General features: G+C 37.5%; 1 long non-coding RNA gene and 1 other non-coding gene across 3 annotated transcripts; one reads left to right on the forward strand and one right to left on the reverse strand.

The window, feature by feature from the left end:
• Positions 1–24,082: 24,082 nt before the first annotated feature.
• On the reverse strand, positions 24,083–111,617 carry LOC143676613 (uncharacterized). 2 transcript variants are annotated; one of them, XR_013172220.1, is made up of 5 exons: positions 111,468–111,617; positions 77,283–77,415; positions 73,513–73,587; positions 47,106–47,216; positions 24,083–24,164 (listed from the first exon to the last, which is right to left on the reverse strand). It is a non-coding gene; the product is annotated as an uncharacterized LOC143676613 (long non-coding RNA). The 2 variants fall into 2 exon arrangements; XR_013172221.1 differs by lacking the exon at positions 77,283–77,415.
• A 15,100-nt stretch (positions 111,618–126,717) lies between these two features.
• LOC143678453 (U6 spliceosomal RNA) lies at positions 126,718–126,824 on the forward strand. Its single transcript, XR_013173263.1, has one exon. It is a non-coding gene; the product is annotated as a U6 spliceosomal RNA (small nuclear RNA).
• The last annotated feature ends 17,355 nt before the right edge of the window (positions 126,825–144,179 follow it).

A 144,179-nucleotide genomic window follows, 5' to 3' on the forward strand; every position in this document is an offset into this window, starting at 1 on the left:
TTAAGAATAGCATCTTCCTCGTAAATCCTGAAGAATTTAAGATACTCCTAAATCTTATAGGAATTATTAAGTGGGTTAATATGGATGAAGTTCTTAGATTAGTGCCTGGCATATCATAAGTACTTTTCTTAAATAAACTTTCTCTTATGAATCTCCTATCCATGTTTCTTACCCACTTTTATTAATTCTTTCCAATTTTCACTGTAAACAAAGCCCGTATTTCTTCTATTTTCTGAAAAGTGTTTTTCCATGGTTTTGCTCTTACTGAAGCCAATCTTTTCCTGGCTAGCAAACTTCCAACCCATGCCCTGGAAAGGTTTACTGACATTAACTTATATTAGACAACTCCAAGACTTCTAGTGCTGTTATAAAAATTTGATCATGAATGCCTTAAAGTTGGATATGGACTGTCTAGTGTGCCATTATCCCTATCATTACGTTGGAGTCAGATATTAACGGGGGACCATGGAGTTCCAGGTGGTGAAATTTCTGGGTGACACTCTTGCTCACATGCCTTCTGGTTCTCTCAGAGTGAAGGTCATTATCTAAGTGGTTTCCATTAAATCTTAGGCAGCATCCCTTCTTCACCCTTGCCCACAAGGATCTTTAGGAATTGGAGTTGCACCTTCATTGATGGTGTACTTTTTCAGTCTACCCTTTTTTAGCTCAGCACTGGGGAACGGGACAAAAATCCCAACATGGCATAGCTTATTTTTTGAAGAGTCCAGACATTCTGCAATGCTTAATAAGTAGAAATATTGATAGATAGAATGACCTGATTTATCAACTTGAGGTAAAAATAGTTTCTGTCTTTCATATTCCAATTAATGTCTTAAGCCACTATCTGTTCATGTTAACAAGCTTTCCAACATTTCTATTGGGGACTCCAAGAATTAATCACGAATCCTAGATGCTTACCAAATCCTTTGGGGCTTTTACTTCTCTTGTGTTGGTGCACATATTTCAGAACTCAGTGGTACTTTCATTGAGTTTGGAAACTCCATGATTGCCTCTGTAAGCCTTTGCTTTAGAACTGGCTGCTGGTATTGGGGTTACCAGAAGGGAAGTCTTTCAGTGGCTCTTTTCAAGGTAGTAGCTATTGTAGAAGTGTGATCTCTTCATGAAAGTAGTTAAACAACTTATGTGACCAGAACAAAATCTTCTGCCTTCTTTCCACCAGCACTGGTGTAAATATCAACCTATTCTCTCAATTTAATGTTCAATCAAAGTCTTCAGCTTCAGATTATACTTATATACTCTTGATTTTGTATCTGAAACCCATTCTCAGTCTCACATATTTGGGTATGTGTCCTCTTTAGGCACACAATGAACTGGCCGCAGTCAATCCTCCACCAACATTGACCCAGAGCTCCTTTGCAGATGGTGAGGAAATATCTGGATTGTTTCTTAAATTATGCCAGCCATGTTACCACTCCAGTCAGTTGCTTTCACATGTGAAGACATATTAGGGTGCTTCATAAGTTTTAATTGGAAACAATGAACATTCTTACATATTTGCATATTTATCAAATTTAATTTAATTTATTCATTTATTAAAATTAAATTATTTATTTAATATTTTGAATGAACTTTAGAATTTCTATTATGGAAGCAAAGACTAGATAGTTTCTAAGACTTTGGTACATATTTCCAGAGGGGCTTTTAGGTATTTTTTTACATAGCACCCTGCTATCAAATTGTTGAATCCATACCAAATCATTAATTGCATTATAAAACATATTGTAGCTTTCAAACAAAGTATTTTCACATATGATAATCTTCAGTACCAATCTTGTGAGTAATCCTGTGAAACTGGCAATATATTTCTATTTACAAATTATAACAATGAAACTTAAAAGATTTACCTACTATGATTATGTATTAGGGTTCTCTAGAGAAACAGAATTAACAGGAAATATCCATATATATAAAATTCATAAAAGTGTCTCATGTAACCATGGGAACGTAGAGTCCAAAATCTGTAGGGCAGGCTGTGAAGCTGATGACTCTGATGGAGGGTCTGGATGAACTCCACAGGACAGGCTCACCAGCTGTGCAGGAAGAGAACAGAGCCTGTCTCTTCTGAATCCTCTTTAAAAGGCTTTCAGTGATTAGATTAAGCATCACTGCAGAAGACACTCCCCTTGGCTGATTACAAATGGAATTAGCTCTGGATGCAGCCAACACGATCATGATTTAATTCTATAAAATGTTCTCGTAGCAAAAGACAGGCGAGCACTTGCCCAACTAGACAAACAGGTACCACCACCTGGCCAAGTAGACATGTGAACCTGACCATGACAGTCCACTCCTTGTCAACTTTGGCAGCTATACTCATCACCATAAACCATACTTAATTTCTAAATAGAAAACAATAAAAGACACATTTTTACCCTCACCTAGCAATACTCAACTGTCCTGCATATAGTGGAAACACATTAAATCTCCCCAGAATAGGGTACAAGTCCTTGGGTAATATTCATTCTTAAACTTGATATCTTACAACTTAAATAGTATAACATGAACAAAACAGCATTACAGTCCTTGTTTCTGTAACTGATCACATGGCTGTAGTTAATATTTATCACTACCTTTTCCCACTGCACATTCCATATTTCCTTTCTCCTCAGCAAGCACTTCAGCTGGCCATGGTTCTTTGCCTAGTGTGGTTACCCAACCTTCCTTCCTGAATTTTCAGAGCCATTGGTAGTCCTGCCTGGATTGGGTTGTTGCAGTTTTCCATTGATTTTAATCACAGGGCATGATAATACTAAAAGACGCCCTAGGGGATCGCCTATATTCCAGAAAAACTCTTCTTTACCTCCATTGTGTAGTTACAGCCCTACTTCTGCCTGTAGTCAGGGTCAATTACTCCAGCCAGTAATGTAATGCCCTTCTTGGCTTGTTGATACAGGGGCATGAGTAACCCAAAGTGACCAGGTGGCAGTCTTAGATTCCAGTTCAATGGAATCGTTGTTTCTCCTGGTGGAAGCATTCCCCCTTTTGGAACTAAAACCTGTAGACCAGCAGAGCTCAGGGTTGCAGGGACAGGAAACAAAAATTTTCCTAGTGGATCACTAGGGGTAATAGTGAGCGGTGCCACTCCCATTTCAACCCCTTGGTTCCTGCACCCATGGATCCTGGCTATGGGAGACACAGCACCATATAGTGGATGCTGATTCAGAGCTTACACAGCTTCCTGGAGAACATTACCCCAGCCCTTCAAGGTATTCCCACTTTGTTGGCACCATAATTGAGTTTTCAAAAGGCCATTCCACCATTCTATTAATCCAGCTGCTTCTGGATGATGCGGGACATGGTATAACCAGAGAATTCCATGAGCATGTACCCATTCCCACACTTCATTTGATGTGAATTGTGTTCCTTGATCAGAAACAATGCTGTGTAGAATACCGTGATGATGGATAAGGCATTCTGTAAGCCCACAGATGGTAGTTTTGGCAGAAGTAGTACTTGCAGGGAAAGCAAACCTATATCCAGAATATGTGTCTATTTCAGATAGAACAAATCACTGCCCCTTCCATGAAGGGAGTGATGCAATGTAATCAACCTGCCACCAAGTAGCTGGCTGGTCACCTTGGGGAATGGTGTCATATCAGGGCAGAGTGTGGTTTTCTGCTGCCAGCAGATGGGGCACTCAACAGTGGCTGTAGGCAGGTCAGCCTTGGTAAGTGGAAGTCCATGTTGCTGAGCCCATACATAACCTCCATCCTTACTACCATTACCACTTTGTTCATGTGCCCTATGGGCAATGACAGGAGTTGCTGGGGAAAGAGGCTGACTGGTATCCACAGAAGGTGTCATCTTATCCACTTGATTATTAAAACCCTCCTCTGCTGAAGTCAACCTCTGCTGCACATTCACATGGGATACAATTCTTCATGTTTTTAGCCCACTCAGAAAGGTCTATCCACATACTTCTTCCCCAGACCTCTTTGTCACCAATTTTCCAATTATGGTCCTTCCAAGTCCCTGACCATCCAGCCAAACCATTAGCAACAGCCCATGAGTCAGTATGCAAATGCACCTCTGGCCAGTTTTCCTTCCAAGCAAAATGGGAAACCAGGTGCACTGCTCATAGTTCTGCCCACTGAGAGGATTTCTCCTCATGACTGTCCTTCAAGGGCACCCCAGAAAGGGGTTGTAGTGCTACAGCTGTCCACTTTCGTGTGGTACCTGCATATCATGCTGAATCATCTGTAAACCAGGCCCGAGTTTTCTCTTCCTCAGTCAATTCACTGTAAGGAGCTCCCCAAGAGGCCATAGCTCTGGTCTGGGAAAGAGAAGGTAATGTGGCAGCAGGAGTGGAAACCATGGGCATTTTGGCCACTTCCTCATGTAACTTACTTGTGCCTTCAGGACCTGCTCTGGCTCTATCTCGTATATCCATTTCCATTTTATGATGGAGTGCTGCTGCACACACTTAACCTTATGGCTTGGTGGGTCAGACAACATCCAGCTCATGACAGGCAACAAAGGTCTCATGGTAACTTGGTGGCCCATGGTTAAGCATTCAGTTTCTACTAAGGCCCAGTAGCAGGCCAAAAGCTGTTTCTCAAAAGAAGAGTAGTTATTTGCAGCAGATGGTAAGGCTTTGTTCCAAAATCCTTAGGATTTACATTGTGATTCTCCTATAGGGGCCTGCCAAAGGCTCCAAACAGCTTTTCTATTTGCCACTGACACTTCCAGCACCATTGGATCTGCTGGATCATATGGTCCAAGTGACAGAGCAGCTTGAACAGCAGCCTGGGCCTGTCGCAGAGCCTCCTCTTGTTCAGGTCCCCAGTTGAAATTAGCAACTTTTCTGGTCACTCAATAAATGGGCTGGAGTAGCACACCCAAATGAGGAATATGTTGTCACCAAAATCCAGAGAGACCAACTAGGCACTGGGCCTTTTTTTGGTCATAGGAGGGGCCAGATGCAGCAATTTATCCTTCACCTTATGTTTTAGATTGCTAGCTATCAGAATGTAATATACCAGAAATGGAATGGCTTTTAAAAAGGGGAATTTAATAAGTTGCAAGTTTAAATAAGTTGCAGTTCTAAGGCCGAGATAATGCCCCAGTTACAACAAGTCTATAGAAATGTTCAATTTAAGACATCAGGGGAAAGATACCTTGGTTCAAGAAGACTGATGAAGTTCAACGTTTCTCTCTGAGCTGCAAGGGTACATGCGAACATGGCGGCATCTGCTGGCTTTCTCGTGGCTCTACCAAAAGGGACTCTCTCCAAAATGTTTTCTCTTTAAAGACTCCAGTAAGCAACTCCACCTTCAATGGGTCTCCACCCATGGACACATCTCCATGGAAATTACCTAATCAAAAGTTACCACCACAATTGGGTGGGTTACATCTGCATGGGAACAATCAAAATGCTCCCACCCAGCAATATTGAATGAGGATTAAAAGACATGGTTTTTCTGGGGTCTACCACAGATTCAAACCAACACACCTTCCAAGGAATATCTTGACATGCCCCACACCACTAGACACCTAGAAATTTCACTGAGGTAGAAGGCCCCTGTATTTTTGTTGGATTTATCTCCCATCCTCTGACAAGCAAGTGCCTTACCAGTAAGTCTAGAATAGTTGCTATTTCTTGCTCACTAGGTCTAATCATTATGATATTATCAATATAATGGGCCAGTGTGATATCTTGTGTAGGGAGAAATGATCAAGGTCCCTGCAGACAAGATTATGACATAGGGCTGCAGAGTTTATATACCCCCGAGGTAGGACAGTGAAAGTATATTGCTGACCTTGCCAGCTGAAAGAAAACTGTTTCTGGTGGTCCCTACTAACAGCTATTGAGAAAAAAGCATTTGCCAGATTAATAGCTGCATACCAGGTGCCAGGGGATGTATTGGCTTATTCAAGCAATGATACTACATCTGGAGCAGCAGCTGCAATTGGAGTTATCACCTAGTTGAGCTTACAATAATCCACTGTCATCCTCCAAGACCCATCTGTTTTCTGCACAGGCCAAATAGGAGAGTTGAATGAGGATGTGGTGGGAATCACCACCCCTGCCTCCTTCAAGTCCTTCAGAGTGGCAGTAATCTCTGCAATCCCTCCAGGAATCCAGGACTGCTTCTGATTTACTATTTTGCTCCATGGGGGCAGTTCTAGTGGCTTCCACTTGGCATTTCCCACCATAATAGCCCTCTCTGCATGACTTAGACAGCCAATGTGGGGATTCTGGCAGTTTTTCAGTATGTCTATTCCAATTATGCACTCTGGAACTAGGGAAAAACAACAGAATGTGTCCAGGGGCCCACTGGACCCACTGTAAGACCAACCTGAACTAAAACTCCATTGATCACATGGCCTCCATAAGCCCTCACTCTGACTGGTTGACCAGCATGAGTTTTGGGTCCCCTGGGATTAATGTCACTTCTGAACCAGTGTCTAATAATTCCCAAAATATCTGATCATTTCCTTTTCCCCAGTGCACAGTTACCCTGGTAAAAGGTCATCGGTCTCTTTGGGGAAGGCTTGGAGGAAGATTAGCAGTATAAGTTTGTGGCAGTGTAACAGGGTTCTCCCCCAAAGGGACCTGGCTTCCCCTTCATTCAAGGGACTTTGGGTCTGTAAACTGTCTCAAGTCTGGAAATTGATCAAGGGGCCGTGACTCTGTGTTTTTGTAATTCAAGTTAGACTTCTGTTCACTTGGCCTAGAACTTTTTTGTTTATACAGCTCAAACAAGAATTTAGTACACTGCTCATCTATTGTATTTCTAGGTACTCCATGATTTACTAGCCAATGCCACAAATGTCCACAAGTCAGATTATTTTGACTCCTGTTTTGAGTTTGCTGTCTATTATGATAGCCACATCTACCCTGTCTTTGGTGATTAAGTACTGCCACCTGGCTTCTGCCAACTCAGGATCCTGTCATCCCCATTGTGTTTAAGGATTCTAGCTCAGTAACAGCAGTTCCCACAGTAATATCTGACCTACAGAGAAGTGCAACTACAGAGCTCTTCAAGGATGGTGGCACTAGTCTCACAAATTTATTTCTCACTTTTCTGGTAAAAGGTGCATCTTCCAGGCATTCCTGGGGTGTAAGAGCAGGCTTTGCATAATAAATCCACTCTAACATTCCAGTCTCTCTAAGCCTCTGGATCCCCTCATCTACATTATACCAGGGCAGTTCTAGCCTTTCAACCTCAGGTAATGTTGGCCACCTTTTGATCCATGTTTCAGCCAATCATCCAAATGAACTGTTAAAGCCTTTTCTATCCCCTCGAGCTGTAACATTGAATTCAGAATTTCTGCTTAGTGGGCCCATATCAATAAAATCAGCCTGATCCAGCCTTATATTCCTTCCACCATTATCCCACACCCTTAAAATCCATTGCCACACATATTCCCCTGATTTCTGTCTGTATAAATTGGAAGACTCACACAGTTCTTTTGGAGTATAACATACCTCCTCATGTGTGATACTTTGTACCTCACCTTTAGGGACCTGTTGGGACTTTAGTCTGGTTATAGGTCTGGAAGAGATGAGGGGTGGTGGGGGTGGGTCATGGAAAAAATTAGAAGTATCTTCCAAGCCATTTGCTTCAGGGCTTTCATTTGCAGTTTCATCTGGTGAAACAAGATTAATCACTCTAGGGTTAATCCCTTTAGGTTGAGATTGGGTGGCCAACTCCTCAAGGCAGGCTGGATGTGGGGCAGCTATGTCCTCAGGGCAGACTATTACAGGGTTATCTAGAGAAGACTCAGCATGACCTAGGGTTTCAATCTCGCCACCGACATCATTATCAATCCGTATGTCCCCATCCCATTTTTCAGGGTCCTACTCCTTTCCAATCAATGCCCTCACTTTAACGGCAGACACCATACAAGATTCAGATTTCAGTTTATGTTGTGAAGTTGCTACTCTAACAATAAGATTCTGAGTCTGATTTTCAGAGATCTCAAGTTATATCTACCTGAAATAAGATTTTCCTTCAGGACACTTGTAGAAACATTTACATCTGTCAGACAGTGCTTAAGCTTCTCATTTGAAGACTTAAGCCCATCCTTTCACTCATTAATGTATACAGTGCATCTAATAACAATCAGCCAACATCTGTATACCTCCTATTTCCACAAAACTCTGTAAAGGTGTCAAAAGCATCATCTCCCCAGAGCCTGACTTCATGCAAGTGAAGCATTAGAAGAATCAAATGGTGATATTTTGATTATCTCTTTTGCCAACTCACCCCATGGATTGGCAGTATCATTCTGATTATGGGAATCAGAGTCCTTAGTGCCTTTGAGCCCAATCAGAGTAGAAAACCATTCATAAAATCCCATTTTTTAGGACTCTGTTTCTTAAGAACCACTCCTGGTACCAAGCTGTATTAGTTGGGGTTCTCTAGAGAAAAAGAATCAACAGGAAATATCCATAAATATAAAATTCTTAAAAGTGTCTCACATAACCATGGGAACATAGAGTCCAAAATCTGTAGGGCAGGTTGTGAAGCTGATGATTCTGATGGAGGGTCTGGACAAACTCCATAGGAGAGGCTCACCAGCCAAAGCAGGAAGAGAAGAGAGCCTGTCTCTTCTGAATCCTCTTTAAAAGGTGTACAGTGATTAGATTAAACATCACTCATTGCTGAAGACACTCCCCTTGGCTTATTACAAATGTAATCAGCTGTGGATATAGCTGACGTGATCATGATTTAATTCTATGAAATGTCCTCATAGCAACAGACAGGCCAGCACTTGCCCAATCAGACAAACAGGTACCACCACCTGGCCAAGTAGACACATGAACCTGACCATGGCAGATTATAATGGGTTGAGGTGTGATTTGAACCCACAACATAATTATTCATTCTTTCTTTCTTTCACTCAATATGCATTCACTGAGAACCCATTTTGGGTCAGGCACCGTGCATGAAGCCAGCTTATTTCCATTAGCTGGAAGATAAGGTCTCTGCTGACATTGAGCTTACATTTTAGGAGGAAAGCAGACATTTATTTTCTAAACCAATAATATTTAAATTAAAAAAAGACATATTGAGACAGTAGTAGGTACATATTGGGAGCATACCGTGCAATGAGAAAATATAATGGGGAAATTGTAATCTAGTGAGGGGCATCAGCATGGCATAAGGCATATGACATGTAGATGGACTGCGAGAAGGCCATGATGCTTAAGTCTAGGGAATGAGAGGCTGTGTGGCATGAGATGAAGTTGGGAAGGTAAAGACCCAACCGTGCCGAACCCTCCAGGCCAGTGCTTCTCCAATAGTCAGTGGTGAAACACTAGTTTTTGTTTTGTTCTGTTTTTGTTCGAATTTTCAGTGTTTGTGGTCCAATACTGTTAAACAATAAAAGAAGGAGTTATGAAAAATATGAAATTTAAAAAAGGTTATACACAAAATTACAAGCCCTAATTTACTTTTAGTTTCATCAGACCTAAAATTCCTCTGCAAAGTTGCTTTGAAAGTACCTAGATGCTTTGTTCACAGTGTCTGCACTCAGCTATCTCCCTGCAGAGCACTTATCATCCCAGGTATTGGAAACAGCAAATTGAGCAGCTGTGCCTTAGGCTCAGCTTACAGCCACTCAGTGGTTGATGGGTTTTAAGCAATTGGGTAACATAACCAGGAGTGTGTTTTGAAAAGATTATTCTGGCTGCAGAATGAACAGGTTAGATTGGGGGAAAGTGGATTCGGGTGGATGAAAAAGGAAGTAATTTCATAATGCAGAGTAATGACAACTGGTGGGACTGGAGTGTAGAAAGAATTTCTGAAATCCCCCACCCACAAGATGTTCCACCGTACTCCCCAGAACCGTGTATGTCCTTGCTGGTATCCAGGGCTCTAAACGCTACCTCTATACAGATAACCATTATATTTATAATGCTAATCCATATCTTTTGTTGAGTTCCAGGTCTATAAATGCAACTGCTTGCCTGAAAGCTCTTCTCAGTCACTTCAGAATAACCATGGCCAAAAAAATGAAATCATGACCTTTTTCTCAAAGCCTGATCCTCTTCCAACATTTTCTATCTCAGGAATGGAGCCACCTTCATCTAGTTATACAAGCCAGACACTTCCATTGCTACATTACAAATTAACACAAGCTTAGCAGCTTAGAAGTGTGCAGTTCTGTAGGTCAGGAGAGTGGCATGGAATGGCTGGATTTTCATGCTGAAATCACATGTCAGTCAGGTGCATTGTCAAGGGCCCCTTCCCAATTTATTCCTGGTAGTGGAAGAATTTAGTTCCCTGCATGGCAGTGGTGAAGTCCCCAATTCCCTGGTGGGTGGCATCTGAGAGTTGCTCTCAGCTTCTGGAGACCATCCACATGCCTTATTATAGAGCCTGCTCCATCCTCAAGCCAGCAATGGTGTCTCACATCTTTTTTCTTCAAACCTCTTTGACATTTCCTTCTAAACCAGCTGAAGAAAGTTCCCTGCTTTTAAGGGACCATGACATTTTATCAGATCCATTTGGATAATCTAAGGAGATTTTGTTTCCAATAAAAACATTAAAAAAACCCACTAAATCTTAATAAGGTTATCGGTACGATACAATATAACACAATAACAACAAGTATACTGGTCCTCTCTCATTTACTTTCAAGGACCCTTGTATATAACATTAGGCACCAGATAATCCAGGTTATTCTCCTCATGTTGAGGTCACCTTAATTCCCCTTTGCCATATAACATAACGTATTCACATGTCCTGAGGAATAGGATATGGACATTTTTGGGGGACCATTATTCTACCTCACACAGCACTTAAGGATTTGTCTACAGGATGCGAGAGCTGGTTGGAAAAAGGCTAGAGGTGAAAGTAATATTTCAGTGGGTGTGGAAGTGAGAAATAGACTGACTTTGGAAAACTTGAGAAGGTAGGCTGTGAAGGAAGAAAAGGAAATAGAGAGTAGCTGAGGGTAGTTTTGGATCTAGGAAGAGTTTATTGTATGGGACATTCTGAAAATGTTTAATGGCCATTGCAAAAGATTCAATTGAAAAGAGAAGTTGCCTACAGCACAAAGAGAATGACTATTCTTTAGCTTAATATTTCTGTAAAGACTCATAGGAGGCTAAGCTTCCACACCAGATTTCCTCTATGATAAATAGAAGAAATCAGAGTGATAGGTACACGTGCAGATACATTTAGATGTTTATTAGCAGAAATCTGAACTGTTCACATTTTATGACTCCCTTCTTCCACCGCAAATGCCTATCAGAAAATGAAAATTGAGTTTGCAAACTGGGAACACAATAATTAAAAATAAACATTATGTAAAGCAATCACAATTCCCTAGTGCTGGAAAAGCTCTATCTGCTAAGTAAAAACTTCTATCTAAGTCCGCACATAAACCAGTTAGCTCCCTGGTGTGGCCATGTTTTATGTCCCATCTAAGTTTATTGGGTACTTTGTAATATTTGGGAAATATAAACCATTTCCCACTAATGCTCTTATTTTAAAACATGTTGGACTTTTGACTGAAGAACTGACTAGAGAGCACTTTGCAAAATGAATGATGCAACCAAGTTATTTTTTAATGGAACTTCAGAAGATTTTGAGAAAAAGAAAATTGCCCAAAGCAATCAGTGAATCTGTTCTTTTGCATTCGGGGAGTCTAAGGGAGCAAGAAATGTAGACTGACCTCCTGTGCTTTTTAAACAGGTTAGGCATTCTGATGTGCCAACTAGAAGAGACACTACTAGTAGCAGAGGCTGTACTCCTATGTTTGCCCAAAATATGAGACTTCAAGTTACATTTGAATTTCAGATAATCAATGAATAATTTTTAGCATAAGTATATACCAAATATTTCATGGAACATACTTACACTAACAATTATTTGTTATTTATCTGAAGTTCAATTGCAAATTTACTTTGACTGTCCCTTATTTTTATTTTCCAAATGTGGCAAAGATAGTCCTAGTAAAAATCCATGTATCTGCTACTAGATAAGATAAACATATTTTGTAGGATGACACACCTGTATTCACAGACTGAAAAAATAGTATTTCAGCCACTTTCAGACAAGAGAGGCAGTATCAGCATATCCTTTAAAATCCAAACTACCAGTTTTTCAAAGATATTTCACGGATTTATAGGGGACAATCAGTAGTTCGTTCATAATTTAAATATGACTGGAACAGTTATTCTGGGAAATATTTATGTTTGCTACATGCATGTGGGTCACGGGCATCCTGATGTCTTTTCTAATAAGATTTCAGGACTAATTTTCTATGTTTTTGTTTTGTTTTGTTTTGGTATAATAAGTATTTCTTTAGAGAAATTGGTTACATATTTTGTATGTTCATTGGTCCATCAGTGAATCAGCCAAATACAAATGTACTTATCATAATCCAAATATTTTCAAACAGGCTACTTCCCAAGTGATTTTTAAGAAAGCAATAGCAACTTAGTCGAGTCAACACCAAGGATTGTAGTCAGTTTGAATGCCAATTCCTTGAGATCTACCAATTTACTTATGCATTCATAACTTCAATTAATATTACTAATAACTACACTGTACTGAGCAGATAAATTAGTGAATGAGAGAGGTAAAATTTCTATTGCAGGCACTAATAACATGGTGTTTGAGAGACACCAACACAAAGTAAGTGCCAGCGGACATCCACAAGGCAGAGAAACTAAATAGGTTGACATGATGGAAAGATTGTGGGGGGCAACTGGCCAGGGACAGCTGATCCCTGCAGAGTGGAAGGGATGGTTTTTTAAGCTGAAGTTCTGAATGTGATATTGCAAAGGCTAGGAGGAAGGTGTTTGGTGAGAATGAAACAGAGGAGGCCAGTGCAGCTGAGCAGAGCAGGGAATGGGGAGCTGATGAGGTGAAAGAGATCATGCCGGATTCTGTAAGTTGGTGTGATGAGCTCAAGGTTATTCTCATTTATCTCGGGGTTCTTGGGCTTGGGGGTGCTTTAAGCAGGGTTTTAACGTGAGTGTGCCGATGGGAAGAAACCAGAGCGAAAACGTGAAACTTTTCTATAATGTGAATTATCATGGTTTTTTACGAACTACTCTATGTGTCAAAACAAGATGATTCTGACCTGACAATGTGCCAAAACAATAAAATACACCAAAATAAAATTAATAGACAAGCTATCAGTCAGAGGAAAGAGGAGAAATGTGTCAAAGAAGTTACAACAAACATTAGTTATCATGATAAATGAGAAAGGAAAAAAACCTTTTTAACAAAAATACTTATGCTATCATATTGGTCAACAACAAAGAAATCCAATAAAACAATTGCAGAATGGCTAACGCATAAAGAGACGTACTGTGTTGCTACTGAGTTGTTTTAAAACAGTTTCATTTCTAATTTACTTGCTAAATAAATAATACTAATATATGTTGTGTAAAGTTTTGAATTTTAATATAAAATAATACTGATTTTAAGATATTATATAAGAATTAAAATCTTCATTTTCACATATTTGGAGAAAAATAATGGTTATTTTCACAGTCATCTTAGAAGGTATCCAAATGTTCAACTTTTGGGCTCTTGCTAAGCAACACTTTCTTCCTAAAGGAAGGATTTTTTAGATTGTTAATGAGAAAGTGAAAATAGACATTTGTAAGGAAAATCTATATATAACTCACATGGTTATACAGAATTGAAATCCTAAAATATACCTGAGTCTGCTAGAATACTGAAAGCTAAGCCACGGTGAGAAAAACAGACTTAAATAGCAGTGACTTTGGCATCTCTTCACAGTTACTGCAGATGCTGGACTGTGTGTGTGTGTGTGTGTGTGTGTGTGTATGTGTTATATGTCAGTGGGAGAGCTATAAGTAAAAACCACAAAATGATGATTATTTCAAACCCTATAATTTCCTGTAGTAGTGAGATGATTGCCTTTTAAAAATTGCAATTTTATTAAGATATATTCACATACCATATAAACATCCATATACAATCAGTAGCTCACAGTATGATCATATAGTTATGCATTCATCACCACAGCCAATTTTAGAACATTTTCATTACTCCAAAAATAAAATAAGAAAGAACACCCACAACATCCCATATCCCTTATACCCCATATTATTTATTTATTGTTTGCCTTTTGTTTTCTCACTCATCTGGCAGTACATTGGATAAAGAGAGTGCCGTCTCAGTGTCACACTGTAAAAGCTCTATCAAGGCTACTGGATTACAGTTCAACAGTCTCAGGTATTTCCTTCTAGCTAATCTAAGACACGAGAAATTAAAAGGGAATATCTATATAATGCATAAGCATAACCTCCAGAATGACCTCTCGACACTATTTGAAATCTCTTAGCCGCCGAAACTTTATTTTGCTCCGTTTCTTTTCCCCATTTTGGTCGAAAATGCTTTCTCATTCCTATGACTCCTGGGAGTCATGTCCTACATTGTCAGGGAGCTTTACTTCCCTGGAGTCATGCCCCATGAAAGGAGCAGAGATGATTGCCTTTTAAATTGTTGCTCAATGTACTCAGAAAACAACTTATAAATGAGAGATGTGAGATCCAGGGAAAGGGCATGCACTTTTAATGACTTTGAAAGTCATTTTTTGGAAATATTGTATTTTAAATTAATTGAAGGCAATGGTTAATTCCTTTATTGGAAGATATTTGATGGTCTCAAACATAGAAGTTAAATATGTGACAGGATATATCCCTACTATTTTTATGGTGAAATAATTTAATAATAATTAAATATTTAATAATTTAATATTTCATTACATAGCATTCTATGTAATGAAAGCTATTACATAGAAATTACAGTTCAGGATTACAGTGGTGCCAGGAGTGGTTCTTAAGAAACAGAACCTTAAAAATGGGAGTGGTACCACTCACTATTACCCCTAGTGATCCACTGAAAAAACGAAATGTCTTTTTAAAAAAATGATTTGAGATTTTGGAAAGGGAGAATTTTGAAGCAGCCTAACACTCCTCCTATCTTATGTCACATTTGCAAACCATTCCCTAAAGAATACCTATGAAATGAATTTGCTCTTCTGTTTTATTGTTAAAGAACAAAAAATCTTACACAAATGTCGGAAGGTTTATTGTAATGTGCAGACGTTGGAAAGTTTATTGTAACAAACATTTAGCACCCAGAAATTTCTGCCTAAATTTCATAAATTGAAGTTACAAGTGCCTGACTGTCGATCTTGATATTCAAGTAAGAATGCCCCTAAACTGGAAAACTGATCGTTTGATTTCAACTTGTCCTATCTTGCCATAAGTGATATTTGAAATAACTTAAAATATATTCCATTTCATAACAGAATCTTTTTCCTCTCATACCATGTGAATAGTCTTTAACAGTTCTTACAGTTTTTCAAAGAGAACAGTTTCCCAAAAAATGTAAGAAAGAAATTCACTCTTCGTCAATATTTGCTAAGTAAAAGAGAAACAATGAACTGTGAATTTTGTTGAGTTCTTGATCATCTGGCAAATCAAGACAAAGCACAAAGGATATGTGAGTTACTGAACAAACGAACTAATTTATCTGTGTACAAAAAGCAGATTATTGTCAAGGAGGGCAAGTCTTTTACGGTTACAATCATGCAAAAAGGACACCATAATTGCAATGCAACTTTCCTCAATCAGATCAGATCATTGTTCAGGAACGCCGGAGGTTGCTTCTGAGACTCTAATGACTTTCTTCCTTATCAACTGTGAATCATGCCTTTCATTTCTGTAATTAAGGCCTCTGATATGCACGGCAGTCAATAGAGTTGAGATAATGAAACAAATCAGAGCAAATATCCTGCTGTCGAAGTTAGGGAAACTACAACAAATGATCTCTTTTTCCCTCAATTTGTGCATATGAAAATATATGGCCTTCTAGAAGTACTCAGATTTAGATGTGAAAGTATTGGCAAAGTCAAAATATTGTCCATTTTTTGGAAATATTGTATTTTAAATTAATCGAAGGTAATGGTTAATTCCTTTATTTGAAGATATGTGATGGTCTCAAACATAGAAGTTAAATATGTGACAGGATATATTCCTACTATTTTTATGGTGAAATAATTTAACATTTGGACAGTTTTCTATATTTAACAGATTTCTTTAGATGAAAACTATTACATAGAAATTACAGTTCAGGATTACAGTGGTACCAGGAGTGGTTCTTAAGAAACAGAACCTTAAAAATGAGAGTGGTACCACTAACTATTACCCTTAGTGATCCACTAGGAAAATTTTTGTTTCCTGTCCCTGCAACCCTGAGCTCTGCTGGTCTACAGGTTTCAGTTCCAAAACTAAACCTGTTTTGGGAGTGCTTCCTCCAGGAGAAACAACAATGATTCCACTGAACTGGAAGTTAAGACTGCCACCTGGTCACTTTGGGGTACTTATGTCACTGGAGCAACAAGCCAAGAAGGGGATTACATTATAGTCTAGGGTGATTGACCCTGACTATCAAGAGGAAGTAGGACTGCAACTACACAATGGAGGTAAAGAAGAGTTTTCCTGGAATATAGGAGACCCCGTAGGGCGTCTTTTAGTACTACCATGCCCTGTGATTAAAATCAATCGAAAACTGCAACAACCCAAACCAGGCAGGACTACCAATGGCTCTGAAACTTCAGGAATGAAGGTTTGGGTCACCCCACCAGGAAAAGAACTGTGGCCAGCTGAAGTGCTTGCTGTGGGTAAAGGGAACATGGAATGGGTAGTGGAAGAAGGTAGTCATAAATATGAAGTTCGACCATGTGATCAGCTACAGAAACAAGGACTGTAATGCTGTTTTGTTCATGTTGTACTATTTAAGTTGTAAGATATCAAGTTGAAGAGTGAATGTTGCCCAAGGATTTGCACCCTATTCTGGAGATATTTAATGTGTTTCCAGTTATATGCAGGACAGTTGAGTATTGTTAAGTATAAGAAAAAATGTGTGTTTTATTGTTTTTATTTGGAAATTGGGTATGGTTGAAGGTGATGTATATAGCTGCCAAGTTGACAAGGAGTGGACTGTCATGGTCAGGTTCATGTGTCAACTTGGCCAAGTGGTGGTACCTGTTTGTTCGGTTGGGCAAGTGCTGGCCTGTCTGTTGCAATGAGGACATTTCATAGAATTAGATCATGATCACGTCAGCTGTATCCACAGCTGATTCCATTTGTAATCAGCTAAAGGGGAGTGTCTTCTGCAATGAGTGATGCTTAATCTAATCCTGGGAAGCCTTTTAAGGAGGATTCAGAAGAGACAGGCTCTATTCCTGCTTCGGCTGGCAAGCCTCTCCTGTGGAATTTGTCCAGACCCTCCATTGGAGTCGTCAGCTTCACAGCCTGCCCTGCATATTTTGGAATCTGCATTCCTGCAGTCACATGAGACACTTTTATAAATTTTATATTTGCGAGTGTTCCCTGTTGATTCTGTTTCTCTAAAGAACCCTAACTAATACACCCTCCATCTGAATCATCAGCTTCACCGCCTGCCCTACAGATTTTTGACTCTATATTCCCACAGTTACATGAGACACTTTTATAAATTTTGTGTTTACAAATATTTCCTGTTGATTCTGTTTCTCTAGAGAACCCTAACTAATACACATACCCGTCTCCTCATTCTATGTGCCAGAGACTGTGATGGACACGTTATATGTGATTTCTAATCCTCAAAATAACGTTGTAAGGTAGGTAAACTTTATTATTCCTATCTACATATGAAGAAATTTAAGCTTAGGCAAAACAAATGTCTCCCCAAAGTGAAACAGGAGGTACATAGCAGAACTGATCTTCAAATGAGAAGTATAGAAGGGGAAGTTGCCTGTAGGATAATGTTTTGTTGGCATTGATATTGTTAAGACAATGATGAAGGACGATTTAAAGAAACATAGGGAAAGAGGCAAGTGAAACATTAGAGGTCAGGCCATAAGTCCTCTAAAGAGGGAAATTGTGCTGGTTTGAAACTATGTACCCCAGAAAAGCCATGTTCTTTTTCCTAATGCAATCTTGTAGAGGCAAACCTATTGTTTAGGGTGGGACATTTTGATTAGGTTGTTTCCATGGAGATGTGAGCAACCTAATTTTGGGTAGGATCTTATTACTAAGTGGTTTCAGTGGAGATAGTATCTGCCCATTCAAAGTGGGTCTTAATCTGCTTACTGGAATCTTTCAGAGGATTCTGGAGATGCAGAAAGAAAATGCCCCCAGGAATTCTGTTTGAAACCAAAAGCCAAAGAACCAGCAGACACCAGCCATGTGTCTTTCCAGCTGACAGAAGTGTTGTGGACCCATCTGCCTTTCTTGAATCAAGGTATCTTTCTCTGGATGCCTTAGTTGGACATTTTTAAGGCCTTAGAACTGTAAACCTGAAACTTAATAAATTCTCTTTATAAAAACCAACCCATTTCTGGTATTTTGCATTTCTAGCAGCTTCACAACTAAAACAGTAGTCAACAGGTAATCCTTTTTAGGGGTAACTGTCCTCTACCATCCAAACCCACACTCCTCAATCCCACCTTCCCAGAAATGGCTATGTTTCTATTTCAGTTTAAGCATGTTTAAGCAAGAGGCCACTCATTTTTTCCCCCTTCAATCACACATCATTGGGTCCATAGAGTCCTCCTAATCTTAGTTTTAGTTTTAAGTATTTATTTTATGTATTGATGGTGCTTACATCCACCATTCTGCCTGAATTCATGTTTGTCAACCATTCTAAGATATCAATGAAATTTATACCTAATGAAATGATTAGTTTCTCGTTTGAAGATTTTCAGGGAAAACATGAATATTTTCAGCACATGGAACTTATGACATGTACTTCATTCATTCAGAAATTTTAAGAAATTGCTTCCTAGTATTTCAACCATGTTCTGAATAAATGAAGTTTCCAGAGAGTTGAGTTTCATGGCAGTTCCACAGAGTATGGTGCTGACAAGAGGCCATTGTCATGACTTCAGCTGTCATATACGTGGGGTGGCCATCTAAGCAAACGCTTGGAGCCAGAATCATAGATTATAGTCCTAGTGCTGGATTATTGCATATTAAATGAGCTCAGTGTATTTACTCAGGGACTTTTACATAGTAGTTTATCACATGATTTTTCCATTGCTGGGTTACTGGTCTTTCTCTTTCAATTATATATAAGCTTCTTGAGGCCAGTGATAGTGTCCCATTCATGTCTGTGTCCCCCAAACCAGCATGAGTCCCGGAACCCAGGGGATGCCAAATGAATGTTCACTCAATTAGACAAAGAACAAAGAATCTATATAAGGGATGCTCTTGTCTATGAGGGCAGGAATGGTTCAGAGTAAACTTTCGTGGAACTTATTGCAATATAACCTTCACATAAAACAGATCTTAAGCACATTTTATGATATTATTTAGCTATTTCAGTTGGGACAATTAGAATAGTCAGCCATTGTCATATTTGCACTGCGTAGCAAACTACCACAAAACTCCTTGGCATACAAAAATATTTATTTCTCACTTTGGCATTTGTGGGTCTTCTAGGATTTGATTGAACTAGGTTAGGCTCAGATGGGTTTGGTTCCAAGCTGTGGTTTAGGTATTCTAAGCCAGCCCTATGTCTGTCATCTTTCATGGATCAGAGGCTACACATGACATGTACTTCTTGTGGCAAGAATTAGGAGAGAGCAGGTAACCAGACAAACACATCTCAGGTCTCTGCAATATCACATCCACTGTGAAATTCCAAGAAAATGGAATCACAATCATATGGCCAAGCCCAAACCCAAAGGGTTAGGAAGCACATTCTATCCACAATGAAGGTATTATTACATGGTTATAGGTAAATAATTCTATTATAGAGAGGAGAATAATTGGGACCAATAATTAAAGCTCCTGCAGCCACTTTCAATTATACATAACTAAAGAGACATGCTGCTGCACACCTCCAGGAAATATCCTTAACAGATGTTTTCTATTATAGAGGTTTCCATTGGCATTTTATTCTATGTGATGAAGTCTCCTGGAGTTGTGTACTTCATGGTTTGATTACCTAATGGATTTAGAGCTGGACAACTATGTATTTTGCCTGTGGTTCATTTTATCCAAATTACTAGAGATATACACATAGAAATAAAATCTATTTATAAAATAATCCAATTAAAATTTTATTTAGAAGTAATATATTCTGACAAAACAAAAGAAATGCTTGTAATTATCCCAAGAATAGAATTTAATATAGGGCAACTTCATAAATTTCTTCTTAAGACAGTTTCAGCTATGATAAAAAACTAATACAATTTTCATAAAGGTATTAGTTAGCAGTGATACAAAGAGAGTATATATATTTTTTCCTGCAAAAGCATGGAGGGAAACTGATAGTTTTGATGAAGTTATCAAAATCCCATTAATTACAGTGAAATTAATGGTGAGGTGAGATGCCTAAATTTTTATGGGTTATCAATTTCAAATTACAAGGTTACAGAGAAGGTTCATAGAAAGACGTTATTTGAGCTAAGACATGCAGGAGGAGAGCAAGTGAGATATGTGGACTTCTTGGGGAAGGGTGTGTCAGGAAAAAAGTAAAGGAAGAGGAAGTCTAGTTGCTCTTCAGCAGAAGGGTATCCACTATTTTTTAAGAACACCACAGAGCTATAGAAGCTACAGCCAAGTGGGTGAGGAGGGGTTTCAGAGGCATTGGAGTCAGAGAAGTAATGATGGGCCACTTTTGTAATTGTGAAGCCATGTAGGACGTTGTAAGGCCTGTGACTTTCACTCTGAATGAGATGGAGAGGTTGGGGGCACTGAATTGCATTGAGCAGAGGAGTGTTAAAAAGAACCACTTGGCCACTGTGTTGAGGGTAGGCTGTAGAGAGGAAGGATGAAAGTTGGAGGCCTTTTCCAGTGCTATTATAATATTCCAGGTAGAGTTGATTGTGGTGTGGTTGCATGCGTGTGTGTGTGTGTGTGTGTGTGTGTGTGTGTGTGTGTGTTGTGCATGTGGAGAGAGGGGGAAATAAACATGGCTGGATCTGGTTCTACCTTGAAGATGAGCCTACAGGATTTGCAGATGGGTTGCACATGGGGGTACATGACAGAAAAATCAAAGACGAGTCTAAGATGTTTGGCTTCAGAAATGGAAAACATTGGATTTCCATTAACTGAGATAGGGAAGACTATAGATAGAGCAAGTCAAGATAGTTGTTTTTCACATGTTAGATTTAAGATGTTAATTAGGTGGTAAAGTGGAATTTGGGCCAGCCATTGGTTATATGAATCTTGAGTTCAGATGTGAGGTCCAGTTTGGAGATATAAATATAGGAGTTATCATCACATCATAAGAATGTTATGATTTCCCTTATATAATAGAGGCATAACATTTATAATTGTGCATTTTTCTAAATAGGTAGCTTTAACCTATCTTATATATATGTTAATATCTATTTTTATGGCATTGTGTCAGAAAATATCTTTTCTGTTATTCTGAACTTTCAAGTTTTATGTCATGGTCAATCTGAATTTTCCACATGTGATTGAAAAGAAGTTTCAGGATATAAACTGTTTTAGTTTTCCAGGCTGCCCAAAGTGAATACTTTGAAATAGGTTGGGTTAAACAATGGGAATTTATTTATGCACAATTTTTTTTGGAGGGGTGTATGGTCCAGGAATTGAATCCGGGTCTCCTGCATGAAAGGCGAGCATTCTGCCACTGAACCACCCATGCACCCTCACTCACAGTTTTGAGGCTAGGAAAATGTCCATATCAAGGTATCATCAAGATAATGCTTTCTTCCTAAAGATGAGCTGCTGGCAATCAGCTCTTCTGTCACATGTCAAGGCACATGGTGATGTCTTTTAGTTTCTTCCTTCCCTACTGGATTACGGGCAATTAAAAAACTGCAGTATATCTCCTTAAACACATAAGCCCAAGCAATGAGAGGATCTCTCTGGAGGGAAGATTTAAGTGCAAAATGCAGAAGGGAATGTTCCCTTGGCCATATGCTTTGTGGGTGTGCCACTGGTAAAGTACACTGTTGGAAAGAAGCTGAACTTCAGTGTGACACATGTTTTGTTGTCATTGTACTGCATGGAAAGCAATAAATGAGAGTGATTCTTAAATTATATCATAGAATATGGGATATTTGTTATCAGAGGCAGGTTTTCTAAAGAGTTTGGGATAATTATTTTAATATTTCTTGCCCTATGGACATTTTACAATAAATTATTTTATAATAAATTGTACTCTGAAGTATGTCATCAGCAAGCATTTCCCTTCACTCGCATCCCCTTACCTTATTAATTCAACTATAGTAATAATAACTGACATTAAGAAATTACATGTGCCTGGCAGGATGCTCAATTTCTTATGTGCATAATATCATTTAATCATCAACACAGCCAAATGGTTCAGTACTGGTAATTTACTGACAAGTAAAGGCTTAGAGAAGATATGCAACATGCTGAGGCTCACATGACCAGGTTGCAGAGCTAGATGTTGAACTGTCCAAATCCAGATCATAACCAGTAACTGCTAATCTCCATTAAAAGTTCAGAATCCAATCAACAGTTGAGCGAGACCTACGACAACATATAATTAGAAAGATGTCCTAGTTGTGTTCTCCAAAATTATATGTTCAAATTCTAACCTTCAGCACCTGTGAGTGTGAATTGTGTCCTCTGAAAATATAGGCTCAAATCCAACCTTCAATACCTGTGAGTGTGGACTTTTTTGGAAATCGGATTATTGCAGATGAAATTTAGTCAAGTTAAAATGAGGTCATATTGGAGTAGAGTGGGCCCTTAATGCAATATGCCTGTTGTCCTTCTGGTATGTTTCTCTGCAATTTGTCTTGTACGAGGAAACCTCAAAATCCTGATGGAAAAAGCAGCTCACAAAATATCAGATAAGTATTGCACAGTTTCATTTCCTTTTTCCTCCAGATCTTCCAGTGTCTTCAATTAGAAAGCGTTTGTGTTTTCTTTATATTTTCTAGTTGTTCTTGGCCAAAGCTTTTGTCTGTGACAATCTACTTATTCATGGCTGGTTATGGATTCCGAAATTTATTTTTAATGCCTAAATAATTATATATTGCAACAATTATGATAGGGATATAGTGAAATAACTTTTTCCATTTATTTGATTTCTAGATAGATGAAACAGCTTTTTGTGTATGTAATAACTATTTTCTTCCTATATTTTATTTGTTGTTGTCCTTTCCTATTTTAGTTTTGGTAAATTTGTAATTTTTATTTAAAAGAGCTATTTAAATTTAAATTTTGGTCTTATATCCTTTATATATGATAATATTACTTTCTCAATTTTTCAATCCAATGGTGGGATTGTCACTCATAATCTTGTATAAATTTAAGTGGCCTCTATCATTCTTTTTCTATATGGTTTTTACTGTTAATTTTTTTAGAAAGATGGCCTCTATCACAAAAATTATTATATTCATATGTATTTTATGGATAGTATGGTTTCATATTTTATATTCGAGCATTTGATCCATTTGGAATTTATTTTTGTGTGGATTGATGTAGGAACACATAAATCATTTTTTAATCCTTTCTATTTTTTATAGAAATGGCTAGCCATTCATTTCAGAACCACTTAGTGAATTATTTATTCTTTTCACATTTGTTTGTAATATCACCATTGTTTTATATTTGCATATTAATATGTGCAAAATTCCCATATACCTTTAAATTTATTATTTTTAGTTTAATTTATTTTCTATATTATTTTATTTATGTGTATAAGCTTGTTTTATGCATTGTGAATTTTCTTTATTCTTTTCTCGGATTACTTCTGGCCAAATTTGCATGTATATACTCCTCTGCTTTTCATATTTAAAAGTGCTATTTAGCACTATTTGCATTAATAAGTTATTTTGTACATTAATCCATTATCATTCTGGATTTAAAAATCCATTTCATAAGGTTGTTCAGTATGAGACCACTATGAATTATGAATTCAATTTCTGAAACTGCTGAAGAATATTAGCTTCCCAAGCATAGACAAAGTAGGTCAATCAAGTTTAATATTATCCTTTGGAATATTTGTTTGTAGAGTAAGAAAACCTAACCAATAATAATAATGATAATAAACAATAACAACATAATAATAACAGCAACTACAATATAGTATCATAAAAGCTCGGGACCTTATCACCCTACCTCTTTTACCTCCACTTCTCAATTGTTAATCACCTGACATGGAGAAATTACTTACTTCTCTGTGCTTCAATTCACTGACCTGTAAAATAAAGTTATTGCATTTTACGATATTTCATATTAGATTTACAATGTGTAAAGTATTTATAATATTTTACAATACATTATTGAAAAGATAATACAAGTAAAGTTCATACAAGAAGTGCTTAGGCCATAATAAAAACTTGTAACTGGTGTTCATTTCTGTTGTTAGTCTTTGTTTTTATACATTTTCCTATTGATTACTGAGCATCTATTAGATACCAGACACTTTCTTCACAAATTCATATGAATTTTAGGAAACAATTTATATACCTTACTCAGCCATCTGTGATGTTAAGATTTTATCACTCATGTATACACTTAGATTTCTTCTAAGAATTATTCTAAGAAAAATCAACTATGAGCACTTATCTTTTCAACAAATTTACCTAAGTCTGGATTCTGGGTGTCAATAACCTGAGTTGGTAAGACATTGAAAGTGGAGTGAAAGCACAATGTCAGCTTGCATTGAACAAGTCCCTGAAAATGAAGTTTAAATCTGGAAAGACAACTAATTGGTAAAGCTAAATTTCTCTACTTTGCTTTATGAGGCCTGGGATTCAGTTTGTTGCTCTTTTCCTAGTATCCATAACAAATTTCCAGGCATATTGCTTAAAGACAGGTATTGACTTTTTGATTGAAAATGGGAAAAAAAAAAAAAAAAAACATGGTAGGAACAGTAATATTCAGCACCAGAGATGAAAATCACTATTAGAGCCACTGGAAACTGTTTATGTTTAAATACCAAGTTTTGCCATTTAGTACTTTGGGAAATTAGTACTTTGGGAAAAGTACATCAATCAGTTCCTTTTTACATTAATCCATGTGATAGGTTGTCAGCTGAAAAGGCATATGGTGAACATGGTGGTGTCTACTAGCTTTCTCTCCATGCTTTCTGTTTCATGGAGCTCCCTCAGGAGGATTTTCCTTCTTCATCTCCAAAGGCGTTTAGCTTCATGGGCTCTGGTAGTTCCTGTGCCTATCTCGTCACTCTGAAACTGTCTCCAAAATGCTTTCTCTTTTAAAAGATTCCAGTAAACTAATCAAGACCCACCTGAAATAGGTAGAGTCACATCTTCCTCTAATGAAAGGCTAATACCCACAAATTGGGTGAGTCACATCTCTGTGGAGATAACCTAAATCAAGTTTCTACCTATAGTACTGAATAGGGATTAAAAGAAAAAGTTGCTCCTACAAGATTTCAAGATTAAAATATGATTTTTCTAGGGAACATAATCCTTTCAAACTGGCACATTCCATCCTCTCAACCCTAAAAAAAGACATGTTTTTCCCATATACAAAATACATTCATTCCATCACAATATCAAAATTCCTTAAACCATTCCAGTAACAATACAAATACAACACAAGGTTAAAATCAGTACAAACTTTCATCAAAGTCTGTTACAGGCATGATCTGTTCTAAGGCAAAATTCTCCTCTGGCTCTGGACCTCTAAAAACTCAGAACAAGTTGTTTGCTGCCAACATACAAAGGAGGAAAAGTCATAGGATAAATATCCTTATTTCAATAGGGAGAACTTGTTAGGAACACAGGGGTTACCAAGCAGTTTCAAAAACCTGCAGGGTAACCTTCATTAGATTTCAAAGTTTGAGAGTTGTTTACCTTTGGAGCTTTAGAAAGTGGCAGTCCCTCCTTTTCTAAGGGCCTACATAGTATCTCAGCTCTCTTTGAATGCAAACTTAGGGGACATTGGGGAGTCCTCCTTTTCATCAGCTCCACCCTCTCCAAACTCTCCAGAGAGTCACACCCAAGGTCTCTGCCGTCTTTGGGTACACACTCAGCCCCTCCATGTGGTGGCAGCCAGGCTCTCCCCAATCCCCAAGGAATGTGCTCCACCCCACTCTTGGTACCAAGCTGTATTAGCTAGGGTTCTCTAGAAAAACAAAAGCAGCAGGAGATATCTGTAAATATAAAATATATAAAAATGTCTAACATAACTGTGGGAATGTAGAGCCCAAGGTCTGTAGGGCAGGTGACAAGATGGCAGCTCCAATGAAGGTCCTCAATGGACTCTCAGGAGAAGGTGGCTGGCTGAAGCAGAAAGAGTGATTGTCTCTTCTGAGTCCTCCTTAAAAACCTTCCAGTGATTAGAGTAAGCATCACTCATTGCAGAAGACACTCCCCTTAGCCGATTGCAATCAGCGGTGGATGCCACCAATGTAGTAATGATTTAAGTCCATGAAATGTCCTCATAGCAACAAACAGGCCAGCACTTGCCTGACCAGACCACCCAGCCAAATTGTCACCACCACCCAGCCAAATGGACACTTGAACCTGAGCATGACAAGTGCCTTCTGCAATGAGTGATGTTAATTTAATTAGCTGGAGGCTTAAAAAAGAGAGATTAGAAGAGAGTTCAGTACCTTAGCATACCTCATCTCAGCACAGGGAACTCAGACCCAGATGTTTGGAGAGGCAGAAAGGAACCAACCCAGGGAAAGCCATTTGAACCAGAGACTGGGAGGGAAGCCCAGCAGATGTCAACCATATGTCTTCCCATGTAACAGAGAATTTCAGATGCAAGCTAGCTGCCTTTACTCTGAAGAACTATAAATTTGTAACTAAATAAATCCCCTTATCAAAAGCCAATCCATCTCTGGTATGTTGCATTCTGGCAGCTTTAGCAAACTAAAACAATCCATTATGATTTTGAATTTAAAACCTTTCTTGCCTCTTACTCTAGCTTCCCTGTAGTGACAAACAGGTGTCAGTATCTCTAATTTGCACCTCAGTAAATCGTGACTTGGAGTTTTAGAGCCTGTCTTAAGTGACATAGCTAATGAGCATTGGGAATGAAAACTGAACTCAAAGTCCATGCTTTTGTTAGACAGCACCACCTATAGTTATAATATACAATAATTTAATGCACACTAGAAATGTGGTAATCTTGTCTCATTCTCTGTACTTTCCCTATTTCTATATGCAAGCAAGATAGGACTATTAACATGGAAAAGTTGGCTAACTCTCCACTCACAAAGAAGTTTCGCAAAATGACATTACTTTGTTACCTTTTCATGGCCTTAGGTCAGTCTTCGTAGGTCCTCTCAGTCTACAGTGCCAAGAAGTTAAATCTGTTAAAGCATCCAAGTTGATTGGACCTAGAGATTCTGATTGGCACTAAACAATCCCACAGGAGATTTATTAAAACAAGATGCACTTGGGAGGCAAATAAGGAACCCAGTATTCTCTCCATAAATTAAAACCTAGACCTGAGGTTTTCTTAGTACATGTGAAATCACGTCAAAGAGGGATAGTTGGTTTACTCAAACCCATTAAGTTTTCCAGTGTATACCTTTTAGGCACAGACCAATCTTTGTCCAGGAGTCCCTCATCTTCTGAAACTTTCCTTACTACTCTTTGCTGCCTCATTATTCTATGGCCCACTGATGATAACCATTGTTTATCAGATTACCATTATATATATGTATGGATACATATGTGAATATATGTATATATTTATGTGATTGACTAGTTTAGGACATGGGCAAGATGGTTTCTTTTTCTTTTAGGTTTGAGGAAATACTCTGATAGTCCCCTTTATGGTGCATGTAAACATTGTCCCTTAAAGTGTGTCCTGCATTAATCTGATGTACAACATTTGTATTTAGAAGTTTGATTCTCAGATTTTTTATAGTGTCTTCTTTTTTTATCTGTTTGCAGGCATGTAGTATGTGATTCCTGCAGTAATTCAGGGTATTTATGTGATGAACAATTCTGAGCACCTTCCATGCACAATGCCCTACCTTCAAGAAGACACAATATCTGTCCTTGAGGAGCTTTATGGTGGGAAAGGACATTTAAGCAAGTATTAGCAAAAAAAATAAGAAATTTAATGTTTAGGTGGCTCAATATGCTAGAAAAGTTGTAGCTACTACAGCTTAAGACTAAAGGTAGGAATGTCAATTATCTTACATAATTTGCATATTTAAAGTATATTGATTTCAGCAAAGTGGATTGAAGTAAAATAGGCAAGTATATACAATACTTCAAGTTTCAAAGAAACACACATTTCAAATAAAAAGATAACTCAGGGTCTCAAGGACAAAACAGCACTAAAGAATGGGGTCTGGGACAATGTGGTTGATTTTGTGGTTTGGCTTCTGTCCTTTATTCCTTGCTCTAGGGGATGCTTTCCATAATTTCCAAGTTGGGGCTGCACCATCCACAATTGAAGATGTTGAGAAAGCAGCCTGGCATTCCCACGTCTGGCCCATAGAAGTATTTCCCTCTAAGGTGTCTTCGGTAAGAATCTGATCTCAGTCATTTTGTATTGACTGTAGCATTTAACATTGTGTTTCAGTGTTTTGGGATTTCTCACAATAGTCTAGTTTTACTTCTGTCTTTAATATTTTTAAATAAATGGCTTTTTTTATTAAGTACCTACTACTATGCTAATATTCTAAATAAATTGATATATAATCATCACAATAAGAATATACGCTTAGGCATCATTACTACATCACATTTTCAAAAGATAAAACAAATTCAGTGAAGTAACTAGACCCAATTGCAGTTAGAAAGTGGAAGGACTGGGATTCTACCTCAAGATTATGGAGCCCTGAGCTTTTCACTACTGCAGGAAACTGTCACTTACTAGTAAGGACAGGGTGGTGAATGGAAATAGCTTAGGTACTAAAATAATCAGTTTTTTATTTAATTCTCAACTCTTCTATTTAGCTAACCATGCAACTTTGGTTATTTGACTTGGAAAAGTTAAGGCTATCTCCCTCAACCATAAAATGAAAATGTCCATGTGAAAGATGAGATATAATTATATATATATAATTCCTGAAGCATAGTGGGTTTTCAATGAATGTGGCCTCTTCCTTCCCCTTGCTTATCATGGTCAATATATGTAGATGCCCATATTTAGATTAGACACATTCTACACAGGAACAAATTCATTTGGAAGACAAACTATGCAAATGAAGTTTGGGATAATTATAAAGCTCCAGTGACATTGTCTGGATTGTCTATCTCCCATTCTCTGGGTTTATTACTGTAGATACAGTTTCATGAAATTTCAATCACCATTTCTTAGTTCCACATCTTCTCTTCTATACCACTCCCTTTGCCATCAGCTCAGTTGGATGCTGAAGATAATTGGGAAGCAAAAGGATTTAGTCTCCAAATGGGGGAATATGTGGCAGGAACAGATGGAACATTTTAGAAACAGAAATTGTGATTTTATGGGCCTCTCCAAAGCCACATAAACTAAAGGAGGCTAAGGATAAGGGAAATTATTTCCCAGTGGCTTGTTTTCCTGTTTGTTATAACTGCATAAAGACAAATCAGAAGTTATTCCACATCCTCTTTCTTTCAAATGTGTACATTCTGTAAGCTAATTCAACTCTATTTTTGTTTCCTTACTTAGAGATATGTTAGCTTTTTTCAAAGTTTTTGGGTAAACTTGGAAGAAAGAAGGAAGCATGGAACTTAGAGATATGTGATCTTCATCTGTCCTCAGGGATGGGATGAGGGATGGTTGATCTACCACAGTGTGTTGCATAGATGGTGAGATACTGCTGTGGCTACTATGATCATGGATCAATTCTTCTTGCTTTAGAAACTTGATTTTGCTAGTGTATCTTGAAGTATTTAGATTCCCTAATCAATGGGACAATAGAAGGATACAGAAGCCACATAGCCACTTTGGTAATCTGTAGAGAAGACTATAGCTTCAAGGAAACTTAACCCTATGGCCTAACCAGTCAATACAATTTCCCTCTAGAGATTAGCTTGCATGAGATGTCATTTGACATTTGGGAAGTTGTTTGGTGATGGTGGAGAGTTCATTGATCATATCATCCAGCCTGATAACCTTTCATATCATTTTCACCAAGGCCATATCCTTTGCCTTGGAATGTGTGATTTTTAAAAATCGGGCATTTCAAATATTAATGATTTCATAATGAACTCTTATACTAACCTGTTATGGAAGAACCCACCATTTGTCCCCTTAATTATACTGAGGATTCTAAAAATATGAGTTTTCTTGCATCATCTTTTTTTTTCCTCATTGCTACTAACATTATAACAAAGCTTGCACCAACTGGATAAAATTTTTCATAGCACTGCACAACAGGATGCACCCTGAGCTCTTGCAAACTCATGCCAGACATTATCTCGGATCCAGCATGGAATTGGATCAGTGAGGAACTGAAACTGAGGAAAATTAAATAGCTGGTCTAGAATAACAAACTCAGTGGTTGCACTAAGGTAAAATTATGTATTAAAATGAATAGATCACTGCCATTTGTAAAAATTTAAAGTCTTTTAGAAATAGTGCTACTTTTCACTTTGTGTGGCATTAGAATGAAAGTCATGCAGCATGATATTCTGTTGCTTTTGTGTGGCACATAAGGTAGTAAAGGGATTCTCTATTATAGCACACTGGTCTAGGGTCCCTTCTCCATTTCAGAGACGTCTCCAGGCCAGGATGTAAAATCAATGACAGAATGGCCATTTTCTCTCCTCCCATGGTGTACACAGAACCGTATGCATCAACCACTGCATACTAATTCCAGAACATTTTTATATGATTCCTTTTAATTTTTCAACATTCTCAGTAATTCTTTTGACTCATTTGGTTTTTTAACAATTTCGAGGAATGACCAGAAAAACTTCTACTGAGTTGTGAATTTTATGGTTTATGAATCATATCTCAATAAACATGTTGTGAAAAAGAAAGAAAGAAAAAGGAATCTGAAAGAAGTCCTGTTGGCACTGCAGCAAAATATTACCTAGAGTTTAACAATTTCTCACCATCTTTACAGCCACCACTCTGCATGTGCCTTCGGCATGTCACCTGCCTCACCTTGCTGCTCCCTCTCTTACCCACTCCTCCTCCACAATATTCTTTTCTCAACACAACAGACATTAATACTTTTGAAAGTCAGGTTATTCGTGTGCTCAAACCCTTTAATGGCTCCCAGCTTCACTCAGAGTAAAACCCAAAGTCCTTTTAATGCCCTTCATGAGTGAAGCTTTACCTTTCTGAGCACAGCTTTCTTGTCTCCTGCTAACTTACTAGCCTTCTTGCAGTACCTGATATTCACCAAGCAGGCTTACACCTTGGTACGTTTTTATGGGTTCTATCTCTGCTTGAAACTTAATTCTCCCAGATATATTCATGACTAACTCTCTTACCTCCTCTAAGGTTTTGCTCAAATGTTACTTTCTCAATAAGGTCTACCCTGAACACTTGATTTCAAACAGCACCCATGTCTAACAAAGCCCTACACCACAAAATACATCCAATCACACCTTCCTTGCTTGACTCTATGATACATATAATTTTCAAACATGTTTATGTAATTGACTTATTATATATGGCGTATGTCTCTCTCCCAACAGAAGAGTGCAAGTTTCATAAGGACAGAGTTCTTTATCTGTCTTGTTCACATGAGACTAACACAATGCTTCTGGCATATCCTGTGTGTTTGATATATATTTTTGAGTAAAAAAAAATCCAGGAATGATCCATTGACTCTTTTTCATTAGGGAAGTTGTATGTTTACAGAAAAATCATGCAGAAAGTACAGAATTCCATTATACCCTTCCTCACACGATGTTTTCCCTATCATTAACACTTTGTGTTAGTGTGGTACTTTTGTTACAGTTTATGAAACAATATTATTATATACCTGTAGTCTATAGTTTACATTAGGAATCACTGTTTGTGCTATATAGTTCTGTCATTTTTTTTTTGCATGGGCAGGCATCAGGAAAAGAACCCGTGTTTCCGGCATGACAGGTGAGAAGTCTCCCTGCTGAGCCACTGTGGCCTGCCCAGTTCTATGGTTTTTTAAAGCAAATTTTATTCTGATAATACAACTACAACTGAAAATTGCCCATTTTGATCACTTCCAAATATACAATTCAGTTACGTTAATTATGCAATATTGTGCTACCGTACCAGCTATTACTGAAATTTTTCCTTCACCCCAAATGGAAACTCTGTGCCAATTAAGCATTAACTCCCCATTTCCTACCTGCCCCCAGCCCCCAGCTCCTTAGTAACCTATATTCTAGTTTCTGACTCTGTGAATTTGGTTATTCTAATTATTTCAAGTCAGTGAGCTGACACTATAGTTGTCTTTTGTGTCAGGTTTATCTCACTCAACATGATGTCTTCAATGTTCATCCATATTGTAGCACGTATCAGGACTTCATTGCATTTTATGATAAATAATATTCCATTAATATATATACCACATTTTGTTTATCCATTCATCTGTTGATGGACACTTGGGTTTTTCCATCTCTTGGCTATTGTGAATAATACCACTATGAACATCACTAAATGTTAAATTTTTCATTCATTTTTAAAGTAGTCATTCTAGTAGGTATGAAGTGGCATATCATTGTGGTTTTGTTTTGCATTTCCTTAATGGCTTATGATGATGAACATTTTTTCATGTGCCTATTGGCCACTGGTATATTTTCTTTGGAGAAATGTCTATTCAAGTTTTTGCCCATTTTTAATTGTTGTCTATTTGTTGTTGAGTTGCAGGATTTCTTTATATCTTCTGGTATTAAAGGCTTATCAGATATATGATTTCCAAATATTCTATAGTTTATCTTCTTGCTTTCATGATGTCATTTGATATGCATAAATTTTTAATTTTGAGGACTCTCACATTTATTTTTTCCTTTGTTGCTCATTCCTTTGGTGTAAAGTCTAAGAAATCATTTCCTAACACAAGGACCTAAAGATGTTTCCGTACATTTTCTTCTAGGAGTTTTGTAATTTATATTTTACTCTTTGATCCATTTTGGGTTAATTTTTCTATATAGTGTCAGAAAAGGGTCTACCTTCATTCCTTTGCAAATGTATATCCAATTTTCCCAAAATCAATTTTTTGAAGAGACTATTCTTTCCACATTGTAGGTACTTGGCACCTTTGTCAAAAATCAGCTGACCATAAACCATTGTGATGGTTTATTTCTGAAGTCTCAATTTTATGAATTGGTCTATATGTATGTGCTTTTGACAGTACCATGCTGTTTTGACCATATTAGCTTTGTTTTAATTTTTGCAATTAGGAAGTGTGAGTCTTCCTATTTTGTTCTTTTTTTTCAAGATGGTTTTAACTACTCTAGGCCCTTTAGTCTTCCATATCACCTTGATTGGCTTTTCCATTTTTGCAAAGAAGGCTGTTGGAATTTTGATTCAGATTGCATGGAATCTATAAGTTGCTTTGCATAGAATTGACATCTTAACAATGTTTAGTCTTTCAGTCCATGAACGTAGTATGCTCTTCCATCTATTTGCGCCTTTGACTTCTATCAGTAATGTTTTGTCATTTTCCCTATGCGAGTCCTTTATATCTTGGTTAAATTTACTCCTAGGTATTTATTTCTTTTAGTTTCTATTCTAAATGGATCTTTTCTTGATTTCCTCTTCAGCCTGTTCATTACTAAGATATAGAAATAACTGTACATGATTTTTGCATGTTGATTTTTAAACTGCCACTTCACTGAATTTGTTTTTAGTTCTAGCAGCATTGTTGTGGATTATTCAGGATTTTTTATATTTAGGATCATGTCATTTGCAAATAGGGAAAGTTTTACTTCTTGCTTTCCAATCTGCATGCCTTTTATTTCATTTTTTGCCTAACTGCTCTAGCTAGAATTTCTAATACGATGTTGAATAACAGTGTGACAGTGAGCATTCTTGTCTTGTTCCTGATCTGAGAAGGAAAGTGTTACATCTTTTACCATTTAGTGTAATGTCAGCTGTGGGTTATTCTATATATTCTTTATCATTTTGAATAAGTTTCTTCTATTCCTAGTTTTTGGACTGTTTTGGTTTTTTTTTTTTCCAAAAGGGTACTGTGGTTTTCAAATGCATTTTCTGCCTCAATTGAGATGATCATTTTTTTCTCTTTATTCTATTAATGTGGTATATTAATTACTTTTCATATATTGAACTGCCCTTTCATACCTGGGATGAAAGGATGGGGCTTAAATTCCACTTGATCACACAATATAGTTTTTTTAATGTGATGGTGGATTCAATTTGCAGGTATTTTGTTGAGGTTTTTTTTTTTAATCTATATTCATTAAAGATATTGGTCTGTAATTTTCTTTAATTTATCTCGCTTTTGTATTAGGATAATGCTGGCTTTTTAGAATAAGTTAAGGTATTTTCTCTCCTCTTTAATTTTTTGGAAGAGCTTGAGCAGGTTTGGTGTTAAAATTTAACAGTTAAACATCTGGTCCTGGTCTTTTCTTTCTTAGGAGGTTTTTGATTACTGATTCAATCTCTTTACTTATGTTATTCATCTGTTGAGAGCTTATTATTGTACTTGAGTGAGTGTAGATAGTTCATATGTTCCTAGGAATTTTTCCATTTTATCTAGGTTATCTCATTCTTTAGTGTTCAGTTGTTCATAGTATCTTCTTTTAATCCTTTTTATTTCTGTGGGATCATTAGCTATGCCCACCCTTTCATTTCTGATTTTCATTATTTCTGTCATCTTTTTTCTTTGTGAGTTCAGCTACAGGTTTGGCAATTTTATCAATCTTTTCAAAGAACTGAACTTTTGCTTTTTTCAATTCTCTCTACAGTTTTTTAATTCGCTAATTGATTTTATTCCACTCTAATCTTTTTTCTTTCTTTTCGCTCACTTTGGGGTTTAGTTTGCTTTTCTCATTCTAGTTCCTCCAGTTTTCAGGTTAAGTTTCTGATTTGAGATTTTGCTTCTTTTATTGAAGTAACCATTTCGGGGCATATGTTTTCCTCTTTTTTCCCATTCTGTTCCTCTTTACCTTTTGGTTGGAGAGTTTAATCCATTCACTTTTAAAGTATGTATGGATAATGCAGGACTCTCTTTTACTATTCTGCACCTTGAAATTTTTAAGTCTTGTAACTTTTTGTCCTTCTATTCTTCTATTAATGCTTATTTTCATATTTATTTGATTTTTTTATAGTGTTCCATTTTGTCTAACTTCTCATTTCCTTCTGCATATATTTTTCAGATATTTTCTTTGTGGTTAGTACGAGGCCTTAAATTTAACACTATAAATCTCTAATAATCACGTTTTATTTGATATCAACTTAAGTAGACTATATAAACACTGTTCCTATATCCCTCTTCACACTCCAGTCTGTGGTACTTGTTATAAATTATATCTTTATACATGGTATTCTAGAACCATAGTTATTATTAATTTTTATGAATTTGCAGTTTAGAAACTGAAAGAAGTCCCAAGTGGAGTAACACACAAAAAATACAATACAAGAGTACTGGAATTTATAATTACCCTTATGCTGCCTTTTCTTGCTATCTTTATTTCTTTATGGTGCTTTGATCCACTGTCCAGTGTCCATTCCTTTCCGTCTGAAGAACTCCCTCAATCATTGTTTGTAAGGCAGATATAGTGGTAAGGCACTCCCTTGTCTTTTGTTTGTAAATCTCTCCCTCAATTTTCAAATGCTATTCTCTCCAGATAGAGTATTTTTGGTTGGAAATTATTTTCTTTAAGCACTTAATATATTTCATCCCATTGGCTTTTTGCTAATATGATTTTTGATGAGAAACTGACATGCAATCTTATTGGGGCTATCTTGTACATACTCATGGTTTTGTACTTGTAGCCTTCAGAACTGTTTCCTTGCCTTTAGAATACGATAGTTTGATTACTAAGTGTCTGGGCATAATTCTCATCAAGTTTATGTTGTTTGGGGTTTGTCAGGCTTATTGAACTTTTATATTCATGTCTTTTTTTAAGTATTGGAAGTTTTCTGATATTATTTCTTTGACTATTCCTTCTACCCCTTTTTCTTTCTCTTCTTCTTCTCTTGGGACTCCTATAATGTATACATTTCTATGCTCAAATGTGTCCCACAGGCCTCCTAGGTTATATCAACTTTTGTTTATTCATTTTTCCTTCCTGCTTCCCATCCTGAATCATTTCAACTATCTTATCTTTGGGTTCATTATTTTTTTAAAATTCTGTGGGCTCTAATTTGTTAATTAGAATTTTTATTTTATAGCGGTTTGTTGCAGTTTTAAATGCCAGTATTTCTGTTTGGTTTCTTTTTAAAATTTCTCTCTTTGCTGAGATTCATTCATTCTTCATTTTCCTGATATCCTTTAATTTTTTTCTCCATGTTTTCCTTTATGTCTTTGAGATTATTTGAGGATCCTTTTTTTAAAAGTCCTTGTCCAGTATGTCTAGAGTCTGGTCTTCTTTATTGGTGGTTTCTGGATTTTTATCTTGTTCCTTTAAATGGATCATCATTTCCTTTCCTCTGTGTGTGTGCACATATGTGTGAGTGTGTTTGGTAATTTTTAGTGAAATGAAAGAGATTTCCTTGAACTACCAAAAAAAAAGAAAGAAAGAAAGAAAGAAAGAAACCAAATGCAAGAAACACCTGTCACAGTCTTTGCAGTTTGGCCTTGTTTTGGCTGGTGCTCTCTTTCAGAGTTTAGCTCTCCTACTAGGAAGATTAGCCTGAGACATAAGTTTGGGCTCCCTTCCATCTTTTCAGAGCCTAAATTGTGTTGTGGGCTTGAGCTCATGGCCTTAGGAATTCCCCATTTATAGGAATCTGAAATGCCTTCTATTTTTCTTGTGAATTAGACTCCCTACCTCCCAGGTATTCTACTGTATGCCTTAAGGCCAGCAAATTCTTTGTCTCAGCCACTTTGATCTAATTGTTTCTTACTTTACTTTAACTGTCTGCAAGCTGCTTCTGCCTATAGAGCAAGTTCTGGGAGGGTGAGCCAGAGACATATATCCTGGTTCAGTCCTTCAGCTTGCACCTGGTGGATTGGCACCCACATAGAGACACACCAGTGCACACACAGAGGTTTCACTGCTTCCTTTGGAACAGGGCCAGGAATACGCATCCGGAGTTCAGGCCAGCTCCTCTTTGAGCCAGGTAGTGGGTGGAGGAGGGGCTAGCAAGGTTGCCTTTAGTTTCTCCTACCAATTTTAATTTGCAATTTCTTAATTCAAATCTTGTACAGTTACTGTGAGCCTTTAAGTTTTTCCTGGAGTTTTGAGAAAGACAACTCTGTCTATTTTTCTCAGTTGTTTGAAGATACTGTGGGAGGAATGGAAATCTGGAGAGTCTAATGTCACTGTCTTGGTCAACCAGAAATCTTATCCAGTTATTTTTAATATAAATATAAGACAGGCATCAGGGGCTCCACATATCCCAGCTCATATGCAAAATTTGTGTGTAATATTTGTTTCCACATTTTTCTGAATAGTGAGTTCATGATCTCAGAATCTTAGAAAAATTCATGATCCAAAAATGGTAAGGATTATGGATTTTTATCTTCATATTACATGCTCATGACTGGATTTTTTTTTTTCCTACAGAGACCCGTTCAACTGCCTACTGAAATGATATTACTTCTATATTGGGAGTCAGTCTATGGAGAATATTTTATTTAATTCCAAGGTAGATTCCCTAGAAGAGGGCTTTTAAAACTTTCATTCATATAAAAATCACCATTAGATCATAATAAAAAGCAGTTGCTGATTTATGTAACTTTGGGACCCAACATGTTCCAGGGTGTCTTGAGTCAGTGGGCCAGTACCAACAGCATCACCTGAGTGCTTGTTGGAAATGCAGACTTTGGACCACTCTCCACATCTTCTGAGTCAAAATATGTCTTTTAAGCAGGTACCAATTGATATACATATACATTAAAACTTGAAAAATACTGTTCTAGAGCAGTGCTTCTCAATCCTGACCACATACAAAACAGGGAATTACCCATAATTTTAATAAATTATGCCAGGCCCCAGTCAGGTCTTGGGTTGGGGGCTGGGGAAGTTTGAATATTAGCATTTTTTAAATACATCAAATAATTCAAAGTTTCCACCAAATGCTTAACTCAACGTCGGCTCACAATACTTGGAACAAAGAAGATTCAGCTTTCAGCAAGGACATTAAAATGACAGAAATGTGTGATGATTAGGTTCACATGTCAACTTGGTCAGCCAAGTGGTGTCCAATTGTCCGGTCCAGCAAGCACTGGCCTATCTGTTGCTGCAAGGACATTTCATGGACTTAAATCATCAGATCATTGATTGCATCTATGGCAGATTACATCTGCAGTCAGTCAAGAAAGACACTGCAGGAGTGTCTTTCACAATGAGAGATACTTAATCTAATCAGTTAAAGACTTTTAAGGTGGAGGTGATAGCTTCAGCAGTTGAAAGAGAGAACTTTCATCCCATTTCAGCCAGCCAACTTCTCATTGGGAATTCACCAGAGATCTTCACTGGAATGCCAGCTTGAAGCCTGCCCTTTGGAATTTGGAATCATGTATCCCCACAGTTGAACAGGACACGTTTATAGGATATCATATTCCTTACATATATCTCCTGTTGATTCTATTTCCTTAGAGAACCCTGACAAACACATAAGAGAATCATGATTTTTCCTAAAATTTTGCATCTAATGGCATGACTTCTAAACAGCAATAACATGAGAAAAAAGAAAAAGGTACAATGCCTTTAAAGTAGAAGAAATTATTTAGAATTCTATAACACTCTAAATGATCAATCTAATTTGACAGTAGGATAAATATATTCAGAAGTATCAACCTTTCTCAGAAGTCATTGAAAAAGTGTCCACAAAAAAAGAGGGATAAATCAAAGCACCCAAGACTTAAAGACCTAACACACAGGCAGAAAGCCAAGGAAATTCTGGGATGATGTGTGTATAGCAGGCCTTAGAGCAAACAGACCAGGTCAAAACAGGGGGATGTCTCCAAAGTGAAAAAGCTTTAGTAATGGATGGTGGTACTGGTAGCACAGCATTGTAAATATAATTAATGCCCCTGAATTACCCACTTAAAATGGTTAAAATGGGAAAGTTTATGATATATAATAAATTTCTTTAAAGTTACCACAAAAAAAGGCAAGAGAAAATAAATATAGTGTTTACTTGATGTGTTTGACTGTAAGTTTTAGCTACAGTTAAGTGGGTTTTTAAATCTGAGTTCCTAAATATCTGACTAAGTCACAAACACATATATTTGGCTGTATATGGTACACATAAAAATATATACATACACATATATAAACTAAGTAATAAAAGAGGCCATTGTTACCATAAAGAAACAAAAAATTTAAGAATTAACATAAATTCAGAATTGGAGGCATGGATAAGAGCCTATGCTTACATGATATAATAATTTAAATGCACAATATTGTTTTAACAAATAATTGTGTATTATTATACTGAAGATGAGAGATGAATTATGTCAGTAATTAGGGAGAAAATAGTGCATAGAAACAGGTAATATCTAAAGCTAAAAATCAAGAAATACAGACAGAGTAGGTTATTTAGAGATATGGAGGTAGATCAAGATGCTACTTCTGACAGAGTTGAGAGTTTGCATTTGGGAGCTGGGATCAGAGCTGAGGTTAGGGAGAAGCTCTGTAGTATTTTTTTTTTTAATTTTTATACTATGCCTATGAAATTAAACTTATGTGAAATTAAAATCAGATTTTTAGAACAATATGGGGCCAGCAATTACTCCAACTAACAGTATTTAATGGATATTTACTAGGGCATTGCATTAACTGGGGGGTAGAATGTAAAGAACAATAGTTAGATTTTCTCCAGACACCTTCTATCCCATCGGAAACTGTCATTCCACACTGTTGTCTCTATGTCAATTTGCATGCTCTATGGCAGAATTACATTACAATAGTAGTTGCATCACTGTTGTATTTATAATGCATTTGCTTACATGCTTCTCTCTCCTAACCAACTGTGAGGCTTTGAAGAGATTTAACGTTTGTATTTGAATTCTCCTTCCTGTGCTTCACGTACAGTAGTGCTCAATAAATGGTGGTTGAATGCAGTTAGCAAATTATCAATTAAAGAAACAATTATTAAACGTGGTGCTGTATCAGGGTTGCCTGAGACCCTTTAAAAAAGGATAGATGTCCAGTTTTTGCTGTCTGAGAATCTCTTTCTAGCTGCTATTGCATGTGTCTTAGTTTGTCATGTGGCTGTGACAAACCCCACAGTGGGTTGGCTTAAATAATGCAGATTTATTGTCTCACAGTTTCAGAGGTAAGGTCCAAAATCAAGGCATCAGTAAAGCAGTGCTTTCTACCCCGAGTCGGCAGCTCTCTGTGGCTGGTCTGTTTGGGTCCTCAGGGTTTCCGTTTCGTGGCTTACGTCATTGTCTCCTCTCGCAGGGCAATCTCTCTCTCCCTGTGTCTGCTCTTCAGTTTCTTCTGACTTCTGGCTTCTCCCTCCTCCCTGTGGCTTTTAGACTTTTCTTTACAAAGCCTCCAGTAATACAGGTTAATGACCATTCGATTTAGTTGGGCTACATCCAGACAAGCTCCTAGAAAACCCCATCTCAAATGAGTTCCACACCTCAAATGATAATACATCTTCAAAAGCTCCTATTTAGAAATGGGTTCACACCCACAGTAATGCCAGTAAAGAGCAAAAACGTGTCTTTTGTCTGCATTTACAGTTCAATCTACCTCAGCGTGGATACCCAAAGGGCACATTGTTTAAAAAGTTCATCAAGAAATTCAGATGTGCAGCCAAGGTCAAAACTCCCTGAATTAGAGAATGAGGTATGCTTAAGAGAAAGGCTGAGTGCTGTGGGATTCTAGAAGAGAGAGAGAGTGGTTTGGGTTAGTGGAATTCGGAGGAGCCTGTGCTGGAAGAAAATTTCCCATGCCGTGTGTCTGTAAATTTTTTCTCTGTGTAGTGGTTCTGGCCATTGTTATCCATTCCTGTTGCTATAAAAGTGTGGAGTCTTGGACTTGGGGGTTGATCCTGAGACTTTACTTAAGATATGGCTCCATTTTTGTAGGTCACATAACAGGCTTGTCCCATGCCCTGTCCCAGGTTATCCAGTGGATTGCAGCTGCTTTCTCTCTGGCCTCAATTTTTTCCCTGCCTTTCCTCCCAGCACAATTATTTTTCCCCTGCAAATAATAGCAACACGTGGGCTGGTGTTCAAAAAAATAATGAATGCCCTTCCTGGCTCTGCCCATCTTTTGCTAATGTTATAACCTCAGGCACAAGCCATTAACCACCCTGAGCCTGTGTCTTCATGTATTAAATGAAAATAATGAAAACCAATTTGTTTCATACAGTTGTTATGAGTATTTAATGAGGTTGTGCATGGAAAAGCCTGGGCTAACTATAAATTTTTACAGATCTCAGGGAATTTGGTTATTATGTTTATTGCTTAAATATTATCTACTTTCCTACCATCCTATTATTTATTCTTTAAACTTCATTGCCCAGGATGAGTCTACTGGGATGAGAATTATTTTGTGATTCACAAGGGAATACACTAGAACTAAGATTTTGATGATATACTCTTTATGAATCCATATATTTTAACAAAGTTTAGAGAAATAACTTACGAAATAAAGACTTAATCATAAAAGAAACTCATACTATGAACACAATATTGCAAAAATATTAGAAGCTTAGAAATGTATAATCCAGAGGATAAAGTGAAGACTGTTTTGGAGGATACTTTTACATTTATCTTTTCCTACTCATTATTTTTGTATATTTCAAATGAAATGTAAAGATTCTATGTATTGTCATGAACAGATATAAAGCTAGGTATTTCTCTGTAACCTAATAGAAAAAAGGTCAAGAGAAATCATTTCAAGTTAAACAAGGGCATTTGCTTAAATTCCAATTTAAATATGTCATTGTTTTCAAAATACTAATCTCAGATACTTATCAAAAAATGAGAAAACTCAAATTGTGAAGCATTGAGTATACTTGAAGTCAAAACAAAGCAAACATATCTGCTTCAGCTAGATATGATGACCTATTTTTCAATGGTCATTTTTTATAAACTTCTATCACAGCAAACTTTTGACAAGTCATTTTTTAGGAATAATTTAGTTTTAGGGATGCAAGAGAAACAGTTGTCTACAGCTTATATATCTCACCCAGGAGTGCTTGAGGGAAGTATCATCTTGTTTTTATAAGCAAAATTGCATTGTGCTATTTTTATCTCACCTCTTGATAGGCACTATACTTTTCTCACCTGGAAAAACTTTCCTGGATGCAGATAAAAACAGAAAATAATTTATTATTCTTCCAAATTGTTATCTAAAGCACTTTCACTAACATCAAAAGTAAATTGCACTTATGGAAAGCATGGGAAAAGGCCATACTCATGGTCATGGACATTGCCGTGAAATAGAAAAGTTACATCTATTCTTGATTTCTTGAAGCCAGATAAAGTGCAGGATGCTAGTTGAACTTGAATTTCAGGTAAATGGCAAATGATTTTTTTTCGCTTAAAAAAATGTTTTTTTCATGGACAGGCTCTGAGAATCGAATCTGGGTCTCTGGTATGGCAGGCGAGAACTCTGCCACTGAACCACGGTTGCCCACCTGCAAATAATTTTTTTGTAGACGTGTGGTCCAATGCTAAAAAAATATATGGTTTATTTGTAATTCAAATTTAACTCTTCTACATTTTCATTTGCTAAACCTGGCAATCTTAGTTACACTTGGCTTACTGGGATTGAATTTTATTAGATTACTAGGATTAAATATTAATTTCTACATATCATCTAAACAAAATAAAGTTCTATTAACATCCTGCACATGTTACATTTTCCATAGTAAAGCAATATCCAGATTTCAACCATATTAATGGAAATGTAATGAAGTAGCAAGAATTCTAGAAGGGCTGATAAGTCTGAAAAAAAAAGTACAGCTGGAGTAGGATTCTGGTTTACTTCCCAAGGAGTTTTGAAAAATACGGAGGGAAGTTATGTGTCTGGGCATGGTTGTAAGCGCTCCTTCTTGAGAAGAAAGTGGATGGGGCCATCACATGGGAGGCATGAGGATATCTCATGGAGACAGAGAATATGCTGGCAGGTGATATAGATACGAAAATGAAAAACCCAGGAAGAGAAAGGGTGGCCAAAGAGAATTTTGAGGAAACTCCTGCATTTTGTGAGGTGCTGTGTGAAAACTGTCGCCATCTTAAATCTTACGAAAGGACTCTTGAGCTTTCAAGCCTTCTGGATTTAGACTGCTTTTCTTTTCTTTTCTGTTTCTTGCTTGCTTGCTTTTAAAAATCATTCATTCATTCAATACCGCACTGAACGAAGAAAGACCAGACCACCAGCGAGAAGCCTGCTTTGGATCTGAGCTGAGGATGCACTGCTTAGGACATTTTAACTTCTGACAGAATAATGTCCAAGAATGAAAATGTATAATATGCTCCAAACTGGGTTGAACTCTTGAACTATTACCACCAAGTTAAAGAGATTTCACAATTACAGGCTATGAGTCTACATGGTTTGTTATCTAGGATTCTGAGCAGGTAATTTAACTTAAGTAGCTTTATGTGACTTTGCTAAATTAATTTGAAAAGCTCCTGTTAAAATAAGCAAGTTTAAATTATTGGTTAACTCAGCATCAAGAGCTATACATTTTCTTAAGAAATCAGAATTCTTTTATAAGGAGAAATGCTGATTGGCAGCAAACATTTCCAGACGCCTTCAGTGCTTTTGCTCTGGTCCCGTGGGCCTTAGATGCCCCCATGGGACCATTAGTTCAGGCTTTATTTTTAATTCCATCTTTTATGCTGGAATAATTTTAGATTTACAGAAAGGTCTTACAGATGGACAAAGACACACCGTATGTGCTTCACCCAGTTTCCCTTAGTTTTAACGTCTTATGTAACTACAGCACATTTTTCAGAACTAAGAGGCCAGCACTGTTATGTCACTCTTAAATAAACTCTAGACATTATTGGGATTTCACCAGTTTTATCAATAATTTCCTTTTTTCTGTGCCAAGATCCAATCTAGAATATCACACTGCATATAAGTTTCAGTCTTTTGCTACCAAAAGGTGGAGGAATTTGGAGACTACTACACTGGAGATAGAAAAAAGGACTTTGAGCCTATTCTATACAATAGGGTGGGGGTACAGCTGGATTTCCGGCTGTTATTTGTATTCACTGGTTAACAAGTCATAAAATATTGATTAGCACACCAGTTCTCAAATTTAAGTACCATTGAAATTACCTTGAAGTTTTTTGTTTGTTTGTTTTACCTTGAAGTTTTAAGTGATACTAATGACTAAGTTCATTAGTTGGTTCTACCCCCAAATATTTTAATTGATATGGGGTGAACCCTGGGCATCAGGATTTGTAAAAGCTAACCAGATGCAACAAAGTTTTAAAGACTTTCTAAAGAGTAGCCAAGTTGAGACCCACCTGTTTGAACCTTTGGATTCAGAATGGGGAAGTCACTTGTACCACCCTCCCTATTGAAGGGATGCCTTAGAGGTATAAGGAATTCAATCCTAAATTTTATATAGTCACTTCTAGGTTTTCTAGGAGGAGCACTCATCAACACAACTAAGAGGAACCAGTGAATACCTCTAGGGTTCTTGGGTGGGGTAGGGTATCCATAATGCTAGTAGCATCTAAGAAGGAAAAGGGGCAGTGTAGTGATTTGAAGCTGTATGTACCTAAGAAAAACTTGTTCCCAAACTTGATCCATTCTATTGTAAGTAGAACTTTTTGATGAGGTTAGTTCAGTTATGGTGTGGCCCACCTCAGTCAGGATGGCAGGATGGGTCTTAATCATATTACCAGAGTCCTTTACAAGCACAATGAAATTCAGAGAAAACAGCAGATGGAGCCGCCAGCAGCTGAACATCAACAGAACCCAGAAGAGAAAGGAAAGAACAGGAGGTGGCTGCATGTGCCTTTTGCCATGTGACACGCTAAGAATTGAGGATCGCCATGGGCAGCCAGACCAGAATGCCATAGTCTTTGGGGAGAAAACACTGCCTTGATGAATGCCTTGATTTGGACTTTCTTTTAACCTCAAAACCATGAGCTAATAAATTTCCATGTTCACCTCATCCCATTTCATGGTATTTGTTTGAGCAGCCAAGGAAACTAAAATGGAGGGGAAGAGCAATTAATAAGGAAATAGCCTAGGGTAGCAAAAAGCATTAGCTTCCCCTCTGCAGTGCCCTAATAGATTGCAACATCAAAGAGAGGGTATTTTAACCCAAATTCCAAGATGGCTGACTTTCATCAACAGTCATCACGGAACACTCTGCCCAGAGAGCTATGTAAAGTGTGGAGTCTCTACATTTGTCATTAAGGTCACAGAACACTCTTCCCAGAGAGCTATATAAACTGTGGAGTCTCTATAGTTGTCATGGGCTAGGTATGGGGAAAGAAGAGGAGATGGGAGAGCTGCACGGATGAGCTGCTTGCACAGAAAGCACAACAGATAGAGGTGGTATGTTCTTGCAATGAGTTCAGAAATTTGAAGGAGAGAAATATATGACTGAAGAATATTTTCAGGAAACTTCCCATTTAATGGGTTTTGCAAACTGCTGCACCATCTTTAAGAAAACCTACCTTAAAGGTATATGTAATTCTTCCAGGCTCTGGAGGCTCAGAACTAGGTTTTAATATGCAATGCCAGGCAAATCTGGGTCAAGAAAATGCATTAGCTTTATGAAGATGACAGCAGTGCATGTCAAAAGTTTTTTTTCCAGGCTATTCCACCCAAAAGTTTGGACACTTCCTTTACCACAACCATTAAGACTTCAATGAACACACTCTGAAAACCAGCATTATAGGAAAATATTTAAGGTCAACAGGATGCCCTACTGCACCTGAAAGTAACAGAAAATCTGACTTGAAATGATCTGCATCGGAAGACATTTTCACACATAATAAGAAATCCAAGAGCCAGGTAGTATTTCTGTAGTGTTTGTTTGCTTCTCCATTCCCCAGCTGTGCTATCTTTTTTGTTAGCTTTGTCCTAAAGCTGGCTCCCCTTGTGGTCACCATAGGAGTTCAGTAGCAATCGGGCTACTGGATGACTAACATAGATAATGAGGCACTTCCAGAGCAATAATAGTTGCCAGGTGTTATGGTGTGAATTGTGTTCAAATCCTAACTTCTGGTTCCATGGATGTGATCTTATTTGGAAATAGAGCCTTTGAAGGTGTGATTAGTTAAACGAGGTCATACTGGATTAGGATGGACCCTAATCCACTGTGGCTGGTGTCCTTATAAGAGGGAAATCTGAACAGAGACCAGCATAGGGGACAATGGCATGTGAAGACAGAGGCAGAGACTCAAGTGCTGTAGCGGCAGCCACGGACGCCAAGGATTGTCACAAAGCCACCAGAAACTAGAAGACGCAAGAAAGGGTTCTTCCTTACAGATTTCAGAGGGAGCACAGCCCTGCACACATCCTGATTTTGAACTTTTAGTCTCCAGAACTGTGAGACAATAATTTCTATGGTTTTAAGCCACCGAGTTTGTGGTAATTTGTTACAACAGCCTTAGGAATCCAAGGAACCATAGAAACGATGCTGAAATTGGCTTAAACTACTCAGAAGCCGGACCTAGAGCTAGGATGGGGGTCACGTTCCCCCAAATCACATAAATCAAATCGAGGTTCTTTTAAAACTCTTTGGGGAGGAACCCATCAATGTCTACCACCAAAACACAGCTCCATGCTGCATTCTTCTTGCTCCTTAGATGCTTGGAATAGTGCACAGTTTATTTAGAGCCAGCTGCCCCATCATAGACCGCATATCTTAGTTAAGTATCTCTGATTGTTAGTTACAATTTAAAATAGGTAGAGCTTATAGGATGTGCATTATTTTCTAATAATATCTATTTGCTTCGAATTCACCTCATTCCAGTTGGCAACCACGGTTGTTTTTAACATCTTGGTGTTTTCACATGGTAGTATTGCAAACAGCATTTCAAAGTAGAGTCATCCCTGCTCAAGCACAGCTGGCAGAACTCACAGTGTTATTTCATCCTTCATTTAGACTTGATACAGTGATTTCACAGTGATGGGGAGCTCAAAGAAGAAACTTAAACTATAAGCAAATAGAAAAAAAAAAACCCACAGCTATTTACCAGATCAATACTTCTTTGTTTTCTTTTTCTTTGCAGCATTGAAATCAGAATACCCTTTGCAGTCTTGACTTTCAGATGTTCAGATCATGGGAATTCTAATCTCAGAGAAACCTAAAGAAGATAAATTTATCAGTTAGGACAAAATTAAATGCACCTAAAGTCTGAATGATTTGACTTCTTCAAATGTTTCTGGAAATCAAAATTGAATGAATCTATCACTCATTTTCACTGCCTTTTTCTACATCATGAAGTTTTTCCTGCAGCTTTCTCTGTAGTAGGGCATATTAGTTTTCTATTGTGGCTGTAACCAATTACCACAAGCGCAGTGACTAATACAAGACAGATTTATTGTCTTACAGTTTTGAAAGTCTAAAGTCTGAAATGGGTCTCACTGGGCTAAAATCAAGGTGTTGGGACAGCTGTGTTCCCTCTGGAGGCTCGAGGGGAGAATCCATTTCCTGGCCTTTTCCAGCTTCTAAAGGTCTCCTTCGTTCCTTGGCTCATGAATCCTGCTTCCATCTTCAAAGCCAAGAGGTCTTTCTCAAGCTACATCATCTTGACAATGACTTTCCTGCTTCCACCTTTCACATATAAGGACATTTTGATTAACATTGGGCCCACCCAGCAATTCTGGACAGCTTCCCCGTGTCTGGAACCTTGCTTTAGTCACATCTGCAAAATACTCACAGGTTCTAGGTATTTGGATATGGACTTTTTTTTTGGTGGTGGGGAGTCATCATTTTGTCAGCCATATAGAATGAGTTAAATATTTTGTTATTTATCCACACATTTGCTGATTTATTTATTCTGCCAACATGTGAGAGACTGCAGTAGGATGGCTTCTAATATATATGCACATTTGTATTTGTTTCTTTAATCATGATTATAGACCTTTTGCTGATAAGCTGTTTGGTATCAAGTAGCTATGTATGGAATTTCTTGCTTTTTTGTGGTTTATCTATAGCTTCAGTGGAGCTACTACTCTATATTCCAGCCAATCCCAACAAACAGCAGTTTTCTACCTTCAACCTTCACATATGCTTTTGGTTCTCCTTACTGCTGCCCTGCCTTCTCTTCCATCTATTCACTTACTGAATTTTAGTTAATCTTTAAGGTTCAAGTCAGTTTTCATACTCTCTGGGAAATTTTTGCTGAGCTTTTTCTTCTGCGTAAGTTAACTTTTTTTATTGTTCTTATCCTGCTGCCAGCCCTTCTCAAATTGTCCTTGTTATATTTTTGCCTATCTGCCTTATTCTCTGGCTTGTGAAATCTTGGAGACTAGGTTTGTATTTGGTATTTTGTATATGTTGATCAAATGTTGGTTTAATTGATGACGCAGGAATTGCATGGTTTCTTTAAAATTACCCAAAGTTTCTAAAAAATTTTTTTAAATTTTAATGTTGACCTCCAATTTGGTAGTTACAATCTCTCACACATTTTGCTTTTAAACTACAGCTTAAGATATGTGCCCTCTACAGTAGAGTTTGAAGTCCTAGTTAATATAGCATCTGGATTGTAAATGGTTGGCTCCAAAGGTGAAGGTAGATTACACCTGTTTGGTTCAACATCCCATTTTGAAAACACAACACAATTCTCAGCCCAGCAATGTTCACCTAATGTTATATTAACTAATTAGTGCTTGGCTATGTTAGGAGAACCAAACATTTTTTCCTATTAGAGAGATCTCTTGCATGGTAGAATATGTTTTTATAATTTTTTTCTTTTAAGTTGTTTTTGTTTGCTTTTTTATAATTTTTGTGAACTTAAGTCATAAACATGAAAACATTTCAAATGAAAAATGTTTCAAATATATTTTGTCATCTGTCATGTAAATCACTTTACACATTTCTACTTTCCTTTGTTCACTATTAATTGACCGAGGTCAGTGAGTGCCAAACACAGCAGGACACAAGCAAGAAAGACCCTTAAGCAAGTAGGTTAGTACTTGTTCTAGACATTTTTTTATAACTCTCAAGAAAACTTTCTCTAAAATGTTTAATAAGAGTATCATTATCATTTGTTTTTTCTGTCTTAGAATGAGTGGACCCATACTTAAGCACAATTATAAACATCAAACACTTTTTGGTGTGTTTTTTATCAGATTTTATTTGGTATCATTTACTGTTTGATATAATAGAAATATTTGTAATATTAGCACAAAAATACTAGAAAACTTGACCTTCCATATTGTCTTTTAAATCCTTATTAACAGCTTGCATGTCTCATTAATCTCTGTGTGTTATCTTCTCTGAATTATCCTAATTATACTTTTTATATCATTAAAACTACGTTTAGAGCAAAATGTCAGTCTTCCAAAGAGCAATTTCAAAAATGCAATGCTGAAGAAATATTTCTTTCGGTAAGAATCTGCGGGTATAATGTGATGTTCTGAGGATGTTACTGTAATTCAACATTTTTATTTACTCCCCTCTGCTTAGGCATTATTTGCCTTTAACACAGGTGTACAAGGCAGGGCAGAGTCCAAGAGTCCACATATTTTTCTGGTTTTGTTGTTGAGCTACAATGAAAGTTATTGGAAGGAAGTTAGGCATTTTTGGGGAGGCAAATAATCCATCTAGATTTTCACTCTTCTTTACTTGCAAGCTAGCCTCCCTTTTCTTCATGTATGGTTATTCTTATCTCTAAATGAAAATATGGGCTTTCACAACTCTCAACAATTTCATATTTGTGGATCTCATGAAAAATTTTTGTGTACGTGGAGGGGTTTCTTTTGTAGTGGCTTAATGCAAAGGCCTAAAATAGTTGGATAGCCAGTTAACAACAATGCAATTCTTGATTTTTAAAGTGACAATTTTAATCAAGAGGAACTAGGTACAAATGCATTTTAAATTTTGCCATGGTTCCAGATGTAGAACAGATACTTAATGCATACGAAGTAAATGAATGAATTTCCCACCAAGCTTTATGTATTATTTTTGTACACATAAAATATAATGGGGGTAAATCACGGTATTTTTATGAGAACAGAAAAGGAGAAGGTAAAGGACTATCTTTTATTTATGAGGGGGAGTTTTCTGGAGTAAAGGAAGCACACTTGTTGGATGTGTTGTCTTGGAAAATTCTTCTGACAGTTTTGCCAAGGATATAAAAAAATCATAATCTTTTATCAACAATGAATGTTATTAATATTTGCTTCAATGTTTACACAGTTGGAAAATTCTAGGAGCCTCAAACATGCCTCTGGAGTTGGCTAAAGGCTTTTGAATTACAGCCTTTGAGTATCCCCAGTTGCTTATTTAAAACCGCCTAAAAACAAACAGGGAGATGACAAAAATGGATGTGTTACTGGGTGCCAACTTGATTAAATAAACTTGGCAGTAAACAGGTTGGCAATAACAGTTTAATAATAGAAAGCATACTTAATCAGTGTTTTAAGACTTAACAATGTAGGTATTTAGAATTTTCAGTAATGGCAGAGTAACTTTTGTCAAACTAACCCTCATGCAGATGAAAGTTAAAAACTTTAGACAAAATATAAAAATGAACAGTTTGAAGGTACTGGGGAGCGACCAAGAAAGTAGGAACCAGAGGGTTTGCAAACCTGAAAGAAGGGGAAAACACTGGGTGTCATCCACATTTAAAAAGCCTTCTCACCTGGGGAGTAAGGGAAATAGGGCACAAGCAGAAATCAGTGGTCTCATTGGGCTGAGAATTCAGACAGCAGAGTTCATGGACTACCAGAGCAGCAAGAAATCAAGGTAAAAATTCCTGGAAATGTCAGGTGTGTCCTTTAATAGCTTTCATTAGATCCTTAACATGTAGGTTCAGACTAGCATTTAAACCTTTTTTCATATCCCCTAAGCTTTCTTTTTGTGCAGCTCCCTCCTCTCCAGTGCTTCATGGTGTAAAGTGTAACCATCTTGGCCTTGCTAAACTCTGACTCTGTCTCCTCAATTCAGCAAGATTGCTTCTCTCTGTTGTGGTCTTGACACTCCTTCCAACTGGTAGCTAGTGGGCTAGTCATAGGCCTCATTTCAGTTGTTTCCCTACTTTCAGGGACCACTAATCTGCACTGCTTATTGTCCAATTTCTTCTGCCTTATTTTCTTTCCTTTCTCTTTCTAGGATGCCAATAACATGTGTCAGCCTATTTATTACCCTTACTCTGCCTTTGGATGTGTGTGTGTGCGTGTGTGTGTGTGTGTGTGTGTGTGTTTCAATTGGATAATTTCTATTGACTTAGCTTCTAGGTCACTAGTTACTTCTTCAGCAGTGTCAGATCTATTCATAAGCTGTTGAAGGAATTCTTCCTCTTTCCATTTTGTTCCTATAGTGTCTCTCTGCCAGAATTTTTAATTTGTCCATTATATTCACTTTTCCCCCTACCTCCTTTTACATAATAACCAGAATTATTTTAAATTTCTTCTCTAATAATCCCAACATCTGCATTATCTTCAAGTCTGGTTTTGGTGAGTCATGTATCTTGGCAATGGGTTTTTTTCCTTGCCTTTTTTATATGCCTCATATACTGTTGTTTGAATCACATGCATTGTGTGTGGGATACTAAAGGCTGAGGTACATACTATTTATTAAACCCAGTAAGGGGTTCATTTCTTCTCTGTCAGGCCACTATTGTAAGGTGTTGAGAAGTTGTGCTGAGTTTTTTGTTGCTGCTGTTGCCGTGGTTATTTTCAGTATATACGTGGTTCAAACTCCTCTTGTGTTTCCTTGGGCTTAGGTTGGGGTGCCAGAGGGGTTTCATAAGTGATTGTGCCCTACCCTCAGTTTCTAGCTGTTACCAAATGACTGGCCCACATTGAGACTTTAGTCCATGCTGTTCCTCCTATCCCAGTTGCAGATTTAGTGCTTGATAAGCTGATTATGGGGGAATATGTGATTTCACCTGGCATCCTAATCTATTCTCAAATATCTGTAGTTCCTGTGTGCTTGGGCTTTGCAAGCGCAGCAATCTGAGGACTCCTGCTCCCCTTCTTCATGCAAGCCATTCTTTTCTGTACCTGTGGCATTTGTGCTGGAGAGATCTTTCTGCCCTCCTCCAGAAACAGGAGCTCACTGACGGCATTGATACAGGATTCTGGGCCTGGGAATTTCTTGTCTTTTTCCTAGGGGTAGAGTTATTGTTTTTGTCATTTTTATTCCAACTTTTCCTCAATATTATGGGTTAGCTGATTTCTCCTTACCTACTTCCTACATGACAGCTGGCACCTTGTCCTTTCATGGTCTGCAGCTGATAAACCAGATGGTACATTCCCTTTCTGCTTGGGGAAGCCTGTGTCTTACTGGAATTCCTGTGACTTGGTTTTTCTGTGACCTCAGCTCTCTGACTGGTTTCAACAAAACTTATGATTCAGTAGTTTAAACTAGATTTTTCTATTACTAGGTTGGGAAAGATAGTCTTTCCAGCTTTTTAATGTGAGACAAAAGCAGAAATGTGGTCTCTCATTGATTTGTTCCTAGGTAATGGATGTTTCTTTTTGATGCTACCTAAAGGGTAATATGATGAATCTTTTATTGGATATTAGTTGCCAATATATAGAAATGCAATTGACTTTTACATTTTGACATTGAATCCAATGACCGCCTGAAATTCAAATATAAATTCTAATAGATTCTTTTTCGATTTTCTGGGCACTCAATCACATAGCCTACAAATAATGATATTGTCCTTTTCAATGGCCATAAATCTTACTTTTTCTGGTCTTAGTACTGCAAGGACCTTCTATGTAATGTCAAAAACAGGTGAAAACAATGGACAATTTTCCATTTCATGAAAACTTAACTATTTCACCACTATGTATGATGTTAGTGCTATATAATTTCATGGATATTCTTCATGAAATTAAAGAAATAATCTCTTATTCTGTTAAGAGCTTTAATGATGAATATATGTAGTTTTTTGTACATTTTCAGATTGATCACAAGAGTTTTCTTTTTTATTAGGCTTTGTGAGGAATAACTGTCTTTTTTTCTATGATAAACTCCACTTGGTCATGATGTACTTATTACCCCTTTTATATATTTATAGATTCAATTTATTCAGTTTTTGTGTGCTTTGATTTTGAATTTCAGATTCAAGTTCAGTTAGTATATAGTTATCTTTATCCTGTATTTACATTTAGATCAGTATTTTGTTATATTTTTTACTTTCTCAATTGGGAAAAGTTTATGAATGGTGATGTTCACGTTTTAAATATATTTTCTTTTCTATTTGAATTCCTAATTTACTGGGAATGGTGCAGTAAAATCTTCCAGTAAAAGTATGGATTTGTCTACTTCTTTTAATGCTATCAAATTTCACCTAATATATTTTGAGGCTTTTATATGCCTAACAATTAAGACTTGAGTATCATAAGTAGTGAGAATTAATCATCAGCTTCAGCAATATGGAACTATTGGTGACCTTAACAAATTAGTTTTATTGGAGAAGGTTGGAACTAAGTGCCCACTAGAGTACACTCAAGAGAGAGTGAAATGAGAACTATGGAGACAGGAATTATTAACAGATACTTACATTCAAAGATTTGTTCCACACAGAAATATGATGGTGGCTATAGAAGAAACACAGGTACATATGTTTAGAGATGGAACTTCTTATAGCATATTTTTTATGCAGATAAGAATGATGAGGTGGAGAGAAGATTTTGATACTTCAAGAGAGAAGAGGAATAATTGCAAATGCAGGTTCTTGAAAGGGAACCTAGGACCTGGTGCAAATATGAAGTTGCTGATCTTACAATGATGAGATATTTACAGTTGTATTCAAGGGAAGGAAGAGTAAATGAGCACACATGAGTGAACTGGTGAAGTTCATAGTGGAGACATGAATGTTTTCTTTGGACTGCTTCTTTTACTGAGAATGGGGAAGGGAGAAGGTATCAGGGGTTTGAGAACAGAAGAGAACATGCAAAGTAGTTTTCTGAAATGGTAGGAGAATAATAATGGCCAGATGACATGTCATCACTAAGGGACTCTGTGAGGTTGATGGTTATAAAAGTAAGACCAGACTCATGTCCCTCAAAGAACATAATCTACACAGCTGAGGCATATTCTAAATCAGCAGATGGGCCACATGGGATAGATGGAGCGATTCCTTCCTCCTTTCTAGATGAGAAGTCCTGCTCTATGTCTTAGAGCTTATCGTACTGAGATCATTACTGAATGCTTCAGTTTAGTACCGTCTGCTATACTATAGATTTTGTGATTACTGTAAATTTCTTGAAGATTATAGAAGTCAGTTGACTTTCAATCTTAATTCTATGTGTTGCAAGGTCTTGATTTTTTGTTTAGGTAGGAAGTTAAGAAGGTTAGAGTAGGTTATTTTAGCAGATGCTATTTTCAACCAGAAAGAAGTAAGAAGGTTGATTTATCGGCCGCCTGATGACATATTTCTACTTTGTGAAAATATGTCATATTGCCTTGCAGAAATATCACATGGGGTCACCATCATTTTTTACTTTTTGCATGTTGTACCATTTTTTTAACTGAAACTCTGACTATCAATCCAATGTAGGTCCACCCAGAGCTACAGTGCATGCATTCAATTGGTAGGCCTCTTTCAGCTCTTCCTTGCAACACAGGGTCATCTAAATGTCAATATTCCTCTATTTTTACGCTAAACTTAAAGTGTCTGAAAAACTAATTTATATGGTAGATTAAAATGACAAGAAAACACTCTAGGCACAGGCATTTCACATGGTGCAACAGATTTCCAAAATAAAACAGCTTTTATTTTAACATGATGTCCTCAGGAGGACCTGATACTATCTGGCTATTACGTTCTTCACACATCATTAATTCCCAAGCAAGAAGGTGATAAATCTCACCACAAAACTAGTTCAGCACACAGAAAAATATAGAGCTGAGATTATGTTCAGCTTGATCTCAGCCTATAAGCACGCTTAAAAATAAATGGTAAGTTTATATACAAATTCAGATTGGTAAGGAAAATGTAATCCATGTCAAATCTGCCAAGAATATAAGTTAAAGCTTCACCTCACCACCTGCTCCTGCTCCTTTCCCTTCAACATGTCTACCTCAGGGCCTTGACTTTGGCATTCCAGATGGGTGAGCCTTTGCATGTACTTTATGGATTCAATATGCATACCTAGAAGCAAGCACAGCTGTTGTTTGCATCTTCATAGATGTGTCAGAGTGGCTGGACACAGCTTTCATTTTGGACCAAATGTAAGCCTCATGGAGGAGCATATTCTGGCTCCTGGAAAACTGAAGCATTGGCCACTTGTAGACTATGGCCTGGGTTTACTACAACCTCTAAAATCTCTCCAAAGAAGAAACATTGTCTGGTAGCGGTACTTGGAATAGAAGACTTGAAAGAGAAAAAAAGTAAGGAAGCCCAGGTTATTGACAATTTTGTGAATTTCTTTCTTCAGTTACCTGTTGTTCTGAGCAAAGAAGGCTTTCAAAATGCTATCCTTGAATGTTATTAAAGAGCAATATAAAATATTCAGCAAAATAGAAAAGAAAATGATGCTATTGGAACCCAGTTGCAGAGTATTTGTCTCCCATGCCATTTTAAAAGCAAAACTCAATGTAGAAATGATTTTAAAAATATATCTTAAGATCAAATGAAAATTTCTCCACTCTTCATTCATGTGATCACTATCTAAATGAGACAAATGCTAATTATGATGCAGTAGGATAAATTTTCTATTTCTTCTGTTTGATTTCTGACATGTTGGTAGCTCATTAAAATGGAATTAAGAATGTATGTCCTGTAACTCGAAATACTGGGATCAGCCTTAAAGGGAGAAAAGACAATAAAATGAAAAATTGCATTGTGGAAACTTAGTAAAAGTCATATGAGTTCACTGAAACATTATTCTTGAGTTCACACTCACATCATAAGTAGAGTGTTTCCCACTTCAATTCTTCATGCCTCTTTGCCAACCGTGTTACACCAGTCATGAACAGCAACACGATTATTGGTGATTAGAGCAGGATAAATGATCTTAGCTGGGAAAATGCAAGCTAAGTAGATAAAAATGAACCTATTTGTCTGTATGGCTCTTATGTTGGTGTGACATACTACTATAAGGCAGAATAAACAAATTATTTCATTTTGCGTTGTATGTACTGAGAGAGACCGTCAGAGGAATGATTTAAAGGAAGGCTTCAAATAGACTTCTAGATAGTGTGGCAAGAACAGCTTGGAAAATTTCCAAAGATATTTCATTATATTAGTATGAGTGTAAATGAGATAATGTTTCAAGTTTTTCCATATCCAATTCCATCTGGGAAATATAAGAAAGAAGCATCCCTAATGGTGTGTATCTTTGCAGTTTGTTTCAGTGAAAATTATTAGTAATTGTGCTGAGTTGAGGTCGGGTAACATATTATATAACATATAAAGCAGCTGTACGCTGGCAGTGGTATATAAACTGTGGAACAGCCATGGTCTCCATTTTTATGATACTGAGCAATTTTTTCATTCACTCACTCATTCCTTCATTCACTTATCAATGATTCAGCACACATTGATTAATGACCAGCTTTGTTATAAGCACAGACATTGTAGGACTCAAGAAAGCCATGGATCATCTCAAAATAGTTCATCTTAAATAAGTTTGCAAGTCAGACTTTAGAATGGAAGATGCAATGCTATCTGCTCTTTATGTAATACTATTTCCTTTCAAATATTTTAATTAATTCTCATATATATATACTTAATAATATACTTGTCAATGCAAATTTTACCCTGTACTAGATATTTGGACTCATACACAATGTCACTTTTTCTTCAACTCTGATCAGTTCTGTTTCTCACTTAATCAGGCAGTGAAAGCAGAAAAACATTTTATAGCTACAGTGAGTTCAAACCTAAACACTCCCTGAAACCATAACAAAAACTGTTATAAAGTTAAAGATGAAATGCTGCATTTGCCCTTTTCTTTATGCCCTGAATCTCAACTTTTATTTATTTATTTATTTTGACATGTCGCTTTTATAATTGGACTGATTCCCTTTAGTCTGCAGACATTTCTAGCCATTCTATTACGTGGTTTTCATATTTTGTTTTAAAGGATTAAAATGTTCTGAATTTAAGTGCAATTCCCACTCCTTGTAAAAGCTTTGAACAATACAGAAAATTACAGAACAGTTTGCTGATGATATTTGCTTCTAGCCTTTTAATACAGTTTGGAAAGTTCTCATTATTCTGAGATCATTGGTACTAAAAACATGACACAAACAAAGCCAATTAAAATGGGAACTAACTAACACTTTATTGTATTTAGACTGACAGATTTGGAAATATAAATATAAGACATCCCGTGAAATTTGAATTTTGGATAGACAATAATTTTTAGTATAAATATGTCGCATGTAAGTATTTCATAAGACACACTTATGGGACATATTTATATTAAGACTATTCATTGCACACACATAAACTGCACATAGTTTGTGACTAAGTTAAGATTATTCCAGAAATCAAAATTTTGTTTGACATATAAAACTTGAACACTGTAATTCACTACATTAACAGAAGAAAAAATGAGAAAAATGAAGTGATTATCTCAATAAATGAAAATAAATTGGTAAAATTGAGCACATATTCTCCCTCTCTGTCTCTGTCTCTGTCTCTGTCTCTCTCTCTCTCTCTCTCTCTCTCCACACACGTACTATCAGCAAACTAGGAATGTAAGAGAACTTCCTGAACCTGAAAAAAGGTTAGAGGTTTATCAATTTTATTGATCTTTCCTAAGCACCAGCTTTGGTTCCACGGATTTTCTCTATGGCTTTTCTGTTTTCTATTTCATTGATTTTCACTCTGATCTATACTTCCTTTTTTCTGCTTCAACTGGGTTTAATTTGTTCTTTGTTTTCTAGTTGCTTAAGGTCCATGTTGAAGCTATTGATCTGAGAGCTTTCTTCTTTCCGAATATAGGTAAGTCCTATAAACGTCACCCAAATAATGCTTTAGTGGCTTGTAGCTCCCTGAAAATTTTGATATGTCTGGTTTTTTTTGTTGTTGTTGTTGTTCAAGATATTTGCATTGTCCCTTTTTATTGTTTCTTTAGAATGTGTGTTATTTAGAAGTGTGATATTTAGTTGTCCAATACTTAGGAAATTCCCTAAGTATTGGACAATACTTTCTGTTTTCATTTTTAATTAGTTCTAATGTGGTCATAGAACATATTTGTGTTAGTTGTGCACTTTAAAATTTTTTGAGCCATTTTATATCTCACAATATAGTCTATATGGTAATTATTTCATGTACATTTGAAAAGAATGTATGCTGTTGCTCTTATGTTGGGTGCTTTTTAAATGTGAATTAGGTCAGGTAGTGTAAATGCTTGATAGTTTAAAAAGTCCTCTATATCTTTACTTATTTTCTTAACATTGTTATATAATTTATTGAGAGGGCAATTGAACTTCATCTCTTACTGTGGATTTATCTATTTGTTGAAGTCATTTTTTATTTCATGTACTTTGAATCTTTGTTATTAACTGTTTAAATGTTTATGATTATTGTGTCTTCTTGAAAAAATTATTCTCTTAACATTATGAAATGACTTTCTCTGATAAATTTTTTTTGCTCTGAAATCTATTTTGGCATTAATATAACCCTTCTTTTTAGAATTAACACTAACATATTCTAACGAAGTATTAATGTTTTTATTCACAGTATATTCAGCATAATTGAGAATTACCATTTTATTAAATTTCCAAGCATTTGATAGGTGGAAAATATCTTATTGCATAAATAAGATTGCAAAAAAGAAAATTACTAGAGCAATTTTCTTCACAAACATAAACATAAAAATTATCAAAGAAGTTTTAGCAAATTGGCATTATTTTCTTTGTGATTTATATCATTGCATATTTGCTTCCCTCACACAGAATTCATCTAAAGCTGTATTCGCCTGTATTTTCTAGATTTTTAAAATCTTAAATATACCATCTTTTGTTGTACACAGAGCAAGGGGCGTACTTCAATTACCTTTATCAACTTGAATTAAATACTACTTAATATGAAACTTTAGGCTAGAAGTTCAGTTAAGGTTTAGTCTTTACATATTACTTATTACCCATTTTCATCTTTTTAATGTTGAGATAGATGGAAGAATGGCTACTTCTCCTGCTCTTTCATTCCTGAATCAACATCCTCACTGAATTCAACCCAGGAGCTGGTTAAATAGAAAGATACAACACAAAGTATGTAGAGCTTCCATGAAAATCTATACCTTTTCATAAATCAGTTCATTAAAAGTCCACTTTAATATTTTTATTTGCATGTTGTTCCATTTTAATTAATTGAATGCTTATTGTGTTTCATACAGTTTGCTAAGAGCATTATCTGGACTCTCATTCGATTTTCAGGGTGACCTTTGGATAAAAATAGCATGCTATTAGCTTCATGATACAGTAGGGAAATTTGTTTCCTACTGTATTGTATAATAAGATTTGTTAACATATAGAAGGAAAGTGTGTAAGAAAAATAGTAATATGCAAGATGCTGTAAAATGTTTATATAAGATCGCCAGTTACCCTATATTTAGCTTTCAGAAATGCTTTCTCAAGAGTAGTGAGCATGTAGACGTTAATATTTGGAATATCAGTGCTATCCTTAAATTTATTTGATTATCAAGAAAAGGAGAAAAAATTCATGAGAATGGTTTATAGAAATAGAATAAAGACCAAAAATGCTTGTAGTTAAGCCAAGGACCCATCTGGAATTTATTCACGTGTGACAAAATTCTTCATAAATATTAAACTATGCTTGTACTCATAGAGAGCCTACCTCATGTTAATAATATTAAAATGTGAAAAATGCCATTAAATATTTCAGGTCTCCTTACTGTCTCAGGTGGTCTAAGTAAATGACCACTGCCGCATGGGAGGGAATAAAAGACTGAGAGATTGTTGAGGTCCATTTCCTGGTGTGACAGTAACTTGAATAGTTAGTAATATGACAGCCTTGTTGCTTTGAGGGCTCTCCCTGGCCTTTGCTGGCATCACAAAGAGTTGGCCCAACCAAAGGAATCATCAGAGAAACCAAAGTGTAGAGCAGACAAGTAATTTGTGCAAGATCAAAGAATGAGCAGTCAGGGCAGCCAATTGCAGGTGGTTGGTGATGTGACCCTTCAACTCACCTTCCTGACCACCAGGCCATGCCACCTTCCTTAGGATCCCAATGTCGGGAGGCACTGCCCAGTGAAAGGTTCCATGGGCCTCTTGAAAGTCAACATGCAATGACTTCAGGTCCCCAAGATGCCCAGGACTTTTAGGATTATTTCTGAGCACCAAAGACAAATGTCCCCAGTCTGGTGATTATGTTTGCTTCGAATACTCCTTCCTTTCTTCCTTTTCTATATGCCTGCATGCTTAAAACATTCCTAATCTTTAAAGCCCATCTCAAAATGTAACTCAAATTATAAAAGTGTGTTAACCACCCCAAAACCCAGGCCCTGTATTTTTTTTTTCTTTTTTTGCCTCAATTACTTTCTAATTTTATTTAGTTTCAACTTTGGAAATTGAAAGAGAAAATGAGCAACTAAGGAAGAAAAAAACAAGCAATTTTACACAACAGGAAAAAAAAAAAACAAGACAAAGCAATTAACTAGGATGTCATTTGTTTCATTCTAATTGACTTTTATTAACAGAAAACTCTCTAAAATAAATCCTACTCTTTTCTGGTATAAGTATAAAAATCATCACAAATCAGAGCTCCTTCCAATCAAAAGCGATTAATACCTGTTTAAGGTACTTACAAGATATTCTCATATGTGAAACATAATTCATTAGGGAACATATTTATAAAAAAATTTTATATGTCTAATATTGAATATAAGAAATCTCATAAAGTCATATTGGCTGCACACTAAACCCTCCCCCAAATCGCTTTTAAGTTTTCAGGCCTTTGGTTTGTAAATTATGATTTTTTTTTAAAACAAATTCCAGTAATTTTAGAACAGTACTGTTGCTAATCTTTACCTCTTCTCATGATGTAACCATAATCCTAACAAAAACATCATGATTTAAAAACACCTATGACACTTTTGTATGACCTGTGCATATTTATTTAATATCGGTTTGAAAACAGCATCATATTTAAACAACGGAGCCCATACTTGTTTTCTTTCCTCAGCCAGATGGTTTATCTTCTTGGGAAATGTTGTAACCTGTCATAGTGTATAAGTGTGATCATGTGTGAAAAAATTCTGCAAGCTTGGGACATTAACTGTGGAAGCTAATGTGGAGACACATGCTGTCTCTCATTATCCCAAATAATTGAAATTTTGCATTTTCCCTAACAACACACCATTGAGATTGACAATTAAGAATCACTGACTAGAGCAAGGAAGCATAAGAATTTAATGGTTAGAAAGGAATCGTTTCTATTTTTTTTCTATCATCTTTAAATCCATCCATCCCTAAGAGATGTTAAGGCCCAGAGAAAGAGTTTGCTCTTGAATATGCCAGTAAAACTGTAGCCATCTGTGTAGAGAAAACTAATGTATTTGAGCTGACATTTAGATTTTCTTATTGTGGATCAGCAAATTTAATAAACTCTAAGGACTCATTTTTTGACATAATAAATGCTTTTATTTAAAAAATTCAAGTAATGCTTAAGTTTATTAAATGGAATTTTAGCCAATAGAAAGATCTCTGATTCAGAGGAAGGTAAAGAAAGTTAGAGGACATCAAACAAAAAATAAGACATCAAGATCTATATTACTCTTTAACTAAGATGGAAATTATTTATTTCCATGTTAACAAAGATTAAATACCTCACCAGGAATAATACTCATTATGATAAAAATAGACTTAGCATGGACATGCACTTGGCAGATAATACAGTAACAATTGCAGAATTGCAGTTTGTAACTGTAAGTTGTACAAAATGTTCATGGTAAGTAGCTGCTGTCAATGGCATTCCTTTGAACATTTTGGAAGGAAAGGCAACTTTTTTCAACATTTTTTATTGTGCAATATAACATATATATGAATTTCAAAGTATACTTTAACAGCTAGTTAAGGAAATGATTTCAAAGTTTGGTATGAGTTACAGTTCCACAATTTCAAGTTTTTCCTTCTAGCTGCACCAAGATACTGGAGACTATAAAGAAATATAAAAATAATGATTCAGTAGCCATACTCATTTATTAAATCCTATCTTCTCTGTTATAATTCCTCCTTATCCTTTGAGTCTTCTCCTAATCTTTAGGGATATTTGAGTGATGCCCTTTCTAAATTGAAAAGGGGTGTCTACAATATAGGATAGGGGATGCAACTGGTTGGTATTCTTGGAGAGACTGGCATCTCTGGGTTTCAGGACTTATCTGGCCTAGAAACCATCTGAAGGGTTTAGGTTTCTGAAAAGTAAACTTAGTGCATGCAATTTTTATAGGATCTCAGATAGAGCCATGGTGTTCTTTAGGGTTAACAGGAATGATGTTGGTTGGGGTTTGACAAACCTTGGCAATTAGAAATATCTACCTGAAGCTTGCATAAGAGTAACCTCCAGAATGGCCTCTTGACTCCATTTGAACTCTCTTAGCCACCACCTTATTTTGTTACATTTATTTTCCCCCTTTTGGTTGGGAAAGCATTGTCAATCCCATTGTTCCAGAATCATCCCTGGGAGTCATGTCCCACATTGCCAGGGAAACTCACATCCCTGGACATAATGTCCCACTAAGGGGGAGGGTAATGATTTTACTTGCAGAGTTGGGCTTAGAGAGAGAGGGACCACATTTGAGCAGCAAAACAGGCTCTTTGGATGTAACTCTTAGGCATAATTATTGGTAAGCTTAGCTTCTCTGCTATAGTAATAAGATTTGCAAGAGCAGTACAGGGGACCTGTGCACAGAGGACTGCATGAAGTTGCTGAAAGAAATCATGGAGGACCCGGGAGGAGCATGCTGTGTTCATGGATTGGAAGTCTAACTGCAGTTGGGGTGTCAACTCTATCCAAATAGATTTGTGGATTCAATGCAGTGCCAGCTGAGATCCTAGCAGCTTGTTTTGCAGAGATAGAAAACCTGATGGCCAAGTTTGTTTGAGGGGCAGGGTACCCAGGATAACTAAAAATATTTTGAGAAAGAAAGGTGAGGGGGAGGGGTCTCCCCCTACCTGACTTTGAGGCATGTTGAGAGGCTGCAGTGGACAAGAGAGCTTGTTATTGGCATGGAGATGGATATGCTGACCATTGGAATCGAGTTGAGTGTTTGGAGATAGACCCTCTCATCTACAAACAATTGATCTTTGGTGGAACTGTCAGGCCAGCCACTTGGGACAGTCCCCTCCACATGGATATGGATTGTGTTTGGAGACCTGAGTATCCATGTGCAGGGGAATGGGAGAGGATCCATATCTCACACCCTATACATAAATCGATTCAGGATGGATTAGGGAGCTAAACATTAGACTTGATACCATAGAGCTGTTGGAGGAAAATATAAGGAAACATTTTATAAATCTTATAAACCAGGGAATGGTTTCCTGGACCTTGTACCTAAGGCACAAGCATTGAGAAAAGAAGTGGATGGATGGGAGCTCCTCAAAATTAAACACTTCTATGCATTGAGATGCTTTATCAGGAAAGATCAGGGGCAACCTGTGTGGTGAGAGACAATATTTGGTAATTATGTGTTAGATAGGGGTTTGGTATCTGTGCTGGCTTGAAAGGATTATGTACCCTAGAAAAGCCATGTTTTAATCCTGATCCATCTTGTGGGAGCAACCATTTATTTTCATTCCTATTCAGAAATGTAGGTTGGAATCTTCTGATTAGATTACCTCCATGGAGATATGACTTCACCCAAGGGGATATTAACCTTGGATTAGAGGAGATGTGATTCCACCTATTCCAGATGGGTCATGATTAGTTTATTGGAATCCTTTAAAAGAAGAAGCATTTTGGAGAGAGAGAAAGCCATGAGAATAATATGAGATCCACAGGAACCACAGAGTCCACCAGCCAGCGACCTTTGGAAATGAAGAAGGAATATGCCCCCTGGGGAGCTTTGTGAAGAAGTCTAGAGAGGAAGCTAACAGACATCCTAGCAGACATCTGCCATGTTCTGCCATGTACCTTTTCAGTTGGGAGACAAACCCTGAACTTCATCGGCCTTTCTTGAGTGATGGTGACCTCTTGTTGGTGCCTTAATTTGGACATTTTTATAGACTTGCTTTAATTGGGAAATTTTCTCAGTCTTAGAACTGTAAACTAGAAACTTATTAAATTCCCCTTTTTAAAAGCCATTCCATTTCTGGTATATTGCATTCTGGCAACTAGCAAACTAAAACAGTATCCAGAAGATATAAAGAGATTCTTTAATGCTGCAATGAGAAGACAAATGACCCAATTGAAGAATGGTCAAGGAACATGAGCAGATACGTTTCAGAAGAGGAAGCACAGGTGGCTGGAAGGCACATGGGGTGGGGCGTCTCAGCTTCACTGGCTTCTCAGAGGTGCAGATCAGGAACATGGTAAGATGTCACCTTGCAGCCACTAGAATGGCCATTATCAGAGAAGTGACAGGTGCTGGGGAGGATGTGGAAAAAGATGCATGCTTGTCCACTCTTGGTGGGAATGTAAGATGGCGAGGCTGCTCTGGAGGTTCCTCAAGAAGCTAAGTGTAAAATTGCTATATGATCTATCAATTCCATTACTAAGTATATGTTTGGAGAACTGAGGGTGGGGACACAGACAGACATTTACACATGGATCTTTGTAGCAGCATTATTTACCATTGCCAGCAGATAGAAGCAACGGCGGAAAAATGGCTAGATAAGCTGTGTTATATATGTATGATGGTGTGCTGTGCAGCTGTGGTATTCTGTGGGACAGAATGAAGTCATGAAGCATGTAATGATGTGGATGAATCTTGAGGACATTGAGTTGGGTGGAATTAACCAGAAATAAAGTACAAATACTATATGGTCTCACTAATATGAATTAATACTAATGAGTGAACTTTGAGGGTTAAAGTTGGGAATACAGTATGATAGGAAATGGAAAGACGGTCACGATAGGGCATCTGATGCTGGGGGAATACAGATTGTGCAACAGAGATGAATGACATAGTACTACCTGGTGATAGCACAATAATGTAAGTACACTAAATGGGGCTGAGTGTGGGTGTGGTTGAGGGAGTACGGCTGGGGGGCATGTATGACACCAGAAAGTTAGAGGATAAAGACTGAGATAGTATAACTTGAGAACACCCAGAGTAGACAAGGATTGTGATTGAATGTACAAATATTAAAAACATTCTTACATGAGGGAAAACAAATGAGTGTCAATATTGCAAGGGATTGAAAATGGATGGTATACAGGAAAAGGTACAATCAGTGCAGGCTAGGGTCTATGGGCAGCAGTGGCATTGTGATATGTTACACTGAATGTAACAAGGGAATTATGCCAAAGCTAAATGTCGGTGGGGGCTCTGGGGAAGGGGTATGGATTCTATGAGGAGGAAGAGGAAATGTCTTCATATAGATTGTGGTGGTGGGGACATGTCTGTTTACTTGGGTTGGTTTGTATGATGTGTGGATGGAATTGTTTAAAAATGAACAGAAAGAAAAAGTGCTGGAGATGTGGAGAAGGGGACGTGGCTATTCACTGTTGGTGGGAATGCTGGAGATGCAGTCCCTTGGAGGACAGCGTGATGCTTCCACAAGAACCATATGATCTTGCAACCTCATTGGTAGGTATATACCTGGAGGGGCTGAGAGTGGGGTCATGAATGGACATTTGCACACTGGTGTTTGTGGTGGCAGTGTTCGTGACTTGCAATGGATGGGGGTGGCCTAGAGGTGCAGTGGCTGAGGGGTAGAAGTGGAGACTGTGATGTTTGCATGCAGCAGACTGCTGAGCAGCTGCAAGAAGGCATAGGGTTGTAAGGAATGCAACTAGGTGAATGAAATATGATGACAGTGTGTTGAATAGAATGTCAGAAAAAAAGGACAAATGTTGTCATGCTTCTCTCATATGGACTGGCTATGGCTATATAGTGTATAGCTCAGAAGGTTGAGATTGGGAGCATGGGTTATCAAGTTGGGGCCTGTTGTGAGGGTTCCTGGATTGTGGGTTCTTACAACAGTTACATGTATTTGGAAGTTGTAGCTGTTATTTCTAGGTTCTGAGATACTGAGCTGTTTGTGTATGACCTGGTCATTTCCAGAGGCTTTGGGTGTTTGTGAGGTGCCTGAGACTCAGAAGTGGAGCACTGAGGCTGTGAGGGTCTGCATTGCCCCACTCAGTAACTGTTGGAAAGACTGAGGAAGTAGTCAGATTTCATCTGAAGATGTGGATGGAGCTGGTATGGATGAGACCAGGGGTGGATCAGAGTGCTGGGTGGAGCATGGTGTGGTCCATATTTTCTGGCTTTGACCTTTGTGTGAGAGCAAAGGGAGAGATGTTTATTTGGTGCAAAATTTATCTTTTCGGTAGCACATTCTCTAGTTTGACTTTTATAGTCTGTTTACTTGAACACCACAGTTGCGTGGAGTCTTGGGTGGGGCGTAGGATCTTCTTGGTTTGTGCGGGTTAGTGTGATATCTCGATGTATCCCAGAGTGGTTTGGGCAGAGAATAAAAAAGTATTTGCAGGGTACTTTTCGGGGACTGTGGAGAAGGGAGGAAATGTTGAGCTTCCCCATCTGGGGAATTCCTGGTGTTCTTGCAAGCAGTGGGGACAGTCAATTCAGTAGGCTGAGCCCTCAACCTTGGGGCTCGCCACTGTGAGGTTTGCTCCTGCAGGGGAGAGACTAAGCCTACTGATAATTATGCCTGAGAATCACCCCCAGAGAGTTTCTTTTGTTGCTCAAATGTGGCCTCTCTCTCTAGACTGGCTTGACAGATGGACTCGCTGCCCTCCCCACTACATGAGACATGACTCTTAGGGGTGTGAATCTCCCTGGCAACATGGGACCTGTTTCCTGGGGATGAACCAGGGCCTGGCATCATCGGAGTGGGGGGGCCTTCTTGACTGGGGGATGGCGGGAAGAAGAGATATGAGACAAGGTAGAGTCTTGGTGGCTGGGGGATTTCAAACAGTTGGGACGTTATTCAGGAGGTTGTTCTTATGCATTATGTAGATATCCCTTTTAAGGTTATGGTGAATTAGAGTGGCTGGAGGAAAAAACCTGTAACTGTTGAACTGTTTTCCAGTAGTCCTGATTTTTGAAGAAGACTGTATAACTATATAGCTTTTACAGTGTGACTGTGTGATTGTGAAAACCTTGGTTCTGATGCTCCTTTTATCCAGGGTATGGACAGATGAATAAAAAAAGAAAAGGACAATAAATAAATAATAGAGGGAGATAAATAGTAAAAATTGGGTAGATTGGAATCCTGGGGGTCAATGAGAGGGACAGGTAAGGGCAATGGGATGTATGAATTCTTTTTTTTTTTCTTTTAATTTCTTTTTCTGGAGTGATGCAAATGCTCTAAAAATGATCATGGTGGTGAATACAAAACTATGTGATCATATTGTGAGCCACTGTTTATATAACATGATTGGACTGTATGTGTGTGGATATTTCTCAATAACACTATTAAAACAAGTAAAGAAAGAAATAAAAGCAATTGCTTGCTTACTTCTGTGAATTATGCTAGAGGTAGAAGGATGTGAACATGCAGAGATTGTGAACTCCAACTTCATTTTACAACCATTTATTAAGGAAACAGTCAAACATACAGAAAACTTGGAAGAATTTTACAGTGAACACCTATATACCCATCACCTAAATTCTATAATTAACATTTTATTTGTTTTCATCACATACCCACCCATCTGTCAGCCCATCCATCCATCTGCTCATCTATCCATCTGTCTGTCCAACCATCCATCCATTCATCCGTCCATCCACCTTATTTTTTGACCCATTCCAAATCACTTGCAGACATTCTGGCAATCATTGCTTCAGTGTGCACATCATTAACTAGAGTTTTGCATTTTTTATGGTACTTTTGTTCTTAGGTAAATTTTCATTACAGCAGAATGCAGATTCAAGTCATGGCAAATGCTGTGTTCAGGATATTGAAAATGCTTCCACCCCAGAGAGTGTCTATCTACTCCTTTCCAGTCCATCCACACCCTTTTGCCCCCAGAGGCAGCCACTGTTCTGTTTGGTTTTTGTTTTGTTTTCAGAACAAAAAGTTTTGCCTCTTCTAGAATGATGGTGTATATGTATAATCAAACATTGTGCTGCTATGAAAAGGAACAAAATTATGAGGCATGCAACAATGTGAATGAACCTGTGGGACATCTGATGAGGCAAAATAAGCCATAAACAAAACAGCAAATATTGTATGATCTCATTTAGAAAATACTTATAAGAAAACTGAGGCCTAGATTCTGATCTTTTAGAGCAGTCACATTTAGTCTGGAGCAGTAACTATGATATCTGGATTTTGAGAGGTTGTTTTATAAATGTATAACCTGGTATTTAGAGACAAGAGTGAAGTCAATCAGGTAGGGATTAAGGTAATTCAGAACACAGGGATAAGGAAGACATTTTCTGTATTTTAGAACTTCACCTACTCTTTGAGACCAAAGGAAGGAAAGTTTATTTTGTCCAGAACCTAAATTTTATGTAGTACATAATCTAACTTAACCTGTCTGGATAGATCATTTAAATAATCCAAACACAGGGAACCCAGAATAAGAATGAGAGCCTTTAATCCTGTATATATTAATGTAAGGCCTGGATATATCCTAGAGTATATTAAGCAGATAATCAGAAAGTATTGGTGAAGTTCCTTGAGGATGGGAGAAAAAAATATATAGAACTATTAAACTTGACCACTGGTGAAACCCTGAATACTGAGTCAAGCATTAGGGACACTCAAATCAATAGCCCAAGTCCTTGATCTTGAGGCTTGCTTTTGTGAAGCATATGTATGCAGTGGAGAAACCTAGCCTACCTATAGATATGCTAAAGAGTCACATCCACAGGACCTCTTTTGTTGCTCAGATGTTTTCCCTCTCTCTCTCTCTCTCTCTCTAAACCGAACTCTGTAAGTGAAATCATTGCCCTCCCCTCTACATGGGACCTGACTTCCAGAAGTGAGTCTCCCCGGAGGCATGGGAGATGACTCCTAGGGAAGAGTCTTGCCTTGGCACCGTGGGATCAACAATGCCATCCTGACCGAAAGTGGGGAAAGAAGTGTAACAAATAAGGTATCCAAAGCCGAGAGAGTTCAAATAGAGTTGAGAGGCCACTCTGGAGGTCACTCTTATGCAAGCTTCAGTTAGACATTGCTACCTATCATAAGTTGCCAAATCCCAACCGAAAACCATTCCTGCCAATCCTAAAGAATACCTAAGATTCTACAAAGGTTCCATGCACTAGGTTAACTTTTCAGAAACCTGCAACCCCTAGATGGGCCTCTGGACCAGGTAAATCCTGAAATGTAGAAGACCCAGCCCTTCCAGAACATCAACTAGTTTCATCCTCTTATCCCATATTATTGACAGCCCCTTCCAACATAAAAAATGTTAGAATGGGCATAGCCTAAATATCCCAGAAGAGTGGGAGAAAGATCAAAGGTGATGGTGGAGTTATATGAAGACAATAAGGTTTAACAAGTAATTATAATTGCTATCTAAGGTATAAGCAATTAGAAATAAAAACCTAAAATTGTGGAATTGTAACCCATACCAAATTCTGAAATCTATTCTACAACTAATTGTTGTGATGTACTTCGAAATTTATTTCTTTTTTGTATATATCTTATTTATCACAAAAAAGAAAAAAAGTGAAGGAGGGATATACTAGAAAAGATAGGATTTAACAAGTGAGTATGACTACTGAATCATTATATTGATATCTCTTTTGATCTCCAGTGTCTTGGAGCAGCAAGAAGAAAAAATGAAAAATCATGGAAGCAAAATTCATACCAAACTTTAAAATCTGTTCTATAACTACCTGTTAAAACATACTTGGAAATTTATTGCTGTTTTTGTATATATATTACATTTCATAATAAACAAATGTTTAAAAAGAGTTTTGTCTGTTCTAGAACTTTTTATAAAAGTACTTACACTGATAGTAATTTTCTATATTATATTTCTTTCCTTGTGCATCATCTTTTTGAAAATAATTCATATTCTTGAGTGTGTCAGTACTTTTTATTTGTCCTTTTAATATCTGAGTACAATTGCATTGTATGAGAATATACTATCATTGTTTATCCACTCTCCTGTTGATAAACACCTAAGTTATTTTCATTTTGTTGTTACTTGACTAAAGTTAACATGAAAATTCTTGTACAAAAAAAAAAAAAAAGATTCATAAGAGCAAGCCTCAAGCTCAAGATGTTGGCCTATTGGAGTCCTTAGTGTTTGGGAAAGTATCTGGGTCTTCCCAGGTGGGAAAGTTTAATAGTTCCATATTTTTTCTTCCATCCCCCAAGGGACTTTGCCAATACTTTTTAATTATCTGCTCACATGTCCTGGAATGTATTTGAGTATTACATTAAACTATTCAAAATTACAAGCCCTTGTTCCCATTCTGGGCTTCATTTGTTTGGGTTGTATAAATGAACTACCTGGACAGGTTGAGTTAGAGTGTGTGCTACAGAAACTTTAGGTTTTGAAAAAATAAAACTCTCTTCCTTTGGTCTCATAAAATAGGTGAAGTTTTGAAATGCAGGCACTGTCATCCTTTACCCTGTAGTCTGATTTCGCTTAGTTCCAACCAGATCGGCTTTGATCCCTAATTGAAGTCTGATCTCTTTTTTGGTTTCTTTAACAGTTGTTGTATGTAGCAATGCTGACTTTCAGAGATATATAACTCCAACTCTTAGTCTTAGGTGTCACATAGGTGCCCAAAGTCCCAGGGAAATACTAAGTTATAATATTTATGTATATATATACAGCATAGCATCTCAGAATCTAGAAATAACACTGAAAGCTCAGATATAAATGTGACTGCAAAAAGAGCTTACAATCCAGGCAGAATTTTCTTGTAAGTGTTTTCTAAAGGAGACCATACAATAATTGTCCTTTTGTGTTTGACTTATTTTGTACAACATAATGTTCTAAAGTTTCATTCAACTCATTGCATGCCTCGTGACTTCATTCCTTTCTGTAGACACACAATATTACATTATATATATATACCACAGTCTGCCTTTCTCCTTCTTTTTTACCCTTTAGCCCCTTCCATCTATTTTGGCAACATGGATAATGTCCAAAATAAACAATCCATGTCTCACCATATCCTCACTTGGTTGTACAATTATCATCACTCTCAATTTTAGACAATTTTCATTGTTCCAAAGAGAAAAATAACAGATAAGCACACCCTCACCAAAGATAAAATCCAAAAATTCCCTTAACTCTTGTCCCTCTCTCCCCCAATTATTTAGTGTTGCTGTGGTACTGGTAATAGCTCCCCATTAAATATAGGCCATGGAATGCAATATTGTTTCCCCGCTGTTAATGACTCTTTGTACAAGATTCATACCTTTGAAGTAGCTCATGCAAAAACTCATTTATATTTTCAGTGCTAATTGGTGAGATGCATGGTCTATATAACCCCTTTCAATTATATTCACCCTCAATATGGCAGTATTACTTATAAAACCACTAATAAACTACCATCACTTCTATCCATTCTAAGGATTTATTTTTAATGTGATTATTTTAAATTTTGATGAAATTTTAAGATAAAGGGCTCTGTATCTTAAAATTTCAAGTTCTATGAAACTGAACTTGAAATTTCAGTCTGAAAATTGAGCAGATATGAGTTCAAGTTCTATGTCTGCTATTTATTATATGACCTTGGATATGCTGTATCATCATCTATGATAAATCAAATGGTAACTTAATGATACCATTTGAAGAAAATGTTATCATTTGAAGAGAAATTTATGAATCAAATGGTAATTACAAAATTAAAAAAACTAAACCTCAGCTATTAATGGGAGGAATGAATGAGACAAGTTATGGAAACTAATTTATAAGCTGCAAGATGGTAACTGAGAAAAATAACAGATAATTACACCCTCATTTTTCTTGAATGTTCCTTTTGTTTTCCTATTTTTTTTCTTAAAATAGTAGGCTAGATCACTGAGAAAAAATAGGCTGGAATAATTAGAAAATTTACCAACTATTAACAGTGAGTGCCCAGTAAGAGACTAGGAAACCACTCTAAGTCTTTCGAGCAGGGGGGATGTAATGCATGTGTTGGAATAGGTGGAAGAGCAAGTTGGAGAAAGGGGGCCGCTTCAGGAGCCCATGAGAGGTGGAGGTTATCCAGAGAGTTGGAAGCTGTAACCATCCTGAGGCTGGATTCCAGCCCTCCTTGCCTCTGACATGCTGGAGGCAATGCCGCTCCTTCTGTAGCTATCTGAAACTGCACAGGGGAAAGCTGAACAGAAGCCAAGAGTCCACCCTCCCATTTGTATCCAGCACCTAGAAGCACTACCATCATTATCCCTTTCCTCCTTTCCCAGTGTCCTACCAGTACTTCCCACTGGCAAATCAAACTAGAGTACAGATGCCAAGGGAGTTTGGCAAATGCATTTAAAGGTCTCCCCCACACCCTGGAATCAGGGGCTTGACTGGAGCTGAAGATCGGCACAGCATTCACATTTCATAAAATTTACTTGGAAAATTCATTGTTTTTTTTCTGGTAACTGTGCAGCCAAAAAAGAAAAATCCATTTAGCTTCGGACTACTACTCATCTGGAAAGCTTAGCCTAAGCAATTAGTAGAGTGTGTTGATTCTCTTAATTGCACTTATTGTGGGCAAACAGAACTCTACAAAAATATTTGCAATGGTCACAGAGTTTGGACTGCCAACATATTATCCAAAGGAGCTCTCCTCAAAATGTGATCATGAACATCTTCTTTAAAAGCTCTTAATGTTCATGTTAGAAAAGAAAAAGCAAAGGAAAGGTATTCATATTTCACCCTAGCTGCACCAAATCAGAATCTCTGAATGTGTGCTCTGAGAACCTTCATTTTATTTAAGCTCCTCTGCCTGCAATCTGTTATGCACATTGAGAAATGGTTCTGAGTGGTTAGATGGTGAGTGGAAGCAGGGCCGGAGGGTAGGCAGCTGGTGGCAGAGTCTCTAGACTGACAGCCTCTACTTCCTTGCTGCCCACCCCTCACCAGGCAGATGCACTGCAAACACACACCATGCCACTGGCTCAGTATCAGCTCTGGACACTGATGAGCTGTCATTCTTCCAATGTTGTACAATCCCATTCATTCAAACTACTGGTCACACTTTACAAAGAATTTTGAAGGCATTAGTAGTTAAAACAGCTTTCCTTGTTTTTCCAGCTGCTCACCTGTTCCAGCTTTATCTTTGCTCAAATTGCAAGCCTAGCACTGGATTTTAGCCTTGTGATTTTGACATCTACTGGTTTTGATCTAGGCCATGTCCTGAGATTGTGTTCTCCCCTCACCCCATGAGCAACTTTTGTTTTCTCACCCCAATCTTCTGTGACTCCTGCTTCATATCAGGCAGGCTTGATTTATTTTCTATTGATATCTGACACCTTCAGTTCTGGAAAATAGAGTGGGAAAGAACTCTCAGAAGTCATTGGCCAAACCAAACTTATTGTTAGTCCTGTCCCCATAGCAGCCACCCACGAATATACTGCTGATTTTAGAGTGAGCTGAGATTGTGCTGTGTGTGCAGCTGCCCCTCATAGCTCCAAAGGGAGCAGCTGGTGTCACAGCTGATTCCAAATTTCAATCCAACCCACTGGGAAAATGAGTAGTTGCCCAGTAGTTCTGCTTTATGCCTGGTGAGGCATTATTTTCCCACCCTAACAAGCCTGCGTAATGATCATACAACAAATGCTAAGTGTCTGACTGTCACTAAAATATCCATCATCATCTCTTTACTTTTGGAGAAGATGATTAAAACCCATTGAAAAACCACAAAAGTACAATGATGAGATGCTACCTCCAAAGCTTGTGCATCCTGTTTTCCTCTCTCTCAGACCCCTGATCCCTCAGCTCCGTGAAATTTCTCTTTTCTAAATATGATGCAGTTTTCTCAAAAAAGGCCATGTGCCCATTCTTTCACTCACAATTCAGCAAAAATATTACCAGGGTTCATGAACTCCTTAGGGATTAGGGTTTCATCTGTGTCAGTAAGAATTTTCCATAAACGATGCTGTTTCTCTCAACACAAACTCTCCTCCCCACCTCCACTCTCAATATTCTCCCTCCAATCCCGTAAGTCCACTTGACCTGGGGGAAGACTGCATACAGGACACCCTTCTGAGTACAGAATAAGGACACAATTGACTGCTAGATCAGTGGAAAACAAAAGCAAAGACGCTTTCTTCTCTGTGGTCTACTTTATCTAGGACTGAAAGGGGAAATGGGCTACTGCCTTCCTCTTTCCAGGAGTGCCAGGGTTTTGGCCAGCAGTAACTGTCCAGTAAGCACAGGATTAAAAGGAGCAACGAGCAAAACACTAACTCTTAGCCTGGGTAGAAGATCTGGGCTCCAGGCTCTGTTCTACCCATATCCCTTTTTACTTCTGAGTCTCAGTTACTCTATCTCTAAAAGGAGGGGCTGGAAATATAGATTCTCTAAGGCAACTGCTGCTCTAAGATGCCTTTTGTGAGTTCTATCAGCTCTGGAGCTAAGGAATTTATTTTTTTTAATATTTGTCTAGCTAGACAATTTCTAAAAAATAATTATTCAAACATAAAATGCATGTAGAATGAACACATACACAAAACGAAGACAGCACCCAAATTAAGAAATAGAACATTACACCAATCTGGAAATTCCCCTCAATGGACTCTTCCAGTCAGACCTCTCTAATGGATGCTGTAAAAATGCTCATCAAAAAAGTCTGTGATAAAATGTGTGTTGTCAGAGGAAAACAGAGACATTTCATAATAATAAAAGGGTCAATTCATCAGCAGGATACAGCAATCCTAAATCTGCACATTTTATAATGGAGCTTTAAAGTTCAGAGAGTACTAAAACTCGGTCTTCTAACTCTTCAAGACAGAAAGCCTGCAACTGCTCTGTTGGAATTTTAGTTGCTCTGCCTATTGCTGAGTGCAGCTGCCCTCAGCTACATGCCATTAAAATACCAGAAACCAACAGCATGCATGCCCTGTCCTTCTTATATGTGAGATGTCCCTTTAGAATCTATTTATTTTGTTATATTCATGTGACTTCAAAAATGAGAAGACACAATGAGAGACATAATAAGTGTCTCATTGAGCGCTATTATTCAATCTACCCAATTTTTTACCCTTTATCCCCTCATATTATTTATTTATTTATTAATCCTCATTTTTAATTTTTTTCTCAGTACCTGGATAAAAAGAGTATCAGATAAGGTTTTCATAATCACGTGGTCACACTGTAAAAGTTATATAGTTATACGATTGTCTTCAAGAATCAAGGCTACTGGAGCACAGTTCAACAGTTTCAGGTTATTCCCTCTAGCAATTCCAATACAACATAAACTAAAAAGGGATATCTATGTAATAAATAAGAACAACCTCCAGGATAACTGCTGGACTCTATTTGAAATATGTCAAATACAGAATCTCTGGCTGAAATTTTATTTTGTCTCATTTTCCTCTTTCCCCTTTTGGTCAAGAAAATTTTCTCAATCCCATGATGGTGGGTCCCTGCTCTTCCTGGGAGCCCTATCCCAGGTTGCCAGGGAGATTTACACCCCTGGGAATCATGTCCCTTGTAGGAGGTGGGGAGGGCAGTGAGTTCACCTGCTGAGTTGGCTGAGAGAGACCACATCTGATGAACAAAAAAGGTTCTCTGGGGGTGACTCTTGGGCATAATTATAAGTAGGCTTAGCTTCTCCTTTGCAGGAATAAGTTTCATAGAGGCAAACCTCAAGATCAAGGGCGCAGCCTATTGAATTGGTTGTCCCCACTGCTTGCAAGAATATCAGGAATTCCCCAGATGGGGAAATTGAATATTTCCTCCTTCCTCCCCAGTCCCTCAAGGGGACTTTGCAAATACTTTTTTTAAAATTTTCTGTCCAAATTATTCTTGAACATATTGGGGCATTACATTAACCTGTGCAAACCAACAAGATCTCACACCCTATTCAAGATTCCACGTAATTATAGTGTTCAAATAAACTGATCATACATGTAAATTAGATAAAGCGCTACCCAAAATAAAAATTTTGCACCAAATAAACATCTCTCTCTCTGGTTTCACACAGAGTTGAAGTTGTAAAATATGAACCATATCATCCTTCCCCCTGTATTCCGATTTACCTTAGTCCTATCCAGATCACCTTCATTCATATTTCTAGTCAAAGCTGATCCCTTTTTCTACTGTTTTAACAGTTTAAGCATTCTAGTCAGCAATGCTTTTAAGGTAAGTTAATTAATGAATGAGTAAATAATACAATATTTTCTATTATAATCTTCTTTCATTAGTATAATGAGACCCTAGATTTTAAATTTAGATTTGTTTTCATCACTGTTTCTGGATTACATTTTCTTCTTTTGTTATGAACTCATTACTAACTTCTTGATAGTCCTGGTTTGTTTCTTCCACAAAGCTTTCTATATTTTTATTGTTATTATATCTTAAGGAATATTTCCCCACCACTCAAGCTCTATCTACTCATATTAGCCAAACTGTATAAGCTTTCAGTTTGGATTTCGGAAGTTGTCCTCCAACTTTCACTTTTTCTCATGGGATAATTTTCACTACCTTAATAAAATATATTAATAAAATTATTATTAATGAAATAATATTAATATAATTAAATTATATTAAATAGATATATTAGCAGAAATCCTGATTCTATTTTTGTAGAGTCAACATAGGATTAAACATAGGAATGCCAAGAACAGATTGTACTTGTGCTTGGCTGCAGATGATTCATTGTATTCTAAGGAAATCCCAAAATGCTGAAATTAATTTTAAATGGGCTATTTAGTATGAATTCGCTTTATCGGGGGCACAGTTTATGGAGATTGTGTAAGCAACGAAACAGGAGTTATTGGTGTATTGGGTTTAGCGATATTTACCTGTTTTTGTTGCAATTGAACTTTTGAGATGCTTAATAATACCAAGATCAGAGACAGGGGCCTTGTAACATTTTGCAACACAATTGAGACGTGAAGTGGAATAGAAAACCACTGAATTTATCTGATCATCCATTGTCTCGCGTTTGTAAATGCAGAGCTGTGCTGTGTACAACAGCATCATCAATGCAGGTACCAATGATTTCGATACCTTTTACTTTCAGTGTGGAAAATGAAGACATTTGTAGTAAGGCAGACTGGGGAAGGATTCTGTCTCTGCCCTTAAGTAGTTGCAGAACATCACGTCATGTCAATTTCCCTTTCCCCAAGTGGCAGTGCCCTATCTGTAAAATAGAGATTAGGGTCTAGTTTTATATGCTGTTACTTAGTTGCTCTATAAATATTAGTCCCTCTCCTTTTTTGTGTACATTTGTTATTTCACTGCTTTGAAAACCTCTTTTATTAAATTAGCCATCGTTTTGTTCTGCAATTTTGTCTCCACCAGTGATTATTTAATACTGTTATGAAGAAGAGATAAAAATATGTAGTTTGTTACTATTTGATAAGACATCAATATGTACATAAATAACATCACAAGTTTGGGCAATCAACATGATCAATGACTTATCTTGTTCCTTCCACTCCCAGACGTACCCCTGCCCGGCGGGTAGTCACCTGATGTTTCCTTGCTGTTGCATGCTGGCTAAGGAATGTGTAGCCACTGCTATAACCACTGAAGGCTGCAAACACTCTTGATGAGAGCTTTCAGCTTGTGGTTGCACCTGTAGTGCATTTATACTTTCCCTTATGATACTGGAGTTGCTAATATTTTAAAAGGTTGCATTAGTTTTCTTAGGCAGACATAATTGAATTCTTTATTCAAATCAATTACTGAAGAATTTTTTTCTAAAGTGGATGTTTCTTAACTATATAACTCACAAAATATTCTTTCATAATGATGCCCAAAAAAGAAAAATGCAAATTTTAATTTGATCAGCATTTTATTATTTTAAAATTGATCAATTTAGCACTAAGCATTTTTTTGCAATGGTTTATCTCTTAGTTTGAATGACATCAAAATTGACAGAGCTATAAATAAAAGAGCTTAAATATTAACATACAAGAGTACGATTAATATTTTCAAATAGATAGGAGAAGATATCACATCTATCAAACAAGAATAGGATGTTAAAAAATTAACATCCAAAAGCTGAAGATAGAAAAAGTTAAGGTATATGTGGAAATCGCATTTTTAAAATCAATAGCATGTTGGAACATACACTTAAGGAAATTTTTCTAAACATAAAACAAAAAGTGTAGTGAAGATAAAAAGACAGAAAAGTCAACAAGAAAATTAGATGACAGCCCAGGAAGTTCAATACTTTTGTAACGGAAGTCCCAGAGAGAGAATGAAAACAAAGAGAAAATGTAAACGAATTAAATTAATCAATGAAGAATTCATAAAATTTATTGGGACTATTTTTCATTATAAGCTTTATCCAGTTATCTGAGTTGTGTATCTATGTTTACATTTATTTTTCTAAAAATAAAATAAAAGTAAAGGGACTAGATTAGATTATCGTTACTTCCTTTTAGCTCTATCAGTCTGTGTTCCTATGATTATGCCATGTTAGGCCAGCTGCAAATGGAGAAAAACACACAATATTTTTTTTGGACATCCTGTATAGATTAATGAACACTTTCCCAAAATTTGATTTGGCCTTTAAGACTGAAGACACCATAACCACACGAAAAGAGTATAAAAAGGCTTACTATTCACATAATGAGGCTTTCTAAGGAGATCAGGGCAGGCTTTCCAGGCTGGTCCAAAAATGGTTTGAGAGAGCAGTGAAAGGAGGCTGGAGGGTTGTATGATTGTTAAGGGTAGGGTTCCCGCCTGTGCTTTGAACTTCCCATCAGTTCTGAAGGAAGGAGCATCCAGTTTTTACCAGACAGACTGCCCATACGAGAGCAGAGGGGAAGAGGAAAGGGTGAGGCTGGAAAGCTCAGCAGTCAAACATCACAACATGGAGTTGGATTCTACATTACGCAATAAGTATTTTGTATCTAAGCACAATGAGAAGAGTTTTGGTGGGGGAAGGGTTAGATTTGGAGGAAGCAGAGGATGGAAGAGATGCAAAGACTCTGAAACCTTCCCATGAGCCTCTCCTGATTACATGGGGATGGTATTGGGCATCTTGGAGATAGGAGTAAGAGGGAAAAGCTGACAAATATTTTCAAAGGAGACTTTGAAATTCTGCCCCAGAGCCTCAAGGGATAAAGGGTAAGAATGAATTGAGGAAGAAGTGTTAGCTTTCCCTGCTTGGACCTTCGTGTCACTTTTGCACCCCAAGGATTCTAACCTGAGAGCATCCAGAGGTAGCACCCTTGGCACACATATTATCCTTCTTAGGCTGGGATAGGTAGTGGTAAATTTGGCTTCTGGAATTGGGCATTTGAACAGGAATTTAAAAGTGAGTAGGTTGGATGGAGAAGAGGTAGTGATGGTGGTAGGAAAGCAAGTAAAAAAGAAGGTTCGGGTGCTTGGTGGGTTTTTCTGTTTGTTTGCTTGTTTTATACAGATATTAAAGTAAGAAACTACAGCTGATTTTAATAGTTAATAGATCATGTGAGAAATAAATAGATCACACTTTCAGGATGTTGAATTCTTCTTCTTTCGTGGGCTGGAGCAATCCAAATGGTAAATATTTGAACTCTAATAGTGGGACTGGTAAAACCCGTAATCCCTAAATTACACTGATGATCTGACGTTAAGAAACTCTGATCTATAAGGTATTATTGGAGGCTCCAAAACTTTGGAAGTGCCAGTGCTAACTTTCCTTTCCAAAGGCTAACACCCTGATCACTGCCGACTAAACTGTTACTAATTGTGGATTGGTAGCTAAATTTATGAATCTTTCTGTTTCTTATCATCCCCTTACAAAATCATCTTTTAGAATTGCAGGCAATGATTCTTCACTCAAAATCCCTTGCTCAGAATTCTCTGATTGGCTTCACTCTGCCAAGTAATAAGATCAGAATCCCAAGTCATAAATCATCGAACTCGAGCTTATTTTCCATTTTTCTCTTCCATAATTCCTCTTCTTCCATTTAAAACTCCCCAACTGATGCATATGTAATTTCCTAACATTCTGCTTACTTTTACACTTCTGAATTTTATTATCGTTAATCCCAGATTAATGTCTTTGTTCTAGTCTTCCTAATAGTATGAGTCTATCGATATAAAAAAAGCTCAACCTTACTGCCTTCTCCTTCATGAAACCTTTTTCTGATCCTTACATTTGGGCATTCATTCACTTCTCCAGACCTCCTTAGCATTTGTTTGTACTTCACCTTTAGCAATTTTCAGGTTTTGGATCCCAATCAATAATATATATATATGTATATATTTCCCCTAGTAGAGTTCATCTGTTGGATTGGAGAATACTTAACTTATTTGGGGAACAAGCACAAGGAATTATGTCAAGTCAAAAGTCAATAAATTGTAGGTAAAGGCACAAATACAAAATGAATTTGGTTATTGTGAAACGTTATTTCTTATTAACTTGCATTTGGAAATGCATGCAAAGGTCCTGAGGTTGTATAATGCTCCTTGCCTCTGTTTTGAGGTGTAGCCCTTTCCACTAAGTTGATAAACCTGGCCTACTAGATTCAGGTCCTGAAGGTTTTAAGCTGGTGGTGAGGTTAAGTTAATGGGTATTAGAATATATCCTTCTCCCTTGCATGTGAATAAAGCTGGAGCTGCATTCCCACTCAGTGGGTGATATGTGCTCCACATATTTTACTACAACTATGGATATTAAAGTGAGCATAGCAAGTGTTTTTCATATTATAGGTTATTGTAATTTAGCTTAAGTAAAATTCACAAATGATAACCTACATAATGTCTGGGTATACGTACTACAGAGCCATATTTACTTACCTCTCTGGAACTTCTTTCTATTAACTTGTAAGAATTCTTGAGTCCCAATGTTTAGTGTGGCAAAAGGAAAAGGAAACAATGACCAGCAGAAATCATAGAGCGTTTTGTTTCTTCATGCTTGATTATTATCTTACTCTGGGAACACAGGCCTTTTCCTGAGCTGGATAACAAATCAATAGTGTATGAAAGGCTGTCAAATCCTTATTATGGGGGTTGGGTGGTAAGACCTCCAGCTAATAAATCCATAGTCCATTGAATGCTGATGATAAAGAGCAGCAGGCCTCTCTTCCAGTCTTTTAAAATAAACAAATGTATTTAAAGAGTGAAAATACAATAAGGAAACATGATGCACCCTCAATGAGTGTTAAAATTATTTGACTGTTTATCTCTGGTATCCCCTTGCTTCTTACCAAAACTGTACACTGCTGGTAATTCTAGAAGGACTCTCTGGCTTCTAGAGAGGCACAACAGGAGACACTCTTGGCTTGGCCATGCAGACCCAGGATAGTTACCAACAGGTATTATTTATTCTTTTTGGTGCAGATTCTCCCACCACCTCCATGAATCTTCCGGAGCTTTAAGATAAACTCAAAATAGTGCTTGAGACTTAGTAGAGAAATAATCAATATTTGCTCAAATGAGTTGACAGATCCCTTTATCAGACTTTGCCTTCATTTAAAATGATTTAGGGTGTATGGGTGGTTCAGTGATAGAATGCTCGCTTTTCATGCGGGAGAGCCAGGTTCCATTACTGGACCATGTGCCCCAAAATAAATAAAATAAAAAGATTTAGAAGGACCAGTGTGGAGGGGAGTAGGAATGTTTTCTGAGATTTCTAAATACCATGAATTTAGCAGCTCATCATTTCAAAACAGGATTGCATAGTTAGAACTGACAGAACAGTGGAAATCCACCAAGCCCATTACCTCCCAGGCCGTCAGCAAAACCACCCCAGACACTCAATGTCAAAAGAATACCTCCAGAATCCCAAAGACACTTTTCCTCCTTTGCCCCCATGGCAGGTTGAATTATATACCCTGAGGAAAGACATGTTTTTAATTTTAATCCAGTTTCCTAAAGGTGTGAATTTATTTGCAAATAGGAACTTTGAAGATTTCATTATTAGTTAAGGCGTGTCTCACTGAATCAGGGTGAGTCTCAATCCATAACACTAGAGGCCAGAAATTAGAGATGGTCACACAGAAAGAAGCCAGGAGTCTGCAGAAACAAGACGAGCAGGCGAAGGAGAGAGGGTCATCAAGCAAAGGAAAGAGGGTCATCAAGCCAGCCAAGGAAACCCAAAGATTGTGGTAAGCCAGTGCAAGAAAGCTACAGACTTCAGGAAGAAAGCATTACCTTGATTTTGGATTTGTACTCTCTGAAACTGTGAATTAATAAATGCTTGTTGGTTAAGCTGATTTATTGTGTATTATTCGTCATAGCAGCTCTTGCAAACTAAGACACCACCACTCCTATTTTTCCCTCTTCTTTTTACCATTAGTGAAATATGCCTTATATTTGTGACACTAAAAGCAAACAGTCAAAACTACTATTCAGCCGGTCTAAGTCAGATTAATAAATCTATTCTCAAGTTTCATTAAGTTCTATTATTTATAGCTTCTAGTTCTAGGTTTGGAGTGATTTCAAGGAACCCAGCAGAATATGATCTTTGACATAAAATGAAAAATGTAGGCAAACCAACGTCACTTAGGTTGAGAACAGTGTGGTAGAATTGCTCTTAGTTCTTAATTAATTAGTCCTTTGAGGTAGAATAACAGATTTACTTGTGCTTTTTCATTAACGTGTCTGTCCTGTACGATGTATATAACACTGCTTAGATAAAGGATAATAATATGTATCCTGGAAGCATCTAAGACCTCTGCTGAGGGTTAGATGGGGTCTAGGATGACCTGAGACTAGCCTCTTCAGTAAATGCACCCCAAGGGGTCCCTCAACAGAGCAAATTAGAACAAAATCTTCTCTTTCTTTTCTAACTCCTTCCCAACCTCTTTAGAAAGTTTGATGCATTTATAATTCTCTCTAAGCCCAGGGTCACCCCACAAACTACTGATTCCTTTCTGAAGAATCTTTGAGGTTCTTAGAGGTCATTGGTATTTGTGAAATAAGTCTCCCAGGTACCCACTGAATATCTGTGGAATATATAGCATTTTCTATCTCTGATGAATCTGCAGCTAAGTAAACTCAATGTGCAGACCCTGGGGGTGAGAATAAAGAGAATTGTGGAGAGGGATGGTTGTCTCTACAATTCCTGATGATTTAATTGCAGAGTCAACAGTGATCAACACATTGATTTGATTGTGTTCATACTAATGACTGAGAAGGAAGTTGGGATGCTTCTCAATCAGAATGCAGAGTAAAATTTTCTCAATTTCCAGACTATCAGATTTAGTAAGACATTGAAATAATATCTACAAGCATCTATCCCTTGAAATTAAGTTTACTAAATAGAGTTCCTTAAAATAATGAAGTTATGGATAATGTAGGTAGATCCAATCTAACCATGTGAACCCTTAAATACAGAGAATGCTCTCCAGCTGTTAACAGAAGAGACATCAGAAGATGTAAGCAGAAGACAAATGAGGCAGAGGGGAGGTCAGAGAGATCTGAAATATGATACAACAACAACCTACCATTGCTGGCTTTGAAGATGATGGAAGGGTTGTCACAAGCCAAGGAATATGCCTAAGGCTGAACTTGAATCCAAGCTCACAACTAGCAATGAAATATGGCCTCAATCCTACAACCTCATAGATCTGGATTCTTTAACAAACTGAATCAGCTTGTAATTGGATTTATCTCCAGAGCCTCCAGAAAGAATGAGAGTTTGGCAACAGCTTGATTTTATCTTGTGGAATACAGAGCAGAGAACCAGGTGAGGCTGTGTCTGAATTTCTATCCTATAAGCCTCTGTGATAATAAGTGGGTTTTGTTTCAAACCACTGAATCTGCGGAAATGTATTACTGTAGTAATAGAAATCTAATAGAGGAATGTAAAGAGAAGGAAATCACCAAGAAAGAAAATGAAAGATGGCAAAACAAGCTGGATCCAGGCACAGAACCATAGGATCAGGAAGGGTGAATGCTTCTGTGTGTGGCTTACTATTTATAATTCAGATTTAGCCACACATTGGGGCACACAACAGACACAACACTGCTCTGGAACTTGATGAAGGGAGGGTAATAAAGAGGTATTTTTCCACCACCCACTGGAGAGTAGAATATCCTGAACCCTGGTACCGAGGGAACATTAATGCTAAGCTAACAATGCCCAACAGGAATATTAAGCTACAACTGATCTGGGACAGGAAATTAAGATATTCCAGATTTCCCACCCAGCACTGCTATTTGAATGTCTAATAGGCATCTCGTGATTCTTCTCTCCTTCCAAATCTGGTTCAGAAACTTAGAAGTCATGCTCATTTCCATTTATACCTCACACCCTACATGATGTATAGTGCATCCAATTCACCAATGAGTTATTTTGGTTCTAAGTATATTACAAACCTATTACACTGCTCACCATCTCTGCAGCTGCATTGCTAGTCCTAGCAACATCACCTCTGCATTGCTAGTCCTAGCAAACTCATCTTTTGTTGGAGTTTCACAACAGCTTCTCAATGAGTTTCTCTGCCTCCAGGTTTTCCCAACCATCACTTCCACAACCACTGTCAACACTTCCAAACAGTTCATCTTATACAGAGCAGCCAGGCATCTTTCTAAAGTGTAGAGCAGGACAGGTCACTCCTCTGCTTAAAATACACCTCAACAACCAGAATGAAATCTAAGCTCCATTCCCAAGGCCTAAAAGTTCTACTGGTCTTGCTCCAACCTACCTCTCATTTATGTCCTTCTGTTCTCCCTGATTTTTACTGTGCCTTAGTCATAGTAGTCTCCTTAGGTCCACTGAAGAACTTAGTCTCTTTCCTCTTTCAGGGCCTTGGTTCTTATTTCTTTCTCTGCTTGGAATTTTCACATCGTCCCGCCATCATTACAAACTCAGGTCAAATGTCCTTGATGTTACACTTAAACTACTTCCATAATCACATTAACTTATTTTCTTTTCTTTATATACATTCAGTTTTAAAATATTCCCTATTTTTAAATATGTCCATTCATCCACTCCTTCATTTATTCATCTTTAATGGTTTCCTGTGTCCCTTCACTAAAATGTAAAGTCCACAAAGGCAGGGACAGTTGCTTTCATCCCCACCATGTACACTGATGCTAGACAAATGGTAAAGGCTTCCTAAATATTTGTTGACTGACTGACCAGCAAAAATGGAGATGCTTCAAGCAGAGGTAAAGCTTCTGGATGGTTGGGCAGTTCCTGGAAGCCTCAATAGTACTCCACAGATGGAAATTGGGCAGGAAATTCCAATCAGGGCCAGAGAAAAAGGAATGGAACTAGTAGTGAAGCAGAGAACTTACTGGGCTCATTTCAGAGGACACATAGGAGACCTCTGACATACCCTAACATCACTTTGGAAGGCCTGTGCAGATGCATTGGCCGATGGCTAAAAGAGACTGTAGACCTTAGGTTACACACAAAGTTAACATTATTTCTGACAAAGACTGACAAGAGCATGATACGGATCAATTGGTTCCCTTTTAAGCCAAAGAGTTCGAATCACCTCCCATCTAGTGACTCTTCGGTGGATGTCACAGGTTGAGAGTTTCACACATAGGCACTGCTACTTAATGTTTGAGCTCAGCTTTCTACAATTTCTAGAAACACAGTTTGTTTGAGTTCTTGATGATTCCTTGCAGTGTACTTTTTGTTCTCTACCTCTTTGAGATCCATTATTACCCCAGTAGAATGGGGTACATATGTTTTACTCTGTGCCCGTTTGTAGAGGATAGATTGGTTTTCCTCCTGAGGGGGAAAAAGCAGATCTTATAGAAAATAAAAAAGGAAGCAACCAGAAGGAGGAGAAAGCAGTGTAAGGTTCACCTTAGCAAGGAGCTTAGGCAAAAAGAAAAAAGAAATTAAAAAGAAGGGTCATTCAATGTCAAGATGATGATATTAACACATGCTTTGAATGTTTAAATAAGTATGAAATTGAGTAAACCAGCAAAACAAAATTGCTGCTTAATTCTTCGTTACATACAATTACAAGTGATTGTATTTGTTTACAATATTAGCTTATTTATAGGAAGGAAAGATCATTTAAATCCTCCTAAATTAAAAATAGATAATGAGATGGACAATAAAGAAGAAATCTTAAGCTCTAGATTTGTACTAACACATCCAAACTACATTAAGATTAGCAATGAAATTGACCTTCAAATTAATAGATCTGGCACTAGGTTTCTGCAATTAAAAGAAATCCTTACAGAATCACCTGTGAGTACAGGATATGGGGATAAGGTGTGAGGAGGTAAGCAAAGGTGGGAAGGAAAAGTGGTCTACCTATTATCTAGATACTCTAGGAAGAGAAACATAAGAACCAGGTGTGGCCTAAAATCAATTTTAGACATACTTTGAGCTCTATGAAGCTCATTGTTTCCTTTCAGTAGCAGAAAAGAACACTATTTCTCTTTCCCAGAAATATCCTTTCATCATCTCTTTTTCTATTAATAGTTACAATTGTCCTCCAAGTACTTGCTCTCAGCTTAGTCTCCAGGAGTTTGGGAAAGATTTTTGTAGTGTAAGATGACCTTGGACATGCATTTGGCGCACAGTGAATGCCCCTACACAGGTGCTTATTCATTGCAATCTTATCAGCAGCGAACAGGGAATGCTTGGGCTAACTGAATATAGTCTTTCTCTCTGCTAGTTTCGGGAAAGAGGAGACTTGAAGAAATGAATTTTAAGAAATGTAGCTCAAGGGAGAGAATTTAAAAGGTGAACAGGACAAGGTCTTGGAGTTATAGGATTTAAATATTTCTGTCAACAAAAAAATGTATTAAAGAAAGCACTGAATTTTTGGGAGGTCAGAGAAGTTTCTTTTATTGTTTATTGAAGAAAATCAATTGGACTTTGGTTAGGTTTTTTTTTTTTTTTTTTTTTTTTAAGAAGAGGGTCAGCTACTTTCCTTTTATTTATTAATCTTTTTCTTTAATGGGCAGGCACTACTGGGAATCAAACCCTGGTCCTCTGGCATGGCAGGCGAGCATTCTTGCCTGCTGAGCCACCATGGCCCACCCCTTTGGTCAGGTTTTAGAATAATGGCTAAAACAATGGGTTTAGAGTCAGAAAATCCTTGTAATTCTAAGTTTATACTTGTTCAGTTGTGAATGTATGACGTTTTTGGAAGTTACTTAATTTCTCTGAACCTTAGTTTGTCAACAACAAAGTAAAGATAATAATGTTCGATTTACATCAAGTTTAGGTGCCTCAATTGTGATTTTATATGTAGAAGATTTACCAAAGTGTCAGGCAGATAGCAAACATTCAGAAATAATTGTTTCAAAAGTCATACTTATAGCTATGAATTTCACAAGCCACATACTTAGAGATACAAAGAGAAAAAAAGAAGATTATTTTACAATTGAATTTAACTTCCTTCTGAAGTTTCTGTTGTACCTGATTTCAAAGAGATCAATTTGGTCATTTCCAGATAAATTCTGACACTTTTAGATTTTCTTACTTATCTCTGGTTTAATGTCAAAGTATGCTTTTCCACTTTTCCTCCTTCCAATAGCGGTATTTGAGATTCTAAGTGTTACAAAATAGAGGCAAGGCATTTGCCGTGCATTCATCCAATTATACTCAATTTATTTTTGTATAAAATAGTAGACTAAGAGCCCCATTTCCTCAGAATTGTCAAATCGCCATTGTTTCAGGCATTCAGTGTTTTCTAATGAGAGGTGTGAAGCTAGTTTGACTCATTCCTTTGCAGATAGATGACAGCAACCTTTCTTTCTGGGAATTTTTTTGGATTTTATTTTCATTCGCTTGGCTGTGAAAATTCATGATGATGCATCTAAATATAGGTATTTGCCACTCATCTTGCTCAGCATTCCTTTCAAACCTGGAAAATTCTCTTGTATTATTTCTATGATCACTTCTTCCTGTCCATTTTCACTAAGGATGAATAATTCTGTACATAAATCTCAGTTAAAAGATCGAATTAACTTTTTAGGATATCTTTCTAGAAGTGAAAATAGTGTCAAATTCCATGCATAATTTTATGGCATTTCATAAATATCACCAAATTATGCTGTTGAATGTCTGGACCAATTCACATTTCCAACTGAAAATGAGTTTGAAAACACTTGATTATTAAATGGGTCTTTAAACACAGATGGTCTTAAAGCTCATCCATTCCTGTGGGTGTAAATCTGTTGTAAGTAGGACATTTAGATGAGGAAACTTCAGTGAAAGTGTGGCTCAGGGTGACTGTGCTTCTTTTACTGTAGTCCTTTATAGTTGGGATGAAGACAGAGAGAGAGAGATCACAGAAGCAAGAAGCTGGAAGCAACCAAACCAGGAAGAGAAGAGAGAGACTAGCAGATGCTTCTATGTGCCATGCCATGTGACAGAGGGGTCCAGAAACTCTGACAGCTGGTCTTCTGGAAGAAATCATAGTTTTGATGATACCTAGATTTAGACATCTTCATGACTTCCTGAAAATGTTAAAGCCCCAACACATTTCGTGGCATATGCTTTGCGCAGCTTAGCAAACTAAACAGATGATATTTTAAGGCTAGATTATAAGGACGTAAAAATGATCTTAAAATTGAACCATTCATTTTCCTCTGCCTCAGTTCAATCCCACTTTGAAATAACTTTATACCTTTATTATTATAAAATATTGTGCCAAATATTGTTTGGTAAATAATATGAGAATTATGCTAAATATGTTTAAGTTTATATGTTGAGTATGTTTTGGTTTAAATGAATCAGATATAACATTGTAGGGTCAGCAAGACTCTGGCTATAACTATACTTGTTTACTTTATATATTTCCCAGGCCCAAACAAAACAGTAAAACCAATAGCAATTAATTCTGAGTTTATAAAAATGTGATAAATTGCATGTGCGCTAAAGATAATGAAAAAATCTTATTTCAATTTAATGACCTTGGAAGAGAAAGGGCAGTTGGTTCTCTCTTCCTATTTTTTGATGGTGCTATTTCCTGTTTTTCTTTGTGGGCACTTCACCCAGTAAGTAGGATTATTTTTTAAGTGGCTGATGCTGAGTGTTGATTTAATCAGGTAGTTTTGATTTTTTTTTTCTAGACAATCAAGGGCCATTTGGTATATACTTCTTATCTTTAAAAAAAATTCTAGAGGCATGTTTTAGTGTGCAAGCTACCAGAATGCAATACACCAGAAAGGGAATGGCTTTTAGAAAGGGGAATTTATTAAATTGCAAGTTTACAGTTCTAAGGCAGAGAAAATGTCCAAATTAAAGCAAGGCTATGAAAATGTCCAATATAAGGCATCCAGGGAAAGATATCTTGGTTCAAGAAGGCCGATGACATTCAGGGTTTCTCTCTCAACTAAAAAGGCACATGATGAGATCTGCTAGCTTTCTCTTTAATGGCTTCCCTAGGGCTTTGTCTGTTCTGTTGGCTCTGTTACTTCTGGTGTTTCTCATGGCTCTGTAGCTTTTTTCAAAATGATTCCTTCTTAAAGGGCTCCGGTAAGCAACCCCGCCTTGAATGGATGGAGACACATCTCCATGGAAACCATCTAATCAAAAAGTCCCACTCCAATTGGGTGGACCACATCTCCATGGGAACAGTCAAAAGCTCCCACCTAGCAATATTAAATGAGGACTAAAGAACTTGGTTTTTCTGGCATACACAACCTATTCAAACTGGCACAAGGCATAACCAGTCTTCACTGCTCAATCACCCATCTTTGCAAAGTCATTGACAAAGAAGGATACACACACACACACACATGACTTTTTCAAAGGATAAACATGTTTGCAATCTAAAATATTTATGTGCTAGAATTTGCAACCTTCTGGATATGTTGTCAAATTTTCTCCACCCTGCTGAATTTCATAATCTGCATCAATGGGCTCTCTTTGATTTCTGGTTAGGTGGCCAATCGGAGACACTGGAGGGAACTTGTAGGATCGTGTTCTAGTTTGCTAGCTGCCAGAATGCAAAATACCAGAAACAGAATGGCATTTAAAAAGGGAAATTTAATAAGTTGCTAGTTTACAGTTCTAAAGCCGAGAAAATGTCCCAATTAAAACAAGTCTATAGGAATGTCCAATCAAAGGCATCCAGGGAAAGATACCTTGGCTCAAGAAGGTTGATGAAGTTCAGGGTTTCCCTCTCAAGCAGAAGGGCACATGGTGAACACAGTCAGAGTTTCTCTCTCATCTGGAAAGGCACATAGTGAACACAGTCAGGGTTCCTCTCTCATCTGTAAGGGCACATGGCAAACATGGCATCATCTGCTAGCTTCTTCTCCTGGCTTCCCGTTTCATGAACTCCCTGGGAGGCATTTTCCTTCATCTCCAAAGGTCGCTGGCTGGTGGACTCTGCTTCTCATGGCTATGTCATTCTGCTCTGCTCTCCCTGAATCTCCCATTCTCCAAAATGTTTCCTCTTTTATAGGACTCCAATAAACCAATCAAGACCCACCTAAATGGGTGGAGACATGTCGTCACTTAATCCAGCTTAACAACCACTCTTGACTAATTCACATCATCCAGGGAGATGATCTGATTACAGTTTCAAACATACAGTATTGGATAGGGATTATTCTACCTTTATGAAATGGGATTTTGATTAAAACATGGCTTTTCTAGGGGCCATACTTCCTTTCAAACCAGCACACATGGGAGGAGAAAGAGGCTGGAGTACACATTCTTTAGGCTTCCTCCCCACTGTGGTTTGACTGCATTTCCCTCAGAAGAGCAAAGCTTCTATAAGGTGGTCCTCTCCTACAGCTGCAACTTGTACCTCCTTCCTCTTGACCATTTGGGCCAAGTGTGCTAACAGATCCCCTCTGGTTTACTATTACTCCCTTCACCATCTCTTGTTGACTTTCTTAACCCTACTCCATTTTGATATATACTTTATTTTTAAACTCTCCTCAGTTGCCTATTGGAAAGGTGCCTTCTCCCTCTCACTGGGATCTTGACTGATATAGTCTAACATGGTGTCTGTTTAATAGGTGTGTCTTTCTTTTTGTTGAGCTAGTGGAACAGTGATGGAAAACAATGATTGCAGCTTGGAATAAAAATAAATATCCACCAAAAAATAATCTTTGTTCTAAGGGTGATCTCTTGTGTTCCAGTTCTACACGAAAAATACTGGCTTCCAAACAGGTAAACAGATGAGTTTGATGCCCCTTACTAGAACTTTCTAGTGCATTCATGACTATGTGTTCAGTATATTTGCCAGGTATATGTGATCCAGTTAAATGGAAAGGAAAGTAATTTTTGTAACTAAGAGGTAGTGTTTGACTTTGCTGCAATTTCAATCAAGAAAAAATGGGCTGTATCGAAATATAAGGTAGTATTAACAGAAAAGGCTAGACCTAAAAAGAAGGAAAAACTACCATTACTTCTTTTTATCATTATATTTGGTTTAGATATTGAAGTTATTTTAGTCTACATTTACTCAGCCTTAATGGCACATGTATTTTTCATAGATTTTGAATAACTTCTATTTCTCCTTACCTATTTCACATTCTTTACATTCGCTGGATACTTTCTAGCTACAGAAATTTGTCACACTTACTGATGATTAAAATCCTTTAACAAAAGGCACCATAAAGTGAAATGATGCAAGTTAAATCCAGTTTACTCATAAAGCAGTATTTTAGCAAGAAGTAATGTCCCTAAAGGATCATGACTCATTTTATCGAAAGGGCCACATGCACACAGAATAATCACAAGTTATTATACCCATTCCAAAATCATTATAATTTTAATAAGCAGAGCAGCATTGTAATGCATTCCACATTAATCTTCCCTGCCATAGACTTGTCTAAGAGTTTCCTCAATAATGGTACTTGTTCAAGTATTTTTATAGCCTGTTTTAAAGAATCATTTTCTGAATAGTAAGACGATAGTGCTAATATTGCCTTCAATTTTTCTTCTACTTTTAAAACGTATATAGGTATGTTTAGAATAAATAATTAAAGAAACAACTTAATCTTAATTAAGAAAAAGAGTTAAATTGAAAATCTGAACTCAACAGTACCATATACATTACTTTTTCCAAAGGTTAAAATGGTTTGCACTTTTACCCTTGGTACTTCTTCAATTAAATTTCAAAACACTTGATCTCTTGTGAGTTCAGCTAAATTAACATATACCTTGTCTGAAAGAGAAGGTAATATTATGAGAAGCAACTACTGCCACCAGGATGGTTCTGATTCTCTGATGTTTAATGGGCAGAAAAGGGTTACAAAATGTAAGGCAAAATAGAATAACCCTCACTGGCCTGGAGTAGAAGATAATTCGTCTGCTTGTATAATGTCTATATTAAGGGGAGACTGAGCTGTCATCTATTTAGGGCACCAATCCATAAGAGGTGCTAAAATTTAGACCAAGTAGTGAATATCCATTCATGGTGCCACATATGGTTTATTTCCATCACCAGCCTGATGAAATTGGAGTCCCTTCTTTGCAGTGCATGTGATAACGTCTTCTATTTTCAATGTATAAATATGACAATAATGTTTGTTGCCTACTATTAATCTAATACTGTGTTCAAATAGGTAACTATTTTCATACAACAAACTATATTTTTCTCTCAGGATATTGGCTTTTGATTTATTGACAGTGATGAATATTAATCAAATATGTAAATTAGGTGGCAAAGACAAGGATGGAACTCAACTGATCTCTACAAAGAAGGCAGAGAAATCCAGGGAGAAGATCTAGCAAGGGAAAGTTTATCACTGGAAAGAAGTTAGAAGAAGAGGAGAGCTGATGGTGAGGCTGAAAAGACAGACCAAAATAAAAAGACGTATCTAGTTGGGATTTTCCAGTGAAATGCTGTACAAGATGTGGAGTCATCCTCATCTTCAGTCTCCTCATACGAAATCTTCTCTAAGTTCTACATAGTCCGTTGATGTACTTTTTTATTTTGGTGATGTTTGTTGCTTTTTAATTTCAGGTATTTCCTGGAAGTGACAATTACTGGGCTTTCTTATAAAAATTTAACTAATAAAATTTCATATAAAGTTTAAAAAATCCAATACTGTACCCAAAACATTGTACACCATACTTCACTTTTCCATCTACCCTGTTAATCATAGAACTTCAAAGATATTTTTTCTCTTTCTCATGTACAAGTTTTTTTTTTTTTTTTTTTTTTTTTTTTTAAAGAAAGACAGAGAAGGAAGGAAGGATGGAAGGAAGGGAGGAAGAAAGGGAAACATCTTTAAACATTTTCGTATTTTATTATATTTTGTTTGTTTGTTTGTTTTTTACATGGGCTGGGGCCGGGAATCGAACCGGGGTCCTCCGGCATGGCAGGCAAGCACTCTTGCCCGCTGAGCCACCGCGGCCCGCCCTCATGTACAAGTTTTTAATGCCATCCTAAAAGATGAAACTTCACAACATTAAAATCAAAGGATTATAGTGACAGCATATCAGATGCTGGGCACATTTCCACTTATAGCCAAAGGGGCTGGGAGAAGAAACAGTGAATCTGGCGAACTTTCCATCCTTTGAAAAGAGAATTTGAGACACAGTGAAGCAAGAATGGAAATGCCTTCATTCATTCCATTGTCTGATCTTCATTCAGAGTTACATGATCTAAAACAGCCAGAAAACTGAGGGTTTGTTTCTTACTACAAAAATGATCTCAGGTGTTCAGAATCTTGATACCCTATTCCCAGCCGTCACTGCACGCCCATCAGTACTATTCAATCAGTAAATATCTCAAGATGTAACAGAGCTTAGAGCAGTGGTTTACAAAGTATGCTAAACACCTAGGATCCCTGAAACCCTTCAAGGGAGCCCATGAATTCAAAACTATTTTCATAATGATATTAAGACCCTATATATCTTTTTTTTACCATGTCAACATACTAAACTGTTCTAGTTTTCACCAGATTTTTTACCTCCAAGCACTCAAAGTTTTTTTTTTAAAGTTTTACTTAAGAATCTTCTTGATGAAACAGTTTAAAAAATACACTTATTTTATTAAATATAAGACCTTGAACACACATTTTTTAATGTGTTATGAAATGAGACGTGAGCATGAAGTGTTTCTATCACAAACTAAACTATAATGGTTATCTCAAGGAAGAGTACATGGGTGGATGGTTGAGTTGCAGGCTGAGCTAACTCCTTTTCATGGAACAGAATTTTTACTTGTAAAAATAGCTGAGAGACAAACTATGGCTATTTAGACCTGGATGTCCAGTGGATATTTTCTAGAAAATGATCCAAATGAGCCTCAAGAAAAACAACTGAAAGTATTTGTTACCAGTGGAAGAGTTAAGCTTTCAAGTAAAAATCAGAATCTTATAAAATGTTTATCTACCACTGTGAGTCTGATGGTTTCTCATTACATGAAGACTTTTCTGAAGAGATTGGTGGACGTGCTTACAATTGTGGTTTTTAAAATATTTTTTAATAAAATGTACCAGCTTTGGTAGATCTGCATATCTCACTGAACAAGTATTTTCCATGTGACCAATGCATCATTGTTTTGGGGATCCCCAAACTACCCATACCAATAGTTTTGTGATCTACTCTGAGCATTTCCAAGACTCAGAAGCAGGTTATAATTGATTGTATAATCAGCAAGGGAAAAGTCACCTCTAAAAGAGTCCAGAGGACTCCATGTATGGGCTTCAGAAGTTCTCTCCCTTTTTAGGAGATTCCTACAGAACTTACTTCTTCCTCCAGTAGAGAGATGCAGCAACACATGTGGGGTGTTTTTGCCAAGAGTAGCTTACTTGAAAATCAGACTCCAGGACTTTTAGTGCGGTCTGGCCATATAGGCACAACAACAAACCACAGCTACCAAAATTCCAGATTCCCGGAAAGAAAGCAGGTGTTTAGTGTACCATGAGGGCAAAGAGTTTCTTCAATGTTGAGAATATTCTAAAAGTCAAGTACTAAGATAACAGCCAAGGACAAACCCTGCAAGCAGGTCTTATAAAGGTAAGAACCATAACCCATAAGCCTGCTATGTTAACTCTTACCTCCAAAATCACATTACAAAATCATTAATGCGTGAAAGATCCAATCTATGTATAAGATGGAGTAATAAATGTTAATGTAGTAGACTTTAAACAATTCATTGACATGGTTTCAGATTCATCTTGAAACTAACCTTTAAGAAAGTACCAATTGTGAAGTTTGAGTGTAGTATCAATGAAAAATGTCTACAATTATCTGAAAAGGCTATTAAAATATTTCTATCTTTTCCAATGACACATCTTTGTGAGGCTGGATTCCCTTTTTACACTTCAACCAAAACAGTACAAAACAACAAGTTGAATTGAGAAGCAGATGTGGGGATACAAATTTCTTCTTTCAAGTCAGACATTAAAGATAGTTGCAAAATGTCAAACCATCCCATCTTCCCATGAATTCTTTTGCTTTGTGAAATATGATTATTTCCCTAAAAATATTATTCATATTTTCATGTTAACATGTAATGGATTTATTCTTCTTATTTATAAATGAATTGCTGAATACATCTTTTAAAGATATCTGTTTTGATTTTAATGTGGTAAATATACATAGAAACAACTCATATAAATCAAAGCTCTTTTGAGTCCTTAATACATTTTAGAATGTAAACAGGTTCTGAGATCAACACATTTGAGAAATGCTGGTTTAGAATATTAGAATATGAGTTCAGGAAACTTTTAACCAATGTAGTAAATTCACCTTAAGTAAAATGTCCTGGAAGGCCAGTTCAGTAAGAATTCTTGCAGCTATGGAAGCTGACAATTGGGCTTCAGTTGTAAGAATCAACTAACACTCAAATAATATATTTGAAGGTGACATTTTCAGAATTCAAATGGAGAGTGAAGGGCATTGAATAAAATATACCATTCCATGCCCTTGGCATGCCCTTTTCATTCAAGGATAAATGTACAAAAAAAAATCATGGTAAAATATTTCTGCTTGCTGTTTTCAAGAAAACTGATACCATTTTAGTGAATAATTTGGCGGTATTTAATGAAAGTGTAAGCATATGCCCTGCCATCTAACAATTCCTTTCTAGAAATTTACTTGATAAAATTCTTATCTATGTGCTGAAGGATTTTTGTATGAGCATATTCATTTCAGCACAATTAGTAATAGCCAAATAAAAATCCATCCTTCAGAAGGATCGGGAATAAATCAAATGGGTTTATTCATACAATGAAATTCTATATTGCTTTTAAAATGAATAAACGACCTGCAGATATCAACTTGAGTAAATCTCAACAAATATCATTTAAGTGTAAAAGACGTTTGCCAAAGGTTATGTATAGTGTGATGCCATTTGTGCAAACACACTAAAGGAAGCATATGCAGAGTTTTAAAATTCAAACAAGAATTTTTTGTTTTTCTTTATGCTTTTCTTTTTCCCTACAGTTTAACATAAATTACTAGTACTATTATTTGTGTTTCCACTGTTACACTTTCTCCTACCATCATTGTTCTCTTCACATTTAAATAACATTTCAACATCCATATTAATTCCTCCATAAAATTGCATTTAATTATCAGGACATTCCTGTGAGTTGGCCCTGCTTTTAAGTCAAGGTTTTTTAGTTTGCTAAAGCTGCCAGAATGCCACACACCAGACATGGATCCGCTTTTAATAAGGGGATTTATTTAGTTAACAATGTATAGTGCCTCAGAGAAAAGGTAGCTAGCATTAATCTGAGATTCTCTGTTACACCGGAAGGCACAAGGCTATGTCTGCTGACCTTCTCTCCTGGCTTCTAGGTTCCAATAGCTTTCCTCCGGGTGATTCCTTTCCACATCTCCAATCGTCAGGGCTGAGCTGTGAGTGCTGAGATGAGGTATGCCATGCTGCTGAGCTCTCTTCTCATCTCTTTTAAGCCTCCAGCTAATTAAATTAAACCTCATTCATTGTGGAAAGCACTCTCCTCAGCCGACCATCAGCCATAGATGAATTTCACATACTGATGATTTAAGTCCATAGAAATAGAACAACAGGGCATCATCAACTGGCCAATCTGACACCTGAACCCAACTACCACACAAGGGGTCAGAGATTTGAAGAGACAAAGTGCTAAGCACAAGGTCTCTTACTCAGGAACTGAGCAGAGCCAGAATGCAATTCAGGTTTCTGATGACAAATTGACGTGCTTCTTTTTTTTTAATTCACTGCCTTTACTTGCTAGAGTGTTAGACACATGTGCATCAACAAGTGTTTTTGTACTCAACTTTATAAATTCCACCATAACAACAGCAGCATCCAAATAGCTAATGTTCATAGAAAACTATGTTCTGGGCACTCCTCTAAGGGCCTGACCTCAGAACAACTCTACAGGAATCCACTATTACTACCTGACTTTAATTTTGATTGCGAAACATAAGTTAAAAAAAAAAAAAGAAACTTGAGAAACTGCCGGAAGTCTGGTAAGGAGAAGTGGCAGTGCTGGGATTTGAAATCAAGCAATCTGGCTCCAGGGTCCTCACTAACCAGCCACTACATCATCCTGCCTTGGAAAAGAATATTTTGCTTCCAGTCTTCCTTGGAGAGCTGATAAGTGCAGAATTCCCTGAAAATGCTTTTCAAATTCATTATGATTTTAATGAAATTCACTCTCTGAGATCTTTGAAGGAGTCTGCATTCTTTTAATTCCTTTAATTCAAGCCACTGTTGCCCAATATGAGGTTTTTCTTAGGGACAGAAACAAATGACCCCAAATTGAGCCATATATATAAACATATACATACCTACATGGAGATACAAATGTAAATAATTATTCAAAACTTTTTTTCAAAATTTGTTTTGATCACTAGAAGGCATTTCCTTTCTCTTAGTTTGCTTTCTTCTAAAGATGGCAGTGTAATTATTCCACATACCACTATTAAATTACTGACTTAAAATGAATTTAAAGAGGTTGAAAGCTAAGAAAAAGAATGTAAGAAGATTCTAAGAACAGCAAGTGCCTTATTGTTGGACATATTTTTAATACACTTCGAAAGAAAGTATAATAATCACTCAATGCTCAGAATAGGCTTATGGAAATGACATGCTCTATTTTGTCAAGTGATAAACCCTGACTTCATTCACAAAGGGCAATATGAATTTCCACAGGAAACTGTCCTTTTGCACAAAGTAAGCATTCAAAATTGACAAGAGAATACATAGTGAAGCACAATCTATCCTGGCTTTGATGCCCTCCTAGAGGCAACCACTGTGACTAATTTAGGGAATGTCTTTTTCAATAAAATAAATGCATTTATTTTGGGGCATTTTTTTTAAATAAAATAAATTATTTATTTTAGTTAGTTTTAACCTTCTAAACAATGTTCCACACCTTGCTTTTCTGTTTTGTTTCTTAATATATTTTGGTGTTTGTATATGCATATATAGAGAGAGAGAGAGAGAGAGAGAGATCTTTTTAATGTCTGCACAGCACTCCATTGTATGTACACAGTCTAATTTCACCAGTCAACAATTGGTGGACTGGTGATTTAAAGAGTTTTACTATTACCAACAAAGCGGCAATGATTTCTACATTTGTACTTTTGCATATATGCATATAAGCAAGCTTATCTGAATTTATGGTGGAATTTCTGGGTCAAATTCTTGGTAGATAAGGAAATGATCTTTAACATTTATTCTGAAGAATTTATTTTTGGCCCATGGCTATCATTATACTTGAGTGATACTGAAATTACTACTCATTTATTCTTTTGCTTATTCTTCACTTATACACTACATAGCCTCTGAACAACCAGACTGATCAATTATGAAGTTTGCTGTATTAAAATAGGGAATAAGGAGCCAATAGTCCCTTTTTTTTGGTTTACCTCTTGGAATGCCGCAGAGAGCTCTACTAATCCAGATTTCACAAGTACTGATAAGTCCTCTAGCTCTATATTTGGCCCAATAATATCCTACCCTTATGTCTCCTTTTATTTCAGAAAGGAGAAAAAAATGTCCAAGAAAATGGCACTGATTTTCCAGATGCACAGAATAACAAGGCGCGGAAGAGAGTCTCAAATTCAGTGAAGTTGCTTTTCCGTTGTGTTGCCCGAGGTTCTCCTTCATGGGAAACGGGGGCAGGGTTAGAAGCAGCCGCTCACTTTGAACATAATGGGTGATAGTTCCGTAGCATTTGTTTTACAATTACATTATATTTTTGCCAACTATAAAGTATAATATGCTTTAAAGTATTCTCATTTGGGACCAACCATTTATTTCTTAAATCCCTTTGAATCCCAATCAAAAAGTACTTGATTCATAAAGTCCTACTATTACGAAATAGTCCCATGAAAGAAAAGAGTTGTAAATGCATTCCCAGCACAAGCAGTCTTATCCTTCTCATCACTGCTATTCTTTAGAAACCATCTCCACTGTAATTTCAGGTTCTCTTTAAAGTGGTAAGTGGCTCAAATAATCCATATTCTACGCAGTGTTCCTTTAGGATAGTAATTTTATTTCTTTATGAGAATCAGAGGCCATAAATGTGAAAAAGTGCGGCTTTGGGGAGCCATTTCATTCTCTTTTCTTAAATTGTTTAATGCGTCAGAATAAATGATATGGTGATCATTTCCAGAAGAAATTTTGCTATGAAAGGGAAAAACTTCCAAGAGGAAGTCCTGCAGGTAAGGATTTTTCAAGTTAAATCAGTGTGATCTGATATACTTTATCACTGTTCTTAGCAAATAAAAAATATACCTGTTTGTGAAATTGTTAGGCTAATTAATAGAAATACTTTAGAAAGCTATATAATGAATACACAACTGTTACAGTTTATAAAAATATTTCACCACCTTACCCTTTACTATTAGCTGTACAGATGACTGATAACATTGATAGAAACTGTTTTTTTCTTTTCAATTAGAATACGTTTGCACTCATTATCCCCTGTTCTCTAATTCCCTTGCCTTTTCTTTCCAGCTCTCTCAAGGGCTCCAAGCCCTGACAATGCTTCCACATTAGATCAAAGAACCACTATTCATAGGCAATTCTGGTGAACTTGGTTAGGGCATAAATTTATGCCAACTTAAGTGAATATTTGTGTGTTTATCTGCTGTAGGAAATGAAAAGAATGTAAAGGGAAACTTACCGTAATCCTATCCTTTCTCCTTTGAGATCCATCAATTGATTGTACATTTTAATGAGTTTGCATTTATTTCAGGTTCTGGTTTCAATAGGTGGTTTCAAAATGGTGAGTTAGAGAAATAGATTACTTCCATTGATAATATTATCCCTATAATCACTTTTATCATTGATTTGCCCAGCATGTTGTAGCTACCCAAGCACTGTAGATTACTAAATGGTGACTCAGCTCAGTACTGCCCATCTTGGGACTAAGCTCTGAGTACTGCTGTTAGAAGCACCCAGACTGGGCCCTAGAGCAAGATTATTAGCTGCCAGATGATCATGTTTGGTGCCCTCGTTGGGAATGGCCGTAGGAGGGGATGGAGGTGTTGGATGACTATCTGCAAGTAATTTTCTACTATGGTAATATTAATGTACTAATTGGAAAATGTTAGTAGGAGGGTTTGGATCATTTATTGATAAGCTTTTTTGATCCTTGATAGTAAACACAGGGAGCAGAGATTTTAAGAAGTCATGGATGCATTACACAAAAAGAGAATGCCTCTATTTGGAAAATGCCACTTTCCCATGCGGCAAACATCTACCGAAATAATTTCCACATGGATTTAATGACAATGTAAAAATGAAATGATATATTATATTAAATAAATGTGGGAGAATTTCTTCTAGGAATAAATAATAGCAACAACAATAATAGTGGTAATATCACAAAGGTGTGAGGTTTTAACACACCTGCGCTTCAAAAGCGATAAAAAAATTAAGGATAAATTAACTGTAATACACATCTAAATTGTAAAAATTTTAACATTCAAAAAATCTCCATAAATTATTGAAATTAATCTTGTGGCAATAAAAGAATAATAGGCAAAGGCAAACACAAAGTAAGAGATCAGGAAAAAGTGATGGTACATAAACATTCCTAAAATGTTCAATTTTATAAATAATCAAATAAATATAAATCAATATAGTAATGAGATCTCTGTCATTATTTTATTTATTAAAAACAAATTATTTTATTCATTAAAAAATAAAACAATATTTAATCCTATAGAAAGCAAGATGACAACTTCTATACACTGCTAGTGAACTTGTAAAAAGAATATAACCATTCTGTGGCTGAAGGATTGTTATCAGTATTTTCTACAATTATGAAGATTCAATATGTAAAAGAAATATGGATAAAGTGAGACACACTAACAAAATTCCTCTTTCAGTAGACATTCATAGTGTGTGCTTTTAAAAGGCAGTATAGAAGTGGTTAAGGCTAGGCTATGGAATAGATCATGCCCCCAAATTGGAATTTTGTCCTCAACTTTACTCTCTTCTCTAACCATCAGTCCCCTAATCCCAGAAAGGTAAATAATAACATTACACACTTCATATGGCATGGAGAATTAGTTTAAATAAAACATGTAAAGCCACTGTCACTACAAGTACTCAATATGAGTTAATGAGATGGGAGTGATGCCATCAACATAGTGACATATGAAGGCTACTGAAAACCTTTCCCCAGAGATTCAGTGGGAACAAAAGGACAATTCTCATTTGTTCAGAACTCTGGGGGAAGATATAGACTGAAGAAGGATCTCCCAAATGCTGAATCAAAGAAAGAGAAAAATATCAGGTAGGAAACTTCTGTCCTGGAAATAGCCAATCCTCTCTCCTCCCCACGACGTGGTCCCACACCTGGAGAAGTGCTCAGAGACAGAAGTCAAGACCTCTCCAAGATGCCTCCCAGAGGCACAGACTCAAAAACCTTTCACAGCGGTGAGACAGACCCCCACCTATGTCCAGACACAGAGACCCAAGCCCACAGGCTCCCACGTCAGGACTTAAGCCACGGGGAGGGCAGAGTACAAAACAGAGTGAGGAGGAGTTTCCAAAATAGAGGAATAGGGAACTGGAAAAATCTTACCTAAAAGCAGCAAAGTAGCCAGGCAGAACATACCCAAATCAACTGTTTGGGGACCCAGAGGAACAGGGGAAGACATTTCAAGGCCCAGATCAGTGAGGGAAGAAGAGTCTGAGAAAATATGGACAGAGACTGTTTCCAGCCCTGGGCCCAACTCCTTCTCTTGCAGGAAACAGCAGTAGGCAGCCAGAACTTGCCTGGTGGACAACTGCAGACTGGGGTAGCTGGGGGAATTCCAGGCTGCAAGTACAGTGGGGGACACAGCCCCACACTGAGACAAATTCTGACTGGTGAAATGAAGGCACAGAATCCCCATAGTTCCAGCTCTACCTGGTCAGACTGCCTGGGCTCAAGCAGCTTCTGAGGATGGGTAAGCCACCAAATACCACCATCTGCTGGACAGGCCAGGAAGAGTAAGTGGATTGCAGGACTTTGCAGAGGCTCTCAGAACCCTATCCCAGGCCCATTGGCATGGGTACCTGGCCCTGTTTAGGCTGAGAAATACTGACAACCCAACTGGCAAAAGCAATGCCTTTACCCACCTCCAGCTCTTTCTGGAAGGTGAAAAGCAGAGCACCCCTGGGCTGGCTATTGCCTGGGGAAGGTGAATCTCTCAGTCCTGTAGCCTGGAAATCACCAGACACATTGTTCGCAGAGGTGAGTTCTCACTCAAAGTGCACCACCCCCTACCTCTGGAGTTGGTGGATTCTGGGGTGCATAGTTAACTGCAGACCTTGACTGGACTGTTGCCAGGTTAGCTCCTGGGCCAGTGGGCTGCCACCGTTGGAGTGAGGTGAGGTTGTGCAGAAAATGTGGCCCAAGATTGCCAACTTCTGGGAAGACAGGGAAAGTGTAGTCTGGCAAAGACTTTTTCTGTCCAGCTCCTAACGAACTTCCCAAAGTGTTGTACCTCCTATGTGAGGCCCCAGCCCTGGTTTGACTGAGTATCATTGATAAACCAAGTGCCAAAGGAGATATTCAATGCAAACCCAAGGAACTGCAAAGGAAATTAACTGCAAGGGAAATTAAATTTAAAATCACATTATCAAGATAATCAAATGCCAAGAAACCAATAAAAAATCACAAAGCAGTAGAAGATGCAAGAAGATAATGCCCAAGCCAAATGACCAAGTTAAAATGTCAAAGACACAAAGTTTAGAACAACCAATCAAAGATGTTCAAACAAATCTCCAAAATAAATTAAATGGGTTGGTTAAAGACATAAAGGTTATATCAAGAGGACACTAGAAGAGCATAAAGAAGAATTTGAAAGAATAAATGAAATGATAGCAGATCTTATGGAAATGAAAGATACTGTAGATTAAAAATATTCTAGAGATAAACAACAGCAGATTTGAAGAGGCAGAAGAAAGCACAAGTGAGCTAGAGGACAGAGCAACACAGTTTGAATGCAGATAAGAACAAATGGTGAAAGAGATAGAAACATTTGAATGGGATCTCAGAGAAATGATTGACAACATGAAGCACGCAAATATAATCATTGGTGTCCCAGAAGCAAAAGTGAAGAATAAAGGCCTAGAAAAATTACTTGAGGGGATAATTCAGGAAAACTTCTCAACCCTTATAAAAGACATAAATTTGCAAATCAAGAAGTTCAATGAACTCCAAATAGAATAAATCCAAATAGATCCATCCATAACACATACTAATCAGCCTGCTAAATGTTGAAGGGAAAGAGAGAGTCCTGAAAGCAGCAAGAAAAAAGCAATTTACCACATGCAAAGGGAGCCACATAAGGCTAAGAGCTAACTACTCATCGTGTATCCTGGAGGTGAGAAGGCAGTGAGTGGTATAATACATATTTAAGTTTCTGAAAGAGAACAATTGCCAGCCAAAAATTCTTTATTAAGCAAAGCTGTCCTTCAAAAATGAGGGAAAGTTTAAAGTTTTCACAGATAAACAAATGCTGAGAGAATTTAACAAGACATCTCCCTATAAGAAATACTGAAGGGAGTTTTTTTTTTTTTTTGCTAAAAATAAGACAGGAGAGAGAGAGAGAGAGAGGTCTGGAGGAGGGCACAAGAGTGACAATTATCAATAAGGGAACTTGAAAGAAAAAAGAGGGAGTGAAAAAAAAAATAGATCTCACAAAAAAAAAGCAAAGGAAAATATGGTTGAATCAAGAACTGCCTTTAGGGCAGGCCACGGTGGCTCAGCAGGCAAGAATGCTTGCCTGCCATGTGAGAGGACCCGGGTTTGGTTCTCGGTGCCTGCCCATGTAAAAACCAAAAAACAAACAATCAAATAAACAAAAAGAACTGCCTTTACAATAATAACTTTGAATATTAATGGATTAAACACTTCAATTAAAAGTTAAGATTGATAGAATAGATTTAAAAAGTATGATCCATCTATAAATACTGTTTACAAGAGACTCATCTTAGACCCAAAGATATGAATAGAAAGTTAAAGGATGGAAAAATATGTTCTACAGAAATAGTAATCAAAAGAAAGCTGGGGTAGCTATACTAATATGAGGCAAAATAGACTTTAAATGTAAAGATATCATAAGAGACAAGGGAGGGCACTATACATTAATAAAAGGGGCAATTCACAAGAAGAAATAACAATGATAATGTTTATGCCCCTAAATCAAGAGGCCTAAAGTACATAAAGCAAACACTGGCAAAATTGAAGGGAGCAATAGATGTTTCTACAATAATAGTGGGACACTTCAACATGCCACTCTCTTCTATAGATAGAATATCTAGAGACCAATAAGGACATAGAGAACCTTAACAATGTGATAAATTAATTAGACTTAACAGTCATATATAGATTGTTGCACCCCAAAATACAAGATATTTATTCTTCTCAAACGCTCATGGAACAGTCTACAGGATATATCATATACTGGGCATGAATCAGGTCTTAATAATTTTAAAAGGATTGAAATCATTCAAAGCACTTTCTCTGACCATAATGGAATGAAATTGGAAATCAACAACAACCAAAGGACTGGGACATTTAAAAATACACGTATGTAAACAACACAATCTAAAACAATCAATAGATCAAAGAAGAAATTGCAAGAGAAATCAGTAAATATCTGGAGAGGAATGAAAACAAGAATGCAACATATCAAAACCTATGGGATGCAGCAAAGGCAGTACTGAGAGGGAAATTTATAACTCCATATGCCTACATTAAAAAGGAAGATAGAGCTAAAACCACGAACCTAATTAACTAACTGAAGAAACTAGAAAAAGAGCTGTAAACTATACCTAAAGCAAGTAGAAGATAAGAAATAAAGATTAAAGCAGAAATAAATGAATTGGGGAAAAACAAAAAAAAAGCAAAACAATAAAGGGAATCAATAAAATCAGGAGTTGGTTCTTTGAGAACATCAACAAGATTGAAAAAAACCTTAACCTTAACTAGACTGACAAAGTCAAAGAGAAGATGCAAATAAATAAAATCAGAAATGAGATGGTGGGTCATTAACATGGATCCCACAGAAATTTTAAAAAATCATAAGAGGATACTATGAACAATTTTATGCCAGCAAAGTAGACAACTTAGATTAAATGGACAATTTCTTAGAACCACACCACCATCCTATAATAACTCAAGAACAAAGAGAAGACCTTAACAAACCAATCACAAATAAAGTCATCAAAAACCTCCTTACAAAGAAAATCCTAGAGCCAGATGGCTTCACAGGGGAATTTTCAACACAGGGGAAACAAATATTCCAAGAACTAATACCATTCCTGCTCAAACTGTTCCAAAAAATTGAAGAGAAGGGAATACTACCTAACTCATTGTATGAAGCTAACACTGCTCTAATACCAAAATCTGATAAAGCTACTACATGAAAGAAAAATACAAACCAATCTCTTTAATGAACATAGACACAAAAGTTCCCAAGAAAATACCTGAAAATGATCTTCTTCTGGGATGATGGCAGAATAAGATAGTTTGAGTTCACCCCTGCTCCAAAGAACAGCTAGAGAAGGGACAGTAAAAAGACCTGGAGAGCAATTATAAGGTGTAAGTGGCCTGGGAGGCTCTTCTACATCACATAGGAGGCCCTGGTTGAAAAAGTGGAATAATTGAGCTGCAATGAACCAGAGACTGGGCAGCTAGTGCAAACAGCCTAATGCATCCATTTCCAGATGGAGGTCTGGAGCCATCAGGAATACACGGACAAGGAGACAGGGATAATGAAGTAAGGTGAGGCACATTCCTTGAACGTGCTACACTCAGGCATGCCATCCCCACCCCACGACCCATGGCTTCCCCAACACCTTATGCACCTGAACCCTGTCACCAGACCCCCACCATGTTCCAAGCACCCCTGTCCCCAACCCCCTCCTCACACATCCCTGCCCTACACCCCTGCCCCACACCCTGCCCTGCACATGTGCACCAGCCTGTCCCAGCCCAAAGCACCTCTCCCATGCAAGCACACAGTCTCGCCCCACCCTTCCCATAACCCACCTATCCACAACTGTCATGGTCAGGTTCGTGTCAACTTGGCCAAGTGCTGGTAACCTTTTGTCTGGTTGGGCAAGTGCTGGCTTATCTGTTGCTATGAGGATATTTCATAGAATTAAATCGTGATCACGTTGGCTGCATCCACAACTGAGTCCATTTGTAATCAGCCAATGAAGTGTCTTCTGCAATGACTGACGTTTAATCTAACCAATGGAAGGCTTTTAAGGAGGATTCAGAAGAGCCGGTTTCTCTCTCCCTGCTTTGGCCAGCAAGCTTCTCCTGTAGAATTCCTTCAGATCCTCCTTTGGAGTCGTCAGCTTCACAGCCTGCCGTATGGATTCTGGACTGTATGTTTCCATGGTTACATGAGACACTTTTATAAATTTTATATTTATGGATATTTCCTGTTGATTCTGTTTCTTTAGAGAACCTTGACTAGTGCAACCCCCAAATCGATCATCAACCTGCTCTACCAGAGGAGAAGCATCTCTGGGGGGGGCTGCCTGACTCAGCTCTTTACAGAGGCTCAGAGTTCATCCTGCTCATTGTCACGGCCTATGACCACTATGTGGCAATCTGTAAACCCCTGCACTAAGTGATCATCATGCGACAGGGGCTCTGCTGCCTCCTGGTTATCGTGGCCTGGATTGGTGGATCCTCCATGCCACTGTGCATATTCTCTTTAGGATGAACTTGCCCTTCGGTGGCCCCAATGTCATTGACTACTTCATGTGTAACCTCTTCCCACTGCTGAAACTTGCCTGCACTGACACCTAAAGCTTGGAATGGTGGTGGCTGCCAACAGTGGGGCCATGTGCTTGTTCGTTTTGTCCATGTTACTCAACTCCAATATCATCATCCTGTGCACCTGAAGGATGGCACAAACCCTCACCACATGTGGCTCCCACCTTACCATAGGTGCACTCTATTTTGTGCCCTGCATATTCACTTACATACATCCTGTGGCCCCCTTCTCAGTGGACAACTTGGTGCCCTTGTTTTGTGTAACCCTTATGCCATGTTAAATCCTATCATTTAAGCAGTGAGAAACATAGAAGCGAAAAATGTCATGAGGAATTTGCTGGAGAAGAGAACCACTTAGCTGTTCATAATGCCAAGAAAGTGATGACACATAAAGCAGGGAAGATTATATATTGGGTAAAACATGAAAGAAGATTACCAGATTCCACGGGAAACTGACCGAAGAAAGAATGAGAAACCAACATTTATGAGCATTTAATAGTGAATAGAAACTTTGCTGGTTTAATTGGTTTTGGGGTACTTAACCAAGGCTTCTATGTTCATATATGATATTCATATTCCAGGATATGCAATGGGAAGAACTGTTACTCCTTAGTTTGTTGATTCTAGAGTATATTTTGTTCCAGGGTGATGCTAAATTCTTCACACATATGTTACTTTAGTGAAATGATTTTTCTAAGAACCTTGGACTCAGAACTACTTTTATTTTAACTCTGCCCTTGGTAAAGCAAAAAAGAACTCCTAGGTTGTACATATGGACTTCTGGGTGGGGATATGGAACAGTTAAGGAGTGAAAGAACCACCAACTTTTCTTGGTGGTTGTAACCATGAATCATCCCAAAGACAGACTGTGTCAGACAATTTGAATATACTTTTAATTTGGTTTAATTTCCTCAAACAACATAATGGTTCACAGTTTTTCTTGAATATAGCATATATTTTTTCCCTCTTACCAAGGCATGAAAAGCCATTTGAAGCAACAAGGATGAACATTCCTTTACTTAATCTCAACAAAAAATGGTAATGTTCTAAAGCTATTGCTCCATAGGAGCAATACATATATTTAAATTACATGAACTTTTCATTATCCAGTAGATATGATCACATCAGTTTGCTGATTTATCCATGAACTAAATTTGTAGTTACAAAATCACTATTCTCATTTATAGAGAAGCAAATTGAAGCTGAGAGATTCAGCAATTTACTTGCCTCAGGTCACACAACTAAAAGTTTCAGCTATAGAATTCAGATCTACGACTTCCTAATCTCAGTGTTATTGTCCTTCAAATAAAACACATTTGTCTTTGGCAATACCTTGAAGGGCTGGGGTAATGTTCTCCAGGAAGCTGTGTATGCTCTGAATCAGCATTAACTGTATGGTGCTGTTTCTCCCATAGCCAGGATCCGTGAGTCCAGGAACCAAAGGGAAGAAATGGGAGTGGCACCACTCACTATTACCCCTAGTGATCCACTAGGAAAATTTTTGCTTCCTGTCCCTGTGACCTTGAGCTCTGTTAGTCTGTGGGTTTTAATTCCAGAAGGGGGAATGCTTCCACCAGGAGAAACAACGATTCCATTGAACTGGAATCTAAGACTGCCACCTGGTCACTTTAAGCTACTCATGCCCTTGGATCAAGAAGCCAAGAAAGGGATTACATTACTGGCTGGGGTGATTGACCCTGACTATCAGGAGGAAATAGGACTGGAACTACAAAATGGAGGTAAAGAAGAGCTTTCCTGGAATATATGGGAATGAAAGATACAGTAGAAGAGATGAAAAAAACAATGGAAACCTACAATGGTAGATTTCAAGAGACAGAGGTTAGGATTAGTGAACTGGAGGATGGAACATCTGAAATCTAAAAAGAAACAGAAACTATAGGGAAAAGAATGGAAAAATATGAGCAGGGACTCATGGAATTGAATGATAATATGAAGCGCACAAATATACATGTTGTGGGTGTCCCAGAAGGAGAAGAGAAGGGAAAAGGAGGAGAAAAACTAATGGAAGAAATTATCACTGACAATTTCCCAACTCTAATGAAAGACCTAAAATTACAGATCCAAGAAGTGCAACACACCCCAAAGAGAATAGATCCAAATAGACGTTCTCCAAGACACTTACTAGTCAGAATGTCAGAGGTCAAAGAGAAAGAGAGGATCTTGAAAGCAGCAAGAGAAAAGCAATCCATCACATACAAGGGAAACCCAATAAGACTATGTGTACATCTTGTTTTAATTTCTCCCTCATTTTTGAAGGACAATTTTGCTGGATATAGAATTCTTGGTTGGCAGTTTTTTCTCTTTTAGCAATTTAAATATAGCATCCCACTATCTTCTCATCTCCATGGTTTCTGCTGAGAGATGTACATATAGTCTTATTGGGTTTCCCTTGTATGTGATGGATTGCAGAAACCATGGAGACGAGAAGATAGTGGGATGCTATATTTAAATTATTAAAAGAGAAAAAACTGCCAACCAAGAATTCTATATCCAGCAGAATTGTCCTTCAAAAATGAGGGAGAAATTAAAACATTTTCAGACAAAAAGTCACTGAGAGAATTTGTGACCAAGAGACCAGCTCTGCAAGAAATACTAAAGGGAGCACTAGAGACAGATATGAAAAGACAGAAGAGAGAAGTGTGGAGAAGAGTGTAGAAAGAAGGAAAATTAGATGTGACATATAAAATACAAAAGGCAAAATGGTACAGGAAAGTACTACCCAAACAGTAATAACACTAAATGTTAATGGACTGAACTCCCCAATCAAAAAACATAGACTGGAAGAATGGATTAAAAAACAGGATCCTTTTATATGCTGTCTACAGGAAACACATCTTAGACCCAAAGATAAACATAGGTTGAAAGTGAAAGGTTGGGAAAAGATATTTCATGCAAATAACAACCAGAAAAGAGCAGAACTAGCTATACTAATATCCAACAAATTAGACTTCAAATGTAAAACAGTTAAAAGAGACAAAGAAGGATACTATCTACTAACAAAAGGAACAATTCAACAAGAAGACATAACAATCATAAATATTTATGCACTGAACCAGAATGCTCCAAAATACGTGAGGCACACACTACAAATACTGAAAAGGGAAATAGACACATCTACCATAATAGTTGGAGACTTCAATTCCCCACTCTCATCAATGGACAGAACATCTAGACAGAGGATCAATAAAGAAATCGAGAATTTGAATATTACAATAAATGAGCTAGACTTAACAGACATTTATAGGACATTACACCCCACAACAGCAAATACTTTTTTATTCACTGTTCAAATCACTCTGGGATTTATCGGGACATCACTCTGGACAAACCAACAAAATCTCATGTCCTGCTCAAGGTTCCCTGTACTTGTGCTGTTCGATTAAGCTGTCTACATGAGTTATGTTGTGGGATGCACTAGTCAAAATATAAATTTTGTACCAAGTGGACATTTTTTGCTTTAGTCTCACACATAAGGTGGAATTTTAAAATATTAATTACCATCTGTTTTCAGCACCCTGCAGTAATGACATTCCTTTGTTCTTCCTCATGCAAAAGCATTTTTAAAATTTGTACCTTTAGTCATTATCATTATACACTCTAGGCATTCCTAGATCATACCATCTCAGTCTTTATCATCTATCTTTCTTTCTGATTTCATTTGTGACCCCAGCCCTCCTCCCTCTGTCATTCTTGCATTCAGTTTCATTCAGTGTTTTAGCATGATTGTACTGCAGTTGGGTGGTGTTGTGCTGTCCATTTCTGAGTTTTTACATTCAGTCCTTTTGCAAAGTCTGTATCCCTTCAGCTGTAATTGAAATATTTTCTGTTCCCAGAAATCACAGTGGGAAACTTCATAATTCATGAAGCATTAGATAAAGAAGTCAGAAGAGTTTTGCTCCAAAAGTGAAACAAAATCAACTACGTACTAAGTGCTGCTATGGTCTTTTTAACAAATGGCACTACAAGTGAATATCCATATATGAAAAACTTGATGTCAATCTTATCGCACACAATACATGAACATTATTTTGATATGACTCATAAAATATAAATAAAAAAGACAGACCATAAAAAAAACTAAAGTAGAAGAAATAATAAAGGACAGATTGACCAATCTGTCTACATAAACACTAATGATACCTCTAGTTGCCCATGTATTTAGCATTTCTTCGTTCCTTCTTGAAGATCTAAGTTTCCATCAAGCAATACTTCCTTTCAGCCTGAAGAACTTATTTTAGTGCTTCTTTTAATACAGACCCGGTGAAAAGTTCTGTTAGTGTTCTTTTATCTGAAAATATCTTACTTTGTCTGCTATTATTGGCAAATATCTTCATTATGACTTCAATCCTAAAGAATTCTGCTGGATATAGAATTCTGGGTTAGTTTTATTTCTATCTATTCAAAGCCAGTTATATTTTAATATTTCAGGAAATTGGCACTTAATTTAATGAATAGCATTCTTTATTTTATTCACTTTATATTTTATTTATTTTAATCTGTAGTTTCCCATCTTAACTTTCTCTTACATTTTTTCCCATTTTATCATTCAATGTTCCATTCAGCAAAAATTTATTGAGCCTTTACTATTTGACAGGATTTTTTCTATAGTCTTGAGATATAACAGAAAATAAAAAGACAAATTTATACCCTTATGAAACATATATTCTAACTACTAACTGCTACATCTTTCCCCTTGTTAATTTTTAAGTTCTCTTCAATTATTTCATTCACTTAATAGTAAAATGTTTCTCATCATTGTAATAACACAGAAAATAGAAATAATAATAATAGAGAATAATATAGTTCTCTATTTTGTGTGAAAACAAAATGCCATTTATTTCTTCACCACGGTGCTCTGTATAAACAGTCTACTCCCTCCAAATAATATTATTCTTTTAGAATATCCTCCTTCCTTCTTCTCTACAATAGAGAAAATAATAGAAATATTTTTATAACTACACTTTCCAGGTGCCCCAACTCCTAGGACAGTTCAATTTATTCTAAACTACTATAGTAATTTTCCTTTCACTATGATCTTTTTTCCTTAATAATTGCAATTGTCCCCTTATCTCACTATTTCCCAGCAGTTCATTGCTTGACATTTGCTCACTCAGCTCTCCACTTATCATATTGATATGGAATTATCATCTGTGAATTACATGTCTTTTCACTGGTGATTTTCCAGTTATTTTTCTCAGATGGAGTTAGTGGAGAAAGTTGGACTTGACATCTCTCCACATATCTTTCTTTTACTAGTTATAGGTTTCTTTGGCCACTTTTCTTATACTCTGTAATCTGCAAGTGAAATTCTACTGTCTTTTAATTTCCAGTGTTTTTTGAAAAGTTATCTGATTCTATTCTTAATTCTTTAGATGCTAGTTATTTTCTATCTAGAAGCTCATAAATGTGTGTGCATGTGTGTGTGTTTGTTTTTTCCTTAAGAATTCAATTATCTTGCAGGTATATGTCTCTCATATAACCACTTCCTGGAATTTAGTGCAATTTTCTCTCTATAGATTCCAGTCTGTCTTCATCTCAGGGAAACAGTCTTCAATCATTAGTATACTTATTGTGCTTCTCCCATCAGTTTCCTTTTCTCTGTTTGGAATTCCTGTGTTTTGGATATTAAGTTTCTGAAATCTGCCCATCAGGTCTCATATGTTTCCCTTCAAGTGTTTTTGTTCGTCATATTTTGCTCTGTATTTTAAGATAATATTCTTTACTTGCTCTTGTAGGCCACTAATTTCGGTTGTAACAGAAATCATCCCATACTTCAATCCATTTAGGGAATTTCCAACTTCAAAATTTTAGCTTTTATTCTAGACAGTCTTGTTTAGTGCTAAACTAGAGTCTTCTTACTGGTTCTTCACCATGTTATTATTGTTATTACTATATGCTTTGGTTGTTGGATTCTCATTTGCCTCCTCTAAAGCTTCTGTTTTGTCTGACATCTGCTCTGTTTGATCTTCCCTTGCTGGCTACTTGGATCCCTCCCACGGGGGATTATTTTTTTGGGGTGATCTTTTTAGGGATCAGCTTGATTGTCGAAGCCCCTTAAGTGGAGGGACTCCCAGAGTGGTTGGAAGCTGAATCACCATCTACTCCTGTGGGCTAAAGGTGCCACAATAGGTGGACGGCAGGAAAAATCCTACCCATGACCCGGTTTCCAGCCGGGGAGTAGTAGGGAGGACTAAGCTCATCTCCTCAGCTGTGCCTTGTCTTTTGAAGGTTAAGGAAACCAGCCCTCCTACCACCCAGCTCCATGCGCACACACACACAAACACACACACACACACACACATACACACACAGGCACACATATTTGGGGCTAATGCTGACCCCTCCAAATCCCCAGGGCTCCACTGATATTTGCAAGCTATATTCTTCCCTGTATCCCCCAAATCCTGACCTTTGCCCAGGGGTTCTTTAACCAGGACCTCATCAAGACCACAGAAAGTCTTTTACGAGTGTTTTCCTAGGGACCCTCAATCCTTAAGTCAATGACGTCTCTCCCACCCAGAAATCTCCTACTTTCACAGCCATTCAGCCAGGTAACCAAGATGTCTTCTTATTATGTAGGGAAAACTGATGCAGTCTCTAGATCTTTCCAGAATTCCTATCTTTCATCTAAGATTTTCCCTTATGTGTGTTATGCTTTTTTAATCAAAGGGCAGAATATGATATCTAATTCATATTAGCAATTCTTCATTACTGATGCAATTATTATTTTAACACATATGGTTTTTGTGTTTCTTTTATAAGCTACTTGAACTTATCAATAGTCTATTTCCGCTGTCTATGAAGCCAAAAGAAAAATGCGGTAAACGCAATAAAATACACAATCAATCTTTAGTGCCTTCAGTACTATAAGAAATTGATCTTAAGATTTTTTTAATCTACTTTGGAGGGATCAGACAAATACCTGATGCAACCATAGTTGAGACCATGTGCAACTTCTTAGTTCTTCCTAGAAATAAGGAAAAGCTAGAATTGCTATAAACTCTCATGAGTCGATGTCAGCACCAATACTGTCTTTTAGTTTTTCCAGGAAAATGAGCATCACTGGTATAAACAAGTAGAGACAGAATATTTTCTCCCGAGCTGGAAACAAATTATTAGTGCAGCTGGAAAACAAATGATCATAAACAAGAAAGATTCCATTAAATGGAAGGAGAAACAAGCAAGGTTGTAGGAGAAATGGAAAAGCCACGTTAATAATGCCATGTTGCCGTCATCTGTCCTTTAAAAATAATCCGAGTGTTTATGTCTGTCAAGTACATTCACTAGCAGTTTCCTTGAACAAGCATTGTTATCGAAATCAATAGTCAAAAAGACATATATAGTCTCATCCTATTTTTCATTAATTTATACTTTCCTGCTTTGGGGATAAAGACATTTTATATGCCAGGCAAGGAAATATGTTGAATATTCTCAAGGTTTTCATTTTTGTAAGAGAAGCACTACTATAAAATATTATATTTCTCTGGTACTTTTTTCCCACTGTCATTGCATCAGAGAAAGCAATCTATTTCAACCTGCACATTCCCCACATTATATATAATTAATCCTCTGAGAAAATGTCTTGAAATGAAGAAGAGGAGTGAGTTCTTTAAACATCTGATATGCAATGAAATGTTTCTGCTTTAAAAATATGTTTTATTGCTAGTTCATTTTGGATTGGTTGCTCCTTCTAATCTCTAAAGAAAAGAGGGGAAAAAATGAAATATACCAGAAAATTAATCGAAAAACCCTACAGCTCAGAAATACACATCATCAATGAAAGCATCATGTAGGAGAATACTCATAACTCCTCTGTGTGATTCCACAGGGCACATTCTGAGGATGTGAGGCCCTGAGATTTACCTTCCTGGAATGTATAAAAGTAATACAAGCCAATAAATCCTAGGAACAAACTGCTTGGCATCTCAGAGGCTATCTCAGCCATATAGAGTTATTACAGTTATGGCTTTGGAGAGGTCCCTCAGCACAGCTGTGTACTTTTTAAAGTGTAGATCTAGAGCCATTTCTAAGCTGAAAAAATGTTATGAAACCAGATATTTCATTTTGTCTGGGTATGTACAATCCTCTCTGTTATTTCCAGGAGCTCAAAGCCCAGACTGCAAACAGCCCTGATCTTAACTTACAAATTTCCAGGGTAGGACTTTAGTACCCACAGTTTCCACTCATTTACTTAGCAAATATTTAGTAAACTTTCCATTTGTGCAGAATGCAAGGCTAAGTATGGTTTTGCAGAGATTAAGGCGATGAGACATGACTCTTGACTCTTGGAGCTCATAGACCAGGGGCAAGGTTGGGGAGTAGGATACATGACAATCCAATAAGTGAAATTGTGATTAAGTACTGAAAGGAGAAGTACATGTAGTGTGAAAATACATAGCAAGGTTCTGATGTGGAGGATTGAGTGGCCTTAGTTGAGGATGTGAAATTTAAGTGACATTATCTAAAATGAGCCGGACAGAACTAGAGAGATATCCAGGCAAAGGAAACATCATAGCAAAGGCCCTTAGAAAGGAGAAGCAGGACCTGCTCAAAGCTCCTACTGTAATTGGAATGTAAGTATAGAATATTACAAGATGAGGTAGGTACTGAGTCCCTAACATACAGGTGAGGCTCAGACTTCTATCTGAACTAACAGGATGCTACTGAAGGGTAATAAGCTGAAAAGTTTCAGAAGATGAATATTTGGAAAACATCCACCTGGCTCTAAGTGAGGATTGGCTTGGAGGGATAATGTTGTATGTGTGATGTCAATGAGAGGCTACTACAGCAGGTGAAGTGAATATGATAGCAGCAGAGACTAAGGTGAATAGGGAAAAGAAACAGATCTCTTTGAGAGATACTGTGAAGTCAGAATCATCATGATTTCATGATTGATTAAACGTAAGGGTTCAAGTACAGGGCAGAGTCAAGAATCACTTCCTTACGTGTGGCATGAGCAATGGAGTTGATGGTGACATAATTTACTGAAATAAGAAATTCAGGAGAGAAAAGAGGTGAAAGTATTGGGGAAAAGAGCATGAGTTCAGTCTTGGACACACTGAGTTTGAGGTGTCCAAAAACTTCTCAGCAGACCTGTCAATATCAGTGTTACATATGGGCCTGGAATATAGAAGATAGGCTGGCTATTCATGAAAAGAAATATTTGGCAGTCATTGGTAAAGAGATGATAAATGAAGCCATAGAAGTGAATGTGGTAAGATAACTGAAAAAATAAAATGAGGAGAAAAGAAGCCTTAGGACTGGGCCCTGAAAAATTGCAAACATCTTAAATTTGGGTAGACGACTGTATCACTCAGGGTTCTACAGAGGAACTGAACCAAATAAGATATATGTATATATTATCATGAGATTTATTTTAAGGAACTGGCTCATGCAATTGTAAAGTCTGACAATTTGTAAGTTTGTAGGGCAGGCTGGCAGGCTGGAAACTCAGGTAGGATTCGTATGCTACCATCTTGATGATGAATTCTTTTTTCTGCAAGAAACCAATTATGCTCTAAGGCCATTAACTGATTGGCAGAGGCCCACCCACCAGGAGCTCCTTTGCCTAAAACCAACCAATTGTAGACATTAAGCACATCTACAAAATGCCTTTACAGCAACATCTAGACTAGTACTTGATCGAATAACTGGACACCATAGCCTTACCAAATTAACAGATAAAATTAATCATTACAAGGAGGTAGAACCAGAAAAAGAGCCTGAAAAATTGACCAGAAAATTGGAGGAAAAGAATTTGGGAACATATAAGCATAAGGAAGAGAGTATTTCAAGAAGAGTCTGGTTTTCAGCCTCAAGTTCTGCCCAGAAATCAATTTAAATGAAGGCTGAAAAGTATCCTGTGTCCTGACTCACATGGTGGTCACCTTAGCGATGGCAGTTACGGAGAATGGGGGCAGAGCCAGACGGTGTGTGGGTCAAATGTGCTGAATGGCCAGTGGGAGAGAGGAAGGGGACAGAGTGGGCATTGGACTGTGAAGGATAGAATTAGGGACATATGTGATGGAGTGGGAGTGTGGTTGCCACCATGGGTTTTGTTTCTGTTTTTTATTTGAAGATTGTAGGGTTCTGGACATGTTTAAATGCTGACGTGAAAGCTCCAGATGAAACAACTGACAATTCAATCACAGGCATAGTCCCCATTACTGCAGGGGGAGTTATAATGTAATGCAGTAAAATATACAATAACATATATAACTCTAGGTTGCTTTGTATGCTTACTTTCAGGAAGATCCACCTTTTCCTTCATATTTTCCTGGGAAAGAAGAATCCCAGTCTTCTGCTGAAAATGAGCCAGAAGAGGCAGCTATGGTGGGACAAGAGCAGACTCTGAGAAGAGTATGGTAACTTTGCAATAGATATTTAGAGGGAGAGGAAGAATGAGTTGACTAAAGGAATAAATTGTTGGGGAGTGTTGAGTGGCCAGTTCTTCCCTGTCCCTCCTCACAGCATTGCAATCACTAAATAAACTGGATTCTAGGAACCATCTGATGAAATTATACCAAAGTGCAAAACACTGGGATGATGCATGACTTAGATCACTCTTTTGCCCTGATGACTTGTATTTATTCATATCACAAGCCCACTAATTATTTGTGAAAATATCAGAACTAGTCAGCCTTCGAGGGGTGCTATTTAAGGTCAGGGGTATTAGTTGGAGTTCCTGTGGCCCAGAAACATCATAGTATATAGGCAGAAAAAGAAAGCTGACTAGCTCAATTCTTGTGCTATTATTTCAAAGTCAAGTTTGTCTACGACTATGGGCACTTCAGTTTCAATTAGTTTACCAGTTTGCCTTCTCAGTAATTCAGAAGGAGTCTGAAGGCATTCTAATGGAGCTAGTTGGGGTTAGTGTCATGGGGCACTCTCTAAGATGGTCAAATCTTGGAGAAGTTTTGCAGTGCAAGGGACTGGGAAACCCAGGACAAGTTCCATTCTGGAGGAGAGAGACACTTAGAAACAGGAGGCAGCGATTGCTGAAGGTTGCATTAAGTTTTATGTGCAAGATGATATTACCTATTCTCTAAATGTTACAATTTCAGGTGCGGCCTCGGATGTCTGATGAAAGCAGTAGTGCTGTGGATTCTGTGCAGGTCAGGACAGCTAATGCAGGTGCAGTGTGACTGACCTTCGGTCAGACTCGCTTCTACCAGCTCCCTAAAGAGTACTGTTTCTGGCCCTCGGCCCAGCTCACAGGAGAAGAAGCCCTCCTGCCCACTGTTCTTGTAGACTAGGAGAGTGAACTCTTCAGCTTTAATCCGTGGAAGGCATGCCTCAGTACAGAATTCTCAAATCTGTTTTTAAGGTCGGATTAAGAGACTGCATGCTGGTGAGGGCCATCTAAATAATTTGCAGGGCCCCAGGGAAAAATGAAAATATGGGGCCTTTTGTGCAAAAATCATTAAGAGAATTTCAAGACAGCATTAAACCAAGTGTGAGACCCTTCCTGGCTTCTAAACGTGGCTTTGAAGGTCATTTAACCAGTGACATTTGGCAAGTCACTTAGCTTATCTAACCTCCAATTTCCCCACTGTAAAATATAAAAGTCAAACAAATCTTTATTAAGCATCTTTTTTTTTGTTCATGTTAATATACGAGTCACTAAGGATATTGTCATGAACACAAAATCACAATCATTATGCTCAGAGAGTTTACATACTGTCTGTGAAACTTGAGATTAAATAACAAATCTTTAAAGTAATGATTTAATTAAAATGTGATGAGAGCTATAATGGAAAAGTCCTGTGAAACACGACATATATTTACAGAATGATGTAAGACCATTTTAATATGGTTTGAGCTTGTTTCTTCAAATCTTTTATTACTACAACTAAAGAAACGATTATTTTGTGCCTGACACACAATGCCTATATTAACTCAGTTGATAGTCACGCCTACTAAATGAGTAGTGGTGTTCACAGCTTCATGCTGCAAAGAGAAAACTGACATACAGAGGAATTAAGTGACTTTTCCAAGATCTTCTAGATAGTAAATTAGTAAGTGCTGGAGTTGGGATTGATTATTCCAGGCTGAGTCTTGTAGACAGACAAGACCCTTAGCCACCCTAATAGACTGTCTCTCGAACATAGAAATGATCACACGATGAAGGATAAAATCAGGCAGTCTCACCTGGAATATTCTCTTTCTAATAACCCATGGGCCACCTTGTGGCAGTCTCCTAACAGTTTTATCCTTCCATTTCCTCGTTTCTAAGGCAAAAGCTCAGTTTTCCAAGGTTTGATGTATGTCAGGCTCGTGCCGGTTTGAAAGTATTATGTACCCCAAAAGAGCCATGTTTTTGTCCTGATTCAATCTTGCGGGAGCAGCCATTACTTTTAATCCTGATTCAATACTGCAGGTTGGAAATTTAGGGTTAGATCATCTCCACAGAGCTGTGGCATGCCCAACTGTGGGTAAGACCCTTAGGTTAGATGGAGATGTGACTCCACCCATTCCAGGTTGGTCTTGATTAGTTAACTGAAATCCTTTAAAAGAGGAAACATTTTGGAGAAAGCCAGAAATGACAGAGCTGACAGAAGCTTCAGAGCAGAGCTGGCACAGATGCTGACAATCGGAGAACAGAGACATGGATGTTTGGAGATGCTTGCAACCCAGCAGATATTGCCATGAAATGTTAAGCAAGCCAGAGCATAGAGAGAGCCAAGGGAAGCCAAGAGATAAAAGCCAGCCCTGTAGAAGCAAAGTGAGGAACACCCCCCCCCAGGAACAGAAAGCAATGGAGCCCAGGAGCAAGGGACCAGGAGATGCCAGCCACGTGACTTCCCAGCTGACAGAGGAGTTCCAGGGCCATCAACCCTTCTTGAATTAAAGTATCTTTCCTTGGGTGTCTTAATTGGACATTTTCACAGCCTTAGAATTGTAAACTTGTAATTTATTAAATTCCCCTTTTTAAAAGCCTTTCCAGTTCTGGTATATCACCTTCCAACAGCTTGCAAACTAACACAAGGCTCAATAAAAAATATTACATATGTTATAGCATTTCCAAATACAGAAAGAAAAACCATTGAAATCACACATTTACTATTATATCTTTCATATCTATCTATCTCTATGTAGTTAAATGATACTTTAAATGAGCATTTGTATTCAAAATACAATCATCATTTCATCATTTAGCTAAGAATGCCTGACAGCAGTTAATATTCCTTGTTAGGTATTTGAACTGATCATTTCTCCTAAGGTTTGCTGACAGCTCTCCTGGTTCAGGTCTTTGCTAGACTGAATGATCACTCCCTGGAGGAATGATACACAATATCTAGATAGAAGCATGATTTATAAACATCAATTATAATCTATTTCCTTTATAATGGAAACCACACTTGATGTAGAACTTATTGTATAGATGGCCTCTCTTGGGGAACTATAATGGACTCTGTCAATGTTTGCTTATCTTCATGAACAAAGCACATCTTATGGGACCAGAGAAATCCATATGTATGGAGGATCTTACATTCTAGATCCCTTCTTTTTTATGAAATAAATGAAATGAAGTGACTCCAACATGATCTACACATGGCCAGTGCTCAGCCTTCTAGGTACACAAAAATAGAGGGAAATGCTCTCAGATTATTGTCCACTTTGGACCAGGGTTTGCTAGGACTTTGGAAATTCAGTTGAGGATAGTGGATCCCATAAATGCCGCGTGTGATCCTTGAATGTGGACAATTATTTCATTTAAATAAACCCCATGAGACCCATTTGGATAGACTAGGTGGCATAATGGGACTGAAGTTCAGTATTTATGCTGTACATTCATAATGCCTAGGTTCAAAGCAGTAGAAAAATCAGATACATTTTCCAATAAACCTTTTCTATAAAGGATTGTCACTGAAAAAGTAAGAAATGATTAAAAGTTCAGATGGAAACTATTAAAATTTTGAATTCCAACTCTTGAACACTGTTCCAAGTGAAAATCCCAAGCCAGCCTTCTGATTAGGAGAGACATGCATCTCGGCTGCCCTGTCATCTCATCCGATATCCTGTCAATCTCTAGACATGTGATTGAGACTATAGGAGACCATCTCGCCATCAACTGACCTGCAGCTCACTAGAGCTCCTTGAGTGAACCCAGCAGAGATGCTGAGCCTGCCCCCAGAAGAACTGTCCAGCTGACCCACAGAACATGAGCTCAAAAAATGTCTGTTTTAAGCATTCAGTTTCCAGGTAATTTATTTTGCAGAAAAACCTACTTGATGCTACATGCTTAAGTAACATGCATGATATTGGAACACTTTTATCTAGAAATAATTATAATAAGACAATCCAAATTATTTGACAAATGGAGAAAAAAAAGGTAAAAGAAGAAATCTCATGGACTAGAGACATAGCAAAAACAGCTCAAAAGTGATCTGAAATCAAAAGCAGCATGCACTTAAAATGCAGATGCAAAGCCAAAATTACGTATCTTCTAGTGAAATAATGTCATCAGTAAAAAAAAAGAACACATGCAATTCAAAAGCAATGAGCAGTAAAATGCCAACAAGAGCTAATGCCAATCTCTTGATTTGAAGAGCTATTTTTATTTTTAGCTTCTATTCTTTTCTTCCTTTAATTTTCAATTTCATTTTAGAGTCTGTTTGTATGAAAAATCCACTTTTTAATAGGTATCACTTTTGAAAATATTTTTTTCTAATTTAAATTCTTTTTGAATTTTCCTTAAAAATTCTCAGCTTTGTCTTAAAAATGCATTCCAATTTTGCATTCCATGTCACTTGAAGCTTTCACACAATATTGCATAATTACATAATGAAATAATTGTCCATTGTTTACAATATCCATTATTTTTAAAAATGATATTCTCGGGCTGCTCCTCTTTATGGGTGTCCCATGCTAAAAATATATATATGTACAATATATATATAATTTCTTTCTTATTATATAATACATATAATGTCTTTCTCATTTTTGTCCACAGACAGAGTATTATGTTCACTGGAGATCAGCAGTATATTAAAATTCAAGTGTTAATTTTATATATGTTTATATAATTGAAATGTGCTTTTGACATTTCCTGGTGTCGGTAAAAGCCTTCTCTACTTTTGCTCACCATGTTAGTTTCATTTTCTTTCCTGTCTCTGTTCACTGGTTTGTTTCCACTTAGACTAAAAATACATCACATATTCTTTATCTAGTTGTAGCATCACTCCAGTGACAGGTGTGTGGTTCAGAAGCATCACAAGCCAAGATGAATAAGTTCTCTTGCCTTCCCTTTGTTTCCTGGTGTTCAGAATATTTTATAAGATACAGCCAAGACAAGAGAAATCCAAATCATGAAATTTGAATCTATCGTGATAGAAAGGGCAAGGCTCTTTGACATCAAAAGATGGAAAGACGTGTTTCCTACATTCTTAATCTGCTACCATGTATTTTATGAACCAATGTGAAATTGAGATGAGAAGCAGGCAGAAACATAAGCTTCCTGTTTGTTTTTGGGGCCTTGGTATAATTGGGGTTTTTTGTTTTTTTTTTTTAGTATTTTTATAGTCAATTTAGCCATTTCTTACTAAGCAGCAGTTTTAAACATTTTAAATTTGTTTTGTTATTAATGTCTTCTCAGTGTCGCTAGTTCTTGTCTATAAGAAAATTGCAACATGCTTTGTTCCAAGAAAATGATGCTAACGGATAGTTAGAGAAATTATAAACAAATAGAGAAAAGTGAATAGAAAGAAATTAAGTCAATGTAAATTGGGGCTTTTAATATTTTTAGCATATATCATTTTCGTTATACTTCTTTTTCTTGCAAACTATAGGATCAACTGATTTCCAGAGGGGCTATTTCCCAAATGCAAATCAATTTGATTTGAAATAACAAAAATTGCATTACTGCATAATGCACCGCAGGCAGGAACGAGAAAAAAAGGAACCGTGTGTACTGTACTGAAACAGCAAGTCACCAAACAAGCAATGTGAGAATCTCTGACAAATATAAAAAAAGGATCTTTAGAAATGTTGTGACATAATTTCTAATCATTTATATTTACCTCAAGGTCCTAACGATTTTGAATCACTTAGAACAAGTAAACATTCTGCCCAGCTTCAGAAAGGCACAGCAGGCTGGCTTCCCAATTATAAACCACACTAAATATGGGGTTGCCACCATTTAATTTTTGAGATTTTTTTCTCTATCTGTGTGTGCTAATGTTCTGCAAAGTATCTAAATACAACATTATGTAGCTGTTTTCATTTTAAAACATTTTGGAACTTGACGTATACCAATTCAGCTTATGTTGCTCAGACAATGTGGCAAATTCAAATACAAACTGATAAGTATTGGGCCAAAGAAGTATTCAATAATGTATGAATTTTTCAAAACAATTGTATGCTAGGAACGCAGCAGCATGCCATGTCAGCACAGCACCATACATGTCTGAAAACTAGATAATTTTTTAAAGGAAAGAAATATAAATGCACAAAGTAAAAGGTCAATTGTTGCCTTAACACAGTCTTCCAAACATGTCCAGACTATGATTTTTCTCCTCAGAATTATAGTCAGAATCTGTGACTTTTTGCACTGTGTGTGAAGAAGGACCAGAGGTATCTTTGGGAAGTTAAGTGGGAAAAAGCAAGAGGGATATGAAATCAATTCCTGGGAAGCCACACTGGCAGGAAAGTGTGTTCTGTGCTCCTGTCAGTACAGCCAAAGGGGTGATCAAGTGAGAAGAAGAGATGAGGTCACTGACCATGTGACAACCTGACCCACTGAGTGTGTAGATGTCACAGGGGAGACAGCCCACACTGCTCCTGTGCCATGGCCCAGCTAGGGCGGGGAGCTTCGGTGCAGCACAGCCAAGGAAGTTGGGTTTGGGTGATGTCAGCCTAGGCCAGGGGGGGCTGATATGGAAAGTGAAACAGGTGAAAAAATGAGCTGTGCTTCTTTCAGAGTACCAACTTCAAAGGGCAGAATGCAAATGAGAAGTTGCAAAGGCAATGCTTGCAAGGAAAATAGTGATAGCAAAAGCCCCAACTTTACAAGGAGAAGAACTGAAATGCCAAAGTAAGTAACCAGAAAAATCTTGTCAGCAAGGTAATAATCATTCCCAATGCCATTATGCTGTTACTATTTTTGTTGATATTCGTCTAGAAGGTGCCTTAGGAATCAGTGAGGAGTCTAGAGGGAAAGTGATGCAGGAAAATAGCCAAGCTGAGATGGAAGTTGTGCCTTTAACTAGTCAAGGCTAGAAAAGAAGGCCAATTCCTGTGTGATAAGGGGTTAAGGGCTTGGGAATGATTCATTAGAACTTAATTAAATGGATAATTCTGAGAAAGGGAAGAGCAGCCCTTAACTTCCGAACTCAGACTTGGTGGTTTCGGCAGTTAGCCTGGTGCTCACCGCTGGGCTGTGCTGTTCTCCTTTTAGACGTAAACTATCTCACAAAACATTGGCGTCAGACAAGATCACTGCAACTTTGATGAATTGAACCAAACAAGACCGCTTCATAACTGTGTCTAATCACAGACCAAAATGAAGTCTTTGGACAACCACACAAATACTGAATATCCATCTCTCACAGCTAATATGAGTGACTACTGTCTTTTTTTTTTTTTTTAACCAATTGCAGATTTGGCTTCACTTTAGTCTGCCCTCCTTCTAGATAAGATTTATTAAAATGCCCAATCACAGAGTTGTCCTCATTTCCTGACAGCAGCTAACCGAGAGTAAAAGTGAAATATTTGTTTATATTTCCTTTCCCCCACATCACCCAGTACAATACAAAGTCACCCAAATCATCCAAAACTTATCATAAGTCCTTTTTGATACCCTCTTACTGAGACACTCCTCCCTTCCCTGTGGTGTGGGGTCTACCTAACTATGATGAATGATAAACCCAGCTCTTTCTCTACACGTGTGTTCCAATGGATCTTTGGCTAGAGGGTCATTGTATGATCACGTTCTTCACCAAACAGTGTGTGTGGCAATGACAGTGAAGCAACGGGGAAGACGATGCCATCAGGTGGTGAGCTTTATCATGGCTTGGACGTTTCATGTTTTGTTCACTGATGTTTCCCTAAGAGACCCCACCACACACTACATCTACAGTAAATATGACTTGAAAGAATGAAATAACTTTCAATCTACTGGCATGCACAGAATCTAAATTAGCATGCAGTATTGAGCAGGGAGCCAGGCAGAGAGAGTGTGCACATGTAACGAATGCTATTTCACTTTGTATTAAACTCACCCGTAGTTGCACATACGACTAAGATAATTTTACTCTAAACTTGTCTAGAGTTGACTTAAATATTCGTTTTGGATCTTTGCAATTAATTCCTTTATCTGCAAAGACTCAAGTCTGCTAACTCCTTCAGTATACTGTAAAGATCATATTTTGGTGCAGTGAGTTTCAACTCATGTTATGCAACCCCAATTGTATGGTCCTACTCAGAATTTCTTAAACTTTCAGAATTCTGTGTCATGGATCCCACTGTTTTTTGCACTTGAAATTGCCTTCATTCTTTCTTGTTTAGGTTTAAAAAATCCTATTTATCAGTGCTTTGCTGATATACTTCCCCTTAAGTGAAATAAATCACTCCCACCTCTTTGAACCAAAGATAATTATGTTCATATTTTCTATATCACTAAATGTGCTGTTATATTTATTTGAGCATGATGAGTTTTCCTCCTTTGACATACAAGATGTCTACAAAAGTTAGTGCATGTATTCCTGTTTCTATTCCAAGCAATTTGGTGCAATATTGGAGTTCAACATATGGTGAATAAATAAATCTGTGACTTCCCAATTATTTTTAACTTCAACTATATATATACATTCCTTTCCTCCTCAAAACATTTAATGATTTCTCCACTGCAATATAAAATCCGTGCTCTTGTAGTTCAGTGGTTAGAATTCCCGCCTTTCATGTGGGAGACCCAGGTTCGATTCCCGGACCATGCACCGCCCCCCCCAAAAAAAAATCCATTCTCCTTTACCTAATGTTTCAGTCTGCTAAAGCTGCCAGAATGCAATATACCAGTAATGGGTTGGCTTTTACAAAAGGGATTTATTAGGTTACAATTTATAGTTCTAAGGCCATGAAAATGTCTAAATTAAGGCATCAAGAAGAAGATTCCTTCTCTCAAGAAGCATCCGGGTTCCTATGTCACATGGAAAGGCATATGGCGTTGTCTGCTGGTCTTTCTCTCCAAAATATCTCTGGGTGTTTCTCTCTTAGCTTCTCTGAGTTCTCTCCAAAATGCCTCTCCCTTTGATTCTCTCATGGAGGACTTCAAAAAGGAAATTGAGACCCACTTTGAATGAGCTGGGTCATATCTCCTTGGAAACAACCTAAGCAAAGGTCCCACCCACAGCAGGTCTGCCCCCACAAGAATGGATTAAAAGGACCTAGTCTTGTGCTCACTTCAACAGCACATATCCTAAAATTGGAACGGTACAGAAAACACTAGCATGGCCCCTGTGCAAGGATGACATGCAAATTTGTGAAGTGCTCCATATTTTTTTAAAAAAGAAAAAGTAAAAAAAAAAGGACCTAGTCTTTTCTGGGGAACATAAGAGATTTAAACCAGTATACTTGACATCCATGCCTCTGTAAAATATTGTTTTTAACTGTATTTTAACATTATCTTCCTTTTTTCCCCTACTGGAACAATTCACTTCCACGAAATTTGTTTCTGAATATATGCTTTGTCATTTATTCCTCATTATTTTCATTCTACAATGCTTTCTCTACCTTCCTTCTCTCTAAACCTACTCCCTCTAACCTCTTGAATAATTTACTATTTGCACCATCAACGTATCATTGGTGAACTGCCAAATAAAAAATATAGCGATCATGCATCTCAAATCCCCAGGAATTTGCATGTTATGATTACCTGATTGATGGCAGTGATGTTGATGATAGTGCCTAGGAGAGAACCCAACAGATAAATCAAGACCTACCCTCCCGAGAATGACACAGAAAGAACAGAAAAGGACACTGACAGTGATTAAGAATGAAAGCAGCTCCAGTAAATATCTCCTAGTGGTGAAGAAGCCAGGCTAAGCTGTCTTCTTGAGTCACTGGAAGGCCATGTGATTCTGTGGGTTTCCTAATTGTTTCTTCATTAACTAGCCAGATACCAGGGTTTGGCTTTTGAATATTAGAAGTTCAGAGTTGGACGTGAAAATAGAAATTATTCTCAGCAGTATGTTTCATTACGTTTAGCATTTTCCATCTGAAACTTCATCATGCTATTCCTTTTCCCTTCATGACAGATAATCTTTTTAAAAATTCCTGCTATCCTTATCTTGGCTTGACCTTCATACAATACATCTGTATTCAGGCATCACTGAGCATGCTGTTCCCTACCTCCACTCCACCCACTTCAACTCTACACCAGCTACAGAGGAATCTGCGAATCAGTGGAGGATGATTCTTTAGAGAAATTCCATCTCTTTTCAGGGCCGTAAAATTCCTGTGAAGCATCTTTGCACACCATTTGACCTATTTCTACTTCATTTTCTTATTCTTCTCCGGGCATGAAAATTTTAAAAATGTAAATAAATCCATTATTTTTTAATTCAGTTAAGGTTTTTATACTTAAAGGGAGGTGTTTCAATAACATAGTATTGTCTAAATCATTATGATTGGCATTAGGAATTCAAATAAAGGATGGCATCAGAAACAAAAAATGTCCAGTACAAAATACCAAAAAAGGCAGAACATGCCTAAGTGCAAAAACAAGCACACTGGACCAGACAAAATAAGAGATTTTTTTCTAAGTGTCTTGGGTAAGGCTTCATGGAGAAGACCAAATTTTGAAAGGGCCGTGATGGGTTTATTAGTTTTTGATAAGTAGTAATTTCAGAGATGAGAATTCCAAGTAAAGAGTTCAGTAAAGCAAATTCAAGAAAGCAAAGAGATTGAGAATAGAAGTAATCTGTGTAAAGTATAGTTTTCCATAGCAACCAAGAAATTGCTATATGATCATATTTCTTTTTTTTTAACCATGCTTAATAGAAAACTAGGAGTGACATGTGGTGTTCTATTACACTGAGTTTCTTCAGCCATAATTCTTCTTGTTTTGTATACTATGTGCCCAGGGTCACATTTCATTGTTTTTCCATGTCCTCAGCCATACATTTTTTTGTCATAGCTTTTTTCCTTTTTAAAAAAATTCTTTTTCTTTCTTTCTTATTTTTGGTGGTTTCATTTCACCCTGCTTTAATGGTTTTAGTTGCACCATACTTGTGTGTTTTTCCTATTCTAAGGACAAGAAATTTTATGTGAATAAGAAAAGCAAAAGTAATATAGACTTTTATAGACTCCAGCATGCTAAAAATAGAGAAATGTTAGATCATTCTAAAAAGTGAATAGCTTTGACTATCATGTCAAAAATCATATATTTTGCAGCAAAGAACAGCCACTGAAGTTTTAGTTGGAGAGAAATGATATACTCAGTTATGCACTACAAAGATATCTATTGAAGAGGAGAAAGATTGGAGGGAAAAAATGCCTTAGTCAGAATGAACAGCAATGAGGTGCTTGAAGTAATTCACTTAATTTTAAACTGCTTAGTGGTTACACACCACACAGTCTTACTAAAACTCATGGAGACCAGAATTAAGGCAGAGGTAGTGAGAATAATGAGGAATGAATACATTAAAAACAAATGAAATAAGATTTCTGTCTCTTTTATAAAGGAGTATGCTCCTAAAACCTGACTATGCCACAAGATAGCAATTTATAAACGCTAGATAAATTGTTAAGGACAACCTCTGGAGGGCTCTGGGGAGTTTATAACAACAGGCAGGTTTGGGAGGACAACTGAAACTTGGAAGAAAAAATTGTTTTAGGGTAAATTTTTTGCTTTTTGGCAAGACAATTCTTGCTTATCATCTTGAGTCCAGCCACAGTTGTAGCGTACACACAGACACACAGTCAAAATTCTAATTGAAAGTGGATCTCCTTCCTGAAGAGAGAAACCAGGGAAAAGATTCTGGGTAACTAGGGCCAACAGAGGTTAAGGAAAGATTAGAAAGTAGAGTTTAAGATGAAAGGAACCAAAATTTTTGCATACCCACTCTGCCAAATTCTCTGACCCCCTGAACCATTTATGGAGTAGACTGAAAACTATTTCAAATAAGATCTGAGCTGCTGTCACCATAGAGGAGAGAGAATTAGCAATTAGAGACTGTTTTCATTTGTTAAATGCTGCCTGAGTCCAATGTACAAGAAATATGTTGGCTTTTATAAAGGAAATTTAATGTTACAAGTTTACAGTTCTAAGGCCATAAAAATGTCCAAGCTAAGACATCCAGAGAAAGATACCTTAACTCAAGAAAGGACCAATGATGCTCAGGGGTTCTCTGTCAGCTGGGAAGGCACACAGCAACCTCTGCTAGTTTTCTCTCCCAGCTTTTCATTTCAAAAGGCTTCCCCAGGGACATTTTCCTTCTGCATCTCCAAAAGTTTCTGTCTGTGTCAGCTCTGAAGCTTTTTCCAAAATGGTTCCTTCTTAAAGGAGTCCAATAAGTGACTCACCTTGAATGGGTGGAGACTCATCTCCTGGAAACAACCTAATCTAAAGGTTCCACCCAACAATACTGAATTAAGATTAAAGGACATGGCTTTTCTGGGGCAACCAACAGTTTCAAATCAGCACAGAGGCTAACCAAACTTTTTGAATACTAAAGCAAGACATCATCATTCTTTAGATATGTAAGAGAATCCAGTGACTTCTCAACATAGTATTTTCTGTGTTTGCAGTACAAACCAAAATTATTTGACATGAAGAGATTGAAATATGCAACTAATTATCAAGGAAAAAGGCAATGAATTGGGCATAACTCTGGGATTATCCTGTTGTTGGAATTATACAACAAGGACTATTAAGGAGCTTTTAGTCTTGTCAAAAACATAAAGACCAAAATATATGTCATCAATGAAATGTCAGCAATTAAGTGGAGAATTAAAAAAATGAAATAAAGTAATTCACTGCATAAAATTAATGGCTGAATGGAGATGGCAGAGGAGAGAGTTAGTGAACTTGAAGATGGATCACTAGAAATAATCCAATCTGAAGGAAAGAGGCAGGAAAAGATTTTTGAAAAATGAACAGAGCTTCAGGAATGTGGGTGTTGTGGTTTGCAAAAGCTTCTGGAATGCAATATACCAGAAATAGAACAGCTTTCTAAAAGGGAATTCATTACATTACAGTTTTACAGGTCTATGGCCATAAAAATGTCCAAATGAGGCATCTAAGGAAAGATACATTGACTCAAGAAAGGCTGCTGGGTCCAGAACCCTTCTGTCAGCTGGGAAGGCACTTGGCTGGCATCTGCTTGTCCTTGGCTTCTGGTTTCAAACAGCTTCCCCAGGGGCATTTTCTCTCTGCATCTCCAGACATCTGGGTCTCATGTTGGCTCTGAAGCAATTCCAAAATGTTTCCCCTTTTAAAGGACTCCAGTAAACTAATCAAGACTCACTTTGAAAGGGCAGAGTCAGTCTCATTTCCATCCGATCAAAAGTTTAAACCCACAATTGGGTGTGTCACGTCTCCATGGAAACAATCCAATCAAAAGTTTCCACCCTAAACGATAGGTCTGCCCCCACAAGATTAGATTAGGAAAGAAAACATGGCTTTTCTGTGGTACATAATTTCAAACCAGCACGGCAGGATAATATCAAAATTCTAACATTTGTTCATTGTAGTCTCAAGAGGTTATGGAGTGAGATGGAATGAGACAGAAAATTATATTTGATGAAATGATTTCCAAAAACTGCCCCAATTGTATGATAGGCATAAATGTAGAGATTTGAGAAGTTCTGCAAACCTCAAAAAGGAAAAATTCTATGGAAAATGTAACCCAGACACATAATTAAAAAACTGAAGAAAAAGCAAGATAAAGAGAAAATTCTGAAAGCAGCCAGAGCCAAACAATAGTTTACATATAGGGAAAAGAAAACAGCAGCTCAACAATTCAAATGGCAATGGACACTTATTCACAACACAAGAACGACAAAAGAGAGTAGACACCACTTTTAAGGGGCTTAAAGAATAAACATTATTAAATTTTAAACATGAGCTTTCAGACTATTATGCAGGTCTTAAATCTAAAAGGAGAGAAGGAAGAATGGTGCCTCTCTAGCGCAGCTCAGAGAAATTCTCAGCCAGGCAATAGGGAGCTGCAGAGAAATGAGTACTCATTAGAGGGGTTCCACGTTGGGTAAGAATGACCTGGCTCTGGTAAAACCAACTGTGCTGTGCAAGAAAGCTGTAATAGATCCTGCAGATGCAGCAACTGGAAATTGTCAGCTATCTCCCCTTCCTTGCAGCGAGTTCTCTCTTAAAAGAGAACTTAGGGCCGTGCTACCGTGGCTCAGCGGCAGAATTCTCACCTGTCATGCCAGAAACCCAGGTTCAATTCCCATTGTCTGCCCACGCAAAAAAAAAAAAAAAAAAAAAAAAAAAAGAGAGAGAGAACTTAAAATGACAGCTGCACAGCACACTTTCATCATCATGCACAATATGAGTTGGGGATTTGTACTTACAATATGGTATTAATTAGCAAAAGGTAAAGACATTACACATTCAAAAAGATCAGTACTTTCCTTAGAGAACGTGGCAGTTACCTAAACCTGTATAACAAATTATACAGGTATAACAAATTCAGTAAATAAATGAAGCAGCCATTTTATTTACTCATGGTTCTGTGGGTTAGCAATTTGTATCTCACTCAGCTGGGTGGTTTTCTGCTGGTCTTCAAATCACTCCTGTAGTTTCAGTCGCTTGATTGCCTGGATGGAGCCCAAAGGGATAAAGTGGCCCACACTTGGGTTTGGTGGGTTGGTGCTGTCATTCATTCTCCAATAGCCCTGCACTTATTCACAGGGCCTTTTTAGCAGTTAAGCTCCAATGAGCAAGCACTTTTCATGCTTCTGCATGTGTCTCATTTGCTGATATCCCATTAGCAATAAGACACATGATGAAGCCCAGAGTCAATGAGGTAGGACCACATTTGTACCTGGATGCAGGAAAGCATGATTGAGGGGGGCCATTACAGAGCACCAGAGTGACTGTCTTAGGAATGGAAAAGAGAAAAAAATGAAGATGTCTGATGTCTGCAGATAAGTAATTAGAAACATTGTACTTTGACGTACTGGGATGGCAAAATGGACAAAGAGGCTCATTTTGAACACTAGCATTTTAAAGGTAGTGGAATTACTTTATTTTGTAATGTCATATATTAACCTATTACAAATGTTATATTATCTTCCCCTAAATTATTAAGGTTCATATGTTTTCAAGCATACCCTTGTAAAAAATAATGATGAGAAGAGGACAGAAGATTGAGTCTGAAAGATTACAGAACTACCACTAGATAACCCAACCATATGAGTCAGCACTCTCAAAAAGAAGACAGCTATTTTTAAAAATTTTTTTATGATATAGTATAACATATATACAAAGCAGAGAAATAAAAAAAAGCAATAGCTTTCAAAGTACTCTTCAGCAAGTGGTTACAGGACAGTTCCCAGAGTTTGTCATGTGCCACCATATGATTCTCTCATATTTTTCCTTCTAGCTGCGCCAGAATATAGGAGGCTAGAGGGCTTAAATACATTTTTATCATCACAATTTTTTCCTTCTTTTTTTGTGAACAATAGCATATATACAAAAAAAGCTACGAATTTCAAAGTACTGCACCACAATTAGTTGTAGAGCATGACATGGGTTACAATTTCACAATTTTAGGTTTTTACTTCTAGCTGCTCTGAAATACTGGAGACTAAAAGAGATAACAATTTAATGATTCAGCATTCATATTCATTTGTTAAATCCTATTTTCTATGTATAATTGCAACATCACCTTTGATATTTCCATACCTCTCTTTGGGGTTGTTTCGACTATGGCAATTCTAAATTTTTTTATATTGGAAGGGCCTGTTACTAATATAGGGTGGGGAGATGTAACTATCTGATGTTCTGGAGAGTATGGGCTGGGTTTCAGGACTTATCTGGACCAGGGACCCATCTGGAGGTTGTAGCTTTCTGGAAACTTACTCTAGTACCTGAGATCATTGTGGAATCTTATATGTTGCCCTAGGTGTTCTTTAGGATTGGTTGGGGGTTGGCAGGTTATGATAGGTAGCAAGGTCTACCTGAAGTTTGCCTGAGAGCAACCTCCAGATAAACTCTCAACTCTATTTGAACTTTCTCTGCCACTGATACTTTATTAATTATACTTCTTTCCCCCTTTTGGTCAGGATGGAATTGTTGATCTCACAGTGCCAGGTCTGGATTCATCCCTGGGAGTCATCTCCTACATCACCAGAGAGACTTTCACCCCTGGATGTCATGTCCCATGTAAGGGGGAGGGCAATGATTTCACTTGCAGGGTTCAGCTTAGAAAGACTGAAGCCACATCTGAGCAACAACAGAGGTCCTCCAGAAGTAACTCTGAGGAATGCCTACAGGTAGGCTAAGCTTCTCCGCTACCTACATAAGCTTCACAAGAGTAATCCTCATGATCGAGGGCATGGCCTATTGATTTGGGTGTCTCTAAACTTTGAACCAGTATCAGATGATTCCCCGATGGCAAGGTTTAATAGTTCCATATTCTTTCTCCCCTCCCTCAGGGGACTTTGCCAATACTTTTTGATTATCTGTTTAATATACTCTAGGATGTTTCCAGGCATTACAATAATCTATACAGGATTATAGGACCGCTTTCTTATTCTGTGCTTCTTGTGTTTCAATTGTTCAAATGAGTTGTACAGAGAGGTTGAATTAGATTATGCAGAGAGCTATTTTTTATAGTTAATCTCAGGGTTTGTTTCTAATTTGTTGATCTGAGTCCATACTTGAAACTCTTATTCCTTATTTGAATATCTGTTGATATTACAAAGAAATAAAATCAGAAAAATCCACAACATGTAAAGAAATACCTACCTGCCAAAATAACAAAAAATTTTATAATGAAACACTGTAGACAAGCCCATGGTATACTGTTTAGAAAAGTAAATTCATCCTGGAAAACTAATGGAAGGAGCCCATGGGCTGTCAGTAACCCCCCTGTCATAGTCAGGTTCATGTGTCAACTTGGCCAAGTAGTAGTACCTGTTTGTCTGGTTGGGCAAGTGCTGGCCTGTGTGTTGCAATGAGGACATTTCATAGAATTAAATCATCATCACCTCAGCTGCATCCACAGCTGATTCCATTTGTAATCAGCCAAGGGGAGGGTCTTCTGCAATGAGTAATGCTTAATCTAATCACCGGAAGCCTTTTAAGGAGGATTCAGAAGAGACAGGCTCTCTTCCTGCTTTGCCTGGCGAGCCTCTCCTGTGGAGTTCACCCAGACCCTCCACTGGAATCATCGGCTTCACAGCCTGCCCTGTGGATTTTGGACTCTTCATTCCCATGGTCACTTGAGGCAGTTTTATTAATTTTGTATTTGTGAGTGTTCCCTGTTGCTTCTCTTTCTCTAGAGAACCCTAACTAATACAACTTGGTACCAGGAGTGGTTCTTAAGAAACAGAATCTTAAAAATGGGATTTTATGAATAATTTTTTACTCTGACAGGACTCAAAGGCACTAAGGACTCTGACTCTCCTGATCAGAATGACACTTCCAATCCATGGAATGAGTTGGCAAAAGAGATAGTCAAAATATCACCATTCGATTCTCCTAATGCTTCGCTTGTACAAAGCCAGGCTCTGGGGGATAATGTTTTTTGACACCTTTACGGAGTTTTGTGAGAATAAGAGGTATAGAGATGTTGGCTGGTTGTTAGATACACTGGATACATTAAGGAGTGAAAGGGATGGGCTTATGGTTTCAAACGAGAAGCTTAAGCGCCATCTGACAGATGTAGAAGTTTCTATGAGTGTCCTGAAGGAAAATCTGATTTCCTGTAGCCACAGACTTGAGATCTCTGGAAATCAAACTCAGAATCTTACTGTTAGAGTAGTATCTTTACAATGTAAGCTGAAATCTCAACGTTGCATGGTGTCTGCCATTAAAGTGAGGGCATTGATTGGAAAGGAGTGGGACCCTGAAAAATGAGATGGTGACATATGGACTGATAACGATGTCAGGGGTGAGGTTGGAACCCTAAATCATGCTGAGTCTTCTCTAGATAACCCTGTAATAGTCTGCCCTGAGGACATAGCCACCCCACATTCAGCCTGCCTTGAGGAGTTGGCCACCCAACCTCCTACTGAAAGGATTAGCCGTAGAGTGATTAATTCTGTTTCACCAGATGAAACTGCAAATGACTGCCCTCAAGCAAATGGCTTGGAAGATATTTCTAATTCTTTTCATGACCCACCCCCACCACGCCTCATTTCTTCTGGACCTATAACTAGACTAAAGTCCCAACAGGCCCCTAAAGTTGAGTTACAAAGTATCACACATGAGGAGGTCCATTATACTCCAAAAGAACAATGTGAGTTTTCCAATTTATTTAGACAGAACTCAGGGGAATATGTGTGGCAATGGATTTTAAGGGTGCAGGATAATGGTGAGAGGAATATAAGGCTGGATCAGGCTGAATTTATTGATATGGGCCCACTAAGCAGAGATTCTGCATTCAATGTTGGGCTCGAGGGGTTAGAAAAGGTATTAACAGTTGTTTGGATGGTTGGTTGAAACATGGATCAAAAGGTGGCCAACATTACCTGAGGTTGAAATGCCAGAACTGCCCTGGTGTAATGTAGATGAGGGGATCCAGAGGTTTAGAGAGATTGGAATGTTAGGGTGGATTTATCATGCAAAGCCTGCTCTTACATCCCAGGAATGTCCGGAGGATGCACCTTTTACCAGAGTAGTGAGAAATAAATTTGTGAGACTGGCGCCATCATCCCTGAAGAGCTCTGTAGGTGTACTTCTCTGTAGGTCAGATATTACTGCAGGAACTGCTGTCACTGAGCTGGAATCCTTAAACACAATGGGGATGATGGGATCCCAAGTTGGCAGAAGCCAGGTGGCAGCATTTAATCTCCAAAGACAGGGTAGATGTGTCTGTTATAATAGGCAGCAAACCCAAAGCAGGAGTCAAAATTATATGACCTGCAGAGATTTGTGGCATTGGCTAATAAATTATGGGGTACCTAGAAATATAATAGATGGGCAGTCTACTAAATAAACAAAAGTGTTCTAGGTCAAGTGAACAGAAGTCTAATCTGAATTACAAATCACAGATTTGACAGAGAGTCATGGTCCCTTAATCAATTTCAAGACTTCAGACAGTTTACAGACCCAGAGCCCCTTGAATGAAGGGGAAGCCAGGTCCCTTTGGGGGAGAACCCTGTTAAACTGCCACAAATTTATACTGTTAATCTTCCTCCAAGCCTTCCCCAAGGAAACCAAAGGCCTTTTACCAGGGTAACTGTGCATTGGGGGAAAGGAAATGATCAGATATTTTGGGGATTATTAGACACTGGTTCAGAAGTGACATTAACTCCAGGGGACCCAAAACTCACTTTGGTCAACCAGTCAGTAGAAATACTGAGCAACTGACAGAATCCCCACATTGGCTCTCTAACTCATGTAGTTGAGGGTTGTTATGGTGGGAAATGCCGAGTGGAAGCCACTAGAACTGCTCCTACTGAGCAAAATAGTAAATCAGGAGCAATCCTGGATTCCTGGAGGGATTGCAGAGATTACTGCCACTCTTAAGGACTTGAAGGATGCAGGGGTGGTGATTCCCACCACATCCCCATTCAACTCTCCTATTTGGCCTGTGCAGAAAACAGATGGGTTTTGGAGGATGACAGTGGATTATGGTAAGCTCAACCAGGTGATAATTCCAATTGCAGCTGCTGCTCCAGATGTAGTATCATTGCTTGAGCAAATCAATCCATCCTCTTGTACCTAGTATGCAGCTGTTGATCTGGCAAATGCTTTTTTCTCAATAGATGTTAGTAAGGACCACCCAAAACAGTTTGCTTTCAACTGGCAAGGTCAGCAATATACATTCACTGTCCTACCTCAGGGGCATATCAACTCTCCAGTCCTATGTCATAATCTTGTCTGCAGGGACCTTGATCATTTCTCCCTCCCAAAAGACATCACATGGGTCCATTATATAGAGATGAAATCATATTGATTAGACCTTTGTGAGCAAGAAGTAGCAACTACTCTAGACTTACTGGTAAGGCACTTACATGTCAGAGGATAAGAGATAAATCCAACAAAAATACAGGGGCTTCAACCTCAGTGAAATTTCTAGGTGTCCAGTGCTGTGGGGCATGTCGAGATATCCCTTCTAAGGTGAAGGATAAGCTGCTGCACCTGGCCCCTCCTATGACCAAAAAAGAGGCACAACACCTACTTGGTCTTTTTGGATTTTGGCGACAACATATTCCTCATTTGGGTGTACTACTCCAGTCCATTTATTGAGTGACCAGAAAAGCTGCTAATTTTGAGTGGGGACCTGAACAAGAGGAGGCTCTGCGACAGGGCCAGGCTGCTGTACAAGCTGCTTTGCCACTTGGGCAGTATGATCCAGCAGATTCAATGGTGCTGGAAGTGTCAGTGGCAAATAGAGATGCTGTCTGGAGCCTTTGGCAGGCCCCTATAGAAGAATCACAACGCAGACCCTTAGGATTTAGGGGCAAAGCCTTACCATCTGCTGCAGATAACTACTCTTCTTTTGAGAAACAGCTTCTGGCCTGCTAGTGGGCCTTAGTAGAGACTAAATGCTTAACCATGGGCCACCAGGTTACCATGAGACCTGAGTTGCCTATTATGATCTGGGTGTTGTCTGACCCACCAAACCATAAAGTTGGGCGTGCGCAGCAGCACTCCATCATAAAATGGAAGTGGTATATACAAGATAGGGCCAGAGCAGGTCCTGAAGGCACAAGTAAGTTACATGAGGAAGTGACCCAAATTCCAATGGTCTCTACCCCTGCCACATTACCTTCTGTTTCCCAGACCAGAGCTATGGCCTCTTGGGGAGTTCCTTACACTGAATTGACTGAGAAAGAGGAAACTTGGGCCTGGTTTGCAGATGGTTCAGCACAATATGCAGGTACCACCTGAAAGTGGGCAACTGCAGCACTACAGCCTCTTCCGAGGTGTCCTTCCTGGGTGTTTCTTCCTGGGGTGTCCTTAAAAGACAGTGGTGAGGAGAAATCCTCTCAGTGGGCAGAACTTTGAGCAGTGCAGCTGGTTGTTCATTTTGCTTGGAAGGAGAACTGGCCAGAGGTGTATTTGTATACTGACTCATAGGCTGTTGCTAGCGGTTTGGCTGGATGGTCAGGGACTTGGAAAGACCATAATTGGAAAATTGGTGACAAAGAGGTTTGGGGAAGAGGTATGTTGATAGACCTTTCTGAGTGGGCTAAAAACATGAATGTATTTGTGTCCCATGTGAATGCGCACTAGAGGGTGACTTCAGCAGAGGAAGGTTTTAATGATCAAGTGGATAAGATGACCCATTCTGTGGATACCAGTCAGCCTCTTTCCCTAGCAACTCCTGTCATTGCCCAATGGACTCATGAACAAAGTGGTCATGGTGGTAGGGATGGAGGTTATGCATGGGCTCAGCAATATGGACTTCCACTCACCAAGGCTGACCTGGCTACAGCCACTGCTGAGTGCCCAATCTGCCAGCAGCAGAGACCCACACTCAGCCCCTGATATGGCACCATTCCCATAGGTGACCAGACAGCTACATGGTAGCAGGTTGATTACATTGGACCACTCCCTTCATGGAAGGGACAGCAATTTGTTCTAACTGAAATAGACACATACTCTGGATTTGGGTTCGCTTTCCCTGCATGCAATGCTTCTGTCAAAATTACCATTCATGGGTGTATAGAATGCCTTATCCATCATCATGGTATTCCACATAGCATTGCTTCTGATCAAGGATCACACTTCACAACAAATGAAGTGTGGGAATGGGCACATGCTCATGGAATTCTCTGGTCTTACCATGTTCCCCATCATCCAGAAGTAGCTGGATTGATAGAACAGTGGAATGACCTTCTGAAAACTCAATTACAGTGCATACTAGGTGGCAGTACTTTGAAGGGATGGGGTAATGTTCTCCAGGAAGCTGTAAATGCTCTGATTCAGCATCTGCTGAATGGTGTTATTTTTCCCATAGCTAGGATCCATGGGTCCAGGAACCAAAGGTTGGAAATGGGAGTGGTACCACTCACTACTACCCCTAGTGATCCACTAGTAAAATTTTTGCTTCCTGTGTCTGCGACCCTGAGCTCTGCTGGTCTATAGGTTTTAGTTCCAAAAGGGGGAGTGCTTCCACCAGGAGACACAACAATGATTCCATTGAACTGGAATCTAAGACTGCCACCTGGTCACTTTGGGCCACTCCTGCCCCTGGATCAACAAGCAAAAAAGGGGATTACACTATTGTCTGGGGTGATTGACCCTGACTATGAGGAGGAAGTAGGACTGCAACTGCACAACTGAGGTAAAGAAGAGTTTTCCTGGAATATAGGAGATCCCCTAGGGCGTCTTTTAATGCCCTGCGATTAAAATCAATGGAAAACTGCAACAACCCAATCCAGGCAGGACTGACTACTAATGGCTCTGAAACTTCAGGAATGAAGGTCTGGGTCACCCTACCAGACAAAGAACCACGGCCAGCTGAAGTGCTTGCTGAGGGTAAAGGAACATGGAATGGTAGTGAAAGAAGGTAGTGATAAATACTGATACGGCCATGTGATCAGTTACAGAAATGAGGACTGTAATGCTGTTTTGTTCCTGTTATATTATTTAAGTTGTAAGAATGAATATTACCTAAGGATTGGCACCCTATTCTGGAGAGATTTAATATGTTTCCAGTATATGCAGGACAATTGAGTATTGTTAGATGAAAGAAAAAATGTGTGATTATTACCCTTGGATCCACAGGGATCCTTCCAGATCCTTTCCTTGCTAATCTGTAAACTCCCACTCCAACAGTGAGAAACCTTGTTCCCACACTGTCATCCATTTTCTTGTTTCACTCCATTATACAGGCACAGTAGTATCAGAATTATTAATCTGTATCCAAACAATAAACAACTTTCTAAGCTAGAGGACGGTGCTTAAGTGCAGTTCTTTTTCCTTTAGTCAAAAAGGAAATACTCCACTTATTCCCAACGTTACCTAGGTTGACTTTATTTTCCCCCAGCCATTTCAAGTAAGGTGTTTCATACATCGGTAATAATATTAGATTCTCTTGTCACAGTCTGCATTCTTTCCGGGGATCCCACAGACTCCTAAATGATTTTTTTTTATTCCCATACATTAAGGTTTACTCATGCCAGTAAATTCTACAGATTTTGACAAATGCATAATCCACCATTACAAACTGATAAATGTAATATATTCACTATTCAAATATCATACAGAATAATTTTACTGCCCTAATAATTCCCTGTGCTTCATCTATTTATCCCTTCCCTCTCATCTTGAAGCCTGACAACCACTGACCATTTTATTCTCTCAATAAGTATGTGTTTTTCAGAATATCACATAATTGGAACCAGGAAGTATGTAGCTTTTTCATTCTGGCTTCTTTTACTTGGCAATATGCATTTAATCTTCTTTCCTTTTGTGGCTCAATTTTCTTTTTATCTTTTTTTTTATCACATTATAATACTCCTTTGTATTGATGTACCACAGTCAATCCTTTCATTTATTGAAGGACTTTTGATTCCAGTTCTTGGTAATTAATAATAAAGTTGCTATAAGCATTCACAGGCAAGTTTTGTGTGAACATGTGTTTCTAAATCGATTGGATAAATGCTTAGGAGCATGATTGCTGAATCATAGGGTAAGACCATGTTTATCTTTGTAAGAGATGGCCAAACTGTCTTCCAAAGTGGCTGTAACATTTTGCATTCCCACCAGCAACTGATGCGAGTTCTTGTTGCTTCACATCAAAGATAGCATTTGATTTTGTCAGGTTTTTGGATCTTGGTCATTCTAATAGGTGTGTGCTATTATCTCCTTGCTTAAATTTGCAATGCCTCAATGACAAATGATGATGAGCATTTTATCATGTGTGTTATTTTCCAACTGTATATCTTCTTTGGTGAGGTGTCCATTCATACCTTTGACCTATTTTTAAAATGAGTTTTCTTTCCTTATGTTGAGCTTTAAGAGTTTCTTTGCATATAATGGATACAAGTCTTTTATTAGTATCTGTCTTGCAACTATTTTCTCCTAGTGTGTGGCTTGTCTTTTTATTCTCTTAACAGTGTCTTTTTCACAGTAAGTACTTTAACTTTACATAAAGTATAATTTCTCAATTTTCTTATTTTCATGGTTGATGCTTTTGTTGTTATACCTAAAAGCTGGTCACCAAACCCAAGGTCATGAAGATTTTTCTCCTGTTTTCTGCTTAAAGTTTTATATTATTGCATTTATATTTAGATATATGGCCCATTTTGAGATTTTTGTTATACATTTATTCTCTAGTTTCCTAAAGCGGAGATTAGATTATTGGCTTTCGATATTTATTCTTGTTTAATATATGCATTTAATACTATAATTTTCTTTATAAGCAGTGGTTTTGCCGCATCCAATGAACTTTTGCAAACTGTGTTTTCATTTTCATTTAGTCCAAAATAGGTTTGAATTTCTCTTAATACTTCTTCTTTGACAATGTACTATACTGTAGCATGTTGTTTTTTTCTCCAAATACTTCGCATTTCTCCAGCAATTTTTCTGTTTTTTGTTTGTTTGTTTTAAATTTCTACTTTTATTCCATTGTGGTCTGACAGCATACTTAGAGTGATTACTATTCTTTTAAATTTGTTAAGGTGTATTTTGGATCCAGAATGTGGTCTATCTTTGAGTATATTTCATATGAGCTTGAGAAGAATATATTCTGCTGTTGTTAGGTAAAGTAGTTTCTAAATGTCACTTAGATCCAGTTGATTTATGGTGCTGTTCAGTTCCATTATATCTAATGTGTTTAATGGGCTTATCAATTCCTGATGGAAGGGTGTTGAGTCTCCCACTATAGTGGATTTGCTTAGTTCTCTTTGCAGTTTTATCCATTTTTCTTCATATATTTTAATGCACTTTTGTTACGTGCATACACGTTAAAGATTGTCTTATGGAAGAATTGACCCCTGTCTCACTATGCAATGCCCCTCTTTATTCCTGATAACTTTTTTTCTTCTGAAGTCTTCTTTGTCTGAAATAAATATAACTAATCCATTTTCTTTTGGCCAGTACTAACATGGCGCATCTTTTCCCATCCCATTGCATTTAATCTATCTGTGTCTCTATTCTTAAAGTGTTTTCCTTGCAAACAACATATATTTGGTTACTGTTTTTACATCCACTCTAACAATATCTATCTTTTAAGTTGTTTAGATAGACTATTCACATTTGTAGTGATTATTGATAGAGTTGACTTAATATCTATCATTTTTGTAACTGTTTCTACTTGTTACACTTACTGTTCCTTTTTTTCTTCCCCAGTTTACGGATTTTCCCTAGTTTTAAATAAGTATATTATATGGTGTTATGTTACTATGTTCTCTCCTATCTTAGCGTTTAAAGTATACATCTTTTTACAAATTTGTACTGATTATCTTTGAGTTGCAGTACACATTACAACTAATCTGAGTTCACTCTTAAATAACACTAAACTGCTTCATGAATAGTGTATGTATCTTATACACACATAGAGCATTTTCAATTTAGAAAAGGCTCAGGTAAAGTCATTTTACACTTGCTTGAATACCTTGGTTGTAGAGAAAGTCCTGGGTGCATTTCAGAATGGTTACTATTCCCTCTCCCTGTCAAAAACACAAAACTTTTCATTGATTCTTTGAGAGCAAGCGAATTTCCTGGAGATAAATCTCAAAAAGTGTTTTCTCTCGCCCCAAGACTGCAACCCCTGGAATTGTCACCAACAAACCAATCTACATCCCTCCAGCATTTCATCAAAATGCCATTTACATTTCCTACTGGTTTATGGTTCCAGCTGCTTCTGTCCCCTTAAATTGATTTTGATTATAATCCTCTGCTTCCACCTGTCTGTTCAGATTTTAAGTAGGTGGTTTACCCTGCAAAATCTCCTTCCTGAGGAGTCCAAGACAAGTCATTTAGTTTAAGTTTGTTTGACTTGTTATCACAAATCTATTAAACTACATATCCTTCTGTCTACCCATTAACCCATCTTATTTGACCCTACGACTCTCACCACACCATCCCATTAGCAACAAATTCAATCACAGTCATTTAATTACCGATCTATTTTTCATTTAAAAACTGAATATTCTCACAGTTTTAAATGTCAATAAAGAAGATTAGTCTCTTTCTTCTGGGTAAAGCTGCCTAGAAAATTGTCATATCAGGTCACCAACATGAGTTTTCATAAAGAAACTCATTTTATCTCCATGACCTATATTGGTTTTTCTCTGGGTTCACTTGTCCCTACACTCTATCACATTCCCTTCTAAATCAACAACGAACCAAAATATTCTGTTATACAGTATAGAAATATGAAAAGACATCAGAGCATTCTAAGCTTCTAGAGTTTCTTTGCATAACTTCAGACAAATAAATTTCAGAAAAAAATAAAGCCTCTAAAATCATGAGAGAATTGTTGTTTGAGAAGTAAATCAAATGTTTTCCAACCTCCTCCTGCTAAATTGTTAGACAATGGGCCACCGACACCCCCAGAGAGAGAGCAATTGGCTGACTGAACACCAGCCCAAAGCACCAGTATCATAATTTCTAGGTTCAAGAGCTACCACTGAGTATAAAATAGAAAGTACCAGCAAGAAAACACAGGGGCAGAATCCATCCTTTCCCTCACCCCACCCCTTTCAACTCCACCCACACCTTACCCTGATTCATAAGAATCCTGAACTATAATAGAGAGAAAG

This window comes from Tamandua tetradactyla, chromosome 3, assembly GCF_023851605.1.
Source record: "Tamandua tetradactyla isolate mTamTet1 chromosome 3, mTamTet1.pri, whole genome shotgun sequence".
Classification (NCBI taxonomy): Eukaryota; Metazoa; Chordata; class Mammalia; order Pilosa; family Myrmecophagidae; genus Tamandua; species Tamandua tetradactyla.